Source organism: Artemia franciscana, chromosome 5, assembly GCF_032884065.1.
Source record: "Artemia franciscana chromosome 5, ASM3288406v1, whole genome shotgun sequence".
Classification (NCBI taxonomy): Eukaryota; Metazoa; Arthropoda; class Branchiopoda; order Anostraca; family Artemiidae; genus Artemia; species Artemia franciscana.
In genome coordinates, this window is record NC_088867.1 from 34,157,375 (window position 1) to 34,301,553 (window position 144,179).

General features: G+C 34.7%; 3 protein-coding genes, 1 long non-coding RNA gene and 1 pseudogene across 7 annotated transcripts; 1 reads left to right on the forward strand and 4 right to left on the reverse strand.

Moving 5' to 3' along the window:
• Window positions 1–16,646: 16,646 nt before the first annotated feature.
• On the forward strand, window positions 16,647–29,740 carry LOC136027312 (uncharacterized). Its single transcript, XR_010617572.1, has 3 exons — window positions 16,647–16,779; window positions 23,840–23,944; window positions 29,519–29,740. It is a non-coding gene; the product is annotated as an uncharacterized LOC136027312 (long non-coding RNA).
• LOC136027311 (eukaryotic peptide chain release factor subunit 1-like) lies at window positions 17,540–63,886 on the reverse strand. Its single transcript, XM_065704430.1, has 9 exons — window positions 63,700–63,886; window positions 58,041–58,216; window positions 44,508–44,635; window positions 34,334–34,429; window positions 32,297–32,542; window positions 29,681–29,810; window positions 27,035–27,261; window positions 23,427–23,574; window positions 17,540–20,105 (listed from the first exon to the last, which is right to left on the reverse strand). The coding sequence occupies exons 1-9, from the start codon at window positions 63,780–63,782 to the stop codon at window positions 20,017–20,019; spliced, it is 1,323 nt and encodes a 440-aa protein (XP_065560502.1). The 5' UTR covers window positions 63,783–63,886; the 3' UTR covers window positions 17,540–20,016.
• Window positions 63,887–70,065: 6,179 nt separating this feature from the next.
• LOC136027313 (protein toll-like) lies at window positions 70,066–107,678 on the reverse strand. 4 transcript variants are annotated; one of them, XM_065704433.1, is made up of 6 exons: window positions 107,603–107,670; window positions 104,511–104,721; window positions 89,354–91,933; window positions 85,738–85,901; window positions 84,221–84,478; window positions 70,066–74,825 (listed from the first exon to the last, which is right to left on the reverse strand). In XM_065704433.1, exons 3-6 carry the CDS (start codon window positions 91,931–91,933, stop codon window positions 74,717–74,719), a joined length of 3,111 nt encoding a protein of 1,036 aa, XP_065560505.1. In that variant the 5' UTR covers window positions 104,511–104,721; window positions 107,603–107,670; the 3' UTR covers window positions 70,066–74,716. The 4 variants fall into 4 exon arrangements, with proteins under 4 accessions (XP_065560505.1, XP_065560504.1, XP_065560503.1 ...); XM_065704432.1 differs by having other exon boundaries at window positions 104,523–104,721; window positions 107,603–107,659; XM_065704431.1 differs by lacking the exon at window positions 104,511–104,721 and having other exon boundaries at window positions 107,603–107,678.
• A 13,035-nt stretch (window positions 107,679–120,713) lies between these two features.
• Window positions 120,714–133,162, reverse strand: LOC136027315 (probable cleavage and polyadenylation specificity factor subunit 2). Its single transcript, XM_065704435.1, has 2 exons — window positions 133,036–133,162; window positions 120,714–122,912 (listed from the first exon to the last, which is right to left on the reverse strand). The coding sequence occupies exons 1-2, from the start codon at window positions 133,067–133,069 to the stop codon at window positions 120,799–120,801; spliced, it is 2,148 nt and encodes a 715-aa protein (XP_065560507.1). The 5' UTR covers window positions 133,070–133,162; the 3' UTR covers window positions 120,714–120,798.
• A 5,825-nt stretch (window positions 133,163–138,987) lies between these two features.
• Window positions 138,988–139,322, reverse strand: LOC136026774 (histone H4-like; annotated as a pseudogene).
• Window positions 139,323–144,179: the final 4,857 nt, after the last annotated feature.

Genomic DNA, 144,179 nt, shown 5'->3' on the forward strand with positions numbered 1-144,179 from the left:
AGCGTAAAACTACAAATCAATATCAGTAAATAGATGAAACTCAAAACGAACAAAAATTACAATAGATATCCGATTCAAATTTTAAACGATCAAAACATAACTTGAGTAGGGCTCCACGCTTTTTTTCCCTGGATGCATCAAATGAAAATTTTTGAGATACCTATTTTGTTAAAAATAGCTAAAAGGTCAGATAACAAATTCCTGGTGTTGACACAACCCCCTAGGACCCAGGGGCAGAAGTTGTAAGCTATGCCCTGGGGGCATATATGGTTCTCATGGAAGGTATACTCATATAAACTTCATAAAAGGCTTACTTGATTAGAAAGTGAAAGTTTTAGTTCCCTTTTTAAGAGTCAGAAGTGATTGGAGGGCAGTTAGCCTCTTCCTCCCATACCTTTTTTCCCCAAATGTATCAGATAAAAACTTGATACAGCCACTTTTTCAAAAAAAAGTTCAAAGGTCTGATTACAACAAAATTGTGTGTTTTACCCAACCCCCCATGGCCCAGGGGCAGGCGTTGTAAGTTATGCCCTGGGTGGAAATATGTTCTAATATAATGGATGCTCGTATAAACTTCAAAAATTGTTCATTTGATTGGAAATTAAAAGCTCTCGTTCAACATTGGATAAATTTTCAATTAACAGTGAAGGGCTATAGTCATTAAAATAGCACTAAGTTGAAGTTCGAAAATTCTCTTATGAGGTTTTTAGGATTTGATCCGTGAGCCAAGCAGCCCAGAATGTCATTTGTTTCTGTCTTTTCTTTGAAAGGACGTGGAAATCCAAATCTATAGTAACTCATCCGTTTTTGGTTTCTTTTGAATTTTCGCAGGCAGTACTTGTTGCATCGATGTATTTGAGGATCAGCAACTAATTTGTGGAGTGCTGGACTTATTAAATTATTTAGAAATTCACAGCTGATAATACTGTCTAAATATTCGATGAGTTCTTCGATTGACGACATTCCAATAACAAGCGCATCTTTTTTCCAAAGAATACACTGCACATGTAATTGCTCCTTATGCTTGATACTCTATTCGCCAAAAATGATCCTTTACTTTTTCAAATACAGGATTGTCTTTTGCAAGTATTAGTTCGTTAAGGGTAGCTCTCCTTTTCTGTTGAAAATGCACATATACGAAAAAAGGGTCCAAAGAAGTTAATTCTCCTGCTGTCATCTTATCTACGCCGGGCATATTTTTGTTTATTTCTCATAAATGTTTGATAAGCTCAGGATCAAACGATTCTGCACAAGAATGTGTAATGAATAGCATTGGTGGACCCTTTTGCTCTATCATTACCTTTACAATACCAGTAAGTGCCTGAAAATATGCACATGAACCTTAGATTCTGGATTGTAGAGAAAATATGAAGACTCCATATATCTCCATCTCTATTTTTGAGACGATCTATGAAATCCCGAGCATTTTGGTTAGGTCATACAGTACTCAGTATGTGACCGAGGCTATTACAGAAACGTGGAAGTTCTTAGAACTGGAAAGTTGTGGTATAGCAGTGGAATATTTTATCTAATCAAAATTCCTAACTTATGGAGTGCCATAACATCAATCAAACAGTTCGTGGTAACGAACTGTAATAGCAAGTAACCCGGATCAAAAGTAATCGATACTCTAAAAAACTGAATTTTCATACCATAGTTACATCAAAGGAATTTTACTTTGATACTGATAAGTTTCATCAAGTTGAGTCTTACCCATCAGAAGTTAGGAGCCCGATCAAATTCGACTTATTTTAGAAAATAGAGGGATGTACCCCCTAAAGTCTACAGAACCTTAACGAAAATCACACCATTATTCAGCGAATCAGACAACCTTGCTGTAGAAGTTTCAAGCTCCTATCAACAAAAATGTGGAATTTTGTATTTGTTGCCAGAAGACAGATCACAGATGAGTATTTTTTTGTTTTTTCGTTTTTTTTGTTTTTTTTTTCCAAGAGTGATTGTGTCGACCCAGTGGTCATAGAATGTCCGATAGAAGAACGATAGGGCTCATTCTAACGCAGATCAAAAGTTCTAGCACTCTTTTTAAGTGACCGAAAAATTGGAGGGCACCTTGGCCCCTCCCACGCACATTTTTTCTCCAAAGTCACCGGATCAAATTTTTTAGATATTCTTTCTGTTCAGCCTAGTCAACAAGAGCTAAGAGCTCATATGGCACTTGTGACGAAGTTGGAAGAGCCAAGAGCCAAGAACTCATATGGTATGAGCTCTAGCAAAATTCTAAGAATCAATAGACTGCTTTAAAAGGAAAATCAGAGGCTTAATGCCGGTCGGGATTTAAAATAAGAGCTCTGAGTCACGGGGCCCTTCTAAATATCAAAATTCATCAAGATCCGAACACCCATTCGTAAGATACCTCGATTTTCACGTTTTCCAGGACTTCCTGTTTCCCCTTGAACTCCCATCAATGTTACCGGATCTGGTTGGGATTTAGATGGAGAGTTCTAAAGCACAAGATCCTTCTACATGTCAAATTTTATTAAGATCTAATCACCCGTTCGTAAGTTACAAATACCTCATTTTTTCTAATTTTTCCGAATTACCCCCCCCCCCCCAACTCCACCAAAGAGAGCATATATGGTCCAGTTATGTCAGTCACCTATCTTGGACTTGTGCTTATTCTTTCCACCAAGTTTCATCCTGATCTCTCCACTTTAAGCGTTTTCCAAGATCTCCCCCCCCCCTAATGACGATGGATCCGGTCGGAGTTTAAAATAAGCAATCTGAGTATCGAGGTTTTTCTAAATATGAAATTTCATTAAGATACGATCACTCTTTCGTAAGTTAAAAATACCCCATTTCTTCTATTTTTTAGAATGGATCCTCCCCCCAAATCCCCCAAAGAGAGCAGATCCGTTCCGATTATGTCAGTCCTGTATCTAGGACTTGTGCTTATTTTTCCTACCAAGTTTCATCCTGATCCCTCCACTCTAAGCGTTTTCCAAGATTTTAGTTTCCGCCCCCCAAATTCCCCTTCACCGGATCCGTCGGGTTTTAAAATAAGAGATCTGAGACACGATATCCTTCCAAACATCGAATTTCATTAAAATCCGATCACTCCTTCGTAAGTTAAAAATACCCCATTTTTCAAATTTGTCATAATTACCCCCCCCCCCAATTCCCCCAAAGAGAGCGGATCCGTTCCGGTTATGTCAATCACGTATCTAGGACTTATAATTATTTTTCCCATATATTTTCATTCCGATCCCTCCACTCTAAGCGTTTTCCAAGATTTTGGGTTCCCCCAAACTCCCCCCAATACTACCAGATCCGGTCGGGATTTAAAATAAGAGCTCCAAGGTACGATATCCTTCAAAATGTCAAATTTTATTAAGATTCGATAACTCGTTCGTAAGTTAAAAATACCACATTTTTCAGAATTAGCCGTCCTCCCCCCAACTCCCCCGAAGAGAGCGGACCCGTTCCGGTTATTTCAATCACATATCTAGGACTTTTGATTATTTTTACCACCAAGTTTCATCCTGATCCCTCCACTCTAAGCATTTTCCAAGATTTTAGGTTCCCCCCCACCAAATCCCCCTAATGTCACTGGATCCAGTCAGAATTTAAAATAAAAGCTTCGAGACACGATATCCATCCAAACATCAAATTTCATTAAGATCCGATTACTCCTTCGTAAGTTAAAAATATCTAATTTTTTCTAATTTTTCAGAATTAAACCTTCCCCCGACTCCCCCAAACAGAGCAGATCCGTTCCGGTTATGTCAATCATATATCTAGGATTTTTGCTTATTTTTTCCATCAACTTTCATCCCGATCCCTCCACTCTAAGCATTTTGTAAGATTATAGGTTCCCCCCTCCAACTTCCCCCAATGTCACCAGATCTGATCGGGATATAAAATAAGAGCTCTGAGGCACAATATCCTTTCAAATATATAATTTCATTAAGATCCCATGTCCTGTTCGTAAGTTAAAAATACTTCTATTTTTCTATTTTTCCGAATTAATACGTGGGAGGATCTTTCCATTGAGGAATTTATCATGAGAGAAGAGAATTTCCATGAAGGAAGAGCAAGATTTTCTAGCATTATTAAAAAAAAGCAATGAGAAAATGAATGTTTTTTTCCAATTGGGAGTAATGAGCAGGATTAAAACTTAAAACGAACATAAAATATTACTTATACGAGGGGGTTCGTCTCCTCCACAATAACTTGCTCTTTACGCTAAAGTATTTTTAGTAATTTCAACTATTTGTTCCACGGCCTTTGATTCAGCGGTCATTCTTAAAGATTTGGGACATAACTCAAGTTTTAGCGTAAAGAGCGAGGTATTACCGAGGGGGGACAACCCCCTCATATACGTAATAAAAATAAACAAACATAGAATTTCTTTACATAGGTTAATTCGTTAGGTACGTATGTTTATTACGAATAAAAACGTTCATAAAAAGATTAAAAAATCTAGTTGCATTTTTAAGTAACCAAAACTTGGAGGGCAACTAGGCTTCCTCCACCACCCTTATTTTATGAAAATAATTTTACAGAATAATTTCTGTTCGTTTTAAGTTTTAATGTCGGCCCTTACTTGCAGTTAAAAAAAAAAACTTGTTTGTTTTATTTAATTCCTTCTTGAAACAAATCTTCATCTATACCAACCAATTTTTTCAACTGAAGTTGATCGCAGTCAACTTTCTTATTTTTCTGAAAGTCTTCTATGAAGTCTTTTCGGACCAATGTTTCTAATGGTTGTATTGAAAAAAAAAAAATCAATACAACCGACAATAGTGTTAACAGGTATTTGTATCTGCTTATCTCAATTCTAAAATAGTCTTTACTTTTCTTTGAAAAACTTTTTTCAGAAAGTTTTTCTTTGATAATTTTTTTCGTTTTTGATTGTAAAAATTTTCAAGTTTTTAAAAATTCCTTATTTCAAAATCAAAGTTCTTTCTCAACATCAAATGTTCATCAAAGTATTGAAATAGTTTCAAAGTAGCAATGTTAAATAAAAAATAACAAAGTAAAGAAAGCATCAGAGTGAACAAGGTATCAAAGTAACAATAAGCAACTTGTATAACTTACACCCGTTGCACATTAGATCGAAATTGCCACCTAAATCACTATATCCAAGTATTGAAGTAAACAAAGTGTCAAAGTAACAACAGGCAAGTTTTGTAACTCAGAGCTATTTCCCCAGGATTGGGGGCAGAGGGTTCAACCCTTGAAGTGGAGCTGAAAAAAGATGTGCAGACAAAAAAAAAATATTATGAAGAAAACAAGAATGACATAAAAGTGAGAGTTACTAATAGATTCAAAGATGATAACAAAGCTTCATTTTTAAATAAAACGAACCAAATGCAAACACATAAAAACGAAATATGCAACTGATAATTCTTTCCTAGAGCATTGTATAGATTCAACCCTTAAAAGAAATCAAACTACGTACACTACTGATGAGGCATTTCGCCAAGAACGTATCTATTCAGCCCTTAGAAGGGATCAAACCAAGTGCAATACTGATGAAATCTTTCGCCGGGAACGTATTAAATCATCTTTCTAAAAGTACTGAGCAGACGGTGATTTATAGAAAAAAACATATATATAGAACAACAGAAAAGTACTGGAAAAAGAAAAGAATCTCATTCATGAAGTTCGAGGCACTAATTCACCGGAAACAAATAAAAAAGTAATGTCTATTAGCAAGAAAATAAGTTTTGCCAAGATGGCATCTGACTTTTAAACATCACAAGATGTCTCTTCTTTTTACACTCTAAACGATAGAGACAATTGTATGGTTGAAATCAAACTACTTCTAGAAAATCAAAGGAAATTGTAAAACATGCATCTAATCCATTGTCAAAACTGCATGTGAACATTAGTAATCAATAGTAAAAATTATGCAGAGTCTACCTAATTCATTTGATATTCCGGAAGCATCTCAATTCATGGTTGCAATGGAGAATACTCTAGAACATTGTCAGTACAATGAAGCTTTTCATTTTTAAACAGCTTATAAGAACTGTGGCACAAGTAAATGCAACAGTTGTGGTCAAGTAAATGATGAATGCAAGACAATACCAATTATCACAAGTGGACAAGCTATTTTTTTTTTTTTACTGTGGTGAAAATTTCTCAGTAAAAGTTGAGGATAGATGCAGATGGAACATTTAGAAGGATGACAGAATAGAAGCGAAATGAACTGAAATTGACAAATTGCGCATAAGCCTTGACAGTTTGTCTTTGACTGAAAGTAAAGAAGTTTTGAAAACTATAAGGGACGTAGGCAAATTTTATCAACATCTGATAGAAACTAAGAAAGATTCCATGGAAGAAAACATTAGCAAAACTCGTAGAAGCCTCAAAACAGCCACAATAAGTGACAAATTGTTTGGAGAATCAATTAATATTGAAGAAGAGGTTGCATCTTCTGCAACCCACAAAGGTATGGTAAGTCAAACACTTTTTGAGGGCCTGGTAATGAGTGATATGACAAGGGACGCTAAGAAAGTAAATCCTGAAAACATAGGTTCAGTGAAATGGAAACGTCATCCTCAACTTTGTTAATATGAATCAATTAATATTATGTTAACAATTATCTTATGACACAGCTCAAACGAGTGAAAAAAAAATCGTCAAAGTATTTTCTTGTCATAGGATAGCTAGATGACTTAGATATTTACAAAAGTTCCTTTACTTTGTTGCAAAAGCATGAACATTCATATTACTGTCACCTCGAAAATAGGCGTTATAGTGCTTTTCGAGCTATAAGAGCCTTAGCTACACGTTTTCCCATCCTTAGAAACTTTGTCACCGCATTGTATAAGGCTGTTTATAAATGTAAAATTATCCGGGATATAACCATTGCTGGGACTGCAGGAAACTTTGAGATGCTTCACTCACGTGCTGAAGAAGCAATTTGTAAAACTAAAATCAAATATAGAAATGCTGACCCACATACATCTAATCTTAGATTGTCAACTGATGAATATCAGGTAATGACTACATTTGTAAAGAATCTAATTAGAGTAGCCCAGATCAGATATGAGTATCCTTCGGTTCCATGCGACTATTGCGAACAGTTGAAAAATACAAAAGATATTATTATTAGACGAAACAGAATGATATATACCCATGGAAGAAAGACAAGAAATTAGATTTCCGACTGGCAGGAGGAAGAATGTATTAGATATATTTCAATTATGTGAATACGGTTTATAAAAAATGCTTTCGTATAAAGATAACGTTCATTCTGTTGCCAATAATCTTCAAGTTAAAGCAACTCCTGAATGCATAGCAACATTAAACATGTTTGAATTGGCACTAATTTCTGTGTGTCTAGCCCTGTCTAACTACTTTTAAACTAGGAAAATTAATGGGATCAAAGAGACTTGCAATTAAATTAACTAATGTTCTGAGAGAGTGAATCGTTTATTTGCCATTAGATGTCCCAGCAAATACAGAAATAATTCCGGAAAAGCTATTGAACATAGATGGTTCTGTGATTATAGTCAACGGTCAACCTACCTACAAAAGAAACGTTTGGTTCACTCTGATTGATTTGAGAAAGATACACAACGCCCTTCTTTGGTTGAAAGACAACAACTATTTGCATAAGAAATATACCAGCGTTCACGATAGAAGAACGGGAGCAAGTGCTTGCAAATCGCCTATTGGTAGGAGAAGAAGGTCAAGAATACTCACATAATATACAGGATGGTACTATTTTGTTTTTTCAAAAACGACAATAATTGTCGTTTTTTCAAAACGGCAGCTACTAAATTATAAATATCTTCTTTAGTACTTAATATTGAAAATAAACATTAAAATTACAGTAAAATTTCGAACTCTAAGGTTTCAGCAATTAATATCAGTATACATCAAATATTCAGTTTAACTTTTTAATTCTTTCTCAGAGTGTTCTAGATGAATATAGTTTCACTACAAACAAGAGTTCGGATACTGCTCTCTTCCTTAACTGTAAAAACCTAAAGCCTACTGTGTCACTGGCTCTTCACTGAAAACAGTTTTCCAATTGGGAGTAATGAGCAGGATTAAAACTTAAAACGAACATAAAATATTACCTATACGAGGGGGTTCGTCTCTTCCACAATACCTTGCTCTTTACGCTAAAGTATTTTTAGTAATTTCAACTATTTGTTCCACGGCCTTTGATTCAGCGGTCATTCTTAAAGATTTGGGACATAACTCAAGTTTTAGCGTAGAGAGCGAGGAATTACCGAGGGGGGACAACCCCCTCATATACGTAATAAAAATAAATAAACATAGAATTTCTTTACATAGGTTAATTCGTTAGGTACGTATGTTTATTACGAATAAAAACGTCCATAAAAAGATTAAAAAATCTAGTTGCATTTTTAAGTAACCAAAACTTGGAGGGCAACTAGGCTTCCTCCACCACCCTTATTTTATGAAAATAATTTTACAGAATAATTTCTGTTCGTTTTAAGTTTTAATGTCGGCCCTTACTTGCAGTTAAAAAAAAAACTTGTTTGTTTTATTTAATTCCTTCTTGAAACAAATCTTCATCTATACCAACCAATTTTTTCAACTGAAGTTGATCGCAGTCAACTTTCTTATTTTTCTGAAAGTCTTCTATGAAGTCTTTTCGGACCAATGTTTCTAATGGTTGTATTGAAAAAAAAAATTCAATACAACCGACAATAGTGTTAACAGGTATTTGTATCTGCTTATCTCAATTCTAAAATAGTCTTTACTTTTCTTTGAAAAACTTTTTTCAGAAAGTTTTTCTTTGATAATTTATTTCGTTTTTGATTGTAAAAATTTTCAAGTTTTTAAAAATTCCTTATTTCAAAATCAAAGTTCTTTCTCAACATCAAATGTTCATCAAAGTATTGAAATAGTTTCAAAGTAGCAATGTTAAATAAAAAATAACAAAGTAAAGAAAGCATCAGAGTGAACAAGGTATCAAAGTAACAATAAGCAACTTGTATAACTTACACCCGTTGCACATTAGATCGAAATTGCCACCTAAATCACTATATCCAAGTATTGAAGTAAACAAAGTGTCAAAGTAACAACAGGCAAGTTTTGTAACTCAGAGCTATTTCCCCAGGATTGGGGGCAGAGGGTTCAACCCTTGAAGTGGAGCTGAAAAAAGATGTGCAGACAAAAAAAAATATTATGAAGAAAACAAGAATGACATAAAAGTGAGAGTTACTAATAGATTCAAAGATGATAACAAAGCTTCATTTTTAAATAAAAGGAACAAATGCAAACACATAAAAACGAAATATGCTACTGATAATTCTTTCCTAGAGCATTGTATAGATTCAACCCTTAAAAGAAATCAAACTACGTACACTACTGATGAGGCATTTCGCCAAGAACGTATCTATTCAGCCCTTAGAAGGGATCAAACCAAGTGCAATACTGATGAAATCTTTCGCCGGGAACGTATTAAATCATCTTTCTAAAAGTACTGAGCAGACGGTGATTTATAGAAAAAAACATATATATAGAACAACAGAAAAGTACTGGAAAAAGAAAAGAATCTCATTCATGAAGTTCGAGGCACTAATTCACCGGAAACAAATAAAAAAGTAATGTCTATTAGCAAGAAAATAAGTTTTGCCAAGATGGCATCTGACTTTTAAACACCACAAGATGTCTCTTCTTTTTACACTCTAAACGATAGAGACAATTGTATGGTTGAAATCAAACTACTTCTAGAAAATCAAAGGAAATTGTAAAACATGCATCTAATCCATTGTCAAAACTGCATGTGAACATTAGTAATCAATAGTAAAAATTATACAGAGCCTACCTAATTCATTTGATATTCCGGAAGCATCTCAATTCATGGTTGCAATGGAGAATACTCTAGAACATTGTCAGTACAATGAAGCTTTTCATTTTTAAACAGCTTATAAGAACTGTGGCACAAGTAAATGCAACAGTTGTGGTCAAGTAAATGATGAATGCAAGACAATACCAATTATCACAAGTGGACAAGCTATTTTTTTTTTTTACTGTGGTGAAAATTTCTCAGTAAAAGTTGAGGATAGATGCAGATGGAACATTTAGAAGGATGACAGAATAGAAGCGAAATGAACTGAAATTGACAAATTGCGTATAAGCCTTGACAGTTTGTCTTTGACTGAAAGTAAAGAAGTTTTGAAAACTATAAGGGACGTAGGCAAATTTTATCAACATCTGATAGAAACTAAGAAAGATTCCATGGAAGAAAACACTAGCAAAACTCGCAGAAGCCTCAAAACAGCCACAATAAATGACAAATTGTTTGGAGAATTAATTAATATTGAAGAAGAGGTTGCATCTTCTGCAACCCACAAAGGTATGGTAAGTCAAACACTTTTTGAGGGCCTGGTAATGAGTGATATGACAAGGGACGCTAAGAAAGTAAATCCTGAAAACATAAGTTCAGTGAAATGGAAACGTCATCCTCAACTTTGTTAATATGAATCAATTAATATTATGTTAACAATTATCTTATGACACAGCTCAAACGAGTGAAAAAAAATCGTCAAAGTATTTTCTTGTCATAGGATAGCTAGATGACTTTGATATTTACAAAAGTTCCTTTACTTTGTTGCAAAAGCATGAACATTCATATTACTGTCACCTCGAAAATAGGCGTTATAGTGCTTTTCGAGCTATAAGAGCCTTAGCTACACGTTTTCCCATCCTTAGAAACTTTGTCACCGCATTGTATAAGGCTGTTTATAAATGTAAAATTATCCGGGATATAACCATTGCTGGGACTGCAGGAAACTTTGAGATGCTTCACTCACGTGCTGAAGAAGCAATTTGTAAAACTAAAATCAAATATAGAAATGCTGACCCACATACATCTAATCTTAGATTGTCAACTGATGAATATCAGGTAATGACTACATTTGTAAAGAATCTAATTAGAGTAGCCCAGATCAGATATGAGTATCCTTCGGTTCCATGCGACTGTTGCGAACAGTTGAAAAATACAAAAGATATTATTATTAGACGAAACAGAATGATATATACCCATGGAAGAAAGACAAGAAATTAGATTTCCGACTGGCAGGAGGAAGAATGTATTAGATATATTTCAATTATGTGAATACGGTTTATAAAAAATGCTTTCGTATAAAGACAACGTTCATTCTGTTGCCAATAATCTTCAAGTTAAAGCAACTCCTGAATGCATAGCAACATTAAACATGTTTGAATTGGCACTAATTTTTGTGTGTCTAGCCCTGTCTAACTACTTTTAAACTAGGAAAATTAATGGGATCAAAGAGACTTGCAATTAAATTAACTAATGTTCTGAGAGAGTGAATCGTTTATTTGCCATTAGATGTCCCAGCAAATACAGAAATAATTCCGGAAAAGCTATTGAACATAGATGGTTCTGTGATTATAGTCAACGGTCAACCTACCTACAAAAGAAACGTTTGGTTCACTCTGATTGATTTGAGAAAGATACACAACGCCCTTCTTTGGTTGAAAGACAACAACTATTTGCATAAGAAATATACCAGCGTTCACGATAGAAGAACGGGAGCAAGTGCTTGCAAATCGCCTATTGGTAGGAGAAGAAGGTCAAGAATACTCACATAATATACAGGATGGTACTATTTTGTTTTTTCAAAAACGACAATAATTGTCGCTTTTTCAAAACGGCAGCTACTAAATTATAAATATCTTCTTTAGTACTTAATATTGAAAATAAACAGTTAAATTACAGTAAAATTTCGAACTCTAAGGTTTCAGCAATTAATATCAGTATACATCAAATATTCAGTTTAATTTTTTAATTCTTTCTCAGAGTGTTCTAGATGAATATAGTTTCACTACAAACAAGAGTTCGGATACTGCTCTCTTCCTTAACTGTAAAAACCTAAAGCCTACTGTGTCACTGGCTCTTCACTGAAAACAAATTATGTTTCAAATATTTTCTTTTCCAGTTCTTACAGCATTGAAAATAAAAATAAAATTACAGTGAAATAAAATTTGAATTGATGGATTTTTCAACAATTCATATCATTATATATCAAAAATTCTATTTGATATTGTGTTCATACTTTCTAAGACTGTTCAAGACGCATATAGTTTTTAGTAAAGCGCCAATGACTCACGTTTTATACTTTTACAGTGAGAGAAGGAGGCGACGATCAAACTCTTGTTTATAGTGATTTTTATTCGTTTCAAGCTTTATTTGCATATTCAATTTGAATTCCACGCATTTTAAGATTTATTTATTCAATTACGTTAGTGTGTATTGTATGTTTGTTTACATCGATTGTCAATTTAATTTCTGTTCGTTTAGGGTTTAATACTTACGTTTTTACTTACATAGCAAAATATTTTTTTTAGTTTTAAGCTTGATTTGCGTATTCAATTTAAGCATTACTCGCTTGAAGATTTATTTATTCATTTATATTATCATTTGTTGCACGTTTTTTGCTATGATTATTTATTTAATTTAAGTTCGTTTTGGGTTTCATTTATTATTTAATTGTAATTTCAGGTCGTTTTGAGTTTGAATTTTAACAGGTATTTGTATCTGCTGATCTGAAGTTTAAAATGGCCTTTACTTTTCTTTGAAAACCTCTTTTTCAGAAGTTTTTTTTTTCAATTATCTTTGGGAAATAGTGGGCGTGGGAGGGGGATTAGTTGCCCTCCAGTCATTTTTGACTATTAAAAGCGGCACTATCCCCTTCAATTTCCGATCGAATGAGGCTTCTTCGAAGTTTCTACGACAATGGATGGCCATTTCAAAATTTCTATCATGCGTATTTGGAGAAAATATGACGTGTGGGGGGAGGAGGTATCTACACTCCGATAATAAGAAATTTCTTATTACCGATCCAATTAGCCCTATCTGAAGTTTATACGACCATCCTTTCTTTAAAAACCTTATATGCCCCCAAAGCATAACTTACAACCCTTGCACTGAGGTCTATGGAGTGAGTTTCCATCCTATAAGACACAATTTTCGGACCTTCCAACTACGCTGAACAAAATGGCTATCTCAAAGTTTTGATTGGATGTGTTTGGGGAAATGGTGGGCATGAAAGTGGAATAGTTACCCTCCAATCACTTTCGACTACTAGAAAGGCCACTGGACCTTTCAAATTTCAATCGAATGATCTTGTTTCGAAGTTTGCGGAAATAGTTGATGGTGATGGGGGTAGTTGCCCTTCGACCATTCTCGACTAGTAAAAGGACCCCATTCAATTTCCGATCGAATGAGCCTTTTTTGATGTTTCTATGACAACAAGTGGTCATCTCAAAATTTATATCAGATGCATTTTCGGAAAACACGGGGTGTGGGGGATGGGGCCTCCCATCACTCAAAGTTATCATTTCTGGACCTTTCAACTTCGTTAAACAAAATGGCTATCTCTAAAATTTTATTGGGTGTGTTTGGGGAAATGATGGACGTGGGAGGGGGGTAGTTGCCCTCCAATCACTTTTGACTATTAAAAAGAGCATCTTATCTTGTTTTGTGTTTTTTAAACAAAAATATCTGTTTTGTGTTCAATTTCCTGTTGAAGACTCAAAAACCATTCTAATCCTTTTATCCTACGACATTAAACGACAAAATATGTTTAAAATGTGTTAACTTTCTTAACCATAATAAATAAAAAACTATTAAAACTTTAAGGTTACATATCAGTATATGTATACTAAGCCGACAATCCACCACCGTTTTTTTCAGTTAAGTGTAAATTATGTTCTGGTTTAGAAATGGTATCAGGTTGTCAGAGACATAATTTCCAGACCTTTCAAATACGCTGGGCAAAATGAATATCTCAAAATTTTGATTAGATGTGGGTTGGGAATTAAGGGGCATGGAGGGACTTGTTGGCCTCCAATCACTTTTGACTAATAAAAAAGGCACTAGTCCTTTCAATTTTCAATCGAATAAGCCTTTGTCAAAAGTTCCTAAGACAAAAATGGTCATTTGAAGATTTCTATCAGACACATTTCGAAAAAATATGAGGTGTGGGGAGATATCCACCCTTCGATCACTCTCAATCTTAAAAAGGATGCTAGAACTTCTGATTACCAATAAAATGAGCTCCCCCTCCGAAGTTTATACGATCAACTTTCTATACATATATATACCTTATATGCCCCCAGGGCATAATTTACAACCCTTGCCTTGAGGGCTCGGGGGGGGGGGGGTTGTCACCCTCAAAGATATAATTTCTGGGCCTTTCAATTATGTTGAACAAAATGACTATATAAATTTTTTTATCGGATATGGGAAAATGAAAAAACACCCAATATCGGTGTATTGGGAAAATGGTGGGCGTAGGAGTATGGGCTAGTTGCCTTCCAATCACTTTCGACTATTAAAAGGGAACTAGCCCTTTCAATTTGCAGTCGTACGAGCATTTTTTAAAATTTCTACGACAACAAATAGCCATCTCAAAATTTCGATCACATGCCTTTCGGGAAACACGAAGTGTGTGTGTGTGTGGGGGGGGTATCTACCCTACCATCACTCTGAATCTCAAAAAGGGCACTAAAACTTCTTATTAGTAATCCAATGAGCCACCTCCGAAATTTCATACAATCATCCTGTAAGATCATTCTCTAAGAAAATATCTTTAAAAATTCACTAAGAAGGACTATTTTCCTATGGTTTGAGCAAGGTTAGATCATTCTCTAAGAAAATATCACTAATAATTCCCTAAGAAAGACTATTTTCTTGTGTTTTGATCAAGCTCTACGGAAACATCTCACAAAATCTCTAGGAAGGACTATTTTCTGTATATTGAGCATGTCTTCACCATTCTCCAAGAGAACATCATCTAATAATCCTCTAAGAAGGACTCTGTTCCTGTGTTTTGAGCAAGTTTACATCATTCTCTGAGAAAATCTCTAAAATTCTTCAAGAACGACTACTTTCCTATGTTCTGAGCAAGTTCACATCATTCTCTTAGAAATTATCTAAACATTCTCTAAGAAGGACTATTTTCCTATGTTTTGAGCAAGCTTAGATCATTCTCAAAGAAGACATTCAACAGCATAGGCTACAACTATAAATAACGTTATAGTGAAATACTTTAAATGTTGAAAAGATTTTCTGTTCTTTGTTAGTCCTGTTAAGAAAAGTTGGAAGCTTTTCCTGTGTATACTGTGTAGTATACGTCCAAAGAAATTTAGTTATAGATATAGCAAAGAATGAACCCAGGAGAATCAGGCAGAAGTCACTCAAATATGGCAGCATACCCAATATAACATCATACTGCATACGAAGATGCGGTTTTTATGGCACTTGGTATTAACCAAGTGACATACAGCAATCGCAAATTCTGTCGGTCCCGGTTTTGCTACTTTAGGAACTTCCGGGTAAGCTAGGATGAAATTTAGCAGGCGTATCAGGGACCAGACCAGATTAAATTAGAAATAGTCGTTTTCCCGATTTGATCATCCGGGGGGGGGGGGGAGTGGGGGGCCCGTTGATTCGGAAAAAATGAAGTATTTTTAAATTACGAACGGTTTATCAGATCTTAATGAAATGTGATGTTTGGAAGGATATGGTGTCTCAGAGCTGTTATTTTAAAACCCAACCGGATCTGGTGATATTGGGGTGGGGGGGGGGGAGGGGGGAACCTAAAATCTTGGAAAACACTTAGAGTGGAGGGATCGGGATGAAACTTGGTGGGAAAAATAAGCACAACTCCTAGATACATGATTGACATAACCGGAACGGATCCGCTCTCTCTGGAGCAGTTGGGGGGGGGGGGGGGTAATTCTGAAAAATTAGAAAAAATGAGGTATTTTTAACTTGCGAAAGGTGATCGGATCTCAATGAAATTTGATATTTAGAAGGATATCGTGTCTCAAAGCTGTTATTTTAAATCCCGACCAGATCTGGTGACATTTGGGGGAGCTTGGGGTGGGGAACCTAAAATCATGGAAACGCTTAGATTGGAGGGATCAGGATGAAACTTGGTGCGAAAAATAAGCAGAAGTCTTAGATACATGATTTACATAATTGGAACAGATCCGCTCTTTGGGGGGGGGGGGGGTAATTCTGAAAAATTAGAAAAATGAAGTATTTTTAACTTACGAAGGAGTGATCAGATCTTCATGCAACTTCATATTTAGAAGGACCTCGTAACTCAGATCTCTTATTTTAAATCTCAACCAGATTCAGCGTCATTGGGGGGGAGGGATCGGAAATCTTAGAAAATACTTAAATGGAAATTTACCTGGAAGAGGAGAGGCATGACACCAGGAGCATTGTTTTATCGACATTACAATGGAATTATTGAATTTAATGTTTTTTTCATATTACACAGTTGGTGGTACCGAACTTTATTTAAGGGGCGACTTGTGTTTTGGTAAAAAAAAATATACAGAACTCCCAAAAAGAAGTTCTGGTAACAATATATACAGTAAAATAAGCTTACGACCTGTGGCCAAAGCAACCATATCGTATTTCCGACTGACTTGGGCCACTATCTCCAAACTGACTTTCCGCAGTCTTTTTGTGCAGCTATCTAGAGATAAAGTAAGTTTATTCATCTTCCTCTTTTACTTCTTCTTAAAGTCGCTGTTTCTAAGGTCTATATCAGGTTTAAGGCAGAATTAGAAACTCCTTAATTTCTGAAGCTGATCCAATAGATACATACAAATAGGAATCTCCCGGAGCCTTTTCCATTAGTACCGTCAATGTGACTAATTACTCAAAGCCGAACGGCGTTTTTATTGTGAGAATTTTGAAAGCGAAAGAAAATAATACTTTAGAAGATTGAAAAGATAGTTTTATGACCTAATTCAAAGAAAAATTTCACCGGATAGGTGAGTGATATCTAATCCTTTGGTATACGGTAGATTAAAAGCGGATGAAAATAATACTTTTGAATATTAAAAAGATAGTTTTATGACCTAATTCAAAGAAAATTTCACCGGGTAGCTGAGTGATATCTAATCCTTTGGTATACTGAAGAGAAAAATAAAAATAGAAATAAGAAGATAAAAATAATAAGAAAAAATAGAGCTTAGGCTATATGTTGCACAGTATGTATATAGTAGACACTGAATACTATAGCATTTTTTGAGAGAATCAAGTTTTTTTCTGTAATAACTGCTCTTACGCATAACCTCAAAATGACTAAAAGCCCGTCAGACGACTCTTTGGACTAATATAGCTCATTAAAAAAAAAAAAAAAAAACTTCTTGGGGTCTTCATTGGATTTTTGAAAGGTATCACGGGCTTATCAGATACATACTTCAACAATGTCTTTTCCTAATTAATTAATTCCGGACCCTTTAACCTGCCTTATCTAAAGAAACATCGTTTCTCCTATCAACAAAATATTAGTTTAGATTCAGGCAGTGACAAGAAAATTAATAAACTAGTTCTCCTTGACAGGAACGTTGTGTTAAAGAGTGAAAAAGAAATCTTAAAGAAAGTTTCAGTAAAAGTACAAGGATAGCAACAAAAAAGCAGAAATGATAAATGTAATAAACATGTAATTTCACCTTTTGAGGTCAATTTACCCTGTATAGTTTAGAGAACTTGAATTCGAGGAAGAATCCTAAAAATTCAAAAAATAAATTAGCGCAGCAAAACAGTTTATTTTCTTGTATCTTGTAGCTAATAGACTCAAAAATAACATGCCACTCAAAAATGTCATACTATAAATTTAAATCAGCTCTGAAATAGAATAAAATCAGAATTGCAACAGGAAGTTCAAAAGTTATTACATACTTATAAATAATACAGTACATCAACAATAGAAAACTTTATGCATACCCTAAACCAAGCTCATGCCTTAATGTTAATCCAGAGACAGTTTAGTCTTTAATCAAAGATAGGCGTAAACAGGCAGGCCGTCTACACGCAGGTACAAACCTAATATATACTCAAAGATATAATATGCTTATGCGGTTTAGAGAACTAGAAGAACCATCTATGTCATCCAAAAGTCATAAAAAGGGAGGAAAAGATAACAAAATTCTTAAGCAGAAACTAATTAATAGCATTTTAATTTTATTTTGACACCCAATTAGCCTGTATATTTTGCAAAAATATTCATGATTTATAAGCTTCAATTTTATGGCTCTGTCTAGCGAGGGAATTTGAAACCTTATTTTAATGTGTTCATTCTAGTGTCATTCAAAATGAAATACTTAAAATAGAAATAATTTAAAGAAGAAAGAGACCTGAACAACTAAATGATCCATGGTTTACTCATTAGATCCTGAAATTTTCGGCATTTCCTCGTAACTGAGACCCAAAGCTTTCCCTGAATAAGGTTACAAATATAGAACAACAACAAAAACCAATCTTTGTGGGGCAAATACACTATTTGGAACAATTAAGAAGATATAAGCTTTGCACTATTGAAACTTCATATTCGCCATTATTCCCTCCATAGTTCAAAGAGAAAAAAATCAATCAGTCAGAAAGTTATTCGCCAGTTAAACATTAAAAATTCATAGGTAATTGTCCTCATATTAGTTTCTTTAATGATCCCTTTTGAAAAATACGGATATCAAATACAAAGAAGAACAATAACAAAATAGTTATACAAAAAAAAATATCAACATTCAATGTGGCGAGGGGGAAAATAAATAGAATATAAGCATACATACATATATGGATTGTGTCCTTAAGGCTGAGGTGCTTTTTCTGAGGTTGCATACTGCCACTTTTATTTGTGATCTTTGTTTTTTGGTTCAGGTTGTTACATTAGCCTACATTAGTCCACAGCTGTCGCTGAGGAATTAATAACAATCGATAAACCATTTAAGAAATTGAGTGTAAAAACAAAAAAATCAAGAAGGTCAATAAAATAATATCATACTCGGAATGAAGTTTATAAGGGGACTGGTGAATATGTACACTTTGCCAAGATCTCAAGCTCAGAACTGAAATCCAAAGAAATGAGTCCTGCTTTGGTCAGTTCTAACATCCTTTCAGTGGCGCATTTTAGTTGGAATACGCACTCCATGATTTGACGGGATTTAGAGAGAAATGACAAATTGAAGTCGCAAAAAGTGCATCGGTTTAAAAAAAAAAGTTGCACAAGAATTGGGCCTAGGTCAGGGTTCTTTCGCGATAGTTCTTAACCGGAACAATTCCAATTAAACGCATGAAGGCAGGGATGGTGGAATTCGATTCCTGAATACATTGACTCGATATCCGGAAACATATTTGAAAGTCATGCAGGCAACTAGTATAATTCTGTAAGGAATGATAGTGCTCATTTCAACAATAAAATGAAGATGATATTAGATCATACTGAGAAATTAACAGAAAGGGTGCCTCGAACGAAAACGGTAATTTAAAGTATATCTAGTGTTTAGTTAGGAGAACCAGTCAGGTAAAACCTTCAAAAATTGATTTAAATTAATAAATTTATTTATTAATTAAAGTGTATACAATAATTTTTAGCACCAATTGCTGAGAGAATCACATATTATTTAGAGCTTTTTCCGTGAATTTAAGAATGCAGAATAAAACAAAAAAACAACAGAATCTAATGGCTTTTTCTTTTAAAAATGAAAATTGTAGAAACCTTGATTCAGTATTTGATTTATTATCACCATTAAAATATTAAAGTGTTCACTTTAAAAATAAAGTTTACTAACTGTATCCTAAAGCTGAAAATAACATTTACCAATCTATGTAAAAAAAAGCAGTAATTTTGTTTCTTCCAAAAAACAAAACGGTCAGGAGAGTTTTCAAAGACTAATCCTAATTGGTTTCACTATAAGACATAAATAATACAAGAGCTCCTCACGAGAATATTGAAAACCACTAATTTTGCTGCACGCACGGTTTTCACCAAAACCTCAAGTCACAAATCACCTGGAAGAGCATACAACGGTATGCATTCAAGGCTAACGGGGATGAACAAGGCGTATGACCCCATTCTGTCTTATAGATACATCCTACACTTGAGACAAAAAAAAAAAAAATGAAAAAAAATTGAGAACAAGACATTCCTAGAAGTTCAATAAGCTTTGATTAGTCCGTGTGGATCCTTCCTACGTCAAGTATCACATGGAGGTCTCACTGTAATAGACTTAATAATCGTAGATGTCAATATCAAGATCATCCATCCCATTCTCTATGTCTTCTAAACCCTGTAGGTCCACTTTATAACGCATTATTCCTAAAAAAAATTTAGTACATCAACAAAAAATTCTATTGAATCGCTTACTGAGGAAAAAAATCTTGGTCCAAAAACTCCATGTCTCACTGAAGGAACAAAAATGGGCTTCCTGATGATAACTTTAAATAAATAGTATATGCCCTATGTAATGAGTTCCTAATAAACTAGGTTCAATCCTTATTAACTGGTTTCCAGTAAAGAGGGATTACCGTAGAGTGCATTCTACTAAACTTCAAATACCGATAAAATTGTATGAGGATCCCAAACTGATTTAGATTCCCCATGGATAGGTTCGTTTCATGTTATCTGTGAAAAAAAAAATGAGTTTCACTGAGTTGTTACAACAATTTGTGCAAACATAGTATTTTAGAAACTTTTGTTATTGCATTCACGGGTTTATCAAAAACAAAGGAAAATCATTGCTTATTTTAATAATTCAGGTAAATTTTAGTTTAGACCTAGGTTTGTTAAGAGCACGATCTAAGACTACTTATCCATATATTATTTTTTAACTTGTCATCCACAGAAATTAAGTTTCTTGCTCTCCCTTCGAAAGCTTTCCAGCTAGTAGTCTCTTCTTTTTAGAGAACGTCGGCTCAGCTTTAAACATTTATCCAAGCACGAGAGAAAATAATGAGGAGAACGGAGAGACAGAAGGACAGCATATGAATGCTCATACTGGCCAAAATAAATCCCACCTCGCAAGCTGTCTGTTACTTCACTCAACTCACTTGCTTGTGCCTTTGGTCCTCAAACAGGGGCTCTCGATCCTTACTTCGATCTGGTGGAACTTGGTCTTTTGACCCTTGCAAATGTGCATTATTTTTAGCCCCCCCCCCCTCTCGCTTTACTTGCTAAGGTTAGCAGCTCGGGTCTTTAGCTCTCACAAGTGTCCTCGCTTTCTTCAGGCGTTACTGACATATAGACGTGTTCTAATCATAAGTTCACATTCAATTGAAAAACGAGAGTGGTAAATACAATATTCTAAATAATTAAATTATGGTTTTCTAGAGTAGCGACGAGCACACTATGTAAAAGTTTTATCATCATCCTCTGCTCGGAAAAACCATCTACACAGCCCTTCGTTTCTCATACATAGGGTCTCGCTACGCAGTTGGGGCTTGAGCCTTCAACCTCCGAAAATAAGTGTGAATTCGATAAAGCGCCAATAGGACTTGTTACTTTTCACGAATAAAACCTCGGAGGATTTATTTCATCTCCCCTCTCCACAGTTAGTAATGCAGGGCTTTTGCCCTTACATATGCAGATATAGGCCAAAGCATAATTTTATAATTGGAAAAGAGCTTACTTAAAAAAAGGCAGTAAAGTTGACCAAGTAAAGTGACACAACTTGGACACTAAAATTTCTATTTACAAAATGAGGATTCTTTATAGTTCTGCTTTGTGGCCGTATTTAAAGGCGACCTAAGCGAAACTTCCAGTGTTTTTTTTTTTTTAATTTATGTAGGTCAATTTTCTATATAACGCGGTGTAGAACTTCGCGTTGGAGTGGTCTTGAGGACAAGCTACCAATAGAGTAGCATATGAAAGACATATTGCTTATGTGTTACTCACCTTGAGCATTCTAACTACAAAAAGTGTTTTTTAAGCCCTTTTCGGCTTTTTTCTTAGCAAAATGTTTAGTTTTTTCCTTATTTTTCCCTGATTTCGATAGCTAATTTGGTTTAACCTATATCTTTACTATGTTTATATCAAACTATATTTGCAGAGACTTTCCACGCAATATAAAACTTTGCATAGTATGGGATTTTGGGGGTACACATTGTATTTGCATCAAAATCAAACCGATTAATAGTTGTAAACTTTAAAATATTGAACGAAATCCAATATTTGAATTTTGCGCATTTGTCCTTTTTGACAAACAATTAATCAACGTTAGGCCTTCTGTGTTACGCTGTATATGCCAAGGGGCAACACACCTTCAGAGAAAATGGTGATATATTTGTGAGAATCATGGTTAGGAATATTTATTATTTTGTACATGTATAATATTTTGTTACACTTTCTGATTAAATAGGAAAATGTTTTAACAAAGCAGCCCAATTTACCGTTGTAAGTTTTAGACACCGGGACCTGACATTCGCTGGCTCGTTGTTGTTATGCGCCCCAAAAAAGCTTTAACCATGCAAATGAAAATATTATATACATATAAAAATGAATATATTTTAAACGAAAATTGCAGCTTCATTTTAAACAAAAATTGCTCGTTCGAAACAGGAATGTAGGTAGGGACGAGAAAATTTCACAAGGCCTCCATCCCACCTAAAATGTCTCAAGATTATAATGATTTTCTAAGAAATTATATTCTTCAAATATACTGCCTCTTTCGAAACTTTTTTTTCAAAACTATGCCACTCCTACGTACATACATACTTCAAAATATTAAATTTCAGATCTCGGATTTGAAAGATTTTCGCTCGATATCCAAAGTTTAACAGTGTCTTTACCTGTGATATTTTCATTCCTCTGCTATTTCGAGCTGTACTTCAAAATGTATTTTCTGTTAAAATACTTCATTACTTTCAATACTTTAAATTTGAATCATAAAACCAACAATTTACAATAAGAAATTCAATATATAATTGAGTTTTTATCACGTTAACATCCATACTGATAGTTAAATCTCTAGACAGAAAGCAACAGTATACAGGTAATACAAAAAGCGTTATATTTTACTATATTAGTTTCAAAGAGGAGTGGAGGAACTGAAAAAAAGCAGTTCTTAGCACAGGGAATCTTTTATTGGCTTTCAAGACACGAAAAGAAAGCCAGCATTAAGGCCTCTAATTTCTAAACAGCAAGAAAAAGGCAAGCACTTTAAAAAGAAAAGAAACAAAAATAAGATAAATAAGATAAGAGAAAAAGGATTAAAGACGAGAAAAGGTACATGGATTAAAGAGAGAAAAGCGTTTCATTTATGGAGTTTGCTGAATTAAAGCAAATGTCCTAGGACTCTCAGTTTCACCTGAAAATTCACGAATCCTAACCCCTTAATTGTAGCGTAATAGAAAAGAATTTGTTCTATCTTCAAGGTGCTGACTTCTTCACAGTTCCATAGTGCTTCTCTTGGTTCACTTAAAACAGCACAATACACCAACAAAATCTGCAATAACCCAAAATAGCACATCAAGAGCCCATAAGCGAAATTTGCTCACAATGTCAGGTCAACCCAGAGAAATAAGCTACAAGATGTCTATTAATAGGAAATTTTAGGCAGCAACTTATATTCTTGGAAATTTTTTTTCCAAATGATGGAGCTACCAAAATTAGAAGATCAACAATTCATTAAATTGTGCTTACCACCAATGCCTCCAAAGCCTCGAACGAATTGTGACCCTTCCTGGCTTCTATCTGTAATTATCTCAAGGGTGGCACCAAATGTCTTATAGTTGTTCGCTAACCATTCCAAAAGAGGCATTGAATCAACTATCTCTAAATCTCCGCCACTCTAAAGATTGAAACATAAATTACTTCTGTTCATAGTTTATAAAAGAGCATAAAGTTAAGAAAAAACACCAAAACTAGGGTTATTTTAATTGTAGGTATGTTTTGATTTTTGGCAAAAGAAATACAAACAATCACTAGTTTTCTAATTTAAAATGTGCGTTTCTGTAATCATTGTTCCCACTTTTTTCTTTCCTATTTTGACAAACGCAGTTGTAGTATCGTTCTTTATGTCAATCTTTAAACTTTATCAAACTTTTTCTATTTAGGGGATTAAATCTTCAAAGTATTTAAGTACCTGTTTACAAATAATACCATGGCTATGGACTCTTTTGAACAAGAGACAAATACGATCTGCAAACATCGGACTACAGGTAATTACAAGCATTGTTAATTTAAATCGGTGGTATGAATACTAGGGAGCAAATATTGATTACAATTTTTAACAAAGTTGAACTGATAACGTTTAAAAATGATCTAGAAAGGATTTATATAGGTATTTTTTACATAATGGTCTCATGCCTCCAATGCTCTTGGATCGCACTATAAAAGGTAAAGCAAACTGAAAAACTCAGCTGCATTTTGGTAACAACTGTATGCCACTTAATACGAAAAATGATTTTTAAAAAATTCCACTTTCTTCCATGAAGGACTAAAGAAAAAAAGATTATACATGCTGCGACCATCTCACGTTTTCATTATTAGCCATAAAAATTTTATTGACAGGCAAGAAAGAATACTTCCATTAAATAAATCTAAATTAAATAAAATATATAGGCATGGTCACTTGAATTTTGGTTAGTTATTACAATATAACCGTAATGTAACTGAAACTCCAAAAAAGGTCTGATGAAGTCATATGGCATTGTACAAGTTTTTTTTTTCCCCCTTTTTTATGCATGATCTCAGTTAGGGAAAACATATCATACCCTAGAGCATAAATAGGAGTGACCCTTAGCACTTATCCACCAGGATGCTAAAACACCAGCTTCATTTCCCATAATTTCACTTTCGACAAGCCTCGGAAGTGTCGTAATAAAATGCAAGCAAAACAATCCTTGGACAAGAATCCAGGTTACTGCAACTGCCAGAAATTCGGCGAAATGAAAAACCACCTAAAGTTTAACCCACAGGCAGGCACTTCTCCGTCCTAACCTGTTTAAACTTTCCATTCTTATTCATATTTCGCAATTTTGTATATTCTAATTCCAGTTTTATCTGAGGTGCTAAACTTTGCCATTAATCCCCTTGCTCAGCAGAGTTATACTCTTTTAATAACTCACTTAAATTAGCATTGATTTTAGTGAAGTTAATTTACTTAAGTAGATGTAGGAAGCCATGTAGACTTTTTCACAAACATTTACTCAAAAAGAAAGAAAATATGATAGTCAAATTCATCATTTCTATATCAACACCTACGCCAAAGACCTTTCAGAAGCGGTAGTCAATCGTAACTTTAAATAAACATTTCATTTCTTTCTTAATTGAATAATTTTCCGCAAATTGGATTCTCAATCTGAGTGATTTGCATACATGCGTTGCCAGTTGCAAAAAACCGCAATACGAGTCAACTTCTCAAAAAGCATATCATAGTTGCAGCAAAAATAGAGAGAAATTCCTCCCTAAGTGTCGTCTTTAACTTAAAAGTTTACTTCCTCCCTAAGTATCGTGTTTAACTTAAAAGTTCAAATAAAGCTACAACCCGAACTCTCCAAGACTGCACAACTTAAGTTGCACAGCGTACTATATAATACTATTATATAGTACTATGTAATAGCCATCTTGCTGTGAAACAGATCAATTAAATATCAAGAAAGAGATCGTTTTCACTTTACAATACTTGTTTTTTCTAGTATGTTTTTACACAATACTTAATTTTTCTTGAATTTTTTTACATTACTCAAAAAATTCTGGATGAGCTTTTTTTTATTTATTACACTGGATTATAGACAGCTATTTATATTACATTCCTCCTTTGCTCACTTATGGAAGGTCCCTTTCCTCAGCCCATCCCTAAAGTAAGGATGTAATATACAGTCAGTTTTGTGGAAATGTCTTCTTGCCCAATTGATTTTTTATTTTGCATTTTTAACCGAATGCAACTATTTTGAGATATAAAAAAATCACCTCATAACTACAACCAGACCTGCACGGAGGATTTTTGTTTCAGAAGGGCTAACATTGAGAGGGTGGACACAGATTTGAGAAAAAAGAGAGTTATTTACAAATATAAGATGCTGCAAAAAACAATTGCAGTAATCCAAAGACTCTGGAGGCTAAGGACCTGAATACCCCTTTCCCCTTCGTATACAACATACTAACTATTAGAAAGCAAAATGCAAATATTTTTACTGTGATAAACCATCTGTTGAGGAGAGTAAACAAATAGTACAAGAATTCTACCTTTGGCGTAACTAGAGTGGAACAAGTGGAGTCGGCTATCCCTGGGAGCAGTATCTGAAGAGCGCCAAACCAAGGTTTCTTTTCAACAAAATTATCTACTTATATTGTAGTAGTGATAGTGGGGGACCAACATTGTCCCCGGGCGCTGAAAATCCACTGTCTTCTGTAAACAGAAGACATAGGCATCTTCCTTTTTTTTATCCTATCATTTTATCTACGTGGAAGTTTTCAATTTTAGTTGGGTTTCATGAAAAAAAAAAACAATAACAGATGATATATAAAACTAAAAAAATGTCAAAAAACAGTCTTTAAGATAGGTCACAGACCTTTTTTTTTTTTTTTACATTTCCCAATTAAACCCCTGATGAAAATGAACTTCAGCTTTCTCATACATTAGCAATGGCCCCACGCTCTCCAGAGCTTACAGCAAATGACTACAATAACTTACTGAATAAGTGCAACTATCGTGCCCTATTAAACGCTGTTTGAATATCAAAATGAATTTCTTACGAAAAAATCCAACCCACAGAAATTTTGTAATTAACAAAAACTGTTGTTAATTTATACTACTAGATAAATATTCCAAGAATTTGTATTCGTAAAAGCAAAAATTACAGCTTTTTGAGTTCTGACGCGCACGCAATAAGGAAAGGGTTAATTGCAACAGGTTTAATAAGTGCTTTTGAAAATTCTAAAAATAAGTTGTCATAACTTTATTGAACACGGGGTGGAACTTGGTTAGGCAATGTGACTATCTAGCCCTCCCAATCGTCACCAATGCCGTAAAAAAAGTGGAGAATCAAGAAATGTTGGCATCATCCCATCTTCACTTGAAGTTAACAATAGGCTACGAGTTTCTAGAAGAGAGAGAATGTTAAGAGAGACGGGAAGAAAGAAAGAGACCAAAGGCAAAAAAAAGATAGAAAGCCAGAGACAGGACAAAGACAGAGAGGAATTAAGAATGGCAGAGATTGGAGATACTGGGAGGGATGAATATGAAATAAAAAGATTTACGCAAAATTTTGTACAACCAAAAAAGTTACGAGAGGTCAATTCCTTACTTCTTTATCTGTGAAATTGGATTTATCTTTTTCTTGCTCGGGCGTTAAAAAGACAATTTTCTCTTCCGTCCCTCCTCCTTCAGCCGCTTTTAAACGGAATCGTGTTATATCCAAGTTCTCCCAGCAAATTAGAATCTCGACAGATCCCATTTCCAATGCACGAAGCGTCTGACTTACACCAAAACAATAGCGTCCACTGTCTAAGCTGATTTCATCAAAGTAACGACCTGAATAAATAATTAAGTGTTAAGCAACCATGATTAACATGATTAATTAATCCTAACGAGTTGAAGGAATCTTGAACAGTTTTATATGGCAACTGTGAAATTTACAAAAGAAACAACAGGTTGGAACAATCACTCGGATATTTAAGAGAGAAAAGTGGAGGTGAGAGGGGAGGGGGCGAATATGGCCCCTCTAACTAGGAAAAATACCTCGATTCTTCGATAAGATCAAAAATTCAAAGAGGACAGAAAGTTAACTCAAGTATTTTTTATTTTAAGTAAATTCCTGCTAGTTGGGTACTATTTTTCTGAACCAAAATTTTATTTAAACAGTTTAAATAAATTTTTGTCGGCAACAAACAAGCTCAAAAAAGGTGGTTGTTCAGAAACAAAATATAAGGAATCCCATTAAGATATTTACAAATAAAAAAGAAGAAATGAATAAAAATTATGAAAACTTACAGCTCAGGTATGTCCGCAACAGAGCTCTGAACTTATTGATGTCTCAAGCTCCAGTACCACTGTAGTTCCTTTAAAATCAAGAGCAAAAACAAGAAAGATATCCCTCACTAACAAAAAGTGTACAAATTCATACCAATCCCTTGTATAGAGAAAGCTCAACTCTAAGGACGGAAGATGCAAGAAACGGTTCTAAGCTCACGCACAGGATATGCTTTCCTAATGAAACCCTCCTTAGACTTTATGCCTAATATCAGAATCAAGTCCCTTTTTTCAAACTCCTTGTTACTCTACCATTAGACCAAGAAATAAGAGGTAAAGCCAGTAGCATTAAAAAAAAATAATTCAGATATTGGGTTTTAATTTATTTTGGTTGGTCTCTAGACTAGATAGACTAAGTTTAATAGATTTCAATTTCCCTGTTTTATTTTCGATCTACATCTTTTTGATTTTTTTTTAATCTCTGTTAAGTATATAGTTTTAGTACAAGTTATTTTAATTTATTGTGTTTATCTATTTAAGCTAAGAACCTCACTGATTACACAAGCAAAACATCCGCGATGTAGTTTTTGGTAAATCTCAATGGCCTTACACCCATTTCATTTATTATTCTTTTAGATCTTTAAAATATTTTAAATAAGCAAATCCCATTACGTTCAAATTTTTTTCTCCACCTCCTTCCCACTTAACCAAGTTTATTTTATTTTGTAGACTTGTATTGTAATTTATATTTATTTTTTAATAACTTTTTGCTGCTTATTAACGTTCTTTAGGTTAAAATGCTGCTTGTCAAAATTCAACTTATGGAGCTTATGATACGGACCTCTTTTGTTAAATATGTTTTACCATGTCTTACCGGTAAAAAAAATACGAAAACAAACTTAATAACAAACGAATAAAATAAAACAAAACTAACAATAGCTAACACATTCTAAGGTTTCAACAAAGCAGCATAAATAGATATAGAAACTAACCCAAGGAACAAAAATTATTGTAAATTGAACTGAATCCTTGTAACGGAAGGTCAGTCAAGAACTAATGACCGTGTGAATAATTGCTTTGGTCTCCTAAAGTTAGTTTTATCATATATATATGTAATTGATACGTGTCCGTAACTACCAGCCAAACCAAATCTTCAGCACTGAAGTCAATCGCATGACGTTATATAACAGGTATCCGAAGTGAGTAATTCTCGGTACACAGATACAGTCATTAAGGTTCCCATTATCACAAAAGAATATGCATTACGTTTATTCTTTTTTATGTCTGTCTCCTGACAGTCTCCGCTAATAGTTTCACATTAAAATAACAACTTTAGAACAAATATATTACTTTTGAGTCTGAAACTACATTTTGAACTCATGATCTAATTCAATTATATTTTCTATATTTATATGCTCCTTTAAGCCAATTTATGGTCAAAGATTAGCTTTAAGTCCGATATCTAATCCATACTGGAGTTTTGACGAATTCATAATGCACATTTAGAGTTTCTTGCCCTGAAGCGAACACCTATACAATAGACATTTATTAACCGTCTTTAAAACCATTTTCATCATGTTTAAATTTAAAAATTTATTTTTAAGACAAGATAAATTTCCATTGCGAAAATGACTTTTACAAACCATAAATGCTAAGTTTGCGCTTCTTGTCAAATTAATAGAAACAGATAAAAAAAAATGGTAATTATCAAACTGACAGACAAGTTTCATCAATACAATAAATACATTATAAATTGGTTGTTCCGAAATTCTTTATTTCTATTAATTTTCGATAGATTTATCCGTCGATTATGTTTTAGGCACCATTTACATGCTGCAATCCAAGCACCGCCTGTACTAATGGAGCGTTAGTGTGCTGTCATCAATATAGGACTGAAGAGTGGATATCTTCTTAAAATAGTCGCTATTTTTTGTTTTGGAAAAGACGAACGGTATAGAAAAAAAGTTGAAAAGTGCCTTACTAATCAATTTCTTTTCTTGAATAAACTTAACATTGGCTAAACAATCTGCAGCCAATTCAATGGCTTGATTAAATCCATTCTCTCCACCGTATGAAATGTCAACTATCTTTACGATTTTCGTCTGCAGCCTCTATAACAAAAAGACAAAAATCAGTATTGGTCAGATCACTCTTTTCTTGTTTTTTTTTTTTTTCGTTTCTTGTTTTTTTTTTTACCCTCCCCCATAGAAAATTCCCCCGAATGTAAAATTGAACAGCCATACAGGAAGTAAAGCCAATAAAAATAATGTACAAGTAATTATTTCCCTTGGGCTGGGTCTGGTATCGATCAGAGGCGTCAATAACAAAAATATTTGGGCGAGGAGGGGGGGACAATGGATTTTACCAACAGGTTGGTCTTTTTACCAACTGATTTGGGTGATATTGTTATTAAATTATTTTTTTTTTACCATCAGCTATCCATTAGCGAATTTACCCAAAAAAAAGGCTACAAAACACTGGTGCTTTGTGTCGCTATTCGACCTTACACTAAAAGCATTACTACTTACTTTGAAAGATCGTTGAAAACTAATCTCCTTCTAGGATTCCTACCCCCCTCCCTTCCCAGAAACTTCCTAGCGAAGCTCATGATACCCCGTTTTGCCTTTTCTATACCTGTTCGGGTAGACTTGTGAATTTAAATTTTTCTTTGCTACATAGAACAAAACTGTCGCAATAGCAGGAGCACTATTACAGCACTCTTATTTAGGTTTAGTCTAAATGAAGGGAGGTGAAAGATTGATTTTTGCCACCCACCCCATATCCTTTCCTAAAATTAAATGAAGATTTAGAAAAATTGGGCATTGAAAAGCGCTCTTTTAGGCAGCTACCCACGTACACATTGAGCTACCACCCCTCTTCCATAATGGCTGATGTGAGATTATACGATTTTCTTCATTCTTTTTATTTTTCTTAATCCCCTTTGGCAGCTCAATTTTGGATTTGGGGAGAATTTTTCAGAGGTGAATTGTCGGGGGGAATATGCCGGATCCCTATTAAACCTTGTATGTACTACATACAAAGTCCAAAAGTTCAAGTTCTTTTTCATTTCAATCTTGTCCTGAAGCATTCATCTAATTTTTCTTGAATATTTATTACAGCTCTGTTACTTTGTCCAATTTGTGGAATCCCGTAACTACCTCTGAAGCCAGAAGGGTGGTTATTTGGGGGCTGGTTAGGAAAGCCAGTTCAGCTTTCCATCTGGTATTCATAAGTAGCGAAAACCTACCAGTACAATATTCGCAACAAGACAAAACTTACTAAACGACGAAAGTAAATCTAGGCCCCGGTAAATTATTCCTCGGTAGAAACACTTTGTAAGAAATTTCTAAAAAATTATAGTCTTCATTCTAAAATGTGTTGAAAGTATGCCACTGTTGTGGAATAATCTCGACCACTGAAGACTGGTAATTGATGACCCTCCTATAATTAAAATTGCAAACAAGGTCATTGGCACAAAGATCAAGATACCTGCCCCAAAAGAACTCGAATTTATTGTGAAAATTTGATTTTATTTTTACCAAAATTACGCTAGAGTTTTATTTTACATACCAAACAAAATGACAATATGCATATAGACAGCCCCAAAAAAGAATTCATCAGAGTTACAAATACTTTAAGATCCTGTGCCATTTCACAAAAGAGTGTGCCAATGAGCCACCATCGATCAAAGCTTTGAACAAGTCACTTCAAAGGTCACTTTTTATTGAAAACTAAAAAAAGACACTTAAGTGTAATCCAACGACACGTCTTTTGGCCAACTACCGTTACCAAGCCATACATGTTCTTACGCTGCTTGGGATCAATCAGGTGGAACTGTTCAATCCTTTACTTCCACGCATTACCAAAAATAGGTACCACGACAATATGTCCTTCGTAAAAAAAAGAGGGGAAAAGACGTAACAATATTTCTCAAACAATACACTATTAATTCATCCTTTCTTCCGTAATTTGGTCAATATACGAACAGAGAATACTTTTCAAACAAAATAAGAAATCCGTACTTCGAGCATTAAGTGACACCAATGCTTGCTCACCTTTCATGCCACTACAACACGAAGTTTCCAAACACCCTTTTAAATGTCATAGTAGACAATAGCGTCAATTTTGACAGTTGACAACTAACGAGCAATTCCTTCCAAAATCAATGGACTTATATAACAAAAAGCGTCAAGTGTTTTTTCAACATTTGTCAACGTATGAGCATGACATTAGTCTTTTTTTTACTTACAGTGAACAAATCGCCCCTGTTTCCATAATGAGCTAAGATTACAAATAAAATTCTGCATGGTATAGGGGCGATAACAAGCAGCACCACCCTGATATGCATTATAAAGACCCTGAACTTTGAACAATAAGCACGTTAATGAAAAAAAAATCTAATGAACTTAATTAATATACGCTTTATTTTATACATAACTATAGGCCATTTGAGATAGCATTTTTTGTACAAGGAAAAGATGAAGTAATCCCTCAATATACATAAGTAAAATGCAAAACACCGATACACCGTAGCACAGCGGAATGAGTAATAACTAGCTTAATTATTTTGAATCAAAGAAAGAGAAAAGATACGAACGTTGTCGAACATGTCAGACTGACTTAATTCAGTTTTGAAATCAGCACTGCCAGCAAGCACCAACCCAGCAACTTGCACTTTGTCATTGGCCATAAAGCATGTGACAGCTACTTCTGCTACTTTCCTTGTGTAATTGTGCCTCTTTTCCATACGAAGACGAGCAAAACGAAGAGCTGATTGACCACCACGACCATGCTTTTTGGGTAAATCTACTGTGAATTTATTCAGCACCTCTCGAGTATTTCCCTTAAATGAGAAACGACATTAGAATCTTACTGAAAATTGATTTGGTTGCGGAAACTGCAAAAAGACGTTAACTATTACAGGACACTCACTGAATGCAATGAAAGTTAATGATTTTTTCTGGCATCAGCTGCAACTGTCTTTAACTCTCGTGATTGCTCCCCGTTATTCTTTATTATTTGCATTATACGTTCTAATTTAAATAATATTTGTGCTATCTTATATTTCGAGTGGTAAATTGCTTGATCGCTGTTTCAAGTAAATTCTCGCTATCTATAAGAATTTCTGTGCAGAACTAAATGAATAAGAAGAATCGGTCTTTGAACCAATCTCGGGACACCCCCCCCCTTCCACACTGTACAGATATAAGATATTTCCATTGTCACCTGAATAATGTAGTCTATTTTAGTAAGGTTTAAGCACTTGGGTGGTGGTCGTTGCTTTCACAGAGTTTTTTCTTTTAAAATAGTATTTTCATTCCTTAGGGCTTGTTTTATCTAAACAGTGGGTTGTTGAAGAGCAGCAGGATATTCATTATCTTTTTGGGCTTTTCAAGCCAGGATATTCGATACAAAAACGTAATGAGAGGAGATAAAAGGTAGACGTGATATTATAAAAACGTAAAGGTGGACTTATCTTTAAAGTGTCATAAAAAGTCTCAAAGAAAGGACCTGTGGTGGAGAGAAGCATACCGGACAAACCCCACATTCCTGCATGTATTAATTAGTTTGAATTACCTTGGGATTATATATATATATATATATATATATATATATATATATATATATATATATATATATATATATATATATATATATATATATATATATATATATATATATATATATATATATATATATATGTATATATATATATATATATATATATATATATATATATATATATATATATATATAATATATATATATATATATATATATATATATATATATATATATATATGACAGTAATAGAATAACCATTGGCGATATTGTACAAATATGCACAACCATCAATACGGAAGTGTTACCATATTTATTTCTAAGCCATGACAAGCCATACTTAATCTAAGGTTAATGGTACCCAAAGTAAACACAACTGAACCAAATTATATTTTTACCATAGGTATACTCATGTGTAACTCAAACATGTAAAGAGTTTATTTTTAAGACACGAATTCCTAGGATATGAGGTTGGGGAGTTTTTTATATCAATCTCTTGGGGAATCTCAAAAAACCTTTGTTAAGGTAAGAATTTCCTTAATCCTTTGCATAAGTATGGTGGCTCTGAATCTTTCTGAAGAGGGTATTTTAACATGTTTGCATTACATATATGACAATTTAATTCATCCTTAATACCGATTTCAGTTCCTTTTATCTTTGTACAGTAACTATATGAACATCTGATTTGAAGATTACGGTGATTACGGAAGTAAGATAACATAAGACAATTCAATTCATGCTTAGTGTCTTTTTTAGTTCATTTTCTCTTTGTACAGTAACCATATCAACATATGATTTTAAGATTACGGTAATTATGAATTAAGGTAATAAGATTACATATAAAACTATTTCATTCATCCTTAGTGCCGATTTCAGTTCCTTTTCTCTTTGTAAAGTAACTATATCAACATCTGATTCGAAGATTACGGAAAGAAGATTACATATAAGACAATTTCATTCATCCTTAGTGCCAATTTCAGTTCCTTTTCTCTCTGTATATATACCAACATCTGATTTTAAGATTAGGGTAATGTCTTATTAATAATCTGATTGAAAACTTTTAAAATTTTACCTGCAATGTTCCAAATAATGCTCCGTTACCATCCATAATGATGAATCCAAATTTACTATCGTCAGCAAGCAATGCAGTGAGAGCTTCTGTGTGAAACTGTAAGTAAGGGAAACATAAAACAATCAATTAAATTTAATATTTTTCAAACAAGCAACTGTTTGCCTTCTATGTTACAAGTACAATGGACAGGAAAGTCGACCACCACTAAGCTTTTCCTACATCAAGGTTCAAGGCTGAATCGTTGAAAAAATGAAAATGAAAATAGACAGGAAGGTCCATCTCTACTAGGCTTCTCCTTCTTCATGATTCAAGGACGCATATGGGAAAAAGAACTACCAAGAAGATGAAAACTGAAAGAAGAACTTATAAAGGTTTGTTATGGAATGGCTGAGGTTTTCTTCGTGAAGTTTGTTATAAGTTTTTCTAGAGTATAAAGCAAAGAAAAAACCCCTTCCCTTTATTAATACACCCAAAATTGCCAGGAAAGTAGGTATAGAACAACTATTTGCATAGGGCCCGACATTAAAAACAAAAGTTTCTAACTCAAAACTACATTCAAATTTGCTAATGATGTGAGGGAGGGATCGTGTCCAAATTGGGAGGAAAAGATTTTCCACCTTTACAAAATTTTGTTAGGAGATAATTTTTTCCTAGACATGGCTAAGTGGCTGGACACAACATATACTTATAAGGGGAAAAGATCAAGATTTTTCTTGATCTGTTCTTGATTAAGGGGAAAAGATCACAGTGTCTTCTCAAATTTTTCAAATATAGAGTTATAAAAGATTGTTCAAATACATATATTAAGGGGGAAGGAGCCCAAACTATAAAAGTGTTGGTTTACGAGATTTAATTTTAAATCTGATGAAAACATCTAAGCCCTAATACCCACATTGCCTTGTTTTTTGGTTGTTTTTTTTTTCAGTATAAAAAGGATGCATCGTGTTTTGGGCACTTCTTCCGGTGCAAGAGGATGTCTTTTATTCTCTTTTTACGAGTCTTGAAAAATCTATTTAACAGTTTTACTTCTGTTTCTTCATAACTTTAATACTACTACTACTACTAATAACTCACTGCAGCACCAAGCCGCCTGAGGCCAACACAGCTACGCACGCTCCTCCTCCAACCTAATCTATTTAAAGCCTCCCTCTTTACACCCTCCCAGGAAGTTCCCATTTCCTTTAAATCCTTATTTATGACATCCTCCCAACCCAGACAAGGACGACCTGCTTTCCGTGTAGCCCCAGACGGTTGGTCAAAAAGGACAATCTTCGGTAATCTGTCATCCTTCATCCGTAGAACGTGGCCTAGCCATCTCAACCTTTCTTTCATTATAGCCCCAAAAAGCGGGATTGAACCACACTTTTCGTACAACCTACTGTTTGAAATACGGTCAGTCAGCCGGGTACCCAGAACAATCCGTAGGCAATTTCTCTGGAAAATATCTAGTAAATTTTCATCTGCTTTTCGGAGTGTCCATGCTTCAGAGCCATATTTGACCACTGTCATCACTGTAGCTTCCAATATTCTAATCTTGGTTTGTAGGCTTATCTTTCTATTCTTCCAAACTTTTTTTAACTGTGAAAAAAAAAAAAAAAAAAAAAAAAAAAAAAAAAAAAAAAAAAAAAAAAAAAAAAAAAAAAAAAAAAAACACCCTGAGCTTTAGCTATTCTACTTTTAACATCTTCACTGCTCCCACCATCTTTACTAATAATACTACCAAGGTAACTGAAGCTCCCAACCTGATCAATCTTTTCGTTACCTAAGGTCACCTGTTCATCTTCACTTATTCCTAACCTTAGTGACTTAGTCTTCTTAACATTAATTTTCAAGCCTATTTTAGCACCCTGAACTCGTAAAACCTCTAAAAATTCATTCATTTTGCTCACACTTTCATCTAATATGCTTAAATCATCAGCATAATCTAAGTCCAGGAGCGTTCTTCCTCCCCATTTGATTCCATGGTCTCCAATTGCCTTTCCTGTGCTCCTTAAGACGAAGTCCATCAAAATGATCCATATAAAGGGGGATAGAACACAACCCTGCTTAACTCCTGATTTAATACAAAACCAGTTGCTAACCTCATTTCCTACCTTAACCGCAGCAGTATTATTCTCGTACATAGCGCAAATCACTTTAATGTATTTTTCTGGAATACCATATAACGATAAGACCTTTGTTAACGCTGTTCTATCAACAGAATCGAAAGCTTGCTCATAATCGATAAAACTAAGGACCAAAGGTGTTTGACAACGAAGGGACTTCTCAATTATTAACCTAAGAGTGAAAACATGGTCGACACATCCTCTACCTTTTCTAAAACCGCATTGTTCTTCCCTTAAAACTTTGTCTACAGCATGTCTCAGTCTAAAAAGTATCATATTACTCAGTAATTTGCTACCTACAGAGACCAGACTAATGCCTCGATAATTCCGACATTCACTCTTGTCACCTTTCTTATACAGTGGTTTAATTAAGGTTTTCCTAAAATCATTGGGTACTTCCCCTTTTTCAAAAATCATGTTCATAATCTTCAGTAGCTTATTCCTAACCTCAGAGCCACCATATTTAAGGAACTCATTAATCATACTATCAGCACCTGGGGCCTTATTATTTTTTAATCCTTCTAGTACTGTCGCTAATTCTTCCTCACTAAACAAATCTTCCTTCACATCCAAGGTATCACAAACTTTTTCATTTTCATCTATATCTTTTCCTGCAACTGTATCTCGGTTTAGCAGATTCTCAAAATGTTCCACCCATCTTTCTTTAACTTTTTCCTTATCACTAATTGTGACCCCATTTCTATCTTTAACTGGGACTAGTCCGGATCGGCTACTCCCTTTCAATTTATTAACATGCCAGTATAATATTTTACTATTATGCCGTCTAGCCGCATCTTCCAGATCCTCAGCAATTTTATCCATCGCCTCCATTTCACATCTCCTTAGTTCATATTTTAATGCTTTCTCCACTTTCTTTACATTCCTTTTGTTTTCATACGACCTATCGCTCAGATAATTCTTATACAAACCCCTTCTACTCTCTATTAAACCTAAAGCTTTTTCACTAATATTCCTAGTTGCTGTCTTAGCACTCTTCCCTAGGACACCATCAGCAACTTCACAAATTGTTTTTCTGAAATTATTCCATCCATCTTCCACATTGTCAAATTTTAAACCCTCAAGTTTAGTACTCAACTGTTCCTGGAATTTTTTTTCTCAAATTTTCATCCTGAAGTCTACCAACATCATAACTTTCCGGGAGGGAGTTACTCTTCCGAAATTTCAGCTTTAAATTAACCTTAGACACTACTAGATGGTGATCTTTACTTTTAACATCAATAACGGCACTCCTATACACCCTAGTATCTTGTATTGATCCTGCTAGTCTTCTGTTTACAATAACATAATCAATAAGGTTTGCTGTCTTACCATCACGTGAATACCATGTCAACTTATGGGCCATTTTGTGACCAAACACCGTATTGGTTATAACTAGGTTGTTATACCTACAAAATTGCAAAAGCCTATAGCCATTACTGTTTTCTTTTCCTACACCAAAATTACCTAGGCTAGGATACCATCTATCCCTATTTCTACCAACCTGGGCATTAAAATCTCCTAGCAAAAACACCATATTTCTACCTGGTACCCTGTCTATTTGCTCCTGTAACTGTAAGTAAAATTCATCTGAGTCACTAGTATCTCCATCAGTTGGTTCAATGGGGGCATATACTACTATAACTGATACCCTAAACTTTTTAGTCATAAAATGAGCAATTAGTATTCTATTATTAATACCTTCCCAGCCTAAACAAGACTTAGCAGCTTCCTTATTCATCATGAGCCCTACTCCCTGTCTATGTACCCCATCCTTCCTTCCTGAGTAAACAAATTCTATGTCACCTAATTTCATGCTTCCTACCCCTGGGATATGAGTTTCTGAAACTCCTAATAAATCCAGTTCAAACCGTCTGAATTCGTCAGTCAAAATGTCGATGCGAAAAGTCATTTTTTAACGTTGTAACATTCCAAGTTCCAATTTTCATGTTCTTTAAATCTTTGAAATTATTTTGGCCTCAAGAAAAGCAGTGATCCCGGATACCAGTGCAGGATGGGGACCAACATATCTTCTCAAGTCTACACCGAAGCGCTTAAGCCGGCTTAGAACCGGACAGCAAGAAGTCCCTGGGACCTCCAGTAAGTTGGAGGCTTTGTGCAATCCTGGGCCCATCTTGGTCACAACATGGTTTTCAGCACTTGGCGATGCTCTTCTATCAACAAGAGTCGAAATCCTGCACAGACAGTCCCAAGCCTATTACCTCCGACTCATTATATATTCATGCCTACAAATATTATGCTACTACGGGGAGGCAGCCCATAGTAGATAAATTAGCTAGGAAGAGGTTTTTCAGCCCGAAAACGCCCATCAAAACAAACCAAGCCCAGAAAATTATCCAATAATCAGAATCCCGTACGAGTGCTGTGTTGTTTACTAGGCTATAATTTCCTCGAGGGGCGCCACTCCTCAAGTGGGAAAAATTGACCGCAAGTTTCCCAGTCTTGCAGGTACCCCGAAAGGGTCGAGGCAGCCCTTTACAGAGGCCGTTGTCCATAAATCTGGATCTTACGCCCTGCCGCAGTTGTCCTCCTATAGAGGATCCTCCCACGATGGTGTTCTGCTTCACCATGCAATTTAACCCATTACTGGGAGAAGGTTTGTAACTCATCTGACGCGTGAACACGGCAGTTGGCCCTGCTGAGTGTACATTTGAGGGGCCTTCTTCCTCCTCCACCTGGAATTATGACCCCCAGGGGAGGGTTTCCCAGTTTCTATTATGGGCCCCACTGGGACAAGGTCCTACTTGGCCTAAGCCTCCTATGGAGCTACTCTACCTATCTATAAGGCTTACATATATACATATATATATATATATACATACATATACATATACATACACACATACATACACATACACATACATACACATATACTCACTAACGTGCAAATATATACCCTGAATTGGTATAGGCTAGGTCTGTATATGGTGAATATTGATTTCCTTTCTGATGCAAATGCACAATAACTTTGGATTCAGGATGCAATTCTGACTATAGAGATAAGTATTTTTCTTACTTGAAATGTATGTGCAGAATTAGAAATTCTGCTGGTACTACAAAAGTAGACCTAAGTAGCCAATTTAGCCTGTCTGAAACATCTCACAAGCCAACACCTTATAAAAAACACCTTTGATAATTTAAATGAATAAGAAAACTTATTAGAAATTCTGCTGATACTGCAAAAGTAGACCTAAGTAGCCAATTTAGCCTGTTTGAAACATCTCACAAGCCAACACCCTATAGAAAACACCTTTGAGAATTTAAATGAAGAAGAAAACTTATTAGAGACTCTGCTAATACTGCAAAAGTAGACCTAAGTATCCAATTTAGCCTGTTTGAAACATCTCACAAGCCAACACCCTATAGAAAACACCTTTGACAATTTAAATGAATAAGAAAACTAGTTAAAAACTCTGCTAATACTGCAAAAGTAGACCTAAGTAGCCAATTTAGCCTGTTTGAAGCATCTCACAAGCCGACACCCTATAGAAAAACACCTTTGACAATTTAAATGAATAAGAAAACTAGTTAAAAACTCTGCTAATACTGCAAAAGTAGACCTAAGTATCCAATTTAGCCTGTTTGAAACATCTCACAAGCCAACACCCTATAGAAAACACCTTTGACAATTTAAATGAATAAGAAAACTAGTTAAAAACTCAGCTAATACTGCAAAAGTAGACCTAAGTAGCCAATTTGGCCTGTTTGAAGCATCTCACGAGCCGACACCCTATAGAAAAACACCTTTGACAATTTAAATGAATAAGAAAACTAGTTAAAAACTCTGCTAATACTGCAAAAGTAGACCTAAGTATCCAATTTAGCCTGTTTGAAACATCTCACAAGCCAACACCCTATAGAAAACACCTTTGACAATTTAAATGAATAAGAAAACTAGTTAAAAACTCTGCTAATACTGCAAAAGTAGACCTAAGTAGCCAATTTAGCCTGTTTGAAACATCTCACAAGCCAACACCCTATAGAAAACACCTTTGACAATTTAAATGAATAAGAAAACTAGATAAAAACTCTGCTAATACTGCAAAAGTAGACCTAAGTATCCAATTTAGCCTGTTTGAAACATCTCACAAGCCAACACCCTATAGAAAACACCTTTGACAATTTAAATGAATAAGAAAACTAGTTAAAAACTCTGCTAATACTGCAAAAGTAGACCTAAGTAGCCAATTTAGCCTGTTTGAAACATCTCACAAGCCAACACCCTATAGAAAACACCTTTGACAATTTAAATGAATAAGAAAACTAGATAAAAACTCTGCTAATACTGCAAAAGTAGACCTAAGTATCCAATTTAGCCTGTTTGAAACATCTCACAAGCCAACACCCTATAGAAAACACCTTTGACAATTTAAATGAATAAGAAAACTAGTTAAAAACTCTGCTAATACTGCAAAAGTAGACCTAAGTAGCCAATTTAGCCTGTTTGAAACATCTCACAAGCCAACACCCTATAGAAAACACCTTTGACAATTTAAATGAATAAGAAAACTAGTTAAAAACTCTGCTAATACTGCAAAAGTAGACCTAAGTATCCAATTTAGCCTGTTTGAAACATCTCACAAGCCAACACCCTATAGAAAACACCTTTGACAATTTAAATGAATAAGAAAACTAGTTAAAAACTCTGCTAATACTGCAAAAGTAGACCTAAGTATCCAATTTAGCCTGTTTGAAACATCTCACAAGCCAACACCCTATAGAAAACACCTTTGACAATTTAAATGAATAAGAAAACTAGTTAAAAACTCTGCTAATACTGCAAAAGTAGACCTAAGTAGCCAATTTAGCCTGTTTGAAACATCTCACAAGCCAACACCCTATAGAAAACACCTTTGACAATTTAAATGAATAAGAAAACTAGTTAAAAACTCTGCTAATACTGCAAAAGTAGACCTAAGTATCCAATTTAGCCTGTTTGAAACATCTCACAAGCCAACACCCTATAGAAAACACCTTTGACAATTTAAATGAATAAGAAAACTAGTTAAAAACTCTGCTAATACTGCAAAAGTAGACTAAAAGCTGAAGTAGCTCCAATCAACTTGGGTTTAGAGACCCTAATCAAACTGAATCAGAGCAATAAACGTATAATGGAATTCTCTGAATCTATATCTGCCTTTATTATTCTAAGAGACGCAAATTCTGAATCATTACATATAGATCTACCCCAAACAAAAGAAAACCCTAAACTACTCTGGAAAAGTAGGCTGTGTTATCAAATTTCAATATACCAAGTCATCTAGGTTTAGATGAAAATGAAAAATTAGATAGGATAATAAGACACAGAGCAAAAATCCAAATGGAACCCCTTAAGTCTAAGCAATATAACCAGATTATAACTGAAAATATTACCTAAATTAAGGCCACCAGACCCATCCCCCTTTCCAACCCTGATGCAATCAGTCTAGTTCCATTGCCCATGTACAAATAGAGCCAACCTGAAGCACCTTCCCTTTTCATATAAGATAAAGCAGCCAAAAGGAGAAGTGGCAGACAGCCCACTTTGAAGGTATTATAAGCATGAAGAAGAAACTACTGAACTTATATTACTTAATTGTAGAAAACTGAAAAGAAAACAAGCTAATCTCTTTAATTTATAAACTTAACTAGGACTGAAATCAAACCCACTGATGGATGTAAAAACCTTAGCCCAATCCCCAAAAGGAGATTTTTCATAAGTTCTTTTAACCTATTAATGGATTTAAACTAGCACCATATATAGTAAGTCTATATTGATTAAGCAATTATGAAAAGGGTAAACCATCATAATAATGTTACCTATTAATTTTATTACTTGATTTGCCTATTATACATAATCACCCATATCTTGAACATTCAGTTTAATAAGCAGTGTTTAGGCTACTAGAATAATATTAATGCAAAACTACATCAAAATAGCAACTATATGGCATGGCAGCATGCCATATAGCATGCCATGGCAACTGACATATAAGTCAGTTTTTAGCCGTCAGCCACAATAGCCCAACGAAGAAGTTTTCAAATTTATTGCAAAAAAAAAGAAGAAAGAACTAAAGATTGGGACATTGTCAAACCAACCAAGAAAGAAGAGGGTCAAATGATCTAAGATTCAGGACACATTTAGCTCAGCTGTCTACAATTGTTTGATGTAGATAACTTTGAAGACCCCACTGCCTTTCCATGACGAAAGTAAAACAGTCCAAAATAGGGATGATACCCCTTCACCGACAGTGAATAGACATAAAATTATTCAACTGGATATTAATCAATATTCAATATACTGGATAATTCAATATTCTTGAACTCTATTCAAGAATAATTCCATAAACAGAGGTACAGGTGAATTTGGATTGAACTCAATTTATGATAATTTACTGAGGTCAAATAAAGTAAATATCACCTCACCTAAGAGCTATGACCACTGTCCACGTAATATGTCAGATAATTCTAATGAACCAGAACCAAAAAGGTCAAAGAAATTTGCTTCTGCTGTTGCATTGAAAAAAAATAAGAGCAATAAACTATATGTAATTAGTTTATTAGGTATAAATTTTGTTTATTTTTATTCATGTCTTACTGCTGATGATGAACACTGTATATGTGTTTGAAATATCCAGTTAAATAATTCCATATCCATTCACTGTCAACAAAAAGGCATCATCCCCACTTCGAACCGTCTTACTTTCGTCAATTGCTTGATTAGACAACAAAAGCAAAATACTGACAGTCAGTAAAAAATTAAACAGTCAACATCATAGAACATACAAATATCAGAGGTATTGGATCTTTGGACAGCAATATTTATTTTTACTTTATTTACTACACTTTTTAATTACACTTTATTTATTTACTGACATCAATATTTATTTTTACTTTATTTCCTGTTTTTACTTTACTAGAAAAAAAATCTATAATTTTACAAACTACTAATTATAAATAATAGTCAAAATAATACTAAACACATTTTTATGTTCTGTAAAACCCAAACATTTACTATCCTGTAAAACATGTGTTGTGTAACATACTGCCTTTGAAACTACTGCAACTGGGAGGACAAAGTCCTACTGGCATTGTTTATTTTCAACATAGCCAATAACCTTCAAACACAGACATAAATGACCAAATAAAATACAAAATGGAAACTTGCCTTTTTGTTTCTGGATCTTTCATGACCACAACATCTACAATTTCGCCCCATTGTTCAAAATGAGCCTTAAGTGTCTCTTCTGTAGTCTTGTAGTTAAGACCTCCAATAAATAGTTTCATGTCGGCAAATTACTGATGTACATATGAACAACACAAAGACTATCAGGTGGAGTATTAAGATATAGAGAAAAGTGAAAAGGTCTTATGTTGTTGCACGCTATAACCAAAACGCAAATATAGGTGGAGTGACAAGCTTGACCAGATAAAAGGATTGAACATATAGTCGATAAAACGATTGATTAAAAGCAAAAACTAAAAAGCCAGGACAAAAAAAAAAATGTCATGATGGCATATTTTTTTCACTTGGTTAATGTTGTTGGCTGGACTGTTGCTAATTTGAGAAGCAAGCTGACACAAAGGTCTCAGAACTCACATTCAGGAACGATACAGCTGAAACTCCATTCAAAGACCAGGTCACCTTTACTGTCAAAAGCATGCTGATCAATTTCACTGCTCCTTCATAAACCCAAATTGTACAGTGACCATTCACCATAAAAAGTGTGACATTTGGCCAAGTAATTTTGTCCCTTCCTATGCTGAAACCAAGTACAGAGTAGCTAAGGAAAACGTCTGAAGGAGAAAAATCAAGATTTTTTAGATTCCCTGCAACGACGATAACAGTTCAAGATATCCCATGTTACTCTAAGTTTCAAGTTAATTTTTTTTTTTACTGAAATTTTGTTCATTTCCTGCAAACTATAGGATCTTTGAATCCTATTGCTGTCACTTGAAAAGCATCTTTGTGTTTCTTAGAAAATCTTTTCTGAATGTATTCCAACTTCACAAAAACATGTACACCTATTTTGTATCCTAAACAGAAACAAACAATTAAATAGTGAATATACCTTATTGTCGCATAAATATAAAGACGTATTGATTGGCTTAAAGGGCTCGAAGTCGATGTTCACTTTCTTTTCTTTTCCTTCATCAGTTACAATTGTACCACAATAAATCACAAGGCCATTGGGTGGAACTATAAAAATTATATGAATATCACATAAAGTGCAAACTTAAAAAACAACTAAATGAGAAACCATAAAAAAAAAAAAATTTTCCACTAACGTCTGTTTGACTTATAATTCTGATAGCTTTCTGACAGAATTCGAAACTTACTAGTTTGGTACATAGCCTAAATACCAAAGACTCTGAACAGGGTGGTTATGGTACGCACATGCCTGTAGGGGTGTAATAAGCTAATAATTGAGCAGGTTTTTATTTGATGATTCACCTCTTGGTGGAGCAGGAGTTCCTCAATGCTTTTAGGCTTTTACCAGTCAATTGCATTGCACCAGTTTTGTTTAATATATAAAAGTAAATTTCATTGACCACTTGAAAAGAGTAGAGAAGAGAAGGAACATAGAAAGTTATTGTGCTGAGTGAATGAAACGTTTATGGACGGAACTAAGGCCCGCATTAGGGCCAAGAGTAGTACTTTTAAGTACCAACCTTCATATCGTCTCTTCTAGATATCAATGGCTTCTAATAAACCAGAAAACATCTATTGCTAGGAGCGGGAAACCATCAGAATTGATCTTTAGTTCCAAACTAAATCAATAAGTGTTTTTCAAGCTCTAACTTTCATTCTCAACTACTTTTAAGACTTGTATGATACTACGTACATAGGCCCTTACTTTGAAAATATGTATTAGTTTTGCTTAAACTTGCATTCAAATTCGGGGAGCCCCTTGCCTAACGCCTAGACTATTACAAAAGTCAACCTTGCTACAGCAGATTATGACATTGCTACAGCAGTACGCCTATCCTCTTCTTCTTGCTTTCTTTTGAATGTTTATACCAGAAAGATAATGATACACATTATCAATGTGTATCAGGTTAAAAACTTGATACACATTAAAATCGAGTCAAAAATTTGAATTCTATGCCAGCTAACAATTCGGCCTTCATACCCCATCTTGAAAGTTTATCCACCAAGCACAACTTTCGAGTTAGCAAAAAGCCTGTAATATTACCTTTACAAAAAACTAATGTTATTAATTATCTATTACTTTTGTACAGTCTATATTTCAAATACTTTTCAATTCCACTATATACTAGAACGACATAACTACACAGAAGAGACGAGGGTGGACGGGTGTTCACCCTAATATTATTCCAAAGGCATTGGGAAATAATGGTTTAGAAATGCCAAATTTTCCTCGGTTCGATCTAATAAAAAATATTAAATCTATTTTCTGTCTCGTAGACACGAGCTCTTCATGATGCTTTGGCAGCAGCATAGCCCTTATATCATCTCGAGTGATTATAGATGCCACATAGACGGTTTGTCGTTACATGATATAGCAGACAAAAAAAAAATATTATCATTTGGCCATTCCTTCCTTACAGGAAAATATTAAACATAGGCCTTTTTACAGAGTAACTATAGAGATATAGCAAGGATTCATTTGTGCCCTATTGTTCCTCATAGTGGTATATTTTCTTCAGAATTAAGCCGGTGAGCAAATTTCGTAATCGATTTAACAAAGGTAAGTGTATTAAAACTCCATTGCAAGAACCATAAACAGAGACAACAAAGCATACATAGGAAATTTAACCATAGGCATAGAAACTGAAAAAAGAGCTTTCACAAGGGGTAGTCGAGTGAGATAGAAGGTAAAGAACTATTAAGCCACAAAACTGTAATAGTGGGTTCACTTACAGAAGAACAAATTATTAATGTGGTTGTAGCTTTTAAAACAACGGCGGTTGATATGATAAATATCACTACGGAAATTCTGGCTTAAGAAGAAGTAAAAGAAAAAACTCTACATAAGAGTTCTTGGAGGTGTAATGTTCTTGAAATAGTGATACGTATTGCCTAGAAGGATAAGTAGGCTCTATTTAAACACCAATAGACATTTATCTATTGAGAACATTAAAATCAAAGCTGAGGCAATAAAATAGCCAACATTCCTGACTTTAAGCTTATATTTCAAAATTTCGAATAACGAAACCGAGTTCAAATGCTATAAGTATCACAGAAAAATAGAAATCATAGGCAGCGCAATAGCGCCGCCTAAGTAAAGAGTAATGTGGGCTTAATATATTATTTGTTTTTTTTTTGGGGGGGGGGATTTTCCTGATCAAGGCACTTCGTATAGAAGGAGATGTCGTAGAAACTGCGAAAGGAGCTTATTCGATAGAAAATTGAAAGTTTTAGTACCCTTCTTCAGAGTCAAAGGTGATTGGAGAGCAGCCAGCCGCTCCACCCGCTCCCATTATTTCTCCAAACACATCCAATCAAAATTGTGAGATAGCCATTTTTTTCATCCTTGGTTCAGTAATTATGTCTTAAGGGATGTCAATCCTCCACTGCCCTCGGAGGAAGGGCTATAAGTCATGCTAGTTGCCCATTGTTAACATATAATTTTTTATGGAAGGGCTAGTCGTTTAAAGTTCGGAGGGGGCTCATTCAATTAGAAATCAAAATTTCAAGTGCCCTTTTTAAGAGTCAAAAGTGATCGCAAAGCAACTAGCCTACACACCCTCTTTCCCCAGGGCACATGTTTTGTTTGTTTTTTTTGAATGGAGTGTTCGTATAAAGTTTAGAGTAGGCTCATTTCATTATGAATTGAAAGTTCTAGCTATCTTTTTAAGAGTCGTAAATGACAAACGCGCCTCTATTTCTCAGATGCATTTCATCGAAATTTTGAGACAAACATTTTGTTCAAAATAGTCCAAAGACCATAAAAAACACAAAATCACAAAGAATCTTTGCCACTGTTGAAAAAGATCTGTATTTTTGAATGTTTAAAGGTGATATTAAATTTATATTTTTTAAGGATTCTTTTCAGTTTGTCACTCAATTTTGGAATGTAGAGTAGAACAGTGAAAAGTTTCTTCTCATCCATCAATGGGATGATATCTGTTGGGATTTTGTGAAGTTGATGACTTTTCTGCCTTTTTTTTTTGTCTTTTCTCTATAACGGTTTCAAGTAATTTTGGGGTATCCAATGCAAAATAAAATATCCTTAATATAGTTCAATTCGGGGACTATGTGAGGCTCCGAGCATATTCTTACAACTCGGTCAACCAAAGAAATAACTACTCCTCTTTTTATGCTGGGAGAGTGGATGGAGGAAAGATGTAAATACCTATCATTGTGCGTATGCTGCCTATAAATAGAAAATCCAAATTTAGGAGACTTATTGAAAATTAATACATCTAGAAAAGGGAGTTTATGGTTATCTTCTAGTTCTAAAGTGAACTGAAGGTTAGAGTCCAAAGTGTTTAGAGTAGTCAAGAAGGAGTTAAGTGACTCCTCTCCATGATCCCACACAGAAATAACATCATCCACAAACGGACCCCAGAACCGGATTCTCAGAGGAAAATTTTCCAAAGCAGAAGTTTCAATAAATTCCATATAAAAAGTTGCCAAAAATGGTGAGAGGCTCGTATCCATGGGTAAACCCATGATTCGAGTGAAAAACTGGTGATCATATCGGAAATATGAGGAGGAACTACCGCAAAGACGGACAAGACACATAATAGTTTCTATATCCATAGAATTCTATGTCCATAGTGTTTTGTAGTCCATTTGGTCAATATTCACTTCTAATTTTCTTTGAAGAGCCAGTTCACATTTTTTATATCACAAGATGTATACATAGAAATGGCATCAACATTGGCCAAAATTGTATCTTTTTTTATATCAAGGTCTTTCAATTTCCCTAGATTTTCCCAATCTGGCAGTCGGAGAGCTACAAGAAGCCACAATTTGGCGTAGAGGAACCCGATCTTTGTGGATTTTTGGGAGACCGCAAAATTTAGGAGCGGAACAACTTTTAGGATAAAATATTTTTATACATCTGTGGAGTAATAAGCTTTTTCAACAGTGGCAGAGATAAAACCAGTCCCATTCTGGGTAGTGGTGTTTATAGAATTTCTTGTTCTTGTGGCCGTTTTTATATTGGAAGAACCCAACAGCTCTTAGGGAAGAGGTTATTAGGAAATAGGTCTTCAATAGACAAGGCTATGAGGCTCCACCAAAGGCCTGAGATTTTTTATTCAGCCTTGGCTCAACATTTCTACGATAGTTCGTACCATTTCATCTTATTTGACAGCACCTCCATTATTACCCCCGCTAAAGGTCTCATGCAAGTTTTCAGGAAAACAGTTGAGAAATTAAAGCACTTACACCAAAAGGTAGCTGTCAATAGAGACATGGGAGAAACTTCTCCAAGTCTTATTTATGACAAAATTATTAATCCTGATCGTTTTCACATAAATCCACAAATTTTTGTTGTACAATCAAATAAAATATCTGGAAATAATCTACCTGGAAAGCGATTGTTGATCATATAGTAACTTTCTAAACAGTGGAAGCAAATAAATTACTAAGTTTGAATATGTTAAATTTATATGGAAATAGTTTGATTCTTTAACCAAGGTTGTGCTCGATTTGGAATCTGTGATCCCAGGAACAGTAAGGAAGCATAGTTTTCAATTCTTCTCATATAATTTGTGTTGAAGAATAGATTTATTTAACTGGAGTTGCCTTATAATATTGTTACTAATTTATGCTCTTTGCTTGGAAGCAAAACAGCGTCATCTATAATAATTCTTAATAGCGGATTCTAGAGTGCGTTCATATTATTAAATTTTACTAATAAGCGAGCAGAAGAGGGGAGTTTCTTGTCGCAAGGGCCGTTGTACCTGCCGGGAGTGTGACTCCCTTAAACTGCGGGGATCAGGTAGCAAGAAACTACGCTTCCCTCGCTTATTAGCTTAAATAGCTCTGTATTACGTCGTAGTTTATTGAATTGGCTCCTCCCCTCGGACTTTGATTTTGCATTACGGATTGTGACGTGGCTGTTGCGATGGGGAGTAATGAGAAATTGGTTTGGAATGCGTTACTGAATTATGCTTTCCGTGCGATAAAAGCTGGTAATCGCTCGGAGGATATAGCGAAAAAAGCAGTCGAGTTTTTCTCAGAGGAAGCAATTGCAATGGCGAAGGAGTTATTGTGGCCCCTAGCAGGAATTACCACACGTGTTACTGCGCGATCGAAGAACACCGATGATATCCTGGACATATTAAAAGTATTTCGGGTTTGTGAAGATAAAAATATCTCGTTGCCGCGGTTTGTGATTTTCGAACCTGATGAAGTTCCGATAATCCCGGGAGAAGTGACGGCTACCCTAACCCGGAAAGTAAACGAATTGTGTGCTAAGTTCGATAGTTACGTGGATTCTAATCCCTCTCCTTCTGTCTCTGCTATGCCTGCGGCAGAAACCAACACGATCATGTCGAAACTGTCATATGCGGTTGTTTTGAAGAATCCCCCGAAAGATCTTTCGAACCCTAGCGCTCGGAAATCCTATTTGGACAGAGTATGTGGTGATACTAGTTCGAACATTGTGGAGCTGAAACCTAGGAAATCTGAATGGAGAGTAGTCTTGAACAACAAGAATGCTGCCGAGTCCCTGGCTGAGGCAGTGGGTAAAAGTGACTCAACTATAAGTGTTAAAGTAAAAACTCCCGCTTTCTTCGGAATAATCCGCCACGTTCCCACTGAAACTTCAGATGACGAACTGCGCTCAGTTGTACCGAACTGTGTTAAGGCCGTACAAATTGGTAGTACTCGGTCATTCAAATTACAGTTTGAAAGCAAAGCTCATCTCTTTAACGCAATGAACTCTCCGCCCATTTTTGGTTACGAGCGACTACCCATTACAGAATTTAAATTCTTACCGATGCAGTGCTACAACTGTCAGTCCTACGGACATGCAGCAAAATCTTGTGTAGATCCCCCGAAATGTTCAAAGTGCGGTGGAGATCATTCCAGCTCTCGGGACAATCCATGCCAAAATGCCCCCAAATGCGCTCTGTGTGGTTCTTCTCGACACCCGTGCTACAGCTTCCAATGTCCAGTAGCTCAGAAGCTAATTTCTAAACAATGATCGGTGATTCTATACGGGTTGTTTCATGGAACTTAAATGGTGGAGTGGTTGATAAAATGCCACTGTTAGAAGGATTGTTATGTTATAACGATGTACTCTGTGTGCAGGAACACTTCCTCTCGAATCAAGCCGTTAGTCTGCTTGAGCTAAACGATGGCGTCAAAGTATTTGCTACTCCTGCAAAGTCATCGGGCAGGGGAAGGCCGTCCGGTGGAATCGCCATTCTTGTTAGCAGCAGGTTAAATCCCATTCTGTATAAATCTTCAGACTTTTTTGTTGCTGTTAAGGTGCACAAAACTGTTATCCACTCTGTGTACATGCCAACAGACTACAGAGACAGTAAATCAGAAAAAAAATTTAGTGAAGCCTGCAGTAAGCTATCGAGTTCGGTGGGCAGCTGTTCTAGCCAGGGCCTTGAATGTATAGTCGCTGGTGACGTGAACTGTGACTTGACTGATGAGTCTAACGCTCGAGCACAGATCCTCCTATCTTCCTGTGACGGTCTTCGTCTTGCTAACAATGATCTGTGTTTTACTTATATCCATAACTCAGGCTCGACTTCATCTCTCGACTTCATGTTAAGTTCCATCCAATCTCCAGCTTGCGGCAATTCGCACGTAGATCTGAGCGTAAGCGCGTCTGATCACTTTCCAATTATAAACACTTTTCGAGTAATTCCTGCCTCTCCTAACCCCCCAACTAATGAAAAGAAGTGGAAAATCAAAACTAATTGGAGTAAAATTGACCTGGCTACTTATCATTACGTATTGGATGAGATTCTCACAAAGATTAAAGTGCCGTTCCAATTACTACAGCAGAGTGTATGTATTCAAGATGAAGAGAAACAGCTGCTACTAAACATCTACTGTAGTGAAATATCTCACGCACTGTTATCTGCCGAGGCCGCTGCGGTCCCCATTCGTAAAGTCCGAGTGGGAACGGAAATTCCAAAGTGGTCCGAAAACCCTGCTCTAAGTGAAGCATGTGGTCGTGCAAAATTTTGGCTTAGGCTCTGGAACGAGTGTGGTCGTCCGAAATCAGGTGTTGTAAATGAAGTTCGGCTGTTCAGCAAACGCAGATTTGCCAAGATTTTGTCTAAGCATAAATGTGAAGTGATCGATCAACATAGTCAATTGATAAGTAATGACCCAAATGCTGTGTGGAGATTTCTTAAACGTAATGGTGATCAGAATAGTGTTGAACCTGTGATCTCTGAGCAAGATTGGGTGTCCCACTTTACTTCTGAGTTCTCTCCACCCGAACAAGATCTTGAAGATAAATATGAAGTCGAACTTGATAAGTTCATGGAATTGCCTAGTTCTGGTGTTGGCTACATAGTAACTGTTCCTAATCTGATTCGTGCAATTTCAAAATTAAAAAAGAAACAATCGAAAGGTGTCGACAAGTTGTGTGGGTTGCATCTTGTACATGGTACTGCTGGTCTCCTGAGTCATTTAGAGCTTCTATTCCAAATTATCTTTAATTCTGGTCTCGTTCCCGACGTTTTTGGTACTGGAGTAATTACACCTATTTTGAAAAAAGGGAAAAATCCGTCTGAATGCGTATCTTACCGCCCTATAACTGTTTCGCCGGTTTTATGTAAGCTTATGGAATTGCTAGTTATAGATCATATTGCTTTTCAATGTTCTACCCCCGATAATCAGTTCGGATTTAAAAAAGGTGTTGGTCGCGAGCACGTCCATTATATTCTTGCTAATATATTAATAGAAGCTGATGAACTGAATGAATCCCTTATTCTAGCGAGTCACGATGTTAGACGTGCTTTTGATTCTGGGATACATCCCCAGTTATTAGTGTCTGCTCATAAACGTGGTGTGGACCGATCGGTTATTTTGCCTTTTCGGGATATGTATAAGAAGCTTCGAGTCCAAGTTAAAGTCCCGTCTCCTAACGGGCCGATTGTATTACCAAATGCTATTCCGGTTAGAAAGGGCATTAGGCAGGGTGCAATTTCGTCACCCCGGTTGTATAATAATAGTGTTCTCGAGGCCCAAAAGTTAGTGCAAATGAGCTGCATTTTCCGAGGTTTGGATGTAACATTACTTAATTACGCAGATGATATTTTTAATTTAAGTAGATGTTTGTCTCGTATTGAAGAAAATTTTCAGATTCTAGATGATGCTTATAGAGAGATAGGCCTATCTTTTAATGCAAGTAAAAGCGAGATTGTTGCTTTCAATAGGAGAAATGCAGATTGTATAGATCTTGCTGTCAAATTTGGTGCTCAAGAGGTTCCACTGTCTGACTCCATAATGTACTTAGGAATGCCTATAGGTCATAACATGGCATCTACACGTGCTCGCCAAATAAGTAATTTCGCAGAAAAGGCACGTAAGGCTTACGGGGCGCTATCTTCAACTAAAGCGAAATATAATCGACAAATTCGAGCTAGGCTATATAATGCACTGGTGATCCCACACTTTCTGGCTTTATCACCGTTTTGGCATATATTTAGTGTTAGTGATAAAAGAAACCTTCGATCACTTTTTTACAAATATGCAAAGTTTCTTTTAAATACCCCACCGTGGGTTAAAAATTCCAAGATGTCTGCAAGGTTCGGTATCACAGATCCGATTGCTGCTGTGACGAAACGTCGTTCTGAATTTTTGGGGTCGCTTGGGCCTAGTAGTCTGGCAATTGCAATTCGTCCTTAGTGAGTTTTTGTAATAATGTTTTTATTTATTGGCGGTGTATCGTAACGTTTGTTTTTGTTTGTGCAGTTAAGTGTTTGTTTTTTTTTTGTTTTTTTTTTTTTCTTTTCTTCTTTGTACTCCATTCGTGCCATTTGTGGTTTTGTATCGAGTGGGTGAATAAAATTATCTATCTATCTCGATTAGCCTTTAAGAGTGCAAGATGAAATTGTGAAATGTCATTTAAACTTATGTTTTATTTTTCAGTTACCCTTTCACCGTTACTGAGAAAGGGTCATCATATTTTAGTTTTGCGTTTCGTTTTAAGGTTTGTTTTTTGTTTTTTTTTTATCAGTTTATTCTGCACCAAGGACGGTCAAGCGGAGGTCTTGACCGAAATATTTGCATAATTTTCAATTTTTTCACTGGCTGTTTATTGTCCTCGTTCTTCTTTTCTTTGCAATTTTGTGTTTTGTCATGATTGGCCAGTGTGGTGTCAGAAATTATTTAGAGATCATACAACAAAGCCTATGACACAGTCCCCCAGAGCCCAGGGCAGGAATGTAAGTTACGCCCCGGAGGCGTATAAGGTTTTTATTGATATTGAAAGTTCTAGTGCCCTTTTTAAGAGTCAAAAGTGACTGGAGGACAACCCCTCCTCCTCCCACCCCCACTATTTCCTAAAACACATCCAATCAAAATTTTGAGACATCTATTTTGTTCAGCACATTTGATAGGTCTAGTAATCATGTCTTTGGGAAAGTCACACCCCCCCCCACAGCTCTTATGGTAAGGGCTGTAAGTTAGGCGATTCGTCCATTGTTTTATATAGTTTATGTTACTGAGAAAGGTGGGCATGTTTGACCATTACTCTCCAAAAAGACAATAGGTGAGACTTTCAGATGATGTTAAGGGAGTGTTCAACTAAGTTAAAACACATTTTGTACATACAGGTTGTCAAAAGGGTGTAACTCATGAACGACTAAGTATAATAATGTGCAACTTTCATGAAATGAAAAAAGAAATGACCAATTGACCAAAAGCAGTACTTGCCAGCTACTACTACTACCGCTAAAATCACTTATTCTATACCGAGTACTACGAAAGCTAAGGATATTGAAATGAACATCTGAGGAAATTTGAGGGGAAAGTTAAACTAAATTAGAACATATTAAACTCGATCAGAACATACTATGTGCATGCAAATTGTCAAAAGGGGATCATCAGTAATATTTTTAGAACAGCTTACTGTATCAAGAAGAGACTTATGGGGTATCATGAAGGGGATGTTCAACTGACTAAAAGGCAACATATGCATGCTACTATTGCTATTAATACTGCTGCTACTACTGCTAATACTACTAATACAACACAATTACTGTTATATCTGCTCCTACTAGTACTACTACTAAAATACTAGTACTATTAAGGGTAATTGCATGAAGGTAAAAATTTGAGAGAATATTGGGGGGAAATTTGAGCTAAATACTACAACTGTGACTAATGTTACGACTAGGCCTAAGGGTATGAAAGCGAAGTCTACAGGAAATGATGAGGGGGAAAGGTGAAATAAATCACAACACGACGTATGTATGTAGGTTGTCAAAAAGGCATTCATGCAATATATCAGGAACGTTTTGGTGTGTGAAGTTTAAACTTAAAGGATTTGTTGTGATGGATCTTGAACAAACCAAGAGACAATACTTCTTGCTACTGCTTCTACTCATACTACTGCTACTACTATTACTAAGGCTACTACTATTAATTCTACTGTTGCTATTGCCAGTGGTACTATTATTACTGCTACCAAAGCTAAGGGTATTAAGGGTAGTAAAGTGCAAATAATATTCTAGACTTCAGAAGGAATGGGGTGTCAGTCCTAGTCATGTTAATTTCTGCTTGTTTTTAGCTTGACTCGATTATTTATTGAAATTTCTGTTTGTTTTGGGTTCCTTTTATTTAGTGACGGTGATTTGTGGTAGTTTTACACTTGGAAGATTATTTGATTTTCTTTCTGCTTATTTCTGGTTTAATGGAGCTCTTTACTTTTCTTTGAAAAATGTATTTGGTGGAAAGTTTTCTAATTTAAGTTCTGACAAATCCTTGTCAGAGTGGATATTTAAATGAAATAATCTCCCGAGGTCATTTTTACTCAAGTAATTAAGACTAATCACATATTTTTCTTGCTTCTTTTACTTCTTTTACAAGCCACTCTAGCATTAATTTGAAAATTTAGAATTGGAGAAAATAAATGGTGAGATATATTTTACCTTATAAGGTGTTTAAAAATGTTTAATTTTTAACATGATTTAATTTTTAACCCCCTATTAGAAGCAATTTGCATCGAAACATTCAAATGATTCAAGATAGGATAATATCCAGTATACTACACATCAACTGAATGAAAAATCCGTGGCGAAGTCAGGATAAGTCGAATCTAAAGTATCTATAAGAAATTAAACAATCAAAATTAACAATGAATCGAGACAGTTATTGAATCCCCCCACACTTTCTTTTTAGACTTATTGAATACAACCAGCAATCCATCAAAGGCTGTGTTAGGGTTTATTTGATTGAGTATTTGGGTGCCTAGTTCATTCCCATAGTTTAAAGCACTTTTTTCTGCAAGGAAATTCCTTTTGGGCGTTCAAAAACTCATGCTAGATAAAAATGAGACAAAAATTTAAGGGTTGCAATGTCATCCAAGAGTCAAAAAGTCTTGTAAGAAATAATTCAGTATCTTTCATACCAGTAAAATATAAGATTAAAGCTAAATTGAGGAAACAGGGGAGTGGGGAGATTACTACCCAAATCAGCACTTTGTCAAGATTTGAGCATAATTTGTGCTCAATTTAAAGCATTACAGACATTTGAGCACCAGATATTTTAAATTAATAAGACATCCAACTTAATTTAGTCCACTGACATTAATAACATGTTGTAATCTAGCAATCGTATGCAATACTACATCCTTCAATATTCAATCGCTTCAGCTAACTTATTGTAGGCTAACATCTAAAGTGAGCTGCAAGAGACGTTTTTGAAAAGCAGTACAAAGGCAATAGGTCTTGAGAGATATATTGTTACAAAACACATTGTTTCATGTCTAACTAGGGTCAAAAAAAGGCAGGGCAGCCCGAAACAGAGTTGGAAGGAGTCCTAAGGGGGATCTAGAAGAAATTGGAATTTATGTGAGGGAGTAAGGGTGATGCTTTGAATAGATTGGACTGGAGGAGCGTGTGTAGCTTTATTAACCACAGGTGGCTTGGAGCTACACCACATTATTAGTAGTAGTAACAGCAGTATTTGATTTCCACCAAACATCTGATATCTGAGATTTATGAGCTTGTTTATTATAAATCAGGCAGTAATATTGCATTACAGATAACCAAAATCAAAACTCATTAATCACATACTTCATTTTACAAAAAGTGTTTGAAATTACCAAAGTTTGATTTCTATTTTAAATATTTTAATATTCTTTTTTAGACATTCAGAATCCCCTCAATCGGAATGTATACTTTACAAATGTGGACGATTTAAACCCAGTAAAACTCTCGCAAAACTAATTCAAAAGGCACTCATATATTTCATGAATGATGTTCGATTTCTACCAAAGCTGGGATTTAAGAGTTACCGATCATATAATTGGAAATAAAAAAGCTAATTTTGCAAAGTAGAAGCCTAAGATGAGAACACATTAATTATATATTCTGCAAATAGTTTTTGATTATCACCAGACTCAGTATTTAAGGATTTATGAGATTTTTTATTACAAACCTAAGGTTAATGTTCTAATATAAAAGTCCCAAGCCTAAAACACATGTAATGGAAATTTCATAAACAATGTTTCATTTTACAAAATTTCTGGGGTTGTGGATTAAATATCTGATCTTAATACTCTAATATCGAATTTCAAAATCACGGGATTGTGCTAGCTAGTCCAAGCTACTATAACCATGTTTCTACTATTCTTTAAAATTTAACTACTCCTATCAATATATACAGCAACTGTGTCAATTAAAACCCTAACATAAACTCAAATTCTAAAAATAAAATTTTCATAAAAAGTGAAGAGTAAATTTAAACTTAGGCAAGCAGAAATGAGCTTGCATAAAATTTCGAATCTTAAATGAGGAGAAGTTACAATCAGCAATGATGCTAAACTCAAACAGACAAAAATAAACAAAAATAAAATGACAAAAATTTGAATTGTGAGAAATGTTACATTCATTTTTCTACATATGTGCACATTTAATCCTGGGGAGGGAAGGGAGGGTCAAAATATAGGAAACAGATTAGAGGTTCCAACTCTTCCTGAGAGGGAGGGCAGACAATGTGAAAGATCTTTTTAGATTTCACAGTAGTTTAAATTTGAAAATAATTTATGGTTAATGGCACAGTTAAGTCTTAAAGAGAGAGAAAACACGCAGTTTGATACTTGCATTGTGTTACAAAGCACAGAAGACACATTTGACAAACTGAACTTTTTGGTATTGAGCACCTTATACATCTTATTTGCATGTAATTCTAACTTGTTTCTATGGTACAACAGGTTTTTGATTAAAGGCTGAGGTGGATTGACTTATAAGCCTATAAAATGCATTTAACAAAACTGTAATGTAAGGCAACAAACATTTAATCAGGAATTTAATATTCTTTCTCTTTGCTATATGACTTTTATCTAGGAACATCTCAATTGAAATCATTAGATGGAAACCAAAATATTTTTAAGATCAAAAACCTAACAAAAACATATCATTTAAACCTACCAAACACAAATACACATATTCATACAAATGGAAAAAAAAAACAACTAACAAACCTTTATTGTATAGCTTAAGCCTTTGCTGCACAGATGTGATGGCACCTAAGACTGAAAGCCTATTAACACGAGACTTGATGTTTGATGCAGTGCCAAATTCATCAGCTAACATTTTACCAACTCGTGAAATTTGATCTTTTGGTGGAATAATAAGTGAGATCATACTTGTACCATTCCTTAAAAAAGATCAAAATTTAGTTAAGAGAATCTGCTTAAAGATGCAAATATTATTGTTGGTACAAACATAACCAGCTTTTCAAAGGGCAGGGGAGCACCATACAATTTCATTATGAAAGGAAGAGGCTGTCGAAATCAGAGATTTTGTATCAGCAAGTCAGTAAGTCAAATTTTCTAAGGAGGGGGGGGGGTTACTTTATAATAATTTAATGTTTTCCCTCTCTCTGTCTCTAAGTGTTTGGGCATGAACACCATCATACATCTACACAGTCAAACACTTTTAGGGAGAGAGTACATTTGAATTACTAAGTTTAGGAGGGAGGAGGGGGGTATTTTGAAAAAAAAGCATCTGAAGGCCCAAATGTAATAATTTTCAGTCATGTTAAAATCTCTAGCAACCAAAACTGATGACACAGCAGAAAGTATGTGAAAACTTATAGAGTAATGATCAACAATTGACTTCTTGGATGTTAGCTGGCATGAATAATGAGCTGAAAACAGTGGTTCACCGACTTTTCATCAAGGATTTGCAAAAAAAGAAAGTGTACACAAAAAATGGTCCCCAAAATGCTTACAGATGGAATAAAGACTCAGTATGTTGCAAAACCAGCTTGAACATTACAAACCAGACCAGCTTGAACATCACAAACCAAATATGTTTGTCATTATCAGCTTGAACATTACAAACCAAATCTGAGTTCTAAGACAGAGTATAGGGGATCAATTAAAGGGTTTTGAAATATGGCCCTGAATCCAAACGTCAAAGCTTGAACATTACAAACCAGACCAGCTTGAACATCACAAACCAAATCCGTTTGTCAGGACCAGCTTGAACATTACAAACCAAATCTGAGTTCTAACACAGAGTATAGGGGATCAATCAAAGGGTTTCAAATATGGCCCTGAATCCAAACGTCAAAGCTTGAACATTACAAACCAGACTAGCTTGAACATCACAATCCAAATCTGTTTGTCAGGACCAGCTTGAACATTACAAACCAAATCTGAGTCCTAAGACAGAGTATAGGGGATCAATCAAAGGGTTTCAAATATGGCCCTGAATCCAAACGTTAGAGCAGCAAGTGTCAAACCAATGGGAGTAATCAACCAAAGAAAGCAAGAATGAAGAAATTGCAGGCATTGTGTAGTGTTAATAGTTTAGTATATCATTAATTTGTTCCCAAAGGATAGATTGATAATAGCCAGTATTACTATGAAGTGCTAAAACAGCCAAGAGACAGGGTTCAACAATCCTGAAAAAACATTTATAATGATTGGATCTTGCCCCATGGTAATCCACCAAGTCACACTGCACTCATTGATTGTGGAGTTTCTAGTGAAAATAGGCATTGCTATGCTTCTCCAGCTGCTGTAGAGCCCCATTTTGGCCATGATGGACTTCTTTGCATTCCTGAGAATCAAGAGATTTCTCAAAAGACATCACCTTGGGATGCTTGAGGGGTAAAAGATGTTTTAACCACCTGTCTACAAGATGTACCTATTGACAACTTCAAGAAAAGCTACAAAAGGTAGGTAAAACATTGGAAAATGTTTGTCAAGCTGGAAAAACAGAATTTTGGAAAAAGTTACCTCATTTGTACATTTATTTCAAATGAAAAATCTTTTTACAACATAACTACTAAAACTTTTGAGACAGACCGTGTACAGAATTTGTTGTTTTTTTTATTTCTCTCAAAATAGTTTTTTTTTTTTTTAATTGGCTCATTAGAGGGTAGGGGGCTTGGATGCAATAGCAATAGCAGAGGTTCCTGTATTTGGGAGGAATGCCAAATAGAGAATATAATGATATTTCATTTTCTCCTATTTGGTGTCAACTTATTAACAGACATTAACCAAATATTATATTTGGCAAGTGGTTGATGAGCTTATACAAATTAAACATTGGATTCTTTCACTATTTGATTTTCTTAAATTTTCTTAATAAATAGGTAATGAGGTTGAATATTTTAGCTACACACAATGCAAGGCTTAACTACTTGAAATGGACTGGCAGTCACTAGTAGAGCCAAATTACAAATTCATTTTAAGGTTGAACCAAATCTTGGAAAATACTGCTCAATCTTAGAGACAGGATGTGAAAATTAGAACAAAGCATAAAAGTAGAACAAACTAATTACTGATAGATTCAATCTATGATAAGTAGTGCAAAGCAGAATAATGACACTTAAACAAGCTAGACTGTAGGGTAAAACTTTTGCCTAGATTTAAATGTATAAAAGAGTTAGTCAATCCTTTTTAGCCTAGCCTTAACTATCTAAAACCATACACATCATACCAGGATTATGAATATATTGGGAATTAGAACAAATACAAAATAGAACAATTAGTCATTGAAAATCAAAGTTTATGAAAGATACAGATAAATTTACAAACAAGTTGAACACACTACTTGAAGCCTTTTCTTTGATGCTCTTTCTAAGTATAATAATTAGTTCACTTGCAAATCAAATTTGGACCCTCAAGTAACACCTAATTCTTGTTAGGAGTAGTGACATCAAAAGCAGTACCATTATATTCCTTTTAAATAAGTTAATACTTTATTGCCTATAGTTAAAACCTTTGTTTTAAATGAATATCATGTAATTCTATCTCTTTAAATTTGTGTTTTTATCCATTTTTTTTTGCTACAACCCTAAACAAGCTAGTACTTAATGTTTAATACATCTTTTGCAAATATACAAGTTTTATTTTAGTCCTCATTTCCTATTTTCATTACTATCATAGTTACTAAGGATTGCAATAAGGTTAGGTAACATGCTAAATGGGTTGACCTATACAAATAGTCACAATGAATAAATGACCCCAAAGGAAACTAATTTCTTTGACAATACAAAGCTTAACTCATTTGCAGTGATCAGAAGTGCAAAAGCAAATTATTATGCAGAAAATATTAAATATCTAATTTTTTTACTTATGATGAACAGGTTTTATTTTTTTATGGCAGAGTTGTTTCTACAACTTATTATTTTTTATCAGTATTTTAACATCATTTTAATTTCAACATATTTATTAGAACTTTAACCCAGATCAGATTTTAGATTAAATTTATGACTGTACTACCTACCTACAATGCATTATTGTTGAGGTTCCTTTTAAATTGCTTGTATTTGTTTGTTTGCAAGTTTATCAAAGCAACCTATTGTGCATCCCTTGCTATGAAAAATCCTGTATCCACCCCTGCTCTGAAGAAAACTTTTTCTTAAAATAAAAGTAGTACTGTTTGACCACTTAAATTAATCTTTTTAAACATCATATTTGTGTTTCTGACAATGTGCCCCCTCCCTCTGATGGTTCTGTTCTATATGTGGCCCTAATAATATATTTCTTCATTGTTTTTTGTCTCAAGATATATTGTAAAATTGATAGCTCTGTTCTATATCCATTAAAATTCAGTTTTGATTATAATGGAATTATATATGTAAACTATTTTTTAAAATGTGGATAATAAATCAACTGTGATGCATTCAAAAACAAAAATTACATGGGAAATATATAAATTTGGCTATATATTGGCACATTAGGGGGTGGGAGGAGTCAAGTGGAGCTGTAGTCAAAATCTGTAAACTATAATTATTCTGCATATTATGCAGTACAAATTATTTTCTTAACATGTTTCCTAATCAAAAGCCCCAATTCTAGACTTGGAGCCTACCAAAGTAAAAAATTCATGTCTTTAGTGTCTTCTTTTAGTATAGTATATACTCAAGGAATGTATATATGGGATTTCCAGAGTGTATTGTCAGAAATGTAAATGTGGCTTTTGAAAAGAGCATAAAACAAGGCTTCTAAAGGTAATAACTGATTTTTTATTTTGTTTCCTTCTACAGGGTCCATAACCTAGAACAGTGCCATAAGTTTGCTGAATTCTTAATATGTTAAAATTATAGTGTTCTACATGGTTTTGATAGAATTATTAGAATTTTCTATCACTATAGAGTCAATTTAAAGGCCTTAAATTACAGTTCTTGAATTGGCAACAAATTTTTTCTTGATATCCAGTTTTTAAACTTTTGGTTAGCCTGTTATAGGCTGTTTTGATCCCCTTAAGGGTTCAAAATGTAACTTCCCCTCAAAGCAATTACTGAACTATGAAAGAGTATAAAAAGGCAGTGATTGGTATATTGACCTTTCATCTTAGCTAAATTATGGGTAAAATTCTAGTTTAGCAACTTTTTGCTATCTTGGAAAGGGGTTAGATTAGGAAAAATGAAATTTTGGCAATGAATCCAGGCCAAAAATATACTTTGGGTTGGTATTGCAGTAAAACTGGTGCAAACAGTATTACTGGCTTTCATATAAAGTGAATATACCACTCAATACCTTTTTTAATGCTGTTTACAAATATAATAATAGCTTCTACTGCAAATTCAGATTTAAGCACTTTTTGACCTCTTAAAAATGACCATATATGGGCTCATTACAAATCTGTAATAGTTTAGAAACAAATTTGGGTATATATTTGCACATCAAGAGGGTGGGGGTAAAGCATAGAATATATTACATATGTAAACTAACCATTGCTGTATTAATTTTTTTTATGTGTTTGTGCTGTTGCACTGGTGATTTCTCTTCTCATTAAAATTCAATGTGCACAAACACATTAAAAAAGAAAAAAAAAACAGCAATGGTTAGTTTATGTATTTAATATATGCTATGCTTTACCCCCACCCCCATGTACAAATATATAGCCCAAATTTGTTTCTAAACTATTACAGATTTGTAATGAGCCCATATAGGCTATAGGCTAGGTCATTTTTAAGAGGTTGAAAAGTGCTTAAATTGGAATTTGCAGTAGAAGCAATTATTATATTTGTAAAGAGCATAAAAAAAGGCATCAAGTGGTATATTCACTTTATATGAAAGCCAGTAATAGCCTACTGTTTGCACCAGTTTTACTGGTATTGCCAAGTTTTCATGTTAACCCTCTTGAGATTTCTAAGTCTTAGAAAATTGCCCATTTGAGAGGTTTAGAATTCTAGGCTATTGAAACTTTGACAAAACAACATTTTAACTTAATTTCAGCAATCAGTTTCTTTTTCTCTGGGTTTAGGTTAGAAAATGCAATTCCTGTTATTTGAGCGGACTTTGAATTTACTGTGTGCTTTTGGAAACTAGAGGCTCAAGTCTAGAGACAATGGAAAGAAGATTCTAAACACCAAAAGTAAGGGAAAATACTTATTGTAAGTAAATTTAGGTATACATGTAATCTGTACAATTTTTTAAATCTTAGATAACATGAAAGGAGTGTCAATAAGATCCAAGGACATAATTAAGGCTCTCAATTCAAACTGTAAGTTGTAGGCTATTCTCCAACTAGGCTACTTTTTAGGATAGCAAGAAGTCCCCAATCAAACAATTTCTCTAACAAAATAATCTAAAAAGGGGAAATTCACCAAAACTGGCCTTAGCTTAAAAGGCTAGCCTAAAAACTAGCATGGCCAAATAGAACAATGATTCATACCCTCTAGCCATTTCAAGGCTTCTAATAAGCTTTTTGATCTTCCAAATTTCCACATTACGATCCGCAGCTGATTCATCTCCCATGGTCGTTTTGTATTGTTAGTGGGTCTTGACTTCAACCAGATATTGCCAAACTTTTCTGTGTCACCAGTCCACTTTCCTTAACAGTGGATGAAAAGAATAAAGTGACAGGCGACCAGCAAGTTTTACCAAGTTTGCTTATACTGCCATCTGCAATCAAATAACCAAATTTTAAAGATAAAAAAAATAATTTTACTAAAATACTTGTCTTATGTCCCAGACGTCTTGATGGTTTGCGTTCAGGCAACCTTATTTACAAGTTCATTGATCATTTTCATATGTGATCCTCAGTGGTCAGCTTGTTTGAGAAGTCACCTCTGAAGTTGTCTTGCCATCTATTCCTAAGTGTTCCAGGTTGGCGGCTTCTGTCGACCCTTCCTTCGAAGGTAACTCTTGACAAATGTAATTTTTTCATTCACCAAGTGTGACCCACCAACCTGAGTTGCTGTAATTGCACTCTATGAGGAATTGTATTTTTGCGCTTCAATTGCCTTCGAAGGTCTTTGCTGGAGACTCTGTCGAGATATGTCGCACCAGCTGTACGGCGGAGGCATTTAGTCACAAAGATCGAAATTCTGCATTTTCGCGGCTGTACATGGCAACAGGGATGATTAGGGATTCAGAGCTTCAATTGCATTAATAGGTGCTTATTTTTTGGAGGGAGAGGATTTTCTTGAAGCTCGCACTTCCCGGGACGAGTCTTCACTTTATGTTACCGTCATCTGAGGACAGTAGACTCCCTAGGTAAGCGAACCGGGTTACCAATTCGATTTTTTTGCCGCTTACCACTATGTGAATTGTGGGTAGGAAAAGGTCTTTTGTGATTCGCATAACCTTTGTCTTCTTTGGGCTTATTTACGTATTTTACATTACGTTATTTACGGCTTTATTACGTTATTTACGGATGGACTTGGTTTCTGCTGGCTCATTGAGGTCGTCAGAATAGGCTAGCGTGTCGATACTAACATCATTAATTATTACTCATACATTGTTCTCCAGCATGGATAGTATGGTGTGCAAAAGAAGGTTAAATTGTTATGGAGAAAGAATGCAACCTTGCAGCATGCCTGAAGTTGTTTCAAACTCTTCTGTTTTGCCTTCTAGGGATAAAACGCCGTTACGGTATTTGTCTCCCATGTATCCGATTACTTTCAATATATTTTCGGGAAAGCCATAGTAGGCCAGTATATGTCACAAAGCATTTCACCCTACTAGATCGAAGGCCTGTTTGAAATCAATAACTAACTGGAGGATTTTTTTTCTATATTCAAGGTAGTATTCTGCAAATTGCCTTACTACAAAAATCTGATCAGTGGTAGACCGCCCAGGGCAGAACCCGGCTTAATAGTCGCTTATGATATCCTTTGTTTTGGCTCTGATAAGTTTTAGGACTTCTTTTTTTTGGGGGAGGGGTTACAAAAAAACGCATAAAAAAGTATTTTTTACCTTAAATTACCTTAAGTCGCAGCTTGGAGCGATATAAGTATTATCCATCCTTGTGATGCTCCATAAAAAAAAGAATTCGTTTGGTGTAGATTGTGGCTGTTAGATTAGACTCTTGTCGAGGACTCTGCAGCTTCCCAATTGTAAAGGAACTCCTGGCAGAGCCATTCCCTATCAAGGTGGGACTTGAACATGTCAGTTGAAGTAGCAGAAACTGTTTCTTCAGAGAGCTGGTTCCACATATTGATGATTCTTTGGCTGAAGAAGTGGCTTCTATGTCTACTCGTGGAACGCTGCATAGAGAACTTCAATGAATGTCCTGTAGTACCAAAATGCAAGGGCTGTGCAAAGAGACCGGGAAGGGTATTTTTAGAGAGGATCTTTTGGTTAAAATAATGTCACCTCTTTTCCGTCAGTATGTCAGCGTCGGCAGCTTCAAACGACGTAGTCTTTCGACGTTAGTCTTTTATTCATTTTGTTGCGTTTTTACGAGTCGGACAGAGATTTACAAGGAGAGGGGGTCAAACCCCTTAACTCCACCATAGATAATGCCTTGAAAGAATCCTTGTTATTATTTTAGCCGGGTGACTTGTAGGGCTTATGGGCCGATAGTTTTTGCAGTCATTTTTAGAGCCTATCTTGTGCGGTGGTACAATAACTGCCTTCACCCCTGTTTTAGGAATATGGTCATTTGTTCTGGAATTGCAACAAGGTAAGTTTCATAATTTCTCTTTATTTGTAGTTTTAAATATTATGTTTAATGAAATTAGCTTTCGAGGACCAAGGACCAAATATAAATTTAAGTCTTTAATTTCATTCTCCCTTGAGTAATTACTACTGGACTTCCAGAAAAGTCTAGTCCAGATCTCAGCTTCTCGAACTTTCTCCATGAACAAATGTTCCTTCGAACTGTTTCTCAAACAGACTATTAACACGTAGATACAATCGAATAGTTTTACACCACTTGATATAAATCAGATGTTTATCAATACTGCCCACGGTCCTCCAGAAGCACTGTAAACATTTAGATAGGGCATACAACCTGGTTTGACAACATTTTGAAATTAACACTCATCATACCACAAGAAAACAAACATCTATACAACAGAACAACGATACTAATATTACTTTAAGCGTACTGAGCTCAAAATGATACTAATTGCTGTCAGCAGCATTGGGAAATTGTTAACACAGATAAAATAGGATTACATATTTTTCAGCTAAAAATTAAGGATTGTACCTCATAATCCTACGATCTTATAGAACAAAATAAGTTTCGCAAGCTTGTGTGTGAACATCTTTGCTCCATGATTGAAATAGATAATAGTAATAGAAAATCCTCAAAAATTGAAGTTTGTTGATAAATACTTCAGCTTCAAGTTGGTAATTATCATGGTTGCGACAGTAGCTGAAGCAAAGAAAGAACAAACCACGGTCCATAGCATACAGGATTTAAAAGATGGGTCTTTAAAGAGTCTGTCTAGCAATGAATATTTTCTTTTTAACAATATTTCGAAAATAGTAATTTTTTTTTTGAAATTTGTAATATTTTTCAGGATGGACATAGAACTCCAAAAAACAGGATTAAACCTAAAAAAGACGTTCAAATGAAGTGAATATAAAAGTACACCATTGAAATCAATATTGTCAAAAACCCTTAACTTAGCTTAGAGTCGCCTTTTTTGACAACAAGGAAAATTCACAATTTTTGTATGAACAGGACTGCCAAGGCTGTATCCACGGGAGGGGGGTTATTGGGTATAAAAAGCCCTCCCTCCGTTCCGATATTTTTGTCTGACTCGTAAAAAACTGCTTATCCACAAAATTTTGACACATTTTTAATTTATTTGTACCCCCCCCGCAACAAAAAATCCTTTATACAGCCTTGATATCTTTGTTTTATATCCCAGAACCTACAGATATATTAGGTAGTATTTAAGCTAGATTAATTGACCCAATTTGTCCCAATCATGACATGACCAGTTTCCCCTAGATCCTATGATGTAAATATATTTGTGATTATGTAAACATTGGACAAGGATCCAAAAAAAGTCTTTAAATATCTTTCCAGTTCATATTCAACCAAATGTGTGAGAAAATTCCTTTAATTTTAGGCATGATGACACAAGATCCCTTTAGCAATTACTAAAATCTGACTTGATGTCAGGCATCGATAACATAGTGAAGCTGAAAAATATCTTCGAAACTGCGCGGTTATATTTATCAACTCTACGTTAACACCATCAAGATTTCAATGAATATTTTACATTTATCTCAATTATTTTTCTATGTAGTTAATATATTTAACTAAATTCTTACCAGTCAATTCTTTTTTCAAGAAAGAATTAGATATCTAAAAACTGTTTTGCTAGTGAATCAATAAAATTTCAGCTTCTGAAGTTTTTAAAATATCACAACTATTTGAAACACCAGTAAAGTTGCCATTTGTAGCACATAATTGCTATTTTAGCACTATTTCATTACGTGTAGGACTGCAGCATGTGCTCAGGGTTTCCAGCTGTATCACGCAATTTGGCGACATTTTAGCACTATTACAGTCATTTTTTTTACTTTAGCACCGAAAATCGCTGTGTAGCACGTAAATCTAGGAAATTATAGCACTTCAGGAACTGGCCCTGGTGGCAACCCTGTGCACCATTTGTTAAAGCAAATATCATTAAAACCCAAGTTATTGCATTTGGAAGTGACCATTTCAGAAAATATTATGAATATTATCTACTCAAGTGCTCCCATGAACCAAAACCGAACAGAGATTCGCCGTGATCAAAGTTGGCGTGACCAAACTGGAGCATATTAATTTTATATGGATTACTACCATCGACCAAAACATGTAGCACGGTATTGCTGAAAGCAAGTACAAGTAGACAAAATTTAGTTTAAGATCAAAGCCATAAAACAGACGAGTGAGAGCCAAAATCTATCTTTTTCTGGGAAGCACCCAACTTTCATGCAAATATAATCTTTAATTTATCCGCATAGTTCCCAACTTGGGGACCTTCCCAGTGCCCTTAAGTATAATCCTCTTTATTATGATCATTCTGCGTCTCACTCCTGAAACTACAACAAAGTTCGAATTCTTTTGACTCATTCCGTAATATCTGATTTTAATCCTTTAATTGCGCGTAAGATTATCTGGGACACACTTCCCGAGCCAGCTCATAGGTGTGACTCATACATTTTAGAAACGAATAATAACTGGATCTTTGAGCTTTAATCCTTCTTTTCTTCTTTCGTCCGCACCTCATTTTTTTTAGTGTCTGTACATTAAGTTTTTATAGTGAAAATAGCTGTACTTTCTCTGTTCTCAGTTGGTTTACCAGGCCATGGAGCGTTGCGGGAGATAATAACAAATTATTTTATTTGTAATTTGTGTTGATATTTTTATTGACTGAAAAAACATTCTTATCACAGATTTTCTTCATATTGCTTTTGTGCGTGAAACAGGATTTTCGACGGTAAAGTCGAGAACAAGCGTCGTTTAAAAAGGCAGCCTTAAAGACGGATTCAATATATTCTTGGAATAGCTGTCAGACAAATGCTGCTCAGAAGCCCTTAAAGAACTTTCAATCAAAATCTACTTTTTTAAACACCCGCCTCAGAGAAAAATAAACTGTTCCAAGATATTAGACTGATCTGGCACTGAAATATTATATTTCAAAAGCAATTTCCGATAAAGCATAAGTCACGAAAATATAATAGCTTTGTACTTAAAATAAGGAAAATTAGCTAACTACCCAATAGAAAACTGATTGAAAATTCAGATATTTGAAAGGAATTAAAAAACACAAAAAAGAGCAATAAAACACGCCTCGTCTATGAAACCAGTCACCAAAACTAAAAGCAATTCGTAGACCTATGTAGTCACGTAGAAACTTCCGCGTCATTAAAGCAATATTTAAAGTGATGTGAAACAACAAACTAAAGCAAGTCTCAGGAAATTCAAGGGGCAGCATTTCGGACAGTGATATTTTTGACCCTTGACCAAATAGTTCCGATTCTATCGTATTAATAAGCTACCAAATCACTGATGTACCTAAACTGTTTTTGCAAGAAGGAATTTTAATCATAAAGGTTAATAGAATTCTTTGTTTATCTGTTAAATTTTTTTTTGTAAATCAGTGATTTTAATTTTTATTCTTTCGAACTTCTTTGAGCGTATATAATTAAAAGTTAATGAATTGGCCTGACAGCAAAACCTAGAAAATTCAAAAGGGAACGTTCAACCGTTTCCTATTTACGCTTTTTCTGATAAAAAAAAATAAATAAAAATATATTACACCATCGCTTGTCCGAAGTTTTGGATGAGAAATATGATTCCTATTTAGTTTTTCTCGGAAAGATGTTTAGAGATCTTGCCAAAGTTTAAGAAGAAATTAACCCCTGTGTTGAATTAAGAAGAAATGGAAACACACGACGCATACAAAATCTTGAATATTATATAGTAAATACACCTTTTGGAAGTATGTCATTTATGATGGTGCTTGAGCTTTTCTTTTGATATTTTCCGAACGTTTCTCTTGAAAATTTATGCTCTATATATGTATATATGCTCGATATATTATATATATATATATATATATATATATATATATATATATATATATATATATATATATATATATATATATATATATATATATATATATATATATATATATGACATTTAAAAAAAGCATAGGCCAACATCACTGCTGATCTAATCTGTTACGCTTCAAAACTTATCCGTTTTCTGAGAAAAATACACAAGATAAAATGACTAATTTTCCAATCTTCTGATTAGCTCAATTGTAGATGACAGAGTTCTAGCTAGCGACAAGTATGCTTTTGGTAGCAGATATTTTATTTTAGCAGAACTTACTTTCATTTTAACAGAGCATAAAATAAAGCAGAAGTCATATTAACTGCCAATGATCAAACTTTAAACAACAAATATAACATAATCAGTGGGCTCCTTAAAAAGGTGCACCCTCTACTACCAACGTTAAGGCTGATAGGAAAACATTTGATAATAGCTAAGACTGAAATAAGGGAAATTTGAGGATCATGTTAATCATTCATATATACTAATTTCCCTCCCAAAATAAATTTGGAAAGAGAAGGAAAGAAAGGAGCAAGCAAGCACAAGTAAACGAACAAATACAAACGTATTAAAAGGAATGCTATCATCTTCAAATCTGCCAAAAACTAAAAATGAAAGCACGGGACAGTTATGCCATAAAAGTTATATTCGAATAGTTATAAAAGATCATGACCCACAATTTTATTTTTAATCTTAAAATATGGATTTTTCCTAGTTGTTAGAAAGAACAAATTCAAAAAGAATCAAAATTCATAAAGAATCAAATTCATAGAAGTAAGAAAACAGAACTTTTAGCAGATTTGAAGATAAAAGCATTTTCTTTCTAATTAACTAAATATTTTTATTATACCCTTTGACAATTCTTGTAATTTCTCAAAAGTGATCGTCGTATTTTATGTATTTTATACAAAAAGCTTGATTTCTTATACAAAAATGTTTTTTATACAGTTAATATGAAATATTGAAACATTAATTATTCAAGATTATTTCCTTTCCAAAAATGGTGCAGGGAATCGGACCAACTCTAACCATTAAAAAATACAGTATTTTAGGATAAAATAGATCTTTCTTTGACAAAAACTCTCTATACGCGTTACTAAAAATCTATTTGGTTTGGAGGCAAATTCAAAATCTGTATTTTTAGAATTACTTTTTTAATTCTAAAAATATAAAAAAGTTCTTCTAGAAAACAAGAAGAACTTTTTTTAAACTTTAATCGATCCTTTGCTACCATGAACTCTTTAAACAGTTAGTTTCGACTGCCTGCACTAATGAATATTTATTTTTCACCAGTCTAAATTAAAAAGATGGGTCGATTTTTATCGCAGGTCTTCTCCATTTTTTATTTCTTTTTTTGATGCACTAAAAAAGCAGAGGAGATTCAATATTTCATTGTTTCACACTTTATAAAGCTTTTATAAATAAAAATTAGATGCACAAAATATATAAAAAACCACGACAAGTATGAACAAAGCTAGAGTTTCAACTTAATCAAGTTTCCCGAAAGTAAAGGATTGATAAATGGCAACAGAAGCGGTTATCAATGGGCTTTCTATTATTACAAGAAGAAAAGAACCGAAATATTAAAAGGTACCTGCACAATGCATAGGAGAGCAGATTATAATACATCCCAAATAACAAAAACCCCCCAAAAAACACTATTTCAAACTGCTATATGTTTCAACAAAAAAGATATCTGAACAACAAACTTTAGAAGCCAGCAGAAACAAGAAACAAAAAACACAACAATATAAAAGCTATATAAAATCATTATAAAATTACAAAAACAGAAACACAACTTCAATAGCAAAGTCAACAGTTCAACATTCAATCACAACATTCGAGATTCATAATAAAAAAAAAAAAAAAAACAACAACAAAAATAGCATCCAGCATAAAATACGAATATAGCCAATCTGTTTTTTTTTCTCTTGTGCGTTTTCAAACATTACCCTTAAAGATAAATAGCCTCAAACTACCCTTAAACAGAGAAATATTTTCAAGGCATAATTTGTTGCTTCGGCAATTCAAAAAAAAGAAACCTTTTGCACAGTAAATTTGGAGGATTTAGTATTACACTGGGTCAAGTTCATTTTCCGACATTTTCAAAGCATCAATATCCAAACATAATATATTTCAGGGCATCTGTGAACAATTAACACTTTTAAAAGGCTCTTAAACTATCTTATTCCCTTTCAAAGCATCTGTGAGTCACGCATATTGACACACGCGAACAATAAAATGTTTAATTGACAGACTTCTCAAATTAGTTTCTTAGAATTGTTTGGAATTGGAATGATTGAAATTTCGTTAAGTACCAGAGAATTCAGAATTAAAATATTCTTTGTCCCCTGGCTCTGACTTAGTTCTATTCACATCTGAAACCAGATTTTCCTACCATTTTTCTTTTGGTTGTTTAAGAAATACGAACAAATATTCATTATACAAGTTTCACCATTGACTAAAAAAAAAAAAAAAAAAAAAAAAAATAAATATAACAATTCAGTAGATTTGAGGATGGTTTCCTTAGTAAAAATTTAAACACAGACATTAACAATAAGTAAACTGATGCATAGCATAAATTTTTAGCTGTTCAGTGGCATATATATATATATATATATATATATATATATATATATATATATATATACATATTTTCCATTCCTATTCGAAAACAAAATGTTAACATTGCAATCTTACATAATTTTACTTATTCTATCACTGCTTTGTTTTTGTCCAGTTTACCGCCAAATAATGACACCGTTTTCCTTTTGACACAGCAATCAGGAAAGTTACACCATTTATACTCCTTGATGATACAGAATTTTCGCTTATTTTTGCTGATTTTGCATACACATTCCTTATTTTGAATCTTGGCACTCGCCGAATGCCAAGCTACGTAACAGAACACTTGCATCTTTTTATTAAGAATTGGATTTCTGGGTTTTCCAATTTCGTAAGATGTATATAAGCTTCCAATTAACATTCAAGACATATTGATTGAAAATAATTATCAAGAAAATATAACAGATAGGATCGTTGAAAAAAAAAATATTGCATATAAATAAGTTAAAAAATATGGAAACAATTATTATTATCATCGAGGTGTTATTGTCTATGCATTTCAATCAATGCACTAAAAAGAGTCTAAAAAAAGTCATCGTTGACTTGACTTGTACATGATTTGAGTAAGAAGTTAAAACAGAACTATTAAAGCACAAGCATGGCCTAACTATTAAGCAGAACTTTATAACAAACTCATCTTAAAATCCAAGTAAAGAAGATGTTTTGATAGATAAACCTGGGGAGTAAACACAGCTCCATTTGATTGTAGAGAATTTTCAAATGAAAGAACTAAACAAAATTCAGAATCATCCAACATTACCAGATTCAACTGAAACAAGCAATAATTGATAAAAGCAAGGTTTTAACCGCAGTTTTAGAAAAAAAAAAAAATAGAAATCATAAACCATTTATAAATAAGATAACAACTATTCAAAGATGAATGATTTTCTGAATAAGGAATTAGCTACATAAGGGACAATTAAAAAAAGAAGGTCAACTCCAAGTTAATTGAAGGGTCAAAACATTTTGAGAATTAAGTGTTTGTAATTAGTTTACTGACGTAACATCATTTTACAAATTCATAACACAGGAAAAGGCTGGAGGATGTCTTAATCGTCCTTTCTGCCTGCAAATTCAATGTACTTTGTTAGGCTGTAACCCATATTTTTAGGCTTTTTGGCCGGCATTTTCTTTCAGCATTTGCATCATTCTGCTTTTGTCACGAATTGGTTTTAAATGTAAATCTTGGTTTTCACTCTCTCATGTTTTTTTTCTTCTAACGTTAAAGAGGGACTTCGAAGGCCGTTCCAGAGCATTTACATTTTTTTAAGTCTTTATGAAGACTTTAATTTGATAATTATTTTTTTAAGTGTTTATGAAGACTTCACTGTCGATAACAAAACATTATGAAAAAAATGTGGTTTAATTAATCATTGATGTAAATAAAGTCGAATTGGCTTTGTTTATTGATCAGAAATTTTTTTTAAGTCTTTATAAAGACTTCACTGTCGATAACAAAATTTAATTTTTAATTGTTTTAAGCCTTTATGAAGACTTCTCTGTCGATAAAAAAAAAATATGAAAAAAAATTGCAATTTAATTAATCATTGATGTAAATAAAGTCGAATTGGCTTTGTTTATTGCTCAGAACACAGACCCGACTAATTATAATACTTGCCACTTTAGGTGTATTCAGGAATTTAGCACGAGAGGAGAATAAGCGAGGAGGGGAAGGAAGTACCATAAGTTTCAGCTCCCAAAGGGGCAATATCCAATATATTGGTAGTTTTCAATTAGTTTCCTTCGACTTTGTCAAAGAAAATAAGAACAAAAATGGTTACAGAAGTAAGAAACTGGGCTTATACTTATTTCAAATGAGCCAAAATCACGATTTTGAGGATTCCTTTTGTCAAAAAGTCAAGTAAACAATTACAACTAACAAAATATCAATATTTTTGGAGGGCTTTGACACTTTTTGCTAACATGAGAGTGTCACAAGGAAAAGATGGGGAATGATTTTACATAGCTACAACCAAACATTATTGTTGCTTAACCTTAGGGGCCAGTATCCTATTAGCAACTTTTTCCTGATTTATTATTGACTATCCAACTGATTACTAGACCCTCCATTAAATGTTTTAAACGACACTCCCTCGAACAGCCTAGTTATTTTTATGTAGTAGATTTCGTAGATGTTTCTTTCTATAAAGGTCTTGGCAATTCATAAAATTAGGCACATAATCCGAGTAAGGCACTATCACATTTCATTGGCCCAAAGGTTTTGCACTTAGGAAGTAAAGACACAGTTTCACTGGCGACCGACAATTACTTATGACTTTGACATAGGTATGACCGGACTTTGCGTAGGTGTTAACTCAAGATTCGTCCATCCAGATACTTTATTTTCTTCACATTTTGGTTTCAGGTTGAAATCGTATCTGAAAAGAAGAAAACATAAATAAATCGAAGACCTAAAGTCAAAGTTCTCTAAGTGAAGACTTTAGTAGGGTGTGAACTGTTTACATGCCAATTCGAATAACGAAATTTTTGAAAAGAAATTTTAGGGCCGAAGCAGGCACATACTAATACTCCTACTCCTAACAATTCTTTGAAGCTCAAGGCCACCGGAGGTCAACACTGCCGTGTAAAATCTGTCCTCCAACTCACTCTATTCAATGCATCTCTAGTTAATCCCTCCATAATGTTTCAATTTACTTTAAATCCTTTATTATGACCTCTTTCCACATCATTCGAGAATAACCTCCTTTCTGTTTGGCCCCAGAAGAGTGGCTAAAAATCACAATATTATCCTTCACCGGTAAACCAAACCTAACCCAACCATCTTTAATTCTTGTTCACTATAGTTCCAGAAGGTGGGACAAAACCATTTTTTGGTACAGCTTACTCTTTTATATAGTCAGTCAAACAAGTCCCAAAAATTATTCTTAGACAATTCTTCTCAAAACCTCTATTGTGTCAGGCGTGGTTGGAAAGCTTTAAGAATAAGCTTATAAATTAAAAATAGCAGTGGTTACAAGCAATCGTGATAGATCTCCTTCAAAAAAGCGTCCTGTTGAATAGACATGCCGATTCCAACAGCGTTTCCACTTTTGGAAGCAAAGGATACAAAGAGCTCCCGACGTATTTGCGTGGATGTCGTCAATTGAGCCAAATCTCTTTCCTTTTCATGACAAATTTAACTTAAAAAGCGGATAGAAGTCAGCAGGGCCCAAATCAGGTGAGCATTGTGGTGGCAGAAGGTAAAAAAAAAACTGTTGAACGACGTCAACATTTCTGGATCAAGACGGCATGCGTGCGTTGCCGCTTCAAAACAACTAATTTCTCCCTTTCAAGAGGGTAGTACTTTTTTACCAAATATCTTCGAACAAAATCTGAAGACCCTTTGTAGCATTTTGGGTTGACAGTAATAACTGTGAGTCAATGATGCACTATACCAGTTTGATAAAAAAAAAAAAAAAAACACACAAAAAAAGAACAAAAAAAAAAAAAAAAACATCTGAAAATTCAGCCGATTTGGCAATGTTTCCTTTGGCCGTGATGGAACAGAGCACTTCAATTGAGAAGGTTGGGTAAAAAAAAAAAATCAATGATTCGTCAACTCTTATTACCGCATTCAATACTAGAAGGTCTATTTCGGATCAACTGTACACTTGTCGGGACTCAAAGTCGGTGTTATTTCACCTTAAAATTAGGTCTTCAGCCACCCCCCTCTTGTTTCTCAGAAGTCTACAGCCCGAGCGCGTCAAACCAATCCCAGTAAAAAAAACAAAAAAAAACATATTCTTCCAGTTTTTCATCCAATTTGTACATAAAATTCACCACCACATACAGGCACACCCACCCCCTAAAGGTTGCTACACTTTGCTGGACACCTATGTATCAATGCTTACTTCAAAACGTTACGATGAAAAACGAAGATATAATTTCCATGCTAACGGGCAATTAGATATATTCTTCCTAAACAATGGAGTCAATAGTTTTAAAATTACCCCGCTGCACATTGTAAAGTCAAAACTATAATATGACTGAACTTTTAATTATACAATTATATTAAAAAAAATGGGTCTTGCCGAAGTTTCAACTACCAAGCGGAATATGTCCATCTAAACTTCGCGGGTGTTGAGGAGGGCGAACATCCTCCTTCAATACTGTCATATTCTAAAACTTATTTAAATTACACCAAGATAAAAGTCTTCACAAATAAAAGTGCTTAACATCTAGCATAAAGCTGAAAATACACGGTGATATCAGGCACAATGTACATAACCTTGATATTTTATGAAATAGAAAATTAATTGAGGAGGAACATTGGGAGGAGAGAGCAAGGAAGGGCACATGCCAATGCCTAGCAATGACATCTTCACAGGAATGAAGAACTTGTCTTTACAGAATGTTTGCAAATTATCATTACAACATTCATAAAGTACATAATCAACTCCCAGATACATATTAATTCTAACTTAATATATTCTTTATTTTGAACCCACACAATAATCTGAGATCAACCAATTTTTGTGGTAACGAATGTAATGAAGTAATGAAACTGGTAAAAGATCAAGTAAGTTCTTTTTGTACCATTAGAATTATCAAACTAATCATGATATTGAATTACACAATGTGTTTATTTTGTGAGTGATGCTTTAACCTTTTGTTCTTTGTTTTCTTTTGATTTAGTACTTATTTAAACCATGTGTCTTCTTTCTCATTTACAGGCCTAGGAACCTTCGGGTAACTAGTAGCAGGTATTCATGGTATGATTTCTTAATTATGAATGAATCTTATCTATCTATGTAGGCAGTACCACTACAGGTAGCACTACTGATGACAACATGGCTATGACTATCAAGGTGGAACAATGTCTATTTTTGTTTGAGGTACTGATCAGACTGACCAACTGCCGATTTTAATTCAGTGGCACTATTTTAATAATAACTACCAAAAAGTTGATGAGCACAGAATTTTCCCAAAGTTAGACTGACAACTTTATCCATTACATCTGGAAAATGCAAATAACACGCAACGTGAAATGGCATTATAAATGGCTTTCCGTAATGATCGCTTTCGATTTGATTATTTTCAAACGCATTCGCAGACACTCACTCTCGCAGACAACTCTCCTCCCGTACTTACCATTGTTCTGTTTCGAGAGCCCCAAATAGAGCTGTTATCTTCTAAATTTGGCCGCTTTAAAATATGAAAAGACACTAAGCGATACCGTATGAGCTTGCTACACGGAGAAACAGACATTACTAAGAAATTACATCCCAAAGTTCAAACAACTTCTTGATTTGGCATGGATAGGCAGCGAACTCATCACAGTATGGGCTATAAATCCTCGTTTAGGATTTTCGGCCAAAGTATGGAATTTCTCAAAAAAAAAAAAAAAAAAAAAAAAAAAAAAAAAAAAAAAAAAAAAAAAAAAAAAAAAAAACTGATCTTTTGACAGTTGTTGTACAGCAAAAGCCTTCAGTTCTTTCTGGAAATTATACGCACTCATAGTATGTACGCAAATGCCTTGGAAATTACTGATGACTAAAATTTGACTTTTCAGAAGAAGGTGAATCATCTATGAAAAAGGTGCTATTAAATAGCAAGAAAATGCGTATTTTTGTAAGTTTTACGATTTACATAATACACTGCCCGCTCCCACCAGGTTTACAGCAGTTTAACAGGCAAATAGAACAAGAGCATTTTATAAGAGCTGTTGAGGGATAGATGGCCATAATGTATGTTACAGTTTACTGTAATGATTTAGTTTACACCCCAGCTCAGTGGTACTGACACATTATCTAATTCTATCGGCTCATATTAGTCTCAACGTCCTGCTAAATAGTGGTAGCATTATATACATGTGTTTCTTCCGCGAAATTCTGGGATTAGTAGCGAAAGGACAGTTTTAACACTTTGGCTAACAGAACTGGCTAGTTAAGACATAGATTTACGAACTTATTACAAAGCTACAGCACCGATATTTGCACTTAGGCGCAAACTAGCGAAGACTGGAAAGCGAATTTAAGTCGCTTGGCTACTACCAACGCGTTTATATAACAGATATGACCTTCCATTATTGTTCCCATCGCTTAATAGTGAAAATTCTTGTTCTTCCTACATTTAGAGTATGATCCTTCAATTAGGAGTTCTTCTGGCTTCAACAGCATGATCTGCAACCCTCAAACACGCATCAAAGTTTTTGCGGGAAACTAAACTACGAACTTCAAAATTGTTGTTTTCTACACTGAATGAGAGTTTTATGTCAACTATTTTCCCTATGTCTTCTTGCACGCTGTACTTTGGTACCGCTACATCATCTCGTCTACTAAACTGGCATTTGCTCGACAATTAAATAAAAAATACTCGAGTTTTTTCTGCACTATCACAAAAAAGACAATTTAGACTAGCACATTTCTTCAATAAGAACTCCTATTACTGTTGGCATTCCAGTTCTAAAGTTGCCCTCAATTTTCAGTTACTTCCAAAACGAGAGCCAATAACAAGCAATGTGTCCCCCATTTACTTTTCTTTTCCTAGCCTCATCGTATGGAAAAAAAGATCATAAAACTTAAGGGAGCCAATACGATTCCAAATGAAATGTTCTCACGCCCTTTTAAGGGGCATAATCAGTCGGAAGGGAGTCTATCTTCCCTTGAACTCTTTGTTTTTTAATCAGAACAGTCAGAGGGTGTGTTGAAGGGCGTAAACTGAGACCCTTCAGCCCATACTGATTAACCCTTTTTCAACCCTGGTTCAATTTCAACAATGTTCAATTCGCATAACGGAGAACCAAAAGGGCGGTTCTTGGGCCATTGCCCCCTCACCCCCCTGTCAAATTAGGAAGATGGATGATTTGCAAGATGGTCAAATCGGTCATAGAAGATTATCCAGTTTGCCCAATTGAAGGGCCACATTGAGACCCTTTGGCCCATCTCCCCTCCATCTGTATTTGTTTTTTTTACTCGTGACTAAAAATTGCGTCCAAGAGTTCTTTTGACTCTGTGATTCCAAACCCGAGGTGAATATCGTGCAACATATGTCCAAAACCAAATCAGATTAAGCAAATATTTCACGAATGGTAAATACACCAATAGAATACTTATTGAAATCACAGTCATGGAAGATTTTTTTATCTGCATGATTGGAAGAGCCCAGGAATGTACACCTTGTGCCTCTCTTCACTCATTAATCACAAATCTGAGCAAACTGATCATACAGTAGGGCTAATATTGATATGAAGACGTCCAAAGTAAAAACTAAAAAACACATATTTCAGGGGGCTTATGCTTCTGCTCTCCCAAAAAACCACAGATATCGACAGAAAACACATATTTCAGGGGGCTTATGCTTCTGCTCTCCCAAAACACCACAGATATCGACAGTTGTTACCTCCCTCAGGGATTCGCTGATGATAAGCATTCAGAAATCCAAAAACAATAGGTACGTATTTCAAAGATTGTTTTCGCATTCCACTGAATCTGTTTTTTATAAGGACCTTTGGCCTTAGTTAATAATTAAATAAAAAGAAACAAGTTTTTTTAACGGAAAGTAAGGAGCGATATTAAAACTTAAAACAAACAGAAATTACTTCGTATGTGAAAGGGGCTGCCTCCTCCTCAACGCTCCACTCTTTACGCCAAAGTTTAACTATGTCTCTTCAACTCTATTTTTTTAAACAGTAAAAAACTTTAGCGTAAAGAGAGGGGCATTGATGAGGAAGCAGCCCCTTTCACATACGAAGTAATTCCTGTTTGTTTTAAGTTTTAATGTCGCTCCTTACTTTCCGTTAAAAAAACTTTTTTTTTTTTTTTTAATTTCTGAACGTTTTTGAATCAATGCATGTTTTGATTTTGGCTCTCCGCAGATGAATAATTAAAACGAAAATTGCATATTTATTTTTTTTGGCTAAATGGCTTTCTCACAGTTTTGATCCAATGATTTTGAGAAAAAAATAGGAGCGGGGGAGGAGGCCTAGTTACCCTGGGATTTTTCGGTTACTTAAAAGGCAACTAGAACTTTTAATTTTTTATGAATGTTTTTATTCGTAAAAGATATACGTAACTTATAAATTAGCTTACGTAACAAACTTCTGTATTCTCATGGTTTTATTACGTATATGAGGGGATTCCACCCCTCGTCAGTACCTCGCTCTTTACACTAAAGCTTAGATTTTGTCCCAATTTCTTAAGAATGACCCCTGAATCACAAAGCCGTAGAATAAATAGTTGAAATTACTAAAAATACTTTAGCGTAAAGAGCGAGGTATTAAGTTTTAATTCTGCTCCTTACTTTCAGTTGAAACTTTTTCATATTTATTTTTTCATTGTTTGTTTTAAAATAATGCTAGAAAATTCTGCGCTCCCTTCATGGAAATTTTCTTCCCCCATAATAAATTCTTCCAAGAAAAGTTCCCCCAACATATCCCCCTCTTCTCAGCCCACCAACCCTCCAACCAAAAACTCCCCCTAAAAACGTCTGAACACTTCCAAATAACCATTACTATATGTAAGCACTGGCCGAAGTTTGTAACTAGTAGCCCCTCCCATGGGAACTGTGGGGGAGTAAGTCGTCCACAAAGACATAGTTATAAGGCACATAATTTTCGACTGCGCTGAATAAAATGGCTATCTTAGAATTTTGATGGGTGCACTCCAATTTTTTGGTCACTTAAAAAGTGCACTAGAACTTTTCATTTCCGTTTGAATGAGCCCTCTCGCAAGATTCTAGGATCACTGGGTCGATACGATCACCACTGGAAAAAAAAAACAAAAAACAAAAAAAAAAACAAACAAACAAATAAACACGCATCTGTGATCTGCCTTCTGGTAAAAAATACAAAATTCCACATTTTTGTAGATATGAGCTTGAAACTTCTACAGTAGGGTTCTCTGATACGCTGAATCTGATGGTGTGATTTTCGTTAAGATTCTATGACTTTTAGGGGTTTTCCCCCTGCTTTCTAAAATAAGGCAAATTTTCTCAGGCTCGTAACTTTTGATAGGTGATGAAACTTACATATTTAAAATCAGCATTAAAATGCAATTCTTTTGATGCAGCTATTGATGTCAAAATTCCAGAGTTTTGGTTACTATTGAGCCGGGTCGCTCCTTACTACAGTTCGTTACCCCGAACTGTTTGAAAATCTGTGATTAACAAGGCAACATAAAAGTTCAAACTAAAAAAAAAAAAAAAAAAAAAAAAAAAAAAAAAAAAAAAAAAAAAAAAAAAAAAATCCAGTTAAAATTTTGAAAATGGTGAAATAAGATTCATAGAAGAGTTCTAAAAATGTGTGATTGGAAAGCCCTAAGAGCATTCTTCGCGCCCATTTTGCTTAAAATAAAAATAAAAAAATAAAACGTGACCCCACTTCTAACCTAGAGATATAGACAAGTTCTACCTATTTCAACTCGTGACCATGCAAGAATTATTTAGAGTATTGATTTCAACACACAAATCTAAGATTAAAAAACAACAAGTACTCGTCTCGAAGATGGTGTTTGATTTCTACGAAAATTTATTTTAAAGTTTTTCTGAGGCATGTAACTACAAATCGTGGAACAAATGTACAATATTGTAGCCCAATAATCAAGGAGTATTAACTACATATTTCATAAATAGAATTTGATTTCCATTACAATTGTTATTTATGGATTTCCGGGACTTTCAATTACAAATCCGAGGCTGTTGTTGAAACTTTGGTGTCCAAAATTAAAACAAGCAAACAGAATATCCCACAAATAGCAGCAAAGTCAAATCCTTCCAAGATCCAAATCATACTATTCGTGTGATTGCAGAATCAACGGTTGAGACCTTAGGCTCATTGTCATTACTTGCTTTCCACATATAAGTATGTTGTACCATTATCACTTATGGTCAAGCAGGAATCATAAAGGGTATGGTCCTCAATGATTAATTGTTAATCGTCAACAATCATTAGGATAATAGTATGACCGTTTTAGATTGAAATATAATTGTACTGTTTTTATGAATTAACATACTAAGCACACTATTTTATAGATGGCATTTGTTTCCCACCAAAATTGGCATTTACCCGTTCATGAGATCGTTTATCAAAAATATGAGGGTAATATTCCAATACAGAAGCAATAAAAAAAACACTAAAACAGTAAATTTATCAATAGTCCGATAATGAAGTACAAAATTGCATACACAAATTTGGTTTGGTTTCTGAAGATTAGGTTTCTTTTCAAACCATAAATTGTGTTTGATATATTGTCTCTGAGATCTTGATTAAAAGTACGAGGTTAATAATTTAGGAATTAAATATCAAAAAGTATTAAGCACAACTTCTCAAGTTTGGTTTTCCTCACAATTAGTAAATAAGGATTTTTGAGACTGTTGGTTTCAAATCTGAGGTTAATACTGCAATGTAGAATTGCAAAATGATTGTATGGCTACTTCTACCACGACCGCTACTAACAAGTTTCTACTACACTTATTATCACTAACTATCGTTATTCACAGAGCCTATTAGCCAACATCACTACAATTAATATATACCAAAACTTAGTCAATTCAAAAACAAACAAAAATATAAAAAGTTTTTCTTTTCAAGAGAAAACGACCATATAAACTTTCGGGGGTTGGGGAGGTGGTATTATCATAGTTATCATTAGTACACATTTTTGACATCAAACTTTTGTGACAATTCATTAAGTTTAAATTCTCTAAAAACCATATTTTATTCACTATTTTCTTCATTTCAAATCGATTCTGTTCAATATATAGAAAAAAGCAAAGGGCTAGAAAAAGCTTTCAATCTAAGCATTCTATTTAGTTTTCAGGAAGGAGCAATAGACACTCCTTTAGGCATGTTTTCCAAACGCGACACAGTTCAAACAAAAGATTTTTCAAGCTAATAATAGAAGACAATTTGAGAAACCCTAGGATCAAGGGTGCGTATATGTCAGTGTCTAAATCAAGATCTTTTTGTGTCTTTAAGTTCCAATGCCATATTTGGGCTTAGTATTGGCAGAAAGTTTAAATTTAGCGTTCAAAACTTCGAACGAGTCTGAAAATAACACAGGAAAGAGCAGACTGAAATATTCACACTTGATTCACAATGTTTTTGTAGCTACAGGCAAGTTTTAAACCTTTTCTCAATCATGTCAAACAGTTCGTGGTAACGAACTGTAGTAACGAGCGACCCGGCTCAATAGTAAACGAAACTCTAAAAACCAGAAATTACTATGTGTATGAAAGGGACTGTTCCCTCCTCGACGTCCCACTCTTTACGCTAAATTTATTTACTGTTTTATAAAGTAGAATTGAGAGAAAGAGTCCAACTTTAGCCTAAAGAGCAGAACGTTGAGGAGGGAACAGCCCCTTTCACACAGAGTAATTTCTGTTCGTTTTAAGTTTTAATGTCGCTCCTTACTTTCAGTTAAAAAGCTTGTTTTTTTATTTAATCAATTAATGAAACTGGCATTAAATTATCTTACAGAAGAAATTACACGTCAATCTGCAATAGAAAAAGCACAAAGTTCAAATGCCGCATTGGGTGATTGCAATTACTAGGTCTGCAATGACTTCTCTGAAATAAAAAAGGGTTATATTTTTTTAGGTTTACTGTTCAAGTTTACTAACTTAAAGTTTCTCGTGTCAAGTTCACTGTTTAAAAGTATTTTTCATAGCAAACACAATTTGACTTAGAATCAAAAGTACTGACTAAAACTTAAAACAGTGCATCCAGAGTCTGTCGAAAAAACGTAACTAATTTGCAAAATATTTTCTTCCTACGAATTTCCTTATCGGACTGTGACTCCATTGAAAAGTATACATAATTAGCTGATTGGCCTACCTATTTGGACTCTTGCTTTTATCTGACTTTTCCTTCTTTCCATGAGGCATGGCGTAAAGCAGCTTGTTCCAAAACCACTGATCATCGGAACGAAGGTAAGTATTCGTAGAGATGTATGCCCTCAACTCTTTAGGAAGGTCTATCAGTGGAGGAAGATTGCCAACGACAATTAAGATAAGCCGCCTTGTATTTTCTTCAACAGCATGTTGATACGCTGTTTGGAACTCTGATAGACACCAACTGCTTTTTAAGTAGTTACTGAAAATAAGAAGGAAGTATTTTTTTACGTTATCAAAATCACAAATGAATCTTTTGTTCCCATAACCCTCAAGAATACCCATACCCTTTTGAATTTGAGATGGAACATTTCTCTCTGATTATGAACTAATTTTGTTGGCTACATTTTTTATTCTAGCAAATAAAAGAATCCAATTCTTTCATAAAGAAGTCCTGAGGTTCGATTCTTCAAAGGTTGCTCGGGTACAATTGACCTTTGACTCTACAACTGACTCTACAAGTTTGTTTTGACTGGAGGGGGGGGGGTATAGTTCCGTCTTTGAGAGAATTTTTCCAATCTCTGATTTTTTTTTGGATAGCAGATATACTAGCCTACATTTGATGCCCTTGGTCCAAATAATTGTGCAGAGACTTCAAAGGGATTCGGTACGTCATGCTATTCAGCTTTGAATCAATCGAGCTATAAGACTAAATGGATTAACGGAATATAAAATGACAATTGTTAGAACAAAAGTGCATATATTATATGACAACCACAAAACTTGAGAAATAACTAACCTGAATAGTTTAACGTAAAGTCAAAGAGATGATTTAGTAGAACTGAACATTTTAAGGTCTAAGCATGAGAAAAGCAGATAGTTTTTGCATTATGCTTGCTATGTAAACAATGTAAAAAGCAAACAGTTTATATAGTACCGCTTCTGATGTGATGAAAAAAGAAGGTATTGACGCACCTCGAGTTCTTACAGAAAAAACTTCTAAATAAACAACGTTCCATAAATAGCTGAATGTTATGGTGACAATGGTCAAGTATGATTTTAATACGTGGGCGCTCCAAAAGACGGAGGATATTTTAGAGGTTTTCCAGAGGAATTGTCAATGGATTCTTCTGGACACCCGTCTGACTGACCATATTACAGACAGTGAACTATACAGAAAATATGAGTCTATCCTTCTTCCTAGAGCTATAATGAGAGAAAGGTTGAGATAGATAGGACAAGTTCTGCGAATGAAGGATGACATATTGCCAAAGATCATCCTTTTTGGCCAAGCATCTATGGCCATAAAAAGTAGGCCATTCCCAAATGGAGTAGGAGGAGGTCATAACAAGGATTTTAAGGGGACACTAAAACTTCTTGGGAGGGTGTAAGAAGGGAGGCTTTGAATAAATTGTGATGGACGAGCGTGCGTAGCTGTGTTGACCTCAGACAGCTTGGTACAGCAGTGAGTTGTTAGTAGTAGTAGTAGCATAAACAAATTATAAATAAAAGTAGTCTTACTTTGTAAGTAGAACAATTGTTCGTCTTGAATTACCAACAGATTCAAAAATATTATCAGTTATAAATTCCCCAGCAGGCCAGTCTCGAGTGTGTAAACATAATTTGAATTTGGGCTCTGAATTTTCAAGCTTTGGAACCAGTTCACGTATTACGAATTCTTCATCCTAAAGATATGCAATAGAAATTAAAGGTAAAATTGTAACAGATTAATTATGTCAATTTTCTTTAGAAAAAAAAAAAAAACAATTGACAAATTAGCACAGAAATAAAAAAGAGTGAGACATTTACCAATGGTTGAATTTCAATAGACCAATTTTTACCTATCTTATGTATTCTTAAATTTAAGATTATTTATTATGAAATCCATTAAAAGACTTTTCCACTTTGCTCAAGTATTCATAAATAACAATAACATAAATGTTTCTACAGCAACAATGCCCAGTGTCTTCAGTTGTTTATTGGAAATGTCAGACCAATTGGTATGGGAATAAAAAAGAGTTAGATATTTATCAATGGTTGAATTTCAATAGACCAGTGTTTACCTATCTTATATATTCTTAAATTTAAAATTATTTATTCTGAAATCCATTACGACTTTTCTACTTTGCCAAAGTAATCATAACTAACAATAACACAATTGTTAGTACTGCAACAATAGCCCAATGCTGTCAGTTATTTATCGGAAATATTCTTTAAAGGGTAAAATTTATTATAATATAAGCTCATATATAAGCTTAGATACATTATTTCAACCTTCTCGAGTTCAGCTGTTAAGAACAAGTTTGACAATTTTTGTCCTAAAAAATTAAAGATTATTATTTTCGTGTAGATCATTAATGATAGTCCTAAGACTGGTTTCGTAAATACAAGCTGACAAGTAAAAAAAAAATTCAAGAAAACATTTTTGAACTGTTATGATCAACCATTTCCCAATTAATTAGAACCAGCAGTTAACATCTTCAAGAAGAAGACAATCTGATCATCCTTGGATTACCCATACCAATCACAATAGCTGTTTCACAGGCAAAGCTAATAGATGAAAAGACCTTCAGGTCGGTTTGCATACCTCGCTGCATAGAAGAAAAAATATATAAGAAAAGGTTTGACAGACCCTTAAAATGTTGTTTTTTAAAAATCTGAGTCTTTCGGCATTTCTTATTCATTCTTGATCAAATGATTCAGATTATTGTAATTCAACTCTGCACATTCTTAGACTCGCAACACAAGTCTCACATGTATAATGGTCTTCAAAATGGTCTTCAATCTTTAAGTGGTCTTCAAAGTTTTTGCAAACTCTCTACCTTTGAGGTAAAATCAGATAAAAAAGAGGCTAAGAGCAAAGATGTTGGATACACCCATTCAAATTCGGTCTTTAAACTGATCACACAAGCTCTAAAGACCCTTTTCAGTCATTATAAGAACAGTTTTGAGCGGTAGGAATTCATTTTGTCTTCCTAGAATCAAAAATATACCATAAGCAAACAATACTAGCCTTCGCCAGTTAGTCTCATAGAGTTTGTCAAAGGACTAACTCTGCTTGCACGCAAAAATTGCTAGATACTGCAGAATTAAGATTTCCAGCAGTAAAATTTCTAGGGCGTCCTAGGTGGTTTGGACAGTTACTTTACGAAAGAGTAGACAGAGGGAGTTTACACAAGGCCGGCCCTTGGGGTGGGGTGGGGGGTGTCAGGGGATTTTTTATAAGATGAAACCACATGCATAATGACTCACGTGCATAATGGCTTCCTTCAATCTTTAAGTGGTCAGGGGATTTTTTATAAGATGAAACAACATTTTATACGATAAAAAAACCCATTTCAGGCAAATAATTTTCATTCTTTGTCAGCAGGATGGAGGATGCTTAGACTCAATCTCAGGGGGATTGACCTTTCCTCCTGTTTGTAAGTATAATGACAACTGTTAAACACAGTTGCTATAAGTGATGAACCTTTGAATGGTTTACCAATCGTTATTGTCAAGCATCATAGTTCACAACCGCGCTTACATTTAATGTGTAAGATAATTTCACTTAAACAGTGAAATTATCTACATTAAATAGCCAGAAAAATAGCTAAGGAAATAGATTGGTTCTAAGCAAATAATTTTCTTCAAAACCTCTTCCTTTTAGTGAATAGCTTTGACCCGGCGCTCAGACTCTCAGTCCCACTTATTGCCAGCTCCCCTTAATTTACATCTTTGTTGTATGATTGTCTTCAATTAATAAAGTCAGAATTTTTTTTTTTGCGACAACTCAAATTTGGGACAAGCATTTTTTGGAAACTTCTAACATCTGCTAGAAACGACCAAGTTTGTTTGCCATAGATTAGTCATTCCTAAAGGGAGCGAATTCTCCAATTAACTCATTCTAGGTTGAACTGTATACTAATGTCAATTAATTAACCAGTAATTTGGTTTAACTAGTAATTACCTGAAAGCATTTTCGAGTTGAGAGGATATAACAAGTTGGTAAAGGTAGGTATTTTAAATTTAACGCAAAAAGTGAGAGGTTGAGGGGGCGGCAGTCCCCCTGAGATAGAACACAGCTGCTGCTAGTTTTAAGTCTTATCTCAAATCATTGTCTAGATTCTTTTCTCTGTCTGCTCTGCTGCGTGTGAAATGTTTTTCATTTGGCTGGTTCCCCAAATCTGAAAGATGCCAGGAAAGATTATTTTGAAGTTGAAAAAGGTAATATGTGGAGTATTCTATCCCTCACACGATTTATGACGCAGAAGATTTTTTTCGTTGTGCGGGTTGATGCCATAGTTTTAAAGATCTCAGTTAAAATCGCAAGAGGAGTGTATAAAGTTTATTCAGAGAAAAATTTACACCTTGTTTTTTTTTAGGTTACCCTACCTCTACTCTCTTCTTGGTAACAAGCCGTGATTTTTAGCTCAGGATCGTCCGACGCAGACGTGGAGGTCAACTGCAGCTGCCCTATACGCCACTGGGCGTCAGAGCAACTAAGACGCAACCCTGACTTCCACTATCCACTGAGTTGGTTATTGTCAAAAGCAGACTTAATCCGAGGTTGTTTGGTAGCTAGTTAGTTATAGAGCTTTGCTTAGAATGTAGCTGCATGTAAATTATTCCTTTTTCAGATTCTTAATAGAAACCTTCTGATAGCCTAGACAAGAGACATTGAGTCTCGCTATTTACAGCTAAATAATAATAAACACTGAATAATTTATTTTACTTACAGTATTGGCTTATTAGTTAGTTTTTTTCTTATTATCATTAATCTTTTATTTCAGTAAAGAAAAAGAAGCAAATATTGTATAATTCCGTTTATCATAATTTCATAATGATGTAGTTCTGTTGTTTTCTTTGTTCTGTTTCATATGGGTTGATTTTATATGTTTTCTTTTTTGTAGCAGTTGCACGGCATATATGCTCTTGGCAAATAAATTGTTATTGTTGTTATACATATTTTGAAATGCCGAACATACGTCAATGACTAAAAAAAAGTACGCAGCTTCCCATGGAAATTCTAGTGTATACTTAGAAAACACATGTTTTTGCCAGAATACTCATGTTTGTGGCTGTTTTTTTTTGCCTTCCACTTTTAAAAATCAAAATCTATATAAGAAGATAAAAAATTCTATAAGCATTTTCGTACCTCATTTGCAAAACTGACAAACGCATCATATTTCTTGTCTTTATCTACTTCTTCCTCTGAAACCCATGACAGGAACCATCCTTTCGAATAGAGCCATGCTTTGACAACTCTTTGGTTTTTGTAGTAAAAAATCAACAAGAAAGAGATAATAGTCACAAAAATGACTGCTGAAACACTGACACCAACGACCAAAGGTATTGGAATTGTTGGGCAAAATTCATCTGCAGTTACTTTTATGAGACTTCGATTTAGGTTAATGCATCGGACATCTCCAAGATCTAAAATGCTGTGAAAATTCGGTAATAGATCGAGCAAGTGAATATTTTCACAACGACATTTCCAAGGGTTCCCTGCTAAACTTACATTTAAATCACTGCTGTTCATTGCGTTAAGTAATACAGACAGAGTCTGAGGTTCAAGCGTTTCAATATTATTATTATCTATTTGCAATTTCCCAAGACCACTAGGAAGTCTTTGGACTTCAAAAAAATCCAATGCATTATTAGACAAATTCACAGCAGACAGGTTTTCAAATAATGGATCACTAAGCTGTTGAGCATCCTGAACTAAATTATTCCCAAGATTGAGTTCGGTTTTAACAAAACCACTAACCTTAGGCAATTCATCCGGTAGTCTCGTTAAATTGGCATTCTCACAATTGATAATGAGTGACCTGTCCGCTGGTCGGACAAAACAAGTACAATGATCAATGCAAAACGGAACACGACAGACAAGAAGGTAGCGATCAACCTCAGTAATTGGAAAGCCTGCTGTACCCTCTGGCCTAAAACAATATGCACCATCAGTTTTTAAATCTATGGCATGGGTTACATTTCTCATTTCCTTTTTGATATAGCGAATTACATCAAACATGGCACAATCACACATAAATGGGTTTTCACCAACTTGGACTCTAATCTTCTTTCTTCTGCTAGTACTTGCATGGGGTGCACTTTGGAAGTTTAACGTTTCTATTAAATTTCGAGTCAAATCTATCTCTAGGTGAATATTAGAGTCAGTTTGGAAGAGCAATTCAGTAAATTCTACCGAACGTAATTGATTATTTGACAAATCAAGTTTTTGTAAAACCAGAAAATTTTGCCAACCAAACGGTATTTCTTCAATGGCATTGTGCGAGACATTCAGGACTTTTAGACTCCTAGTTAAAGGTTCAAAGAGCTGTGTACCAATACCATAGTCAAAAAATATTGAATCTCCTGGACTCGAGAAAGTTAAATTATTTTTTGATATATCCAGCTCCTCTAGAAGCCTGGTTTGAGAAAAAACATCTGGGTCAATATTGTGCAACTGATTATTTGCAAGGTTCAAATTCTTCAGTCTGACAAGTCCATTAAATACACCATCTTTCAGAGAAGAAATTTTATTTCTACTTAAATCTAAAAACAAAAGATTTTTATTGTGCTTGAAGACTCCAACTGGAAGCTGAGTCAAATGATTTGCAGACAGATCTAATACTTCGAGATTCACCAAGTCTTTAAAAATATTCCCACTGAGATTACTGAGTTTATTCCGATCAAGATCAAGTAGAACGAGCGAACGTAAATTTCTGAATGAATCCGGTTTCAAATCTTCAATGGAGCATAAGTCAAGCTCAAGCTTGATTAAGCTCGTTAAATCCTGGAGCAAATTTTCAGGCAAGGATGTTATATTTTTATTCCCACTCAAAGTTAGCCAAGTTAAATTTCTTGTATTAGAGAATGTTGTTGGTGGAAGATAAGATAAACTATTTCCTGCTAAACTAACATTTTGCAGTTCAGGTGTATGAAGAAATACGTCTTTATCAATATTCGCAAGGCGATTAAAGCTAATTTCCAAAACACGGAGTTTTGCTAGTCCTTCAAACTCATTTGTTATTGATTCGATGTTATTGTTTTGAAGATTCAATTGTTTCAAGTTTTTTAGACCATAGAATATTTCTTGAGGTAGTTCGACAATATCATTACCACCAAGTTCAATAAATTTTAAGTTTGGAGTATAGCTGAAAAACCGAGGACTTAGACTAAGCCTGTTCCTCATAAGATCAATGCTAGTCAGGTTCGACATATCTTGGAGAAAATCATCAGATAGTACGGTAAAATTGTTATTATCCATCTCAAGTTTGTTTACAAATCGTAGGCCTTTCAGTAAATCAGACGTGAAATTTCCTTCCATATCCAGCCAGCTCTGGTATGCAAAACTACTAAAACTGCGAATGCCCATTGTGTTAGTAACATCAATGAAACTGGAATTTGGAGGTGGACAAAACCTAAATCTCAGGTATTCAATCCTCTCACTGAACTGAAGCTCACTCAAATATTCATAGTTTTCAACATCCCAATATCCATCTTCATTTCTATTACAGTCTATAAGTAAATGACTCGGAGGGATGTACGTAATTGTAAGCACTGTTTCTAAAGTAGTGCCTTTGCGGCGACACGAGAGCTCAAATTTCTCTCCAGTGGTTGCATCTTCAATACAGTCACAGTTTGGAGACTGCTTTATTCTACATTCGAAACAAAAAACAGCTTGTATAATTGCAAATGATAAGAAGGATAGAAAAAGCTTGTGAGTCATCATCATCTGAAAAGAAAAAGGAACATATAAGCAACAGATGAAAAGAGAAATTTCATACAGACCAGACCAAGAATCACAAGAGCATGGATAGGGGGCATACAGTCCCACCAACTTATTTAGAGAGGGGAGGAAAGATAGACACGTGTAAATCCAAGGGTGTTTGCAGAATGGGGTCAGGACTCTATCCTTATATTAAGTTTCAAGCTATTAAGAAAAAATACTTTTTTGTCCTTTTGGGCGAACCCACAGTAAAAGGTTTTTAGCCCTTTTCTGGCTCCATTTTCAGAAGTACCTTGTCCCCAAAGAACTTATTTGAACATTAGCTCCCTCTTCACTCGCGGAATTACGGCTGTAACCTTTAAACTGATCAATAACAAAAGCATTCTGACCATTTGTGGACCCCTGCAGGCCTCCTCCCAGCAGAATTAGTGAGCCTCTTGGTTCAAAAAACGATCCCTGAGAATTTCTAAACACTCATTAGTATAAGATCAATCAAACCCTGTTTGTTCTACTATAAAATGAGCCTGCAAGCAATTTCCATAATAAAAGGCCTTGGCCCCACGGGTTGAGAGAGCCATGATATCCGCAGAGACACATTTGTTGGACCTTTCAAATATTATAAGAAAAAAGAACTATCTCAAAATTTTTATCGGATATCTTGCTGGCAGATGTAAAATTTCAATACCTGGATTTTATCATGCGAAAATTTGGAAAATTCGTTGAAAAATAGTGAAAAATACGGTAGGATCAAGGAAAGCTGGAAAGCAAGATATTGAGCTAGAGTTTATTATGTATAAAGATTCTTTGTTTTGTTCACACAACAACTAAGGAGCTTGGTGAAGATCTAATTTTTATATCTCTGTCTTACCCAAAGTCAATGACCACAAGAATTCCAACATGAAAGAAAATTTCCAGACATTTATAAATAAAACTTCTGGATTTTAATCCTAGTACCACATTGCTATATTCAATCTACAGTCAGTAACGAAGTGGAATGAACATCTACAGTCAGTAACAGCAGGAGAATGTTGCTTTGTCTTCAGATACTGAGAAAGCTTAATTTTGGTGTGCTTTGGACTTCTGTTTGTGACAAACATATTCAGAAAACTTGATTCACTCGCATATATTAGACCTTTTGGTTGTGAAGAACAACTACATGGCCGTAAATAAATACCAAGCAAATTTCAATTTAGAAAAGAAAAGTATATCTAATATATAAGTATATAATCAATGACACTTAAATTTTACACGATTAAATTAACCCTGATGGCAATTACAATATTTTATTTTTTGGTGACTCATAGCCTACAGTGATGCTACCCTAAACCTAGATGTATTATTTTTTTCCACTGACCCAAGTTGCAAGTTTCTGTATATAGAATCCTTTTTAGTACAAAACAAGGCATCCAGTTCTAAGCAGTATTAAATTCAAATCAAACAGTTTGTGTTAAAAAACTTTAAGTAAGGAGCGAAACGGCTTAACAGTACCCGAAACTCTAAAAAAACAGTAGATACATCAAAAGAATCGGCTTATTATGCTGATTCCAAATATATAAGATTCATCAAGTTTAATGCTTCTTGTCAAAAGTTACGAGCATGAGAAAATTTGCCTGATTTTTGAAAAAGGGGGAAACACCCCTTAAAGTTAAAGAAATCATATTCAGCGTACCAGAGAACCCTACTATAGAAGTTTCAAGCTCCAATATACATAAATGTGGAATGTCACTATTTTGTCAGAAGACAGATCATGGATGCGTGTTTATTTATTTTTTTCTCAATGGTGATTGTATTGAATAATATCCTAGAAGATCGCAAGAGGGTGTATTGGAGTGGAGATTAAAAGTTCTAGTGCACTTTTTAAGCCAACAAAAAAAATGGAGGCAACTGGGCTCCCTCCCACACCCATTTTTTCCCCAAAGTTATCTGACCAAATTTTGAGACAACCATCTTGTTCAGTATTGTTGATAGATCAAATAGATATGTCTTTAGGTGTAAAATAACCCCCCACAGTCCATGGGGAGAGGTCCGTAAGCTATGAAGTTTAGAAATTGTATACTTATAGTAATTTTTTATGTGGAAGTATGAAGGCATTTTTCAGGGGGGGGGGGTTCTGAGTGGGATGCATTTCCATAGGGAGAATCTTTCCTGGGGAAAAAAAATTTCTGGGGGTGAATTTTCCAGGGGAAATTTTACATTGGGGAGATTTGACAGAATTACTATACGAAATTCCTTTTAAACGTCTTGCATTTTCTTTGCCAATTTTTCTTTATGTGGAAATGATCTGGTGGATTTACCCGAGTCTATTTTTGGCGCGTTTTGATTTCTGGGAATTAATTTCCAGGGAAAGGGGCATTTCTAGAGTTATCAAGAAACCGGTTAGAGATTAAACTCTTATTCAAATGAAAGAATGCCAAGGAGAATTTTTCTGGCTGAATGGTCTGCAAGCAATTTTATGGGGAGGGGAATTTTCAGCAAGGATGGAACTGTCTGGAGGGAATCTGACAGGGGGGGGGGGCATTCTGAGATAAGAATAAGTTAAGCTGGAAGAGCAAATTCTGCAGATAGAGGACAGACTGTGAAAATTCTTGCCTGTGTTTCAGCATCTAGAAACCCAATTCCAACATTACTGGCCTTCTGAAGGAAAGAGATAACAACAAGGATGACTTTAAGGACCCCATCTGATACTGTTACTTGCGTTAGTGACAGCAAGGGGAAAACAACCTAAGTGTTCATTGTTTCATCACTTTGTCTCCGCTGTGCAGCCAAGCAAAGCCCCAGCTACTTATTATGGATAATCACAAATCTCAATTATCAGTTGAAGCCATCCAGGTAGCAAAAGATAGCCATGTGATCATGCTAACCTTGCCTCCACATATGTCACAAATCCAACCACTTGATTTTGGGGTCTTCTACACTCTGAAATCCCATTATGACAAAGCTCCAGCTTCTCAGTACAAAATCCCACAGTTTCTTCGCTTTGCTTATCCCCTTTCATTCACCTAGCCCCATCAAACATGAGAGCAGGCTTTAAGTAACAGGTGTTTGCCCATGTAGTGACAACATCTTTGTCAATGATGACTTTTTGCCATCAGCTGTAACTCACCAACCATTGGGAGACCCTGCATTTGAGGCAAGAGATGAAGATCCAGCCAAGAGCCAAGCCTGAGCCCATAGACTTCATCAAATCCAGAAGAAATGGGAGGTGTAGCATCTCAACACAACCACAAGTCACCTACACATCTATCCAGACAGTTTCATCTGTAATGATAAGACCATATCCAAAAGGTTGTCTGAGAAAAGTCACATCAAGAGGTCAACCAAAAGGAGTCTGCAGAATACTGGTGGATACTCCAGAAAAAAAAGACTGAGAAGCAGGCTAAGCTTTAAAAAGCTAAGCTTGTGAAAGAGACTCTCACAAATCCTCATTTAAAATCCAAAAATCATATGAAATCACTCTTTATTGAAAGTGAAGACAGCTCAGAAGAGATTTTAGTCTTGGAAGATAATTCAGGATCCAATGAAACAGATCCAAAAGAAGGACCTTCAGCTCCTTTTTCTGCTTTAAATGTGGGCAACTTTATTTTAGTTCTTGAAAAAGAAAAGAAAAGAAAATGCCAAAGTAATGGTGAAATCATCTCAAAACTAGCAGAAGAACAAGAAGTAGAAGTTTGGTATTTCGTAAGACTTGCTAAGTACACAAATGCTAAATACAATTACTGGAATAATTTTACAAGCTGTCTTTCCAGAGAAACATGTGAGCCAATTACACATAAACTTATAAGCAACATCTGTGGAAAAAAATGTCCCCCAACCCACTCCAGTTTGAACTATTATATGATAATACCCATTATGACAATGATATTGAAAAGGCAAAATTATTTGCAACCACTCTTTCAAAAAAGCTAACATAAAAAAATAGAAGTATCACCACTCAAATATTGATAAATCCAATTTACCAGGCCCGCCCAGGATCAGAGTATAATAAACTGTCCATTCTCAATTATATAAACCTCAAGTATATAAACCATCCATTCTCAATACATGAACTGAACAATGCAATACACCATATTAGGACCAATGCTACAAGTAGCTATGATAATATACACCCTACATGGATAAAGAATCTTACCCCTTTGTACAAACAGGAACTCTTTAATTGCTATAACCATGCAAGGGCCTCATCCACATTCCCCAATGTTTGGAAATGTTCATCTCTATTACCAATCTTGAAGAAAAATAAACCTAAATATGACCCTGGGTCATACAGACCTATAATGATTACTCCTGAGCTGGGAAAAGTAATGGAGAAAATGATTTACCATGGGCTGCTATGGTTTGTTGAGAAGAATAATATGATACCTCATACTCAAACTGGCTTCAGGAAACACCACTCCTCAACAGATGCTTTTATATTGTTAACAAATACAATAAATGAATCCCTATCCAAAAATAAGGTCATAATTGCTGCATTCCTAGACTTTGAAGGGGCATAAGACAATGTTAAGCACCAGACTCTTTTAGTTAAATTTGCAAATCTTAGATTGCATTCTTATAAAATCTTTCATAGAAAATCAAAGTTTCATTGTTAGTGTAGGTTCAGCCTCCTCTCTCAAAACTACAATAGCCAAAGGTCTTCCATAGGGTGCACTCCTGAGCTGCCTCCTCTTATCCCTATTTCTCTTGGACATGAGCTTCCCAAACACCAATTTACAATTTGCTGATGATCTGGTATTATGGGCAACTGACAACACCTTTGAAATTGCACATTGAAAGTCTCAAAATCAGTCTTCCAATTCAAAAAGTTCTTTCGAAACTCTTATTCACCTATTGCACCCACCAAATCGAAAACAATCTCATTCCACAATAAGCGAAATAATCTTAATGCAAGGCTAACTCTAGATGGAATAATTATTCCAGTGGACAATTAAATCAATTGCCTAGGCCTCACACTTGACCAAAAACTCAATTTCCACCTTTACATCACAAACACAATGAAAAAATGCTATACAAAAATAACAATAATAAAAAGACTACTTGCAACACCTTGGGACTGTGATGAAAAAACATTGCTCCAATTTTATAAATCACACATAAGACCCCATATTGATTATGGCCTCATCGTTTATAGTGCTTGTGCAAAAACCCATACGGACAAAAATTGAAACAACACAAAATAATACAATCCATCTCATATTTGGTCTTGAGGAACCAACAGACATTAAGTTTCTGCTTACAGAGGGTGGACTATCAACATTAAACGAAAGAAGAAGATTTCTTTTAATTAATTATCTTACAAATATTGAAGCCATTAGCTCTCATACCCTGCATAACTGGTTAAGAAATCCATCTATGTATAGAGGCATCACAAATGATTAGGCCAATACCCAGAAGAAATTCCCAGTGCCAGTGAAATCTATTGCACCCTCATTCCCCCAAACCCTCCCATGGAGTTGATCAATCCCCATAATAAATACTTATTTCTCAAAGTGGACTAAAGAAATTACCCCTATTGCCTTTATACAGAAAAAAATTGCCAAGCTTAATACAATTACATATAAAAACCATTTCCAACTTTTTGTTGATGGGTCCAAAATGAATGAAAAAGTGGCAAGTGGAGCGTTTTTCTCTACCCATAATATTACTTTGGGCGAGAGATTGCATGACAATGCGTCTGTAATGTCTGCTGAACTAAACGCCATAATCATGGTATTAGAATACCTCACAAATATGAATTTATGATTGATAATTAACAAAATATTATAGTTCATTCTGACACTTTATCAAGCCTACAGCTGCTTTCTTCAGCTTCTCAGTATATGATGGACATAGACACATTTCATTGTCTTAGGATTATTGATAATCTTGCTTCAAGAGGAATAAGAGCTTATCTCCAGTATGTTCCAAGCCACTCAGGTATAATTGGTAACCATAAGGCAGATGAAATTGCAAAAAATGCTTTAAATATTAACCATCCAAGTGGGAGACCCATCCCCATTAGAGATAGTTACCACTGGAGACTACCAGGGGAACTGTCAAATAAGAATAATCCAATCCTATCGCCTTTCCCCAAGAAGCACCTTTCTAAGATTTATCATAGAATTCGGTCTGGCTCAAATGGGCTAAATTTTCAGGCGTTTTCATATGAGTTCCTAGTTCAAGTGGCGAAGTTCCCTCTTCACCCCTTTGCAGGTCTTGTACTTTTAAAAATGAAAAAATTGACCATTGCCTATGTGAATGTAATATGCTGATGTCTGCACAGTTTACTCTGCAATGTAAACTGTTAGAATGCTTCAAACAACAAAAAATCTCACTATCAGCCAAGAGTCTACCTGGCCATACCTGCACACAGAGCACAGAACTCAATGTCTATCCTCTTATAATTCAACTCCTAGTATCAAAAGATTTACTGCAAGAAATCTGAGCAGATTCAAGATAAATAAGAAAAAAAACTATTCAGTAGCTCTGTTCATCTCACAGAGTGAGTCAAAAGGAAAAGGGCTGAATAGTCTCGACTGAAAAGCCCGCATTTGCTGAAATAGAGGAAGAAAAATTGCTCCATCCTTGAAGTTTGTCCCTACTGATGCTTCCTACTGGTATAGTTTGACTGATGTCAAACTATTGCCAAATCCAAAGCTCTTACCAAATCCTGAGCCTTCAGGACTGACTACAAGACAAGCAGGACACTCTGCATTTCCTCTTGATCAATCAGAATTTGATGAACTGTAAATAAATGAACAGTGCTTTTCTTAATCCTTGTTTTACACATTTCTGCTTCTTTTTTTCTGTTTTTATAGTTTTATCACACCATTTCTATTAAATAGCTGAGTTCAGTATCAAGAAGACACTTTAGGGTTTGCCCCAAGCATGGTTACAAATTTTCCCATCTATAGAGCCCCATTCCATGCTTAAAACACAATAGAAGGTTGGGAAATAAATGCCTTTCCTTAAAAACTGAGTAAGGTCCAAGTTTCAAAACTTGGGTATAACTTTTTTAAGTAATGCAGAAGATGCAGAGAAAGTTCTGTTTCATCATTATGGGCAGCGCAATAGCGTTGCCTAAGTAGAGAGCAATGTGGGCACAATGTATTATTTAATTTATTAGATTTTAGATCAGGACACTTTGTATCAAAGGAGTTGTCATAGAAACTTTGAAAAGGGTTCATTCAATTGGAAATTGAAACGGCTAGTGCCCTTTTTAATAGTTGAAAGTGACTGGAGTCTGGAAATTTTGTCTTTGAGGATGACACCCCTCCTGCCACAGCCCTGAGGGCTAGGGTAAGTTATGCCCTGGGGGCATATACACTTTTTATGGAAAGAGTGGTCATATAAACTTTAGAGAGGGGCTCATTGGATTGGTAATCAGAAGTTCTAGTGCTCTTTTTAAGGTTCAAAGTGATCAGAGGGTATACACCCCCCCTACCCCACATGATATTTTCCCAAAATGCATCTGATAGAAATTTTGAGATGGCCATTTGTTGTCATAGAAACATAAAAAAAAGCCCACTTGATTGGAAACTAAGAGGGCCTTTTTTAATAGTCAAAAGTGACTGGAGGATAAGAAGCCCCCTCCCCCCGACAATGGCCAAAACTAATCAAAATTTTGTCTAATCAAAATTTTGGGATAGCCATTTTGTTTCCTTGTTATAAAAGAATGACATCCACTCAAAGCCTTTTGTTTTGTTTGGTTTACTCAGGTAAGCATGTTATTTCCACAGTTTTCTACTGGGAAATTCTATAATATAATGCCCTAAGATATGATCCCTAAGAGCTTCAAGATTACCAGACAGCCTAGACTAAAAATCTTCACCTTTTCCACTAAGACCTATGTGTGAGCGATTGGTAGTTTACATGAGGGCCTATACCTCTGAAGCTTCAGGGGTCATGTTGACCCAGGAGGAAGACTTATTAGACCTTCCAACATTTCCAAATAAAATGGCTATTTCAAAACTTGATTCAATATTGCAGGGGGGGGGGGGAGGGATGCACAATGACAAAATAACCATGACAGTGGGACTGGTTGTACTTTAAACACTTTTGGCACTTAAAACGCACATGAAACTTCAATTTCTAATTGAGTAAGGTCCATCTCAAATTTTCATGTCCACAGCTTTTGTACAAAATGGCCAAGGGGACAAATGATACATTCAAGACATGCAGCTCTTCACTAGGCCTATACAACAGCAGTATTGCAACAGTAGTAAGGCAATAACAATCTTGCCTGCTTTGACCCAGCTTTGAAGGATGCCATAATGAAAGTCCATGCATTTCAATATGAGCTCTCAGCACCTATTTTTTTGTAATTGTGGAATATATAGTTTTGTTTCCTGAACCTTATCTGGTAGAGTGTTTGCTTCAGCATTTAGATGCTTCTGGTTAAGAAGTATCATCATTGTGTTTATGGTGAACAAATTGGAGTTTTTTTTTTGTTTTTTAGCCATAGGCCACTTGAAAATATTACATCAAGCAGAGCCTCCAAAGCACTGCCCAAACTGTAAAAACTCGTGCCAAAAATACAACATTATGAGTAGACTGTTGACAAATGCACTTTCTTGCTTGTCTTTTCAAGAATAGGAAACTGAAATTTATGTATATGCCCTATATAAGACATTGCCAATTAATGACAGCAACCTTCTTGAAATAAAAGATGGATTTGAATACAAAGGAGAATAAAAAAAATGAGTGCCAAAACAAATAAAGGACTAGAATGTCAAGAATGACTTTTCAACTTTCAACAGTTTTATTACTACAACACCAGCTCTTTGCACAAAAGAGATCTAAAGCAAATAATTTGAAATCAATGTTTAGTATGTTTTTTTTTCTTGTACTAAGCTTTCAATTCAGCAGCAATTTTTAGGCAATACACTTGAAACAAGCCTTCTGGAGAATGTTCTATAGATTGCACGTGAATGTGAACACAATGAGAGAATATATATTTATCATAAGCATCACTCATATCTCCTTATTCTTATTTGTGGAATTTCTGCACTAATTATAGTGTAATGTGTTTAATTGGTTATAAACCAACAAAACTGAAAGTAAAAAACTGAGACCATTTTCCAGTATTACAAATCATTCAGAAGTGAAGAAAAAGGATGCCCTTGATTTTTTCCTTTTTCCTGGAACTGAATTCTAGATCTTCTTTTTCAAAGTATCCTTGCAGGAATAGATTATGGAATCTTGCTTTTCAGGCCACTTCCACTTCTTTGTTCCCACCATGTCTTATATACTTATTTTTACTTGGACAACACTAGGAAAATATTCTCCTAAAGTTACTTAAGCCAAAAGAGGCACTCTAGTTACCAGAACTGGAACAGTGGCAGCAAGCACAGCTTTCTTATTGCCTTAAATTGTCACTCTGAGAAGGAAGTGCTAGCCTAAACTGCTAAATAGGAGTTCTAATGAGTTGGCTGCTATAAAGTTGATATCAAAAGAACTATTCTTTAAGTACTTATTGCATTTGTGAAGCAATCATGTTCCTTACCTGAGTGAAAAGAGGTTCTGATCATGGATAATCATGAGTTTCACATTTCATCAAACAATGTAAATACAGCTAAGAAAAGTGGCATTGTTCTTTGTACCATTACCTCTAATAGTAGCCACAGGCTACAACCACTAAGTGTCACCATTTTTTTCCTGTTCAAAGCTCACCATAACAGGACAATATGTAATTGGATGATAAGCAACCTGCAGAAACGGTTACCATCTACAATATAGCTTAAATGATTTGTACCTCCTTTCTACATGCATTCACCCCTTCCAAAATCCAGATTGGTTTTGTCAAATCTGGTATTTGACCTTACAGTCCTGACACCATTACTGTGGAAGATTTTTTATACTTTTATTCAAGTGATGGAACAAAGAAATCATCTGATACTATGGTAACTGAATATGATAAAGACAAACCTCATGGGCTGCCTAAGAATGCATGTCCAGAATTGCAAATTACAGGTTTTACTGATAGTATACTATAGTTTCAGTTACAAGTTTCTCTTATCAGCATCACTCTAGGGTGGGTCAGACCTTTTTCCAAAGCTGCTCATAAAAAGCAATCTACTAGGGCAGAAACATGGCTCAACAAAGGTATTAACAGATTTTCTAGTTAAGGATCAATTAGCAGCAGCATTAGGAAACAGCAATAGACATAGAGAAAACAGAGATACCTGCCAAAAGCATTCTCACAAGTAGCAGTGAAAAAATATTCCAATATAATGAGAGCAATGAGTTTTTCACTGAAAGATGACAGTGATTACTAATGTCTTCACCAAGTAGAAGGTAAAACTGAACAGCCTACAGAAGAAGGAGCATTATTGCAGAGAGGGATTTTAGAAAGTGATGTATGAAAGAGAAATTGTACTGTCCAGGAAAAAAAACAACATATAAAGAAAGCAGGAATAAGCAAGTGGAAGTAGCCTGAAAAGCAAGATTTCATAAACTATCCCTGCAATAATATTTTGCAGACTCAAAATCCAGTCCAAGGAAAAAAGCAGCATCAAGCTCTTTCTTCACTTCTAAAGATCAGTATTGCTGCAAATGGGTCGCAGTTTTTTACTTTCACTTTTGTAGCCTTATAACTTAAAAAATATACAATATAATTATTGGATAAATTCTATTCAATTTCAAATCCATGTTCAGTATAGTTCTTTAACTAAGATTTTGATTCAGAAGCAGTTCTTAAATAATATACTTGAAACAAGTGTCCTGGGAGAATGTTCAGCAGATTGCATATGAATGAAAACACAGTGAGAGAATATATATATATATATATATATATATATATATATATATATATATATATATATATATATATATATACATATATACTATAAACTAGATATATATATACTATATATATATATACTAGATTTATTGATTTAGTTATTATTATTTTTTTTTAATTTGGCATCATAAGCCAACTGCAGACAAGAATCAAGCACAAAAAGATTACAGACTAGAAAATTAGCATCTAGCCTAAGACTATATCCAGGTATCCCAGGCAGACAAAGGGGTGTCAATTAGACTGAAAGCAACAATAAGTATAAATTAAATTTTTCTTATGAAAACACTTTTTTTTGCTATTGTAGCTGGTATCAGAGAATAGCCTTTATACAAGATTACTAGTGGATGTTTCACCAATATTAGGCTTACTAAAAATTTAAAGAAAGCATCATTCTAAAAACAACTATTCATCCAATTCATGCTCAATAACTTTCCAAGTTTATACTAAAAGGCAATTTGAATATATTCACATATGATTATAAACCAATTGCATTCCAGTCAAAACTTAATACAGTAGGCTAGATATGATTTTCATGGTAGTAAGCATTATAGTATGTAAGTAAGTAAGACAGCACTAGACCCTTAAGGTCAAAACCAGCAGTACTGATCTTAGTTTGTAGCCCTTCAGCCAGGAAGTGCACTGGGGTGTTGGGGGCCAACTATCCTGTGCTTTCACACTCCCTTCCTGCTAACCTTCCCCAGATTTCTCCAGATACCCACTTAGAGCTGGGCCAACTCTGGCTGAGCTTCCAGAGTCACACCATTGACTCCCATCCCAAACCAAATAACTGGCTCTGTCTGGGATTGAACCCATGCCCCCTGGACAAAGAGTTCTCAAACCAGCACACAAACCACTTAGCCAGGACAGCATTGTAGAATTTAGCAGCCACTAAAAGCCCTGAATGGAAAAGTGAATGGTACTAATCTTTTTTCATTATAGTTTTTCTTTCTTAGAAGCAGTCTTGAGACAGGAGATCCCAATTTATTTATTATTGTTTTTTTTAATTAGTTTTATCTCAAATAAGAGATAATTATGTAAAAGATTCCTCATGTGAAAGAAACACCACAAAAACAAAGGAGCAAAGCCTCACAAATAATGAATTTATAATTGATAATTTACATAATATTATTGTTCATTCTGACTCTTTATCAAGCCTACAGCTGCTTTCTTCAGTTTCTCAGTATATGATGGACATAGACACATTTCATTGTCTTAGGATTATTGATAATCTTGCTTCAAGAGGAATAAGAGCTTATCTCCAGTATGTTCCAAGCCACTCAGGTATAATTGGTAACCATAAGGCAGATAAAATTGCAAAAAAATGCTTTAAATACTGACCAGCCAAGTGGGAGACCAATCCCCATTAGAGATATTTACCACTGGTGACTACCAGAGGTACTGTTAAATAAGAACAATCCAATCCTATCACCTTTCCTCAAGAAGCACCTTTCTAGGATTTATCATAGAATTTGGTCTGGCTCAAATGGGTTAAATTTTCAGGCGTTTCATATCAGTTCCCTCTTCACCCCTTTGCAGGTCTTGTATCTTAAAAATGAAAAAATTGACCATTGTCTATTTGAACATAATATGCTGATGTCTGGACAGTTTACCCTGCAATGTAAACTGTTAGAATGCTTCAAAGACAAAAAAATTTCACTATCAGCCAAGAGTCTACCTGACCATACCTGCACAGAGAGCACAAAACTTGATGTATATCCTCTTATAATTCAACTCTAGTATCAAAAGATTTACTGCAAGAATTATGAGCAAATTCAAGATAAATAAGAAAAAAAAGAGTTCTCAAACCAGCACACAAACCACTTAGCCAGGACAGCATTGTAGAATTTAGCAGCCACTGAATGGTCCTGAATGGGAAAAGTCCTGAATGGAGAAGTGAATGGTACTACTCTTCTTTCATTATTGTTTTTCTTTCTTAAAAGCAGTCTTGAGACAGGAGATCGCAATTTATTTATTATTGTTTATTGAATTGGATTGGTTTTATCTGAATTGGTTTTATCTGAAATAAGAGATAATCATGTAAAAGATTCCTCATGTGAAAGAAACACCACAAAAACAAAGGAGCAAAGCCATTCAACTCCCTATGAACAGTCTTTCTATATTCAGTCATCCTAGCCATCTCTAATGGAACTAGATAAAGCCCGGACTATTTGTGAAGCTTCTGAAGAAAATATTACTAAAGCTAAAATGTCACATGGTTCTTCCCATTTTAAGCAATATTTTTCTGATATTTTCTAGTAGCAGAATAATTTCTCTTAGTAGTGAAAAATGAGATCATCGATGTAATAATGGAAAACAATTGATTTATATAGCAATTAACAGAGAAAAAGGAAACAGCATGTTTGAGCAGCTGTAGAGAAGGATATGAGTTACTAAAACCAAAACAGTAAACTACCATTAGATCTGTTATTTTATGCTTGTTTTAAATATCACATTTATGGTTCTGACAAAGCATATTAACCCCTCCCCCAATGGTCCTAGATATAGCCCAGTATAATATACTTCTCATATTTCTTATTTCTTCAGCATTTAATGCTCAGTATTTCTTTTTTAATGGGTGCCTAGTGTATTCTTGACCCATTAAAAGCATTAGCCCAATCTGATTGCAAAAGAATGAAATCAGTTGGACAAGAATATTATTCAAATGATTTGAAAATGCAAGCTTTAATGGAATGAAACCTGGTGATCTAATTGATAGAGACATGTAACATATTATAAGGTAAATATTGAATTATTATGGTCTTATCTGTTAGTTTTGTATGTATCCTAGGGCCATATCTGAAACAATCAGAGGAGGGGAGCATTGTCAGGAATGTGAATATGACATTTAGAAAAAGCATGAGATAAGGAATCTGAGGGCACTGATTTTGTTTTAATAACATATTTCCTTCTGGAGAGCCACCAAACTACACTGTGATGAAGAAAACAATTGAGAAAATGAATTAAAATGGAAGGAACTATGGTATTTTGATTAACAGAACATTTATATTTATTACAGAGCAATAATTTTATTATTCATATGTTTTTTCTTTATGAGATTTTTGTAAATATTCTTGGGCTACATCTCACCCTGTTATGAGGGGTGGGGTGTGCCATGATGATGACCAATATTATTGAAAAGAATGTTGAAAAGGAATTTAATGGTACTATACTTCTCTTATGCTATTCTAGCATTGCCTTCACAGGAGGAATTTTGGTACATTATTACAAATAATATAAAGCTAAAAAACAAGCTAATGTGTAAAGCCACATTTGTTGAAGTATTTTAATCAAATACAACATTAATAATTTTAGAAGTTTTAATTATAAACAATGGTATTTATTTCAACACACTTTAAACTTGAGTCCAAACTTAGAGACATAGGATCTTAAAGTTAGAAACAATTACCTAAATTGCAGATAAGCTATCATGGAAATAGTCAATCTAGGGAAGGTGCTTAGAAGCAGAATGCCTATATTTAAATAGGCATAGACATAGGCCAAGGAATAACTTTTAAGTTTTCCTAGATTATGGTCAGGTGATCATACCAAGTATAGGCAGGTAAACCTCTAGTTGACAGGCTTTGGTAAAATTCTAATTTAGCTACTTTTTACTATAGTGGAAATGGGTTAGGTTAGGGAAATGAAACTTTCACAGATAAGTTTACAGACCAAACAATGTCCTGGTTCTGGGAAGGTATTTTGAAGTAACTACCTCTGCTCCTTTTCATTCTAGAGGCAAGTGACCTTTAGAAGTCTTTGTGTTACAAAAGTGAAACCTTACCAAATAGAGCTTCTGCTTAAATGAAGTACAAGAAAACTGTTTTCAGCTTAATAACTTTGCTTAATCCCAATTTGTGAGGTTTCAAAGATCTACAAATGTATTTCCTACATTTAGAGAAAAAAGCCTTAATAAGGCTTAGAGTTCAACTTAGATACCAGGAATTGTATTTTCAGAACTAAAACCAGAGAAAAAGAAACTGATAACTGAAAATTATGTTAAATGTTGTTTTTTTTCAAAAACTTCAACAGGTAATAGAACTGTCAAGTAGTCTAGGCAAATTTCTAAGAATTAAAAATCAGAAAAGGGTTAGCATGGAAGCTGTCAATACCTTCATAGAGTAAATTTTTGGACCTGGATTCATTACTGTAAGTTTTGTTTTCCTAACATAACCCCTTTCCATGATAGCCAAAAGTAGCAAAACGAGAATTTTACCTTGCATGCAAAACAGATCTAGGTCTATGCTAATACAATCTAATTTTGACACAGTATAAATAAAATGTTTTTTTTTTAACATTGGGTTGCAATCTCTTTTTCATTGGCTCTAGTCTTCTGAAATGTAATTCTTATAAGGCTATTTTGGTAGAATTTCCAACCATGGTAAGGTTATTCCCCTAAATTTAGGGAATAGATGCAAAAACCAATAGACATGTATAAACCAGAATTCAACAAAGATATGAAGATCAAAACCCTTTTCTTGTGGCTCATTTGAGCAAAAGACAGGATCTATTCCTCTACATTTTACTTTGTAACACAAAGATTGTAAAAGGTTATCAGGGGAAGGGGCTGATGCAGATGGCTAGGCTAGCCTACTTCAAATTGGGCTAGCCTATCTTTCCAAGGTATTATTAAGGCTCAGGGTCCATTTATGTGTTTCATTCATGTGACTCAGCTACTTTCAAGGACATAGAAAAGCTTCTGATTTATAACTTTACTACTCAGTTCCATATGTCTACATCATATCCAAGATTAGGAACCTTCTGTCCATGTAAGATCCATTTTAACCAAAATATCAGTAAAACATTGTCAAAATACTGGGACTGTTACCCTCCATTGGTTGAGATACTTTTTCCCATCCGCAAGAAAAGACACAAGGTTTAGAAATGCCGTATCAAGTTACCTTGATAGCTAATTTTCAAGAAATTCTACTGTTTGATTGCCATTTTATCATTTTAAATTACTTCTTCTAAAAGCACAAGGCAGAATTACCACCACGAACTTAAAAAACTTGTCAAAAAAGTGCCATAAAACCTAGGAAAAATCGTTAAAAACTTGGTGTTTTCAAGATATCCGTTGTTGTATTTAATGGAACCCGTTTCATTCAACCCATTTCATTAAATGAAATGGGTTTTCACTTAATAAGAATATATAATTTCATTTAAAAAGAAAAAAATAAAATAAAATTTGGCAATGAAATATTCTGGAAACTTGAGCACAGGGATGGAATGACGAAGGAAATGATAAATTTTTGGTCCTGAATTGAAAGGAATCTTAAAAGTGAATAATATTAGTAGATGTGTAGTGGATGTCTTTAAAGAAGAAAATTTGTACTGCTGTGAGCCACTTCAAATAAATTATCAAATTACGCTGCGAAAATCAACATGCCTGCTCCAAGTGAGAGGAAAAGCTCTGTAAGGAAATCTTGAGAATTTTTTTTTTTTTGGGGGGAGGTAGGCCTTAGATAAATCAGCATGGCGTCGGGGTCTAGTTTTCAGACCTTTTAAATACAGTTTACTTTTATTCTAGTCTCCATTAAAGGAATCTGGAGTCTGAACCAATAAAGACCGGTCATTTTTTGACAGATCCAAAAACAAGCTATTAGCCCTCATTGGCAAGCTTTTATGAACCTTTTGCCAGAAATCTGAACATTTTGGTAATCCAAAATAGCAGTTCTAGGACCTCATTAGTTACTAGGGTAGGTGCGAAAAGATCTAAATGGCTATAGTTACGAAATGACTTTTTTTTTTTTACTGAATCTCATAATAGAAGTTATCATAATCCAACTAAAAAACATACAATTGCCATTCGCATGTTGTGACTCGAAGTTCCTCTGTAGCGAAAACCACAAGATGCGAACTGTTGAACTTACTATTTAGTTGTTATAAGTTACTATGAGAAGGTTCAAACACACTTTTGTACAGTGTTTATGATTGAAGAAACTAGGAGTACATTTAGACCCTCGGACCATCGGCAATTGTTTCATTGTTAATAAATTTATCAAGATTATCTTCAAAGTACTCTTTTGGCGAAAGAACGAGTTCAATTGGCGTCAATTTATAGGTTTTGGCCATCTAGAGAATAGTGTTTACAAGTCCTGCTGTTATTGACGGTTTGAAAAGAAACTAACACCCGCTTGAACAAGCGGTTTTCTTTTCAGATCTTTTCCTTGCTTTTTCTAAGGTAAGGAACGTACCAGTGAACAATGTTGCTTTGCGTGCAGTTGAACATTGCCTTCGGTTAAATTTAAAGAAAGCTCGGATAGGAGATTAATGAATTCATTTTCAATACCTTGTTTGAGTATAGCCTTCCCAGGCCGCAGTTTTGAATTACCTAGGACAGAAAATAAATGTCCATTTTCATGTAGTTTCTTCGGTGTCATAATGAAGACTAATGATTTTTTTTTTTTATTACGCATGGGTAGATACACGGTATTTTAATTATCAAAAATATCCGTGACTACACATAACCCTTCGGATGTGCTTCGATTGATATACAATAGAATGTATCCATAAGGTTTATTAGTATCCTGTTTGCATGCCTAGAGTATAAATTTTTGTTCACCAGGATGTATTTGCTTGTTTAAAGTTATGAGGGAACTTGAATCGCGAACAACCCTATAAATGATATAGTAAGTACAATTCAAAGCAAGTTTTCTCATGCATTTACTCTGATGAAAGACGCGGTGGAGAACAACAGTTATGGAAAGTTTTTCAGGATGAGACCGACCCGTGAATAACTGTAACATCTCCTGAGACCATTCTTCAGTGGATTCAGCTAAATGATTACTACTCAAGCATGAGTTTGCTTCAAAAATATTAAACACATCAAGTCCCTGTGTGATTTTTATATCTGGTATAATAGTTTTTATTTTATCATAGGACTCTTGCCTCACGCTATAGCAATAATAGATTTTCAGGTTTTCTAAAAACATTTTATCGTGATTTTTGATTGCGGCATTGGCTGAACGTTTGATAAGAATAATTCCACTTTTAATCTCGAGGTATTGTATATTGAAAAATATATCTGCTTTTGATCAAGATTTAAATAAAATCATCTTGATTAGATAAAATCATCGATCCTTGTTCAATCATAGTCCTCTTGAAGTTCATCATAGTAATAATACACTTGACATTTGTCCTAAATAATAATCCAATGAAAAGGTTGTTACAAAAATTTAATGTTGGTGTTACAGTTCGAATCAATATAACTACTAACATTTTTGAAAAAGGGAATTACTTGTGGACCACTGATCTTCTTAAAGTGTCAAAAGTCCTAGACACTAAACCTGTAACGTATCGTTTACGGGATATGAAAGATGATGAAATTCTTGGTAGTTTTACGATTTACAAAAAGTTAAACCGCTGGAATGGATCAAATTGAAAAGATATTAAAGACTCATAATCGCAAGGGTAAGAGACAGTTGCTTGTTCTTTGACTAAGATACCACTCTGAAAAGGATTTTTATGCGACGTTCATCTCCCATGTCTCTGACCCCCTCTATGATGATTTGAATAAAACAAGTGACTTTTGAACAAAAATCTACCCCGCAATCAAATTCGAGGGAAAGTATGAGATTCTTGGTAGTTTTATGATTCACAAAAAGTAAAAACCACTGGAATGTATCAAATTGAAAAGATATTAAAGAGTCATAATCGCAAGAATAAGAGACAGTTGCTTGTTCTCTGACTAGGATACCACTCTGAAAAAGATTTTTATGCGACATTCATCTCCTATGTCTCTGACCCTTTCAATGATGATTTTGTTATGATGATTCTATTCCTCTATTCCTCTTATGATGATTTCTATTGAAGTGATTTTGAACAAAAATCTACCCCACAATCAAATTCGAGGGAAAGCATGAAGTTGGTTGTATTCTTAAAAATAAACGTGAAATCCTGAGAGAAGATCGTACATATGATATAAAAGTAAGACCCTTTGACTTCTCTGAAAGTCAAAGGTGGTAAATTTGTTACTATACCATAAGATGAATCCAAGAATGCGCATGGGCTGTGTTGTATTATCAATAAAAAAATCTCCGCTCGTTAAAAAAGGGACTTCGCACTCAACTATTCAACAAAACAGAGGAGAATTGACATTACCAATCAATTAGAGACTATAAGTATTTCCCTGAATGAGGATTCACGTGATGTTCTCGGTTTCAAAGATCCTATTATTAAAGCAAAGAATTTCAGTGGCAAGGATCATGTCATCTATGACAAAATATGCACCCGGCTTCTCATCGAACAAATGTATATTTCTTTATGCATCCTTTGTCGAGACATCTAGCGTTGGTAATACCAATGTCCCCCTCTTATGCATTCTTGAACAAAAAACCAGTCACGAACACATTCACCACTACAATATAAAGCACCTTCAATATATTCCAGTCAACACTTCACTTTTGGAGCTCTGTCATTTAACATTAAGAAGTAAAGTGGACGATCCTCAAGCAATAACAAAAGGTCTGGCTGTGATTACATGTCATTTTGGCCCATTCATTGAGATGGATAATAGAAAAAATACTTTTGCTTGTCCTGATATTGATTACTATGTTGCTACTCTTGGACCAAGACAATTGGGTCATGGAATGAATTATTACAGGGGTCGTTCGTCAATGTCCGGTTACGGTCTCGGCAATTGGTTTGCTAAGTTGTTTCACTGTGCTCTGCCCCTAGCTAAGAAATATACTGCACCGGTTGCCACGGATTTCATATCCCCTACACTACACGATTAGGGCTCTGGAATGGATTTTAAAGAAAATATTTAATAAAATCTAAGGTCTAGTGCGCGATCCCTCGGCGAGTAATTGCAAAGCGGTAATCAAGACAAAGCGAAGGTTTAAAAAGGGGAAGAAAGACCTCATCACTTATCAGTCTCAACTCAGGCCGGAAGCATAAAACATCGCTCCGGTCAAAGAAGAAACCAAAAGTAGAAATTGTTAGATCAAAAAAGGATTTTTTTCCTAGAAATGGTATATTTACCATATAAAGAATCTCACATTTCAGTCAACTCATATCTAAATCTTTTTAATGCAGAAAATGTTGATGTGAGTGTAAAACATGGTTACTATGGACAATTCTACTCGCAACAACCGCTCTCTGAAAACGTACATTTTCCAATATATTACAGTGAAGATTATTTCATAGATTTGAATTCCAGATTTATAGATTTACATGTCATTTTCCAAAAATCTAATAATGAAAACAAAGTGCATTCGAGGGATTATCCTAGGAAAATTGTATACTGCACAATTTTTTTTAGGCAAATCAGTGTCTACAAAAATGGAACCTTGGTTAGCACAAGCAACTATCTTTCAAATTATGAAGTTAAATACATTTTACGCTGATGATTTCAATGTTCTATAAGCTATTAGGGGTAGGGCTATTAGAAATGAACATAAAACGGACACTGAAACTAGCGATATACTTAGAATCGCAACCAAGATTTACACTTGACTGGGAAAATAAATCATGAGATATTTAATATACTTCAATGGTTGCCTCCCAATTTTGAGATTGATATAAAGCTGCAACTTGCATCGTCCGATATTATTTTGTGAAAAAGTACTTTGATGTAAAGTACTTTGAAAAAGTACCTGATGTAACAGTCTCTCTCACATCGGTTTTACTCCATGTATGAAAACAACAAGTTATGAGTTCTGTTGCTTAGGGAATTGAAAAATAAAGAGCTAGTGGAAATAATAATATCAAGCTGCTTGTTCCTCATACAATCACAGATCAACGACATATTGCTACCGATACACCTACGATGATTCGTAATTTATCAATGGTGAAATTTCTTCAAAACTTGCCTTGGCTTTTGTAAAAAGTGCTAGTTACGTTGGATCAGGGAGAAATTCTCCACATAATTTTGAAATGTTTGGACTTTCATCTCTTGTATGTAAAGTAAATGGAATTCCCCTCTACAATTTATCTTTTGACAAATCCTACAGGACCCTACATGAATTGACAATGTAATCCCTAGATCGAGATTCAAAACTATTTGAAAACAGTATAACTAAAAAATGTTTGCAAGAACTCATGACACCATTGTATCTGATTTTTCTAATACTCAAGATATGACTATTTTCCGAACGGGCACAGTACGTCTAGAGTGTACCTTTGCCGAACCACTGGAGGAGGATATTGCACTAATCACTTTAAACCAATTTTATACCTATCGGAATATTACCCCTGATGGCTATGTTCTATTAAACTTGGCACCATGGAAACAAATCAAATAATCAATGTTTTTAATTTGGATCCTTATATGTCCAAATATATATTCTACTGTATACCCTAGGATTTCTTTGATCGTATTCAAAGCGTTAACAATACCTTTATCATTGTTAACTGTAACCTATCAACTATAAAGACGGGGTATTGGCTATCCATCTTTCAAACAGCGAAGAATATTAATTTTTTTATCCTCTTGGTTTACCGTATACATTCTACACATTCCATATCGAAAACTTTCTTGAGCAAGTTGGAAAATCTATTATTCAAAATCAGTAGCGAGTACAAGAATTATCAACCAAAATTTGTAGTTTTCATCCACTATTATATTTCATTTTTCGATGTCGTGGATGTACTTACTGTGAATTCCTCCATATATAGGTAACAATCTTCGATTGAACAACTTTCAAGTTGAAACTGCTCTTTTTTACCTGTATAATATAAATTTCAGTGGCCTAATAGTGAAATGCTGTAAAAATGTTTGTGAATTTGTTTATTAATCAAAGTTGTATGTACAAAACTCTACACCCTTTAGGTTTCTTCTTCCAAGTATAGGTAACCATAGTTAACGATAAGTGGTGGCAGCTGGTCAAGATTCAACTTGTATTCATCTTGGCATACAAAGTCAGGGTCACATTTTCTACAATATAATTTAATTTCATTTTCATTATATCCCTTTTTAAAGTCAATAATACTATTTCGATTCATATTATCAAATTCACGTGTTTAACTTTGCTTATTTAAAGCAATGTGCGACACAAAATTGTTATATAAAGAATCACTTTCTGTAATAGTCAAATACAAGTCAGTAGGTTTATAAGCATATTAGCCTGTATCTCCACAGCGATGCCGTACAAATCAAACTCTTATTACTCCAGCATTTAAAGCGTAGACTAGGTCCTCCTTCCAAAAGCAATTTAAAACTACGACGATACCAGTCTCTTAAAAATAAACTGAAATCACGGTTAGGGCTTTTGGCAAGCATGACAGAGTAAGTATTTTCCCATTGATTACCCGACTCACGATCAATAAAATAAATGTCTTCTAAGAGGAGGAATGACGTCACAGAGCTTATTCCACATGTTTTTGTTGCCTTGCAAAATGGCCGTCTAGGTACTGATTAAAAGCAAAATCACAATATCGTTTTGCTTTGTTTCAATTAACATATCAATAAGTTGCGTAAATGCATCTGGGTCACGACGTAAAAGTTTCATGCAATAGTCCGAAGATGGCAAGACACTTCACATTACATAATTAAGCATTCTTTGTGAAAAGATCTTCCTTTGAAGAGATAACTCTAGAAAATCATCATCTAGAAATACCTCATAAGTAATTCTCGAGTAAATTATGGACCAAGGACATTTCAGACGCATGTGTTTAAAATATATCGGATTTTACTACTATTATTAGGTCGTTTTAAGAAATTTTGAGAAATAAGATAAATTAATGCCTCAACCGGCATTCTATGCCTAAAAAAGTATATTTCGAGTAACTCTTGGTCCATAGATAATTCAGATTCATACGGTTAAAATACATTTGATTTTGTTTAATATCAGATCGTTTTAAGAAACTTAGGTTTCAATCTTAAGCAAAAAAACACCTTCTTGTTTCAAACAGCATCCTATAAATAAAAAGTAGATCTCGAGTAACTTGTGGATCAAAGACACTTCGGACGCAACCACTTAAAATAAATTTAATTTTATTACTATTGCTAGATTGCTTTAAGAAACTTAGGTTTTAATCTTGAGTAATAAGATAGCTTCATATCTCAAGCGGCATCCTATACCTAAAAATTATATCTTGATTAACTTGTGGAACATAACCATTGCAGACACATGTGCTTAAAATATACCTGATTTTATTAACATTATTAGATCATTTTAAGAAATTCAGTTTTCAACTTTGAGTAGTCAAACACCTCCATGCCTCAGCGAGAATCCTATACCTAAGATGAGTATATCTCGAGTAACTTTTTGTCGATAGATATTTTAAACACATGCTGTTAAAATAAAATTGATTTTATAACTGATATTAGACCATATTAAGAAACATACGTTTCATTCTTGAAAAATAGAATCTTTTCTCAAACAGCATGCTCTACCTAAAAAGTAATTTTGAATAAAAAAAAGGCTGTAGTCTCAAGTAATTTGTAGACCATAATTTTTAATTAAAAAAATTCTCTACTCTCAAGTAATTTGTAGAAAAAAAAACACTTCAAAGCTTTAACTGACATTTATCAAAATCTTATCTGGTATTATCAAAACCTTTTATAATATTATCAAAACCATTCCTGGTATTATAAAATCCATACCTGGTATTAGCAAAATCTTAAAATATAATCAAATCTTAACTGCTATTAACAAATCTTGTCTGATATTTTTCAGATCTTGCATGTTATTATCAAAGTCGTATTTGCTATTTCTAAAATCGTCTCTGGTATTGTCAGAGTCATGCATGATACCATCAAAACATTGCCTGGCATTAACAAAGTCTTGCCTGACATTATAAGACTCCTATTTAGCATTATCAAAATCTTACCTATTATTATGAAGATCAAACACGGCATTAACAATATCTTACATTGTATTGCCAAAACCGCGCTTGCGAATATCAGAATCTTGCTCCACATTACCAAATCTCACTTGGTATTATCAAAATCTTGAATTATATTATAAAAAACTGTCTTCTATTATGAACAAGAGCTAAGAGCTCATATGGCATTTGTGATGAGGTCGGAAGAGCCAAAACCTCATATGGCATGAGATCTAAGAGAATTCTAAGAATCAGTAGATTAACTTTAAAGCAAGATCAGAGGCTTAATGCCGGTCGCGATTTAAAATTAAAGCTGTGAGACACCAGGTCCTTCTAAATATCAAAATTCATTAAGATCCGATCAACCACTCGTAAGTTAAAAATCCATCATTTTTTCTATTTTTTCCTCTCCCTTCAGCCCCCCCCCACATAGTAGAATCGGGGAAAACGACTTTATCAAGTCAATTTGTGCATGTACCTGACATGCCTACCAATTTTCATCGTCCTAGAACGTCCAGAAGCACCAAACTCGCCAAAGCACTGAACCCCCTTAACTCCCCCAAAGAGAGTGGATCCAGTCCGGTTACATCAATCACGTACCTACAACGTTTGCTTATTCTACTCACCAAGTTTCATCCCAATCTCTCCACTCTAAGCGTTTTCCAAGATTTCCAGTTTTCCCCTTCACTCCCCCAAATGTCACCGGATCTGGTCAGGATTTAAAATAGGAGCTCTAAGACATGAGTTCCTTCTAAATATAAAATTTAAAAATACCTCGCGAACAGTCACCCGTTCTTAAGTTAAAAAATACCTCAACTTTTCTAATTTTTCGAATTAACTCCCCCTCCAACTCCTCCAAAGAGAGTGGATTCAGTCCGGTTATGTCAATCACGTATCTAAGACTTGTGCTTTCCAACCAAGTTTCATCCTGATCTCTTCACTCTAAGCGTTTTCCAAGATTTCCTGTCCCCCCAACTTTCCTCAATGACATTGGATCCGGTCGGGATTTAAAAATCAGAGATCTGAATTACGAGGTCCTTCTAGATATTACATTTCTTAGGATCCAGTCACTCCCTCGTAAGTTAAAAATACCTAACTTATTCCAATTTTTCAGAACTAACCCTCCCCCCAACTCCCCCAAAGAGAGCGAATCCATTTCGGTCATGTTAATTACCTGTCTAGGACTTTTGCTTATTTTTCCCACCAAATTTCATCCCGATCCCTCCACTCTAAGCATTTTCAAAAATTTAATGTTTTCCCCTCCAACTCCCTCCATTGTAACCGGATCCGATCGGAATTCAAAGTAAGAGCTCCAAGACACGATATCCTTCTAAATATCAAATTTCATTTAGATCTGATCACCTGTTCGTCAGTTAAAAATACCTCATTTTCCGAATTAACTGTCCTCCCACTCTCCCTCCAGATAGTCAAATCGGAGAAACCACTATTTCTAATTTAATATGGCTTGGTCCCTGATACGCCTGCCAAATTTTATCGTCCTAGCTTATCTGGAAATGCCTGAACTAGCAAAACCCGGACCGGCAGACCAACAGAATTTGTGATCATTGTATGGTACTTGGTATTTACCAAGTGCCATTAAAACTTGTTTGATATTAGCATAATCTTGACTAATGTCATCAAAATCTCGCATGGAGCAATTAAAATTTTGTCTGATGTTATCAAAATAAAACCTTTTATTGTCAAAACCTTATATAGTCCATCTTCCGCCATACGGATAAAAAGTTCCAAGTAGCACCATCTTCCTTGGCATATGACATCTGTTACCAGGGGCTGATGCGCATTAGAGCGAACTGTCTGGTTAGTTATTTGTTCTTTGCAGTTAATGTTCACCATCCTGTGAAGACAGTTGTTCTCGAAAGCGAGAATCCTCTTTTCTTGCTTCTTGCACTGATCAAAGTCTTCTTGTACTTACATAAAAATCTTGCACTGGCACTATCAAAAACCTGCTTACAATTGCCAAAACCATTCCTAGTAATGTCAAACATCTTGCGTCATTATTATCAAAAGCCATTCTCAAGCCTTTCCTAGTATTGTCAAACAGTTTGTTACATTATCAAAATCCTGCCTGGTATTACCAAATCTTGTCTAGTACTGTCAAATCTTTTTAGATATTATCAGAATTATCTCTGGCATTATCAAAATTTTAATGGTATTATCAAAATCTTGCGGGCTAGTATCAAAATATCACTGATGTTGCCAAAATCCTGCCAGCTATTATTTAATTTTATCCCGGTATTATAAAAATCTTGCAAGATATTAACAAAATCTAGCAGGATATTAGAAAAATATTGCGTGGTATTACCAAAATCTTATCTGATTTTACTAAAATCTTATCCGGTATTATCGGTCTCCATTCTAGCTTTTGAAACAAACGAACAGAGTTTTCAAAAAGTTACTTTAGGTCAAGTTAGTGAACCAGCTATAGATGAGAGCTTTAAACCTCTACTGCTACTACAACTAATGCTACTACGACTAACAACTAACCGCAGTGGCTGACTGTCGTATTTCAAACAGCAGGCTTTATGAAAAGTGTGGTTGAACTCCGCTTCCTAAGGCTATAATGAGAGAAAGGTTGAGATGGCCAGGACATGTTCTGTGGATGAAGGATGATAAATTGCCAAAGATTGTCCTTTTTGGCGAACTGTCTAGGGCTAAACTGAAAGCAGGTCGTCCGCGGTTGGGGTGGTTGGAGGTCATAAATACTGATTTGAAGGAAATGAGAACTTCCCAAGAGGGTGTAAAGAGAAAGACTTTGAATAGATTGGGATGGTGGAACAGCGTACGTAGCTGTGTTGGCCTCAGGCGGCTTGGTGCTGCGTGGCTATGTTTACCTCAAGCGGCTTGGTGTTGCTCTGAGTTGTTACTACTACTAGTAATATATTACACATGCAGAGTTGAAAAAAGATAGGCAAATCCCGTTCGTTTAATACGAAAATAGCCCTCCCCTAGAAGAAAATCTACCCAGACAAAATCCCCTGAAAAATTTTTTCCCTTTCTAAAATTATCATAGTATTTTTAAATGCCAAGCGTACTTGAAATTAGCGAAAATATCGAATAACAAATTTGGAGAATTTATTGAAAAAGAAATGTCAAGATTTTTGAAATGTGCAAGACGACAAAATTATTAATTAACTAGCCTATTAATCGAATGTCTCGAAAATGTGAATAATATGACCGGATAAGACTGGCAATCATTTGTGTTGAAGGACCGACCCGTTTCTGTCAGAGGGAAAAGCCTTAAAAGGGACTGGAGTAGAACGACTTTATACCTAAAACCTTCGCTAGAGTGTACTCGACAACTTCTTAAAGTTTCATGGCAATTGGATCGATTGTATTTATATAGACTGGCTTGCCCATCGTTTATTGCTGCGATCTCAAAAAGAAAGGAAATTCGATGATAAATCTCCCATAGAAAACTTTCCTCTTCTGTAAAATCCTCCTCCGCAGAAAATTCCTCCCCGCGTTTTCATAACGATCGTACTTTAAAATTGAAAGTATAAGAAAAATTCCCCCCACACACAATTCTTCCCCAGAACATAGTCTCACCCTGCAGAAAATTCTCCTCCGTCAACTTCACTTCGTCGGGGAATCGATTACATAAATCGAAAAACATGGAAACACATGGAATTGATAAACACGAAAACTGATTTTTTTTGAAATGTCATGCTTTCCACAATAAAGTTAATTCCAGTCTAAATAAAGTTGTCCTTTACCCTACACATACATAAATTACCGACTTAATTTATTTTAATTGCATATGCAAAGATTCAGAAAAGGATATGTAAATCAAATTTATTTTCATATGAAACCCACTCTCCCGAGAATTTTCCCCACATGTAAAACAACGATAGTATTTTTCATTTTGTAAAGTATTATGTTGAATGCCAAATTAACGAGACTGTTGAATACCAAATCCTGAAAATTTATCGAACAAGAAATTTTATAATTTCAAGAGTACGTTAGATAACATGCTTCAAAAACCCGTCAATTAAATACCAAGAAAATTTGAATAATATGACCGAAAGGAACTGCCAAATATTTGTTTTGGGGGGTCTCGATTCCAGTCACTGTGACAAGTATTAGGAGACTCTTGGAGAGGGGGGCAATTTTTTCCCCTAAAACCTTTGCAAAGAGTGTACTCAACAACTTGTCAAAGTTTCTTGATAATCGAATGATGAGTGTGCGGTACTAATGCATACAGGACACACACATATTCCATGATATAAAACTTTAGCGTGAAGAGCCAGGCTAGCATGGAATAATTTATGCTCCTGTTTAAGCTTTAATGTTGCTCTTTGCAACATTAGTTTTTATACTATGCGAAAGAGGAGGGTTAAGGGAGCTTCCAAAGACAAGTAAAAGAAAAAGGGTTGCCTTAGTTGCCCTCCAATCGCTTTCTTCCCTAAAAGGGCTCTAAAATTTTGAGTTTAGCTCCTCTCCCAAAACTCTGCATTCACCCTTTCAAAAATCAAGTTCGTCCCATATCAAAAATTCATACACGGTAGACATTTCGATCTTTACTAATTCACCGCCAGTACTTTTACTGTGAAAGGGATGCATACGGAAGCTTGATTCACCCAGGATCACAAAAGAATTTCCAATTGCTACTTGAGGTAAAGAGCAAAGTCCGTCCCCCTTTAATAGCTTCTTCCCCCCTATGTCCTCTTTAGGCCAATTTGTTTTGCAGAAACTTTGGCATATAGCACTTGAGCGCTCTTTATTTCTCCAGCCCCCATCCGCCACAACCGTCATCTAAGGACATATTTCACAAACTTGAACCAGAATCATGCGGTGATTTTCAGTCAGTAGGATTTGAGGCAAAAAGTAGCCCATGACCTGACAAAATCCTACTCCATCCTTACTTTTAGCATAATGTAGACTGGTCGCATTTTGCTTGAAGCAGAATAGCCAAAGCTGGAAGTGGAACCAAAGAAGATTTTTGATCTATATGATTAGCAGGGACAAACCAGGCCCAGTATTTCCTACCATCACTAGCTATTTAGCACACCTTTTATATCTTTTACACAAACATGGGAAGTCAGAGCTTCTTGTGGAGAAATTACAACTCTGGTTCTGAATCATGATGATAAGAATTCTGAGTCTTGGTTAAAAAAGAAACGATTTCCATTTTTGACTGCTTTAGTGACTTGTCAAATACTTGTGCAGAACTCTTCAAGCAACAATACTAGGCAATATCAGCATAATAGGCAATACAAAGACACATTAAAAGTACTAAAATTTTATAGTCAGATACAAGAAAACATAATCCGACAGAACCGAAAAATAAAAATCATTCAATCTATTTCAATTATATAATAGCATATTGTTCATACAGAAGGTCCCTCACTTTAAAATAATCCTCACTCAGAGTACCTTCTATCGAAACTTTCCCTGTTTCTAGTCGCTGCAAAGAAATATTTCCCCCACAACATCTCAAAGTGCCTCCAATAAATTCTGACGGTATACCATTTTTACCGAGGATCTGTTTGAAATCTGAAAGCTTTATGTCATTCAAAAATGCCGTTTTATGACTTGGAATCAAATTATAATCTACTAGGTCAAGATGAGGCTGATTTTTCTTTGCCTCAGCTACATCTGACTTTTCAATATCTGTTGAGCCTGTGTCATAAACAACTTGTCCAGTAACCCAAGCAACTTCAGACTCTCTGCACTTTTTAAACATTAAATCTTTCAGTATAGAGTCTTTCAGTAGCAGTTGGTAAATATGTCTTTCTATTGTTGCATTAATGTGATCTCCTTTTTGAGGCATCCAAATATTTTCAGCTTGACATCCAGCAGAGAGTTTTTCACAAGCTTCTTGACTTCCTCGCACAATAATCAAACGTCTAGGCTTAACTTGGAAAACAAGCCGTTCAATTGATGGTCCATCTGATCTTCCTTCGAAATCAATATATAAGATATTACAGTTCAACTTCAAGATCTTTGACTGTGACATACATTTTGTTGGAATTTCTTCAATTTCCATATCTTCTTCTGGTTCTTCTTGAGCATCTGATATATCCTTTTCTGCTTCTTCTACGCCATCTACAATGAGAAAATCTTCATGCTTTACAACCTCACCATATTCATCAACCTTAACTTTTTCTTCATGGAATGGAAAAACAGGAAAATGAGGCTTCTTTCCCTGTCTTCTTGGTTCTTCCATGACCATAATATCATGCCCGACTGGGCCAGAGATCTCGTCTTCATCTTCTGAACTTTCTTCATATTCCATTGTTTCTGAAGCTTTCTGCTTTTTGGTTTGTAAATACTCGTCTAGCTCTTTCCCTGCAAGAGGAGCCCGTGAACGAACATCAAGCTGGAGGGATAGTACTCTCCCCAGATTGTCTACAAGATATCTTGCTAAGGTCCCAGGACTGGTGCGCTGTGTAAAAATAACGGAATTATTGGGTTGTCCACACCACATTACAAAAAGGTCACGTGCAAATCCACATTCAAGATCAGGCATAGAGGCAAGCACCACTTTAGGACTTGGTATTTTCTTTAAGTCTTCAAAAGAATGACATAGTTTGACAGAACGAAATTGGAAAGGGTTGTTCCGAGCATCATCCACTGATTTGACCATCCTATCACTCATCCATTCAATGGACGATTTCGCAAACTCATTTACATTATGTGCAACTTTACTCATAAGGACTATATTGTAAGCAAAAAGTCCTGCTTCTTTGTTATGCCAAATGTTATCTAGCAAATTAGAAATTTCTAAAACTCTACCTGCCGTGTCGACAGCAAGCAGAACATTTCCTTGTGATCTTAGTGTTGCCAGAATACTAACAACTAGTGACTCATCTCTAGCACTTCGTCTTGGCTGCTGATATAGCATATTATAAGCATCAGTAATTAAGAGCGATGGGCGGGTCACCTTTTCCAATTCACAGCAACCTAAATGCCTTTCTTTCTTATGATTATAGTCAACAGCATATACAATATCTTCTTCTCCATCTTTTACAATCTTCCAAATGGTTCCTCCTATCATATGCCCTGCAGGAACTGGCGTAATAGTGATCCCATAGCCTTTCCCTTTCAATGCAATAGTCTGGTTGTACTTCAAAACAGTCATCCTATCAAAAACTTTGTCAACATCATCCAAGTCAAAAATAGCAAATTCTTCACTATCATATCTTGAAAGATACCAGTCATACATGAACATTTGCCCCATCTTGTGAACTGGAACTGTACCATAGATTGGGCAGTTTAGTCCAAGCTTTCCAACTGCATAAGGTAACGCTCCAAGATGTAGCAAATCAGGGTAACTAATCAATACAGCATCAATTTTATTTATGTTTTGCTTTAATGAATCTACAAGATTCACTGAAAATAATTCATCCCATCCACAATCCAACAGAATAGTGAAGTCATCAATTTCTAACAAGTAACAGTGAGGGGACTCATCAAAACAGCCTAAAAGAAAACAAACATGTCACATAATACAATACGTTTTTTAGGAAGCACAATAAATATCATTTACAATGTGATATCTTAGAGCTAAAACATATTACAAAGCAACAAGCAAATTATTTTTGGTTCAGCAGTTCAAAATATTTCTTCAGAAAACTGAACAGATTATTTCAAAACTTACCAATTAATGCTTAAAAGTCTACTGAGGAATTAATTTTTAATACTTTTGAATGAAAGAAAAGGGGTAAACCAAACAAAGAAAAAAAAAATGAAAATGAAGAAAGTGTCCTTTCTCCTTAGTGAAAATGACAAATACATTTATTAAAATGATTGTTTATTTTTATTGTCTAGGTTTACTAATTGTTTTGCTTTTTGGCTCATTTGATGTAATAGTAAATAAGCAACACATTGTTTGAAACAAATATATTTTCAGTACTATCAGACTGTAAGGCCAATCTTGATTGCTTCAATAATGGGGGAGGGCGAAGAAGGAGTGCTTGCAAAGAAAAATAGGATCATAAAGAGTTTTGTAATTAGTCAAATAAAATCAGCAGCTGGGTTTGTGTTGGGTAATTTTACTTCTGCCTGGTATATACAACATATGATTTTGTCTGTTGAACAATAGGGTGATAGTTCTGATTATGTAGTGTGCATTGCTCTCATGACTGATTGTGAAAAAGTAATTAAGGGGCTGTTTTGCTGACTCATTGAAACAGGCTGTTTTTGAACAAAGAATTCACCTAGTTGGGAATTGAAGTTTCAATTTGTTTCAGTTTTTATTTAGAAGCTCATTTATTTTCTCTAAGAAACAAATTCTAGGAAAGATTTAAAAAACGATAATTTTCGGTTTATTTTTTAATTTACAGGGTGTTAATATTTGTAAGTTATAGGGATATTTTTAAATATTTCATGTTTTTATGCATAAGAAACAAAATACAGTAATTGATTATAGATGAATCCCCCCCCCCCAAGCCTGTCATTCCCCAAAACACATCCAGTCAAAATTTTCAGAGTTATTTTGTTCAGGATTGTGGAAGGGCCCAGTAATTATGTCTTTGGGGATGTCAACCTCCTAAGGGCAAGGGCTGAAAGTTAGGCAATTCTTTCATTGTTTGCTAATATTATACAGTTGAAAAAGGTATACATGTTTGAACTTTAGTTTCCAAAAAGACAAAGGGCATTCAGGGGAGGATTTAAGAGAATGCTGAGGGGAGTGTTGAACTAATTCAAAACACATTATGTGTATATAGACTGTCAAAAGGGCATAACTCAGAAATGATTGAGTATATTAATTTGGAACTTTCCAAGAAATAACAAGGGAGAATTGATTTGAATTGATTTGGGTTTTGAATTGAAAGAACTGATTTGGGTATTAAGTTGGAACTTTCAGAGAATGCTTAAAGAGGAAGATCATCTGACCAAAAGGCAATATGTGCAAGTTACCACTAATGCTACTATCACTGCTATGGTTACAGCTACTAATACTACTACTTCTATTGCAGCTAATTGTAAGACAAAGAGCATTGAGATGAAAATTTCAAGAAGTATATGAACATACAGGTGGAACCCATCGCAGTGTCATAGAAATGGCTAATTGTATTAAGTTGAAACTTCCAGGACTTGATGAGAGGGGTGCTCTACTAACCAAAAAGTAATACGTTAGTGCTACTACTGCTACTAATTCTACTGCTATTGCTATTAATAATATTACTAATAATACTAATACTACTACTGTGACTACTATTACAACAATGCCTAAGAGTATTGCCTTACTAACCTTAATCTACACTTTGGAGCAAATTAAGATCCAGCTTAAACTGTTAAATGCAGTATGAAGGAGAAATTTTCAAGCAATTTTGAGGGGGAAAGGTGAAATGAATCACAGCACAAAATTTGTATGCAGGTTGTCAAAAGGGCATAACAACAATATCTTAGGAACAGTTTAGTGTGTGAAGTTGAAACTAACAGAGTTTGTTGTGGGGGATGTTTAACTAGCCAATCCAATGCTATTGCTTCTACTGATACTACTACTGCTATGATTATTCTACTTCTATTACTATTGCTGCTATTAAAGTTAAGGCTACTGCTATTAATTCTACTGCTGCTATTAAAACTAAAAATATTAAGGCAAAATTTTTGGATACACTGAAACTGTACAGAACTAAATCAAAACACACCATATCCACACGGGTTGTCAAGAAGATTTATCAGAAATGCTTCAGGAGCTGTTAATGGTACAAAATTGAAACTTTCAGCATGTGTTGAAGGGGATGTTGAAAAACCAAAGCTGCTATGTACATATTGTTACTGATGCTGCAACAACTATTTCTACTATACATCCTAAGAGTATTAAGGTGAAGCTTTTAAGGAATATTTAGGTGGATGTTGAACTAAATCAAAACAAACTATGAGCATGTGGATTTTCAGTAAGGTGACAAAGCAATATCTCAAGAACAGTTTACATTATTATGTTAGACCTTTAAGGGTATGTTGTGGTGGATTTTGGACTAGCCAAAATTAACATGAGCAGGGCTGAGCACCCCATGCTTCCTCAATACTAGAACATAACTTGCACTTTACTGAAAACAAAATACATTTTTAGTGTTGCCACTTTTTTTTTACTTTAATAAATACAAATTTATTAAAACTTAGAGGAATAAATATCTCTTTGTATATTATACTGACAATCCTCAGTCATTTTTCTGTAAAGTGTAAATTATGCTCTAGTCTTGAGAAGGCTTGGGGGTTGTCAGACTTACTTGTGTTGATTATTGATTGTTTTTAGTTTCACTTGGTAATTTATTGTAATTTCTGTTCATTTGTTCAATTTTTTTATTGATTGTAATTTTTGGTAGTTTTATGCTGGGAAGATTATTTGACTTTGTTTCTCCTCATTTTTGGCTTAATGGTGCTCTTTACTTGTCTTAAAAAAACTTGTTTTGTGGAAAATATTTTTTTTAATTAATTATTATTGAAGATGGTGGGCGCAGTGAAGATGTTAAAAGTAGAATAGCCAAGGCCCAGGGGTTTTTTCATAGTTGAAAAGAGTTTGGAACAATAAAAAGATAAGTCTGCAAACCAAGATTACAATATTGGAAGCTAAAGTGATGATAGTGGTCAAGTATGGTTCTGAAGCATGGATACTGAAAAAAAAACAGAAGGAGAGAGTTATTAGATGTTTTCTAGAGAAATTGCCAACAGACTGTTTTGGGTACCTGACTGACAGGCCACAATGATGTAAAGCATGAGATGGCTAGAACAAATTCTGCAAATAAAGGATGACAGATTGTCTGAAAGCCATGTATCAAGAAGATGCCTTTGATAACCTTTTTAAACAATCACCAAAGTTGAGACTGTATTGGTATTTTATTAGGGTTATTACCAGGCTCATCAATAGAATGTTATCAAATCTTAAGAGAGGGTGTGGGATAAACTCTGAATCTTAACAATCAACATTGCTTACAAAGTAAAGGCTACCCAAAGTAATATGTTACCCAATAATATATAGTAACTAGGAATCCATACCCAAAACAGGGACTGTATTTGATGTTAGAGACAAGAAATATTTTGAGTAACTGTCATTTTCAGAGCTTTGGGTACAAAATAATTATAAAACCCACTGTAGACAAGGACATTTTAGTGAAACCAATTCCATCTTTGTCTTTACCTTGAATTGAATGCTTAATATGGTGACTACAGTTAGTGCTAGCAACAAAATCTGGTACTTATTGGTTATATAGTAAACACTTGGGAAGTCAGGTTTGATTAATGCTAATGAAATCAAACAATATATGATGAAAATATAATAGTTTAGAAACAAATTTGGGCTACATATTTGAACATTAGGGAGGGGATGGTGGTGGTAAAGCATAGCATATATTATACTAAAATCAATTTGGTATAAAATATTATATTATACCAAATCAAAATACCAATTAAATACTTAAATAAGATATAGCTACAATTTATTTTCCAATCAAGCCAAAGCTAATTGTGTAGTATAAAGAAGTTGCTTGACCAGTTTCTTGTGTCATGTTTGCATCATTTGCAATTGCAATTCTATAGTGTTTATTGTATAGCCAATAAGTACCCAAAATCTATAAAGTGCTACTGCTTGACAATATGCAATTTCCTACTAGTTACTATACATAACTATCCCTATTCTAATTCCATCACTTGATAGATGTAGACGTTTTTGATATGGCTACCAAGTAGATCCTAGCTGCTTGGTCATTTGAAGATGGCTAGAACACATTCTGCACATGAAGGATAACAGGTTGCCAAAAATTGTCTTTGCCAGCTAACTGCCTAGGGCCAAGCAAAATGCAGGCTGTCTTCTAATGAGGTAGGAGAATGTTGCAAGGAAAAATTCAAAGGAAATTGAAACTTCTTGGTATGTTTTCAATAGAGTGGGATAGTGGGGTGTACATTGCTGTGTTGGCCTCAAGTGGCTTGGTGCTGCAATACGTTATTAGTAATAGTAGCTAGTATTATGATGGATTTTGTTCCAAGGAGCACAACAAAGGCTATGCAAGATCACAGAATAAAAAGGAAATGTAATATTTTCCTAGACTTAGATCATACTTATCTACCGACACATCTGAAATTCTTTTGTAATAAGAAAAAGGCCTGGGTATAGCACTTTGGACATGTCAAAAACCTATTCACAGGGAAAACAGCATAATCAAATATCATCCAAAATTACTATAAGATTTCTCAATTGTTATGTAGGTATCAAACAGTTTGTGGTAGCATGGAGCAACTCAGCCCAATAGTAACCAAAATTCTTAAAAAGGATTTTTTTTATAGCAATGGATAAATCACAAGAATTGAAAATTTATGCTGATTTCAAATATATAAATTTTAATGTTTCCCATCAAAAGCTACAAGCCTGAGAAAAGTTAGCAATTTCTGAAAATGGGAAAACATCACCAGAAAGTCAAATAATCTTAATAAAAATTACACCATCAGATTCAGAATAAAAGAGAACCCAAATATATAGGTTTCAACTCCTATATGCAAAAGAGTAGAATTTTGCATATTTTTGACACAAGAAAGACCACAGATGTGTACTTATTTGTTTTTCCCCTGAGATGATTCTATTTAACAAATGATCCTAGAGGATTGGGCTTATTTAAAAAAAAATACAGAGTTCTACTGCCCTTTTAAAGTGACCAAACAGGATTTTTCAGGGAAGTTTTACACATGGGGAATAGGGAGGGGAGGAGGCATGGGGATTTCTCAGCATGATATGAAAAATGGTTAGGAATTAAATTAAAAAAAACTAGTTTTTTTGAACTGAAAACAAGGAGCAAAATTGAAACTCAAAACAAACAGAAATTATTCTACATGTGAGGGGACTGTCTCTTCCTCAACCCTCACTTTTTATGCCAAAGTTAAAGAGCTTCAAGACTTTAGCATAAAGAGTAATGGTTGAGGAAAGGGCAGTCTCCCTCATATACAGAATAATTTCTGTTTGATTTAAGTTTTAATATTGCTCCTTGCTTTCAGTCGGATAAACTTGCTTTTTTTTATTTAATTAGCCTAAATTTAGGCCTACTCAAAAGAGAACATTAAAAATTCCCAAGACAACTTTAAAAAATCCCTCAATGCTTACTTATATTTTTCCTAAAACTGCTTTTTCCTGCCAAATATTATCCAAAATGGGACTGCTAAAGGATTAAAATTTTTATGTTGGTATTGCTCTAGGCCTACTCAAAAGCAAACAAATTGTAAGACAAAGAGCATTGAGATAAAAATTTCAAGAAGTATATTAACATACAGGTGGGACACATCGCAGTGTCATAGAAATGGCTAATTGTATTAAGTTGAAACTTCCAGGACTTGATGAGAGGGATGCTCTACTAACCAAAAAATAATACGTTAGTGCTACTGCTGCTACTAATTCTACTGCTATTGCTATTAATAATATTACTAATAATACCAATACTACTACTGTGACTACTATTATAACAATGCCTAAGAGTATTGCCTTACTTACCTTAATCTACACTTTGGAGCAAATTAAGATCCAGCTTAAACTGTTAAATGCAGTATGAAGGAGAAATTTTCAAGAAATTTTGAGGGAGAAAGGTGAAATGAATCACAGCACAAAAATTGTATGCAGGTTGTCAAAAGGGCATAACAACAATATCTTAGGAACAGTTTGGTGTGTGAAGTTGAAACTAACAGAGTTTGTTGTGGGGGATGTTTAACTAACCAAAAGAAAATATTTGCAATCTAATGCTATTGCTTCTACTGATACTACTACTGCTATGATTATTCTACTTCTATTACTATTACTGCTATTGAAGTTAGGGCTACTGCTATTAATTCTACTGCTATGACTTCTACTGCTGCTATTAAAACTAAGAATATTAAGGCAACATTTTTGGATACACTGAAACTGTACAGAACTAAATCAAAACACACCATATCCACATGGGTTGTCAAGAGGATTTATCAGAAATGCTTCAGGAGCTGTTAATGGTAAAAAGTTGAAACTCTCAGCATGTGTTGAAGGGGATGTTGAAAAACCAAAGCTGCTATGTACATATTATTACTGATGCTGCTACAACTATTTCTACTATGCATCCTAAGAGTATTAAGGTGAAGCTTTTAAGGAATATTTAGGTGGTTGTTGAACTAAATCAAAACAAACAATGACCATGAGGATTTTCAGTAAGGTGACAAAGCAATATCTCAAGAACAGTTTACATTATTATGTTAGACCTTTAAGGGTATGTTGTGATGTATTTTGGACTAGCCAGATTAACTAGCCAAAATTAACATGAATAGGGCTGACAACCACATGCTTCCTCAATACTAGAACATAACTTGCATTTTACTGAAAACAGAATACATTTTTAGTGTTGCTACTTTTTTTTTACTTTAATAAATACAAATTTATTAAAACTTTGAGGAATAAATATCTCTTTGTATGTTATACTGACAATCCTCAGTCATTTTTTCTGTAAAGTGTAAATTATGCTCTAGTCTTGAGAAGGCTTGGGGGTTGTCAGACCTACTTGTGTTGATTGTTGATTGTTTTTAGTTTCAATTGGTAATTTATTGTAATTTCTGTTCACTTGTTCAATTTTTATTATTGATTGTAATTTGTGGTGGTTTTATGCTGGGAAGATTATTTGACTTTGTTTCTCCTCATTTTTGGCTTAATGGTGCTCTTTACTTTTCTTTAAAAAAAACTTGTTTTGTGGCTAATGTTTTTTTTAAAAATTAATTATTAGTGAAGATGGTGGGTGCAGTCAAGATGTTAAAAGTAGAATAGCTGAGGCCCAGGGTTTTTTCATAGTTGAAAAGAGTTTGGAACAATAGAAAGATAAGTCTGCAAACCAAGATTACAATATTGGAAGCTACAGTGATGACAGTGGTCAAGTATGGTTCTGAAGCATGGGTACTTATAAAAACAGAAGGAGAGAGTTGCTAGATGTTTTCTAGAGAAATTGTCAACAGACTGTTTTGGGTACCTGACTGACAGGCCACAATGATGTAAAGAATGAGATGGCTAGAACAAATTCTGCAAATAAAGGATGACAGATTGTTGAAATGAAATTTTTATGTTGGTATTGCTCTAGACCTACTCAAAAGCAAACACTATAATATTCTGATGACAACCTTAAAATTCCTCTCATTCTTACTTATGTCATCCCTATAAGCACTTCAATTTAGTCTACCAATACCTCCTCCTTCCTAGTGTTCAAATATATAGCCTAGTAGTAGAAACCCATCTTCTATGTATTTTCCCATAACCTACATCATTCTTTTGTTATATATCTATTGGAATTTTGACAAAATAACATCATTTATCTTAATTTTTAGTTTTTCTGGTTTTAGTTTTGAAAAATACAATAAATGTTATTTGAGAAAGTAATTAAGCCATATCAATGTTTTTTTCTCAATTTAGGAAATGTATTTGCAGATCTTTGAAACTTCACAAAGTTGGATAGAGCAAAGTTGCAAAGGTGAACATACTTTTGTTGTATTTCATGTAAGCAGAAGATCTATTTTGCAAGGTTTCAATTTGTATGATAAAGAATTTTAAAGGTCATCAAAGGTCAGTGCAGTGCTTATACATTTTACCAGCCACACTGTTGTTTTTGATCTGTTTAAAAATGATGTCTGTGTGTGTACTCAGAGATAATCTTCTTAGCCTGAGTGAGATAAACAACTATACAGGAATATATTTATTAAATTTTTAATATATACAGCTGGTTAGGTTAGGTATTCAATATAATGCATTTTGACCAGCCTGATTTCCATAATTCTGTTTTAGTTTCCATAATTTGGTTACCTAATTATATTTTCATCATATTTTGGTATGTTTTGTTACAACTAACCTAACTTCAGTTCTTGAGTGTGGTCAGTATATTATGTAAGTACTGTTAGTGCCCTTTAGAAAGACAAGGAGCAGTATCAGGTACCTTATAGTACCTTCCCAGGACATATTTTAGTCTGTAAATTTATCCCTGAAAGTTCTGTTTTCCAAACCTAACCCATACCCAAGATATCAAATAGTAAACATGTCTAGAATTTTACCAATATATGCATTTTGGACCATACATTTACATATTGGGGGAGGGTGGTGGTAAGGTGAAGTGAAGCACTTTTAAGAATGATATAGGCTAGTCTAAGTGAGAATTTTCTGATTTTTTTAAATTATTCCTAAATTTAATAGTGTTTCTGGTAAAATTCTTGCTGATTGACCTTTGGCTATCTTGGAAAGGGGCTAGGTCAGGAAAATGAAACTTTCAGGGATAGGTCTAAGGAATAAAGTATCTCCAGGAAGATGTTTTGAAGTACCTACCTTTACTCCTTCTCCCTCCAGAGGGCCCTGAAATTTGCCTACATGAAAGGTAGAAACCTATTGAAATTTTGATAAAGCAACATTTTACCTTAATTTTCTGTTAATAGTTGCCTTTTCTCTGCCTTTAGTTCTGAAAATGCAATTACTATTATTTGAGTAGAATTATGAGCCATATCAAGGTTTTTTTTTCAAAATTTAGGAAATGTATTTGTATATCTTAATACCTTCCTGTGACATACTTTAGCCTTTAGCCTTTATCCCTGAAAGTTTCATTTTTCTAATCAAACCCCTTTCCAAAATGGCCAAAAGTCAATCCAATAAAATTTTACTGTGTTTCCTTTTGAATAAGCCTACCTGTAGACTAGTACTGTTATATTTATTTAATTTAATAATTTTCAGCACTAGCTGCTGGGTATAGGCTGGCCTATGATTTGGAACTATTTTAAATACTCTTCTAAGCCAATTATTTGGGAAAATCAAGAAATTAGATGTCACTATAAAGTCCATTCAAGGGGTTAAATTGGAATTAAAAGTGAAAAAATGGGAAAGAACATAAAAGAAAGCACTGAGAATGTGCTCACCTTGTCCCTACCTCACCTAAGAAATTTTGTACATATTAAAAATTTTGGTAAAATTCTAGTTAATTGACTTCTTGCTATCTCAGAAAAGGTTTAGGTTAAGAAAATGAAACTTTCAGGGATGAATCTACAGAATAAAGTATGTCTCAGGAAGGTATTTTTAAGCAACTACCTCCACTCCTTCTCCCTCTAGAGGGCCCTGACCTTTGATGGCCTTTAAAAATATGTGTGTTATAAAAGTGAAACCTTGCAAAAAGATCTTCTGCTTGAATGAAGTACAGCAAAATTGTTTTCAGCTTCATAACTTTCTCAATTCCATTTTATAAGGTTTTAAAGATGTGCAAATATATTTTCTAAATTTTGAAAAAAACATGAATACGGCTTAAAATTCTACTCAAATAACAGGAATTGCATTTTCAGAACTAAAGGCAGAGAAAAAACAGCTAGTATTTGAAAATTAAGGTAAAATGTTGTTTTGACAAAATTTCAATAGGTATACACCTGTCCTGTAGGCAAATTTCAGAGCCCTCTAGAGGGAGAAGGGGTGGTAGTGGGTACTTTAAAATACCTTCCCGGGACATACTTTAGCCTGTAGACCCATCCCTGAAAGTTTCACTTTCCTAACCTAAACCCTTTCCAAGATAACAAGAAGTCAATTAACTAAAAATTTTCCTTTTAGAACTGGTCAACCACTAAACGCTCAACAAAACTAGTAAACATTTACCAGAAAGTGCTTGAAATTTAATAATAGAAGTCATGCTTTTTATATTTAAATTCTCAATAATCCTGTCGAGACAGGGCCAGATAAGGAGAGAACAAACCACATTTTCTTTCTAAAAAATCACCCAGAGACAAACTGGTGCTGAAAACTTTAGCATACTACGTCCATGTATACAAAAGTTAGGATAATAGTATATTCGTATAATAGCTAGAAAGATGTTGAACTTTATCAACGCTAAACTTTTTCGCTCATTATATAGGCATCATGTAGTAAAGTTCACTGAAATACAATACATATCTCACTTTAAGATGCCAAAAATAGCATTTGGAAAAGGTTGAATTTTACTGTTGTCATGCATGTACTAACATTTATATGAATAGACCCAGAAACCCCACCAGGTCATTTTTTGGTGGCAAATAGCTATTTTTAAGGGAAAATGGTGACGTGCTGCCGGCTGACGCCGATTCTTCTTATTCACTTCCGTTCAAAACACTCTGACTGGCAAATCGTTCAAATCTGAATAAACAAACGAATCTGTTATAAGCTTTTAGAAATCCAAAGGCAGGCACTGCGCAACAACACACGAAAACTCGAGAGAAACACAAAACAGGCAACAATATTTATAATTTTATAGGGTCATGTCTCTTTTTTCAGACTTATTCGTCTCTTTGATTTTCAAAGAGAATGAATGTTTGTGCTTTGTTTGTTTGTTTGTGTGCCCCTGTTTGTGCTTTGTTGGTGGTACTCAATAAAACCCAATAATCACAGAATCATGCCTTTTACACCAAGTGTGTTTTACAATAATAAAGCATGTTTTGCTCTTTCTTTGCAGCAGAAAGCAAAAGAAGTTCGAACTCAGTTGAATTTGGGGAGGAGAAAAAAAAACAACAAACAATTAATTTTTGTAAATACCTAGATTTAAAAATAGAATCAGTTTCGCGACCTCAACTGGGACAAAACTTGAACAATAGAAGTCGCTATATATGTAAATGCAGGTTAATTTTACTTTTGTTGATTTATCTTCACCGTAACAGACAGGGGCGTCACAGTAAAGAGACGGCAGCAGCCCAAACTTTTTGAAATTCAGTGAAATCAGACCAAAAGTTCGAACTTACTCTGAATCTGAGAAAAAACTGAGTAACTACAACATAATCTCACAAAATTCAGAATTTGGATCCGATGTAGATAACAATTCTAACATCCAGTTGTGAGAGTCCAAAATTCAGAAACACAATTTTAAATCCCGCGAAAGAAAATCTTATAGTAATATGTCAATTTATTAAATTTATTTATTTATTCCCAATTTCAGCTAAGAAAGTAAAATCTGTTTCTAACATTAAATACGTTATTTGCTTACCAAAATTGCTGCTTTTATATTGATTTGAACTATTTTATTTTGATCCTGTTCGTCAAACTTGAAAAGTGAGTAATAAATTAAAATGAATAAAATATGGTATTGGTTACAGGAGTTCAAGAATATAGGTTCAACTCATGACTTATTAGAAATATATTTGACTTAGAATCGTTGATCTGACCCAAAGTTTTTGTCTACGTAGAAAAAAATGACTGAATGTATTTTTACACCAGTTTCTAACATAAAAAGTTTGAAACAAATCACGACTGTTGTTAGTCTTTCAATCAAACAGTTTGTGTTAACGAACTGTAGTAAGGTGCGACCCGGCTCAATAGTAACCGAAACTCTAAAAAACGGAATTTTGATACCAATAGTTACATCAAAAGAATCATAATTTAATGGTGATTTTAAATATATAAGTTTCATCAAGTTTAGTTTTACCCATCGAAAGTTACGAGCCTGAGAAATTTGCCTCATTTTGGAAAATATGGAGAAACACCCACTAAAAGTCATACAATCTTAATGAAAATCACACTATCAGATTCAGCGTATCAGAAAACATAATTGTAGAAGTTTCAAGCTCCTATCTACAAAAATGTGGAATTTCGCTTTTTTTGCCAGAAGACGGATCACGGATGCGTGCTTATTTGTTTTATTGTTTGTTTTTTTGTTGTTTTTTTCCCCAAGGGGTGATCGTATTGACTGAGTGGTCCTAGAATGTCGCAAGAGGCCTAATTCTAACGGAAATTCAAAGTTCTAGTGCCCTTTTTAAGTGACCAAAAATTGAAGGGCACCTAGCCCCCTCCCACTCTCATTTTTTCCAAAAACTCACCGGATCAAAATTATGAGATACCCATTTTATTCACCATAGTCGAAAAACCTAATAATTATGTCTTTAGAGAGGACTTAATCCCAGCAGTCCCCGTTGGAGGGGCTGCAAGTTATAAACTTTGACCTGTATTTACATATAGTAGTGGTTACTGGGAAGTGTACAGACGTTTTCAGGGGGATTTTTTGGGTTTAGGGGGGAGAGTTGAGAAGGGGGGGGATTACGCGGGAGGATACTTCCACGGAAGAACATCGGGGAAGAGAATTTCAATGAAGGGGGCGCAGGATTTTCTAGCATGATTTGAAAAAAAACAATGAAAAAATAAAAATGAAAAGTTTTTTCAACTGAAAGTAAGGAATAGCATTAAAACTTAAAAGGAACAAAAATTATTACGCATATGAGGGGTGTACCTCCTCGTTATACCTCACTCTTTACGCTAAAGTATTTTCAGTAATTTCAACTATTTATTCTACGGCCTTTGTGATTTAGAGGTCATTCTTAAGGAATTGGGGACAAAATTTAAGCTTTAGTGTAAAGAGCAAGGTATCGATGAGGGTTGAGCCCCCTCATATACGCAATAAAAACATACGAATATAGAAGTTCGTTACGTAAGTTAATTCGTAAGTTATGTATATTTTTTACCAATGAAAACGTTTGTAAAAAATTAAAAGTTCTAGTTACCTTTTTAAGTAATCAAAAAATTGGAGGGCATCTAGGCCTCCCCCCTCGCTCTTTTTGTCTCAAAATCTTCCGATTAATTACAATTAATTAATATGCAAATTTCGCTTTAATTATTTATGTGCGGAGAGCCAAGATCAAAACATGCATTAATTCAAAAACGTCCAGAAATTAAATAAAAAAACAAGTTTAAAAAAATAAAAGTAAGGAGCAACATTAAAACTTAAGACGAACAGAAATTACTCCGTATAAGAAATGGGCTTTTCCTCCTGAACGCCCCGCTCTTTACGCTAAAGTTTCTTACTGTTTTAAAAAGTAGAGTTAAGAGAAAGAGTCAAACTTAAGCGTAAAAAGCGACGCGTTTAGGAGGAAAATCCCCTTTCATATACGGAGTAATTTCTGTTCGTTTCAAGTTTTAATGTTGCTCCTTACGTTCATTAAAAAAAAGTTTTTATTTGTTTTATTCACAGCCTATATAAAAGTTCAATATACATACCACTTAAAACTAAATTTTCTGTAACCTGAGAAATGTCCCTTTCTGCAGTATATTTTTGAGTTTGTTTAATATCGAACAATAGAAATCACAAATTAGCCTAATCGTAAAAAAAAAGTATTTGGCACATTTACAATCATTATATTCTATCTATTATATTTCATTTTCTTTCAGGTCAGCAATGGATTTGGTGATCATTTCCGTGTATTTTGGGTGGTTTGCTGGTGCCTTGACCTTTTAATCCGCTTTAGGTTTTGCAGCCTTAGCTGGTTTTGGAGCATTTGCTTTCTTTTCCTTCTTGGCTGGTGAAGCCATGCTCTGGGATTCTACAGATGCTGGTGCCACTTCAGCTTCAATTTCAGACATTTTAGATTCTTTTCTACTTTTCTCTGTCACTAGTGCGACTAAATATCGAATACATGCTCATTTTCTAGGCTTTTGAGGAACGAAACCTATACGGAAGGAAAGACAGGTCATTTTTATATAGTTAGACCTTTTTTTCATTGCTTCGTCCATGGTAATTTGCCAGCAAAGGGGCAGAGAATAGTGGAAATCCGTCAAAACTAGTGTTCAATGTCAATGAACACCTTTTTGCTAGGAATTTAGATCCACGATGTCCATTTTTTATTTTTTATTAGTGAAATTTGGTACAAGTGCTTTCAGACGATGTAACATACATACATGTGTCTTTGCAAAATCGCATTGAAATTAATTCCGAAACTCCAACTAAAAACACAGAAGATAAAGCAATAAGAAACGACACCTAAATTTGAGGCTCAATGTGTCAAACTCGTATTCCAATGAAAATGAATTTCATTTAATCCTAATATTATATTTAAATAGACAAGAATTACGTTTTAAGGTTTCCGAGATGTCGAGGGGGGGGGTGGGGGTGGAAATGAACCGTTTTTATTTGTTTTATTCACAGCCTATATAAAAGTTCAATATACATACCACTTAAAACTAAATTATTTGTAACCTGAGAAATGTCCCTTTCTGCAGTATATTTTTGAGTTTGTTTAATATCGAACAATAGAAATCACAAATTAGCCTAATCGTAAAAAAATGTATTTGACACGTTTACAATCATCATATTTATATGAATAAGTAAGTAAGGAATGTCTGCCTTTTAGATTTTGGGATTGAAATCTCTATTAGTGGTAGTACAGGGAGGATGTAAGGAGGATAAGGAGGCTTCTAAAAACAAGCATCTCTGAATTTCCTTTTCCCCTTTTTTTTTTATCAGAATCCCTTTAGCACGACAGTTTTCAGCCAAAGATGAGTCAAAGGAAATCGGATGCATTTTTTTTTCTTTTTCGAAACAAAGCCTTTTATTACTTATAGTCTTGTATTTCAGGGGGCCCCAAATATTCAAAATTTGAGGCTTGTATGTCAAATTTGTATTCTAATAAAAATAAATTTGACTTTATTTTAGCATTATATTTAAAAAGATAAAACTAGTGTTATAATATTTTTGAGATGCAAGGTGGGGGGGGGGTCTTAAAGTTGAAGCAAACTGCTTTTATTTGTTTCGATCACAGGCTATCTAAAAGTTTAATATACGTTCTACACACAAAAGGAATTGTTTTAAACGAGTAAAATGTCCCTTTCTACAGTATATTTTCGAGCTTTGCTTAAAAACAAACATTATAAATCATAAATAAGTAAAAAAAAAACGCAAAAAGCTAAAACACGAACGGCAAAAAGTTTTTGCAAAAGTTAAAAACACATAACGAATTGTTGCTATATAATCACAAATAAACTCACTTTTACTTGTTTCGATCTCAGGCTATCTGAAAGTTTTAATATACGTTCTAGTCACAAAGAAATTGTTTTAAACGGGAAAAATGTCCTTTCTACAGTATATTTTCGTGTTTTGCTTAAAAACAAACATTATAAATCATAAAAAAACCGCAAAGACTTGTTACTATAGACTCACAAATAAACTCACTTTTATAGGTTTATGGGGTCTTGTATTTTAAAAGACCAAAAGCAGTGTTGGAACAAGCTAATATGTTCAATGCTTAGCATTGAAATGCAATATATTTCAACGGTGAAGACCAGCTATAAGTCCATTTGCTGTTATTTCCCGACCTCTAAATTAAAGTCAGCCGGATGCCTTTTGTTATAGTTTGAAACTCATGATTTTGGGCTTCATTCTGAGACTCAGTTTACAAGGAAATTTATTTACTATCTAAAATTTGGCCAGCTTTTAATTAACTGCAAATAACTAATGCAATACTTTTGTCCAAATTGTAAGGTCCAGCGGCAATTTATTGAGAGTAGGAACACATTTTCCTCCGTTCCTACTATCTTCATTCAAACATGAAAGAATAGGCTTGTGTAGTTAAATAGCAACAGTTATTTCTTTGAATAATTCCATGGTGAGAATACGCAACTTTATTCAAATATGTAAGAAAAAGCTAAATACAGTAAAATAGCAATGGAAAATTTGTTTGCATATAAACAGATATTACACCTGAGACGTAAAGTATTTACCGAAATTTTGAAGGCACAATAAAGAAAAGGCTAAAAAACTTGAGCAAGAAAGTGTTTAAAAGATTTGGTGGCCTTTAAAAAGGCCGTAGGGCAGGGGGACAGTTCAAAACGCATTTGGAAACCATTAACCACCAAAGCCATACAATGTACGACCTTGACGCTTCAGAGCGTAGACTACATCCATTGCAGTTACTGTCTTTCTCTTGGAATGTTCTGTGTAGGTGACAGCATCACGAATAACATTTTCGAGAAAAAACTTTAAGAACACCTCTGGTTTCCTCGTAAATTAGGCCAGATATACGTTTTGCACCACCGTGGCGAGCCAGTCTTCTGATAGCTGGCTTTGTAATACCCTGGATATTGTCACGAAGAACTTTGCAATGACGTTTTGCGCCTACTTTTCGAAGCCCCTTTCCTCCTTTTCCTCTTCCTGTCATATTTGATTCGATAAAGTCGTCAACAGCTGTAAAGTTTTTGTCAAACTAAAGAATTTTCTTCAAAGCCCGCTTAATTTATACAGGTAGATGCTTTCCCGAGAAACTGTGACTCCGTCGCGCGGCTGGCGCTCCATATAATTATAGTCACTAGGCACAGTGTTTCCACTTCATGATGGCAAGTTTTCCGTTATGGTAGACCAAAAATCCGTAGAATTCCGACGACTGAGAACGAAAAATCCGTCAATTTTTCCGTTAAAAAATCCAAAGAATCCACAACAAAATCTGTTCAAATAAAACTCTTGTGGTAAGCAGTTGTTACAAGCAGAACAGTGTGCTCTGTTGAAACACTTCCTGGAGTTCAATGCTGCCCTCAAGAAAGATTCCACCAGATCTGTGGGCAGTCAAACGAGAAAAACCTCTTGATTCACCTCTTGAAAAAGGTGGTGTGAACAGGATAGATAAGAAGGTTGGACACATGAGGCACTGGCTACTTGAATTTCACCTAAAATATCGTCAAGCCGAATTGCAGATCAGTAAGTTCGTTCTTACCCAAAGTTGTCTTTCGAGTTCCCATCTCGTTTCTCCCTTTTTGTATTTTTAATGTTACTAATGACCCCCCCCCTCCCACGAAGATACAAAAAGAGTTTTAAGACCGATGTTTAACAGTTCATGGAAATTTTTGATATAGTTTAGAATGTCGCCGAGTATCTCGGTGCCTGTAAATTGCTAAATGAATTCCGCGACTATCTCATTGTGAAAAAGAACACAACTTCATGAAACCAAGTGTGTCAGTGACGCTTCTGCTTGATTTGGACTAGAGTATATCTCGGAATGCTCGTTTATCAGTCTATAGACTACACTTCCTATCTGATCGTACAGCTCAAACATGCAATATTCTGTTAAGTGGTATACAAATCAGCCTGTTGTCTAAATTATTAGACAGCTAAGCTAACTCAGTAATAATTTTCCTTTTATCGTGATAGACTACGATCTGCAGTTACTTTGGGCTAAAAGAGCTCGACGAATTTAATGTTTATGTACGGTAGATTTATTAGAACTCATGAAGGCCAGTAACTCGGAAGCTAGCTCCTTTGAAAGCCTCTAAATTTTGAGAAAATACACGCTTAGTGACTAGAACTGATGCGGATATTGATTAACTATAATATATAATGCTGTTTAAAAAAAACAAAAAACCGTTTTCTGGGGTACTGGGATACAACTGAAATCAGCTACTACTGCATGTTGGCGACGGCATCAGCTCAAGAAACAAGAGCTTCACGTTGTATACTAGCTAGTGTTTGACACTCTTCAACCGTCAGTTTGCCTTGACCGACATGATTCTTTTGGTCAGTTTTTGGTCCAGGATGAACGATTCGGAGTGAATTTTTATTCTTCTCATCCCTGCCTTCGTTTGCATCGCAGTCCTTAGCGAGATGGATAAGAGACGATTGCAAGAATCAGTTTTGATGTTTTTTTAAGGACAATAAAGAAATGATCAACGACGGCGTTTGAGAATGGTAGTGAAAGCAAATACCACGACCATGACTTGGACTTCTTGGACTTCTAGTGGGAGTATGGATCATGGAAATCTTTCTCCAAAAGCTCAAAGTTTGAGTACTTTTAGTGAGGTCTGAGACCAGCAGTTCCCACCACTCGTCATGAATGCTTTTAGCCTTCCGGTTCAGAAGTTCGTATTTGCGTAGAAATTTTGATAGTTTTATTGGAGCTGTCGAGCCGGTGGCCATCACAGGGTCTAACAGATCAGCGTATACGAACATTTCGTTGTCAAATACGAATCTTGGCTGTATCTGCTTACTCGCCTTGATGTAAAGACAACGGGCTGACAATTACACCAAATTAATAGAAAGGTCTTCAGTGCGAGTTCTTTGGTCTGACAGCAACGTCTCCAGAGATTCACAAGCGAGTATCCCAAGTTATAACTCTTCCAAACCAAAGTATTCCCTGGCATTTTCAAGGTTCAACTCTAGTGCAGACGTCCCTCTGACGTAGGCTGCTTTCATAAGGTCCATTAACAATTTACGGATGAGCAGCTTAACTTCTGGTTGAATAATGAAAGAGCGGCTTTTCCCTCTAGAAGATTTTGTTAAAATCATTGAATAACTCCAGAACATAGCTTTCAAATTCCAACTGGATTCTCAGAAGTGGATTAGCCAAGGCTTGTGCAGCTCGATCGTTAGCGTGTGTAGGGTCTTCGAGAGCTAACCCTTGGAAGTAGAGTTGCAAAGGACTTCAATGTTCGAGAATCCTATCAACGCACAATTTAAGTGAAAGCCAACGCGTCTGCCTAGGCGAGAGCATTCGATGGATATCTGTGTCAATAAATATTTGGAAGGCAACAAAGTCGCTCTTAGCACTCATGTTGAAAAGGGCATACACGGTACGACATAATCTGCTAACCCCTTTGTTAGCTTCTTACAGGGATAAGATGCTACTAGCTGTATCATATGGCTGCTACACTTTACAAAGGTGATTCAGGGCTTCTGTGCCTTGATCCTGCTGACAACGGAATTGTCAGAGCCAAAAATGATATTGCAGGTATCCAAACAGTAGCCTATCCAGTTCTCGAGTGGTATCTTTCTATCTTTGATAGCTTTCTCGACAAGCTCAAAGACTGTTTCTGCTCTTGACTCAGGGCTTCCGACCATGTGCTGCAGGTCAACTTCTATTTCAAGTTCTGAGCTACAAAATATGACGGCAACAGCAATTCGTTTCACCACACTGACATCGGTTGTCTCATCGATAATGACCGTGAACTGAGTTGACTCGAGTTTTCCGCAAAGAATCTCATCAAAATAAGTCCGTAGCCCTTGACGAACAATGTTAGTTGCTTTCTGTTTTCCAAGAGCAATCTTTTCAGTTACAGACTTATTAGGCAGGCTTTTCACAAGTGGAACTAGCTGGTCAACCACCGTAACAACATATTCAGCCTCTATAGTTTAGGGTTCCTGGGTGACGAAAGTACCGGCAGGTTAATATCGACTAAAAGGTGATTTCTGCCGGTATGGTTAAAATCAAGTGGCATGGATAAAATCAAATAACTGGCTAAAATCAAATTCCTAACTGCTACTATGTGATTTTGGTAGCACTCCGCTATTCTAAGACTGTCATACTTTTTTCAGGTATTAAAGAAACCGCGTAACCACGTGTAACATTCTGTCAGTAAAACAAGAAGGAAAAGCTATGAAATTACAAATTCTGTTCTTGAAGTATTGTATTTACTAAGTGTGTATCGTATCAAAGTATACAAAAAATACCTCATCGGTTTCCAATAGCTTCCTTGCTTTAACATAACACAGTACTAACTCCCTATATAAATATATCGCGGGAATCAACTTGACCTGATGACTTACTGCATAGCTCACGGTTGCTTGAATAGTAGATACGACTTGATCGTGTTAACCCCAAACCATTTTCTGGACTGGAGTAGGTGAGCTAATTAGTCCGGGAATCAACTCTGGTTGAAAAATAGTCGGAACAGAAAACAACAAAGAAACAACAGTAAAGATTGGTACTTAAAAAGATCAGTGTGATTTGAGAATACAAACAACTAAGTTCAATTCTTACGTAAAATTACCTAAATTTGAGGCTCAATGTGTCAAACTCGTATTATTAAACGTATAATTAGTATAATTAGTATACTATTAGTATAATTAGTATTAGTATAGTATATTAGTATAATTAGTATAATATCGTATAATTAGAGATGTTTAAGATCCGTCAAAAATCTGGAAATCCTACAGATCAAATTCTCATCCGTCGAAGACCCAAAAAATCCGTTTTGGACGGAAAAATCCGTCAAAGTGGAAACGCTGTTTTTGATAGTCAATATTAATTTTTCTGCTCAGATTAAATCTCCGGTTTACCAAAATTGTATTACGAAATTAGTATTTGAAGAGTATTCTTTCAAAATTCTGAATAAAGTATAAAGACTTCCATTACAGGAATGAACATCACAAAAACCCTGATTTGGAATTACTCTGTCTTAGGTTAAAGAAAAATATGCTACTGGCTATTCAAATCAGCAACTGGTCAATATTTCCTGTAAGAATTGTTTCAGCCTTTCAGTGATTAAATAAAAAAAAAAATTCAACTGAAAGCAAGGAGCAACATTAAAAAAAGAGAAAAGAAGTTTCCACGTAGACAAGAGGGATAACCCCTGCTCAATACTTCTGTCTTTACGGCATTTTTTTTTTATTCCCAACATTTTCTGACTCTAATTAATCGGCTCTTGTGTGTAAGGAATTGCTTTTAAATAATATGGAAAAAAGTTAAAATTAGCCTAAAGAGCTAGCTGTTAAGGAGGGGGATCCAACCTCTCATACGGGATAATTTTTGTTCATTAATGCTGCTCATTACTTATAGTGGAAAATTAGTTGTTCCTTATTAAATTTCTGGTCGTTTTTCAAATAATGCGGAAAAATCCATCTTTTGTCTCCATGGACAATCCCCCAGCCCAAGAAAATTTCTCCTTGGAAGGTTTCTCCCACGTAAGATCTCCTTCCCCAGGCAATTCTATCCCTGCTGAATATTCACCATAAAAACTTCTTGTAGGCAATTCCATTTAGAAAGTTGTTTTGATCCTACTTTCGTTTGAAAAAGAATTGTTTTTGCTTTCGATTTCTAATCGTTTTTCAAATCATGCCAAATATCCTCCCTCCGCAAAAAGTTTTTCTTGGAAGTCTTCCTCTCAAAATGTCTCAATTGTAAAATCCTGTTTGAAATTCTCCCATGGGAGTCTCTCCTGAAGAAAATACCCCCACCCCACCACGGCAATATACAGGGTCGTGTCATCTCGAGAGGCGTTATTGCTTGAACTCTCGACTGTGCTGATGAACA

Bases quoted from the DNA above. Each gene is read 5' to 3' on its own strand.
- LOC136027311 (XM_065704430.1), bottom strand. From the start codon at position 63,782: ATGGGAGATGAATCAGCTGCGGATCGTAATGTGGAAATTTGGAAGATC. The intron at 58,217-63,699 runs GTATGAATCATT...ATCTTTTTTAAG, and splicing joins AGCCTTGAAATGGCTAGAGG to GAATGGTACAAGTATGATCT. The intron at 44,636-58,040 runs GTTTGTTAGTTG...TAATTTTTATAG, and splicing joins GCTTAAGCTATACAATAAAG to TTCCACCCAATGGCCTTGTG.
- LOC136027315 (XM_065704435.1), bottom strand. From the start codon at position 133,069: ATGACTTCTATTATTAAATTTCAAGCACTTTCTG. The intron at 122,913-133,035 runs GTAAATGTTTAC...GTTTTCTTTTAG, and splicing joins TAAATTTCAAGCACTTTCTG to GCTGTTTTGATGAGTCCCCT.
- LOC136027313 (XM_065704431.1), bottom strand. From the start codon at position 91,933: ATGATGATGACTCACAAGCTTTTTCTATCCTTCTTATCATTTGCAATT. The intron at 85,902-89,353 runs GTACGAAAATGC...GCATATCTTTAG, and splicing joins TTGTCAGTTTTGCAAATGAG to GATGAAGAATTCGTAATACG. The intron at 84,479-85,737 runs GTAAGACTACTT...TCTTATTTTCAG, and splicing joins ACAATTGTTCTACTTACAAA to TAACTACTTAAAAAGCAGTT.